This window comes from Pseudopipra pipra, chromosome W, assembly GCF_036250125.1.
Source record: "Pseudopipra pipra isolate bDixPip1 chromosome W, bDixPip1.hap1, whole genome shotgun sequence".
In the NCBI taxonomy this organism is placed as follows: Eukaryota; Metazoa; Chordata; class Aves; order Passeriformes; family Pipridae; genus Pseudopipra; species Pseudopipra pipra.
In genome coordinates, this window is record NC_087580.1 from 33,852,803 (window position 1) to 33,992,715 (window position 139,913).

General features: G+C 50.0%; 5 protein-coding genes and 1 pseudogene across 5 annotated transcripts; 3 read left to right on the plus strand and 3 right to left on the minus strand.

Annotated features, from left to right (window-relative positions):
- The first annotated feature begins 37,529 nt into the window (after nt 1–37,529).
- Nucleotides 37,530–42,546, plus strand: LOC135405539 (ribosomal oxygenase 2-like; annotated as a pseudogene).
- A 5,706-nt stretch (nt 42,547–48,252) lies between these two features.
- LOC135405281 (zinc finger protein 664-like) lies at nt 48,253–105,960 on the plus strand. Its single transcript, XM_064639948.1, has 2 exons — nt 48,253–49,414; nt 105,075–105,960. The coding sequence occupies exons 1-2, from the start codon at nt 48,534–48,536 to the stop codon at nt 105,580–105,582; spliced, it is 1,389 nt and encodes a 462-aa protein (XP_064496018.1). The 5' UTR covers nt 48,253–48,533; the 3' UTR covers nt 105,583–105,960.
- LOC135405391 (olfactory receptor 14J1-like) lies at nt 55,331–56,482 on the plus strand. Its single transcript, XM_064640082.1, has one exon. The coding sequence runs from the start codon at nt 55,443–55,445 to the stop codon at nt 56,421–56,423; it is 981 nt and encodes a 326-aa protein (XP_064496152.1). The 5' UTR covers nt 55,331–55,442; the 3' UTR covers nt 56,424–56,482.
- On the minus strand, nt 84,870–86,768 carry LOC135404606 (uncharacterized). The gene is made up of 7 exons (XM_064639337.1): nt 86,690–86,768; nt 86,303–86,479; nt 86,020–86,169; nt 85,760–85,861; nt 85,455–85,557; nt 85,126–85,182; nt 84,870–84,976 (listed from the first exon to the last, which is right to left on the minus strand). The coding sequence occupies exons 1-7, from the start codon at nt 86,690–86,692 to the stop codon at nt 84,870–84,872; spliced, it is 699 nt and encodes a 232-aa protein (XP_064495407.1). The 5' UTR covers nt 86,693–86,768.
- Nucleotides 88,734–90,264, minus strand: LOC135404607 (uncharacterized). The gene is made up of 5 exons (XM_064639338.1): nt 89,883–90,264; nt 89,388–89,538; nt 89,081–89,145; nt 88,823–88,968; nt 88,734–88,740 (listed from the first exon to the last, which is right to left on the minus strand). The coding sequence occupies exons 1-5, from the start codon at nt 90,222–90,224 to the stop codon at nt 88,734–88,736; spliced, it is 711 nt and encodes a 236-aa protein (XP_064495408.1). The 5' UTR covers nt 90,225–90,264.
- Nucleotides 105,961–124,897: 18,937 nt separating the features above from the next.
- On the minus strand, nt 124,898–125,464 carry LOC135404608 (olfactory receptor 14J1-like; the record flags this gene model as incomplete). Its single annotated transcript, XM_064639339.1, has 1 exon — nt 124,898–125,464. A coding segment is annotated over one exon (567 nt), but the record flags the coding sequence as incomplete, so codon positions are not given.
- Between the last annotated feature and the right edge of the window lie 14,449 nt (nt 125,465–139,913).

Sequence of the window (139,913 nt, forward strand, 5' to 3'; positions counted from 1 at the left end):
CCAGAAAATGTGTCAGTCAAAACTAAGAGATAACAGGACCCCCCCCTTTTCTTGGGAGCTCAGAGAAATTATTTTGCCAAATTTCACCTGGGAAATGCCCTTTACTTATTGCCCTTTGGTGTATTTTTGTTCCAGTATTTCAGACAAAGTTCACATTGGGATGTGACTGGCTCTATTGTGGTAAATAAATTTGGTCCTGCTACTCTAGTCCTTAAATGCTAATAGAGTGAGTCTAAGCCCCAATAGTTTTATCATGTTTTACTTTTACAAATTGCCACACTAATTTTTCTAACAGTATTGACTGACCAGTTTTTAGTTAACTTCATCTATTGTCTAACACCTATTTTCATGTATCCACTTTTAATCTGTTTCTTGATATTCTACCTGTTGATCTGTGTCTAGTTCTTCTAGCACTAAAGCTGCTACTGATAGTTCTTTACTTCTTGCAGCAGCTAATTCAGCTTCTGCATCAGCTTTTCTGTTTCTTATTTCCAGGACAGTGTTACCTTTCAGGTGTCCTTGGCAGTGCATAATTGCCACCTGAGAGGGGAGTTGTACAGCTTCTAATAATCATAGAGTTTCTTCAGTATATTCCACAACTTTTCCTTGAAGAGTTAAAAGTCCTCTTTTTTCCAAATTGCTCCATGAGTGTGAACTATGCCAAAGGCATATTTGGTACTGTCCATTGAACACATTCTCCTTGTTTTTCAGTAACAATCAATAGATCATTCACATATTATAAAAGTACACCCTTTCCCGGTGGTGACTGCCATTGTTCCAATTCTTTAGCTAATTAATTCCCAAAATTGTGGGAATATTTTCTAACCCTCAAGGTAACACTGTCCAAATGAGATGAGTTTTCCTTCCTGTGGTGGGATTTTCCCACTTGAAGGCAAATATCCTTTGACTTTCCTGTGTTAAGGGAAGGCAGAAAAAGGCATCTCTTAAGTCTAATACTGTGAACCAAATTACACTTTCTTTTAATATTGTTAATAGGGTATACAGGTTTGCAACAGCTGCATGTATGTTTTAGCTATTTTATTTACTGCTCTTAAATCCTGAGCCAACCTATGTGTTCCATTTGTCTTTTTGACTGGTAAAATTGGGGTGTTGCAATCTGATTCACACTCTACAAAACCTTAATTTCAAAAAGTTGTCTATTATTGGCTCAATTCCTCTTTTATCTTCCAGCTTCAGTGCATATTGCTTCCTAACTACTGGGTTTGCTCCTGTCTGTAATTCTATTTCAATGGGAGCTGCTCTTTTTGACTTTCCTGGTGTTTCAAAAGCCCAAACTCCTGGGTATACCTGATCTAAAATTTGATTGACATTTGAATTACCCTGGCTTGGCTCCACATAGCTCATTGCTAAACTCAGAGGTGCTATTAATTGTTCTTCCTTTACCTTAAGTTCAATTTTACCTTGTTTGAATTCTATTACAGCTCCCAGATTTTCTAGTAGGTCTCTGCCCAATACGAGTTTGGATAAATTTGGTAAATACAAAAAACTGATGCACTCCCATTTGTTTTCCAATTTTGAACTTTAGGGGTTTCAAAAGAAAGCTTTTCTGATTGGCCAGTGGCACCCACGACTTAAACATATTTATCACTTTTAGGTATTAATTCAAAACAGAAAATGTAGCCCTGGTATCAATTAGAAAATCTAATTCTTCTTTTTCTTCCCCTAGCTTAATTTTTACCAGCAGGTCCCCTAGCACTGGCCTGCCGGCCCCCCCTTCACTCAGTACTCTGTAAGCAACAACAGCCTCTCCTGTGCCTGTATTTCCACCTGTTAGTTCAGGGCATTCTTGCTTCCAGTGTCCCTCTTTTCTGCAATATGCACACTGGTTCTACCCAGCCTTGTCTGTCGGGGAGGCAAACCTTACATCTGTTACACAAGGCTCATACATATAACTAACAGTTGCAAAACTGACAAATCTTAATTCTAGGTCTTATCCAAAGTGATGTGCTTATAGTTAACTCTTCAGCACTACCTCTCATATGGCAACTCTTAGCATGATAATACCTTTAACTATGTGCTACTGGATGTTTCAAGGTAAGCAAGATATATCAGGTACACAATAACAATATTTGGCCAAATCCAAACAAAACCAGACCAGACCAGACCAGAGGGGATATTCCCCCGGGAGAGCGTCCTCTCCCATGTCCCCTGCGAGACGGCGTCCCGCCTCGACTCACGGGTATCCAGAACCAGAACAAACAAAACCAGAAACCAGATACAAATACCTTTTATCAATAGGCAGTGTTCTTGTCCAGCCCCCGCAAGAAGCCACCAAAGAAGGGAGCCCCTTCGGGTAGAAAGACTTACCCGAGGGCGCCCAGGGGGGTCCCGTCCTCCGGGGGATTCCGCAGCCGAGTGGAGAAGGTGTGCTGCTGCAGGTCGCCAAGTGAATCCGAAAAATCAGTCCGAGAAACTGCTCAGAGACTTTTTTTATCTTTAAGCAGCAAGGTATTTGTTTATTCGATGCTGGGAGCAAGCCAGCTCGCGCTGGACAAACTTGCTCAAAGGCTTCACACAAAATCAGCATTTTTATACAATCTTCAGATGTGATTAAATGCATATTCAAGTGATTACAACATCTATCAATGCATATTAATAATAGGCAGAGTATAGGTGGAGCTCAGGTGGGGCTTGCGGCGGTGCTTCTCTTGGCCCTCAATTTTGGTTGGTCTGAGGGCTTAAACTCATCTTCTTCAGCCTGACCATTCTTCTCTTCCATTGTTCTTGACCCGCTCACTGAAGCTTGGGAAAAGCCCTGGCTCCCGGCCTATTTCTCCTATTCAAATGTCTACCTGATCCTGTTATATTTCTAATTTATTGCTTCTAGGCCTATTACATGTTCTTGTACTATTCTCTGAAGCTTTGGTCCAGTAAGTAGAACAGAACGAGCACAGATCATCTTGGATGTTGGTAGCTTCTTAGAAGGCCCAAATTTCATAGTTAACTCTTTTGGGCCTAACCTCCTGTTTCAGTGGGACCGGCCATTGCAGCGCAGGGCTAAAAAAATGGAACAGCAGCTCTTTCCACCAGGAAAAAAAGTCAGGAAGCTTTGGCTTAAGGGGCAGTTGGTGCAGCCTGGGAACTTCTTGGGCAGCAAGAGTTTTTTCTGGTGGCACCTTTTGACTGGCAAGAATCTTCATTTGGATTCAATTTTTCAAAAGGTGGGACCGGCCATTGCAGCGCAGGCTTGCAAAAAAGTGAACAGCAGCTCTTTCCACCAGGAAAAAAGGTCTGGAAGCTTTGGCTTCAGGTGTAGTTCTTGGACAGCCTGGGCACTTCTTGGACATGAAAGAGTTTTCTGTGGTGGCACCTTTTCTCTGGTAAGAATCTTCAGTTGGACTCTACTTTTCAGGAGGTGGGACCAGCAATTGCAGCGCAGGGCTAAAAAAAGGGAACAGCAGCTCTTTCCACCACGAAAAAAAGTCTAGAAACTTTGGCTTCGGGTGTAGTTGGGACAGTCTGGGTACTTCTTGGGTAGGAAGAGTTTTTGTGGTGGTACCTTTTGTCTAGCAGGAATCTTCATTTGGATTGCATTTTCCAGGAGGTGGAACAAGCCATTGCAGCGCAGGCCTGCAAAAAGGGAACAGCAGCTCTTTCCACCAGGAAAAAAAGTCTGGATCCTTTGGCTTCAGGTGCAGTTTTTGGGGCAGCCTGGGCACTTCTTGGGCAGGAAACACCTTTCTGTGGTGGCACCTCTTATCTGGCAGGAATCTTCATTTGGATTCAATTTTCCAGGAGGTGGGACAGGCCATTGCAGCGCAGGGGAGAAAAAAAGGGAACAGCAGCTCTTTCCACCAGGAAAAAACATATGGAACCTTTGGCTTCAGGTGTAATTGGTGCAGCCTGAGCACTTCTTGGGCAGGAAGAGTTTTCTGTGGTGGCACCTTTTGTCGGGTAGGAATCTTCATTTGGATTCTATTTTTCAGGAGGTGGGACTGGCCATTGCAGCACAGGGCTGAAAAAAGAAAACAGCAGCTCCTTCCCTAAGGAAAAAAAAGTCTAGAAGCTTTGACTTTGAGGTGCAGTTTTTGGGGCATCCTGGGGACTACTTGGGAATCAAAGAGCTTCCTGTGGTGGTACCTTTTGTCTGTCAGGAATCTTCATTTGGATTCAATTTTCCAAGAGGTGGGACCGGCCATTGCAGCGCAGGGCAGAAAAAAGCTCTTTCCCTAAGGAAAAGAAAGACTAGAAGCTCTGGCTTCAGGTGTAGTTGTTGGGGCAGCCTGGGCACTTCTTGGGCAGGAAGAGGTTTCTGTGGTGGCACCTTTTGTCTGGCAGCAATCTTCAGTTGGATTCAATTTTCCAGGAGGTGGGACCGGTCATTGCAGCGCAGGCCTGAAAAAAGGGAACAGCAGCTCTTTCCACCAGGAAAAAAAATCTGGAAGCTTTGGCTTTGAGGTGCAGTTGTTAGGGCAGCCTGGGCACATCTGGGGCAGCAAGATTTTCCTGTGGAGGTACCTTTTCTTTAGGAAGAATCATCATTTGGATTCAATTTTCCAGGAGGTGGGACCGGCCATTGCAGCGCAGGGCAGAAAAAAGGGAACAGCAGCTCTTTCCACCAGGAAAAAAAGTCTGGATCCTTTCGCTTCAGGTGGAGTTGTTGGGGCAGCCTGGGCACTTCTTGGGCAGGAAAGACTTTCTTTGGTGGCACCTTTTGTCTGGCAGGAATCTTTATCTGGATTGAAGTTTTCAGGAGGTGGGACCGGCCATTGCAGCACAGGGCAGAAAAAAGGGAACAGCAGCTCTTTCCATCAGGAAAAATAGTCTGGAAGGTTTGACTTTGAGGTTCAGTTGGTGGGGCAGCCTGGGCACTTCTTGGACAGCAAGAACTTTCTGTGGTGGCAACTTTTGTCTGGCAGGAATCTTCATCTGGAGTCTATTTAAGGAGTTACTTTGGTCTATACAGGAAAGGTCTAAAAAAAAGGGAATTAGCAGCTCTTTCCACCAGGAAAAAAAGTCTTGAAGCTTTGGCTTCAGGTGCAGTTGTTGGGGCAGCCTGGGCACTTCTTGGGCAGCAAGCGTTTTCTGCGGTGGCACCTTTTGTCTGGCAGGAATCTTCATTTGGATTCAATTTTTCTGGAGGTGGGACTTGCCATTGCAGCGCAGGGCTGAAAAAAGGGAACAGCAGCTCATTCCACCAGGAAAAAATGTCTGGAAGCTTTGGCTTCAGGTGCAGTTGTTGGGGCAGCCTGGGCACTTCTTGGGCAGGAAGACCTTTCTGTGGTGGCACCTTTTGTTTGGCAGGAATCTTCATTTGGATTGAAGTTTTCAGGAAGTGGGACTGGTCATTGCAGCGCAGGGCAGAAAAAAAGGAACACCAGCTCTTTCCACCAGGAAAAAATGTCTGGAAGCTTTGTCTTCAGGTGCAGTTGTTGGGGCAGCCTGGGCACTTCTTGGGCAGCAAGACTTTCTGTGGTGGCACCTTTTGTCTGGCAGGAATCTTCATTTGGATTGAAGTTTTCAGGAGGTTGGACCGGCCATTGCAGCGCAGGGCAGAAAAAAAGGAACAGCAGCTCTTTCCACCAGGAAAAAATGTCTGGAAGCTTTGGCTTTGAGGTGCAGTTTTTGCGCAGCCTGGGCACTTCTTGGGCACGAAGACCTTTCTGTGGTGGCACATTTTCTCTGGCAAGGATCTTCATTTAGATTCAGTTTTTCAGGAGGTGGGACCGGCCATTGCAGCACAGGGCAAAAAAAAAGGGAACAGCAGCTCCATCAATCAGGAAAAAAACTCTGGAAGCTTTGGCTTTGAGGTTCAGTTGTTGGGGCAGCCTGGGCACTTCTTGGGCAGCAAGAGCTTCCTGTGGTGGCAACGTTTGTCTGGCAGGAATCTTCAGTTGGATTCAATTTTCCAGAAGGTGGGACAGGCCGTTGCAGTACAGGGCTGAAAAAAGGAAACAGCAGTTTTTTCCACCAGGGAAAAAAGTCTGGAAGCTTTGGCTTCAGGTGTAGTTGTTGGGGCAGCCTGGGCACTTCTTGGGCAGGAAGACCTTTCTGTGGTGGCACCTTTTGTCTGGTAGGAATCTTCAGTTGGATTCAATTTTTGAGGAGGTGGGACCGGCCATTGCAGCGCAGGGCAGAAAAAAGGGAACAGCAGCTCTTTTCCTAAGGAAAAAATGTCTGGAAGCTTTGGCTTCAGGTGTAGTTGGTGGGGCAGCCTGGGCAATTCTTGGGCAGGAAGACCTTTCTGTGGTGGCACCTTTTGTCTGGCAGGAATCTTTATTTGGATTCAATTTTCCAGAAAGTGGGACAGGCCATTGCAGCACAGGGCTGAAAAAAGGGAACAGCAGCTCTTTCCACCAGGAAAAAAAGGCTGGATCCTTTGGCTTTGAAGTGCAGTTGTTGGGGCAGCCTGGGCACTTCTTGGGCAGCAAAGAGCTTTCTGTGGTAAGACATTTGTCTGTCAGGAATCTTTATCTGGAGTCTATTTTGGATGTTACTTTGACCTATTCATGAGTGGGCTAAAAAAAAAAAAAATTAGCAGCCCTTTCCCTCAGGAAAAATAGTCTGGAAGGTTTGACTTTGAGGTTCAGTTGTTGGGGCAGCCTGGGCACTTCTTGGGAGGAAGAGCTTTCTGTGGTGGCACCTTTTGTTTGGAAGGAATCTTCATTTGGACTGAAGTTTTCAGGAGTTGGGACCGGCCATTACAGCGCAGGGCAGAAAAAAGGGAACAGCATCTCCTTCCACCAGGAAAAAATAGATGGAAGCTTTGGCTTAAGGTGTAGTTCGTGCAGGCTGGGAACTTCTTGGGCAGGAAGAGCTTCCTGTGGTGGCACCTTTTGTCTGGCAGGAATCTTCAGGTGGATTCAATTTCCCAGGAGGTGGGACTGTCCATTGCAGAGCAGGGCTGAAAAAAGTGAACAGCAGCTCTTTCCACCAGGAAAAAAAGTCTGGAAGCTTTGGCTTCAGGTGTAGATGTTGGGGCAGCCTGGGCACTTCTTGGGCAGGAAGTGTTTTCTTTGGTGGCACCTTTTGTCTGGCAGGAATCTTCATTTGGAGTAAATTTTTCCAGGAGGTGGGACCGGCCATTGCAGCGCAGGCCTGAAAAAAGGGAACAGCAGCTCTTTCCACCAGGAAAAAAAGTCTGAATCCTTTGGCTTTGAGGTGCAGTTGGTGGGGCAGCCTGAGCACTTCTTGGGCAGCAAGAACTTTCTGTGGTGGCACCTTTTGTCTGGCAGGAATCTTCAGTTGGATTCAATTTCTCAGGAGGTGGGACCGGCCATTGCAGCACAGGGCATCCAAAAGGAAGAGCAGCTCTTTCCACCAGGAAAAAAAGGCTGGAAGCTTTGGATTTGAGGTGCAGTTGTTGGGCACCCTGGGCACTTCTTGGGCAGCAAGAGCTTCCTGTGGAGGCACCTTTTGTCTAGCAGGAATCTTTATTTGGATTGAAGTTTTCAGGAGGTGGGACAGGTCATTGCAGCGCAGGGCAGAAAAAAAGGAACAGCAGCTCTTTCCACCAGGAAAAAAGTCTGGAAGCTTTGGCTTTGAGGTGCAGTTGTTGGGGCAGCCTGGGCACTTCTTGGGCAGCAAGAGCTTCCTGTGGTAAGACATTTGTCTGTCAGGAATCTTTATCTGGAGTCTATTTTGGGTGTTACTTTGACCGATTCAGGAGTGGGCCAAAAAAAAGGGAATTAGCAGCTCTTTCCACCAGGAAAAAAAGTCTGGAAGGTTTGACTTTGAGGTTCATTTGGTGGGGCAGCCTGGGCACTTCTTGGGCAGCAAGACTTTCTGTGGTGGCACCTTTTGTCTGGCAGGAATCTTCATTTGGATTGAAGTTTTCAGGAGGTGGGACCGGCCATTGCAGCGAAGGGGAGAAAAAAAGGAACAGCAGCTCTTTTCCTAAGGAAAAAAAGTCTGGAAGCTTTGGCTTTGATGTGCAGTTGTTGGGGCAGCCTGGGCACTTCTTGGGCAGGAAGAGTTTTCTGTGTTACCACTTTTTGTCCGGCAGGAATCTTCCGGTGGATTCAATTTTTCAGGAGGTGGGACAGGCCATTGCAACGCAGGGCTGAAAAAAGGGAACAGCAGCTCTTTCCACCAGGAAAAAAAGGCTGGATCCTTTGGCTTTGAGGTGCAGTTGTTGGGGCAGCCTGGGCACTTCTTGGGCAGCAAAGAGCTTTCTGTGGTAAGACATTTGTCTGTCAGGAATCTTTATCTGGAGTCTATTTTGGGTATTACTTTGACCTATTCAGGAGTGGGCTAAAAAAAAAGGAATTAGCAGCCCTTTCCCTCAGGTGAAATAGTCTGGAAGGTTTGACTTTGAGGTGCAGTTGTTGGGGCAGCCTGGGCACTTCTTGGGAGGAAGAGCTTTCTGTGGTGGCACCTTTTGTTAGTCAGGAATCTTCATTTGGACTGAAGTTTTCAGGAGATGGGACCGGCCATTACAGCGCAGGGCAGAAAAAAGGGAACAGCATCTCTTTCCACCAGGAAAAAAAGTCTGGAAGCTTTGAGGTGCAGTTGTTGGGGCAGCCTGGGCACTTCTCTGGCAGCAAGAACTTTCTGTGGTGGCACCTTTTGTTAGTCAGGAATCTTCATTTGGATTGAATTTTTCAGGAGGTGGGACCGGTCATTGCAGCGCAGGGCACAGAAAAGGGAACAGCATCTCCTTCCACCAGGAAAAAATGGATGGAAGCTTTGGCTTCAGGTGTAGTTCGTGCAGGCTGGGAACTTCTTGGGCAGGAAGAGCTTCCTGTGGTGGCACCTTTTGTCTGGCAGGAATCTTCAGGTGGATTCAATTTTTCAGGAGGTGGGACCGGCCATTGCAGCGCAGGCCTGCAAAAAGGGAACAGCAGCTCTTTCCACCAGGAAAAAAAGTCTGGATCCTTTGGCTTTGAGGTGCAGTTGTTGGGGCAGCCTGGGCACTTCTTGGGTAGTAAAGACCTTCCTGTGGTGGCAACTTTTGTCTGGCAGGAATCTTTATCTGGAGTCTGTTTTGGATGTTACTTTGACCTATTCAGGAGTGGGCTAAAAAAAAGGGAATTAGCAGCCCTTTCCCTCAGGAAAAAAAGTCTGGAAGGTTTGACTTTGAGGTTCAGTTGTTGGGGCAGCCTGGGCACCTCTTGGGCAGAAAGAGTTTTCTGTGGTGGCAACTTTTGTCTGGTAGGAATCTTTATTTGGATTCAATCTTCCAGAAGGTGGGACCGGCCATTGCAGCACAGGGCATCCAAAAGGGAACAGCAGCTCTTTCCACCAGGAAAAAAAGGCTGGAAGCTTTGGATTTGAGGTGCAGTTGTTGGGGCAGCCTGGGAACTTCTTGGGCAGCAAGAGCTTCCTGTGGTGGCAACTTTTGTCTGGCAGGAATCTTTATCTGGAGTCTATTTTGGGTGTTACTTTGACCGATTCAGGAGTGGGCCAAAAAAAAGGGAATTAGCAGCCCTTTCCACCAGGAAAAAAAGTCTGGAAGGTTTGACTTTGAGGTTCATTTGGTGGGGCAGCCTGGGCACTTCTTGGGCAGCAAGACTTTCTGTGGTGGCAACTTTTGTCTGGCAGGAATCTTCATTTGGATTGAAGTTTTCAGGAGGTGGGACTGGCCATTGCAGCGCAGGGCAGAAAAAAAGGAACAACAGCTCTTTCCACCAGGAAAAAATGTCTGGAAGCTTTGGCTTTGAGGTGCAGTTTTTGCGCAGCCTGGGCACTTCTTGGGCAGGATAACCTTTCTGTGGTGGTACATTTTCTCTGGCAAGGATCTTCATTTAGATTCAGTTTTTCAGGAGGTGGGACCGGCCATTGCAGCACAGGGCAGAAAAAAGGGAACAGCAGCTCCTTCAATCAGGAAAAAAACTCTGGAAGCTTTGGCTTTGAGGTGCAGTTGGTGGGGCAGCCTGAGCACTTCTTGGGCAGCAAGAACTTTCTGTGGTGGCACCTTTTGTCTGGCAGGAATCTTCAGTTGGATTGAATTTTTCAGGAGGTGGGACCGGCCATTGCAGCGCAGGGGAGAAAAAAAGGAACAGCAGCTCTTTTCCTAAGGAAAAAAAGTCTGGAAGCTTTGGCTTTGATGTGCAGTTGTTGGGGCAGCCTGGGCACTTCTTGGGCAGGAAGAGTTTTCTGTGTTAGCACCTTTTGTCCGGCAGGAATCTTCAGTTGGAGTAAATTTTTCAGGAGGTGCGACAGGCCATTGCAACGCAGGGCTGAAAAAAGGGAACAGCAGCTCTTTCCACCAGGAAAAATTGTCTGGATCCTTTGGCTTTGAGGTGCAGTTGTTGGGGCAGCCTGGGCACTTCTTGGGAGGAAGAGCTTTCTGTGGTGGCACCTTTTGTTAGTCAGGAATCTTCATTTGGACTGAAGTTTTCAGGAGATGGGACCGGCCATTACAGCGCAGGGCAGAAAAAAGGGAACAGCAGCTCTTTCCACCAGGAAAAAAAGTCCGGAAGCTTTGAGGTGCAGTTGTTGGGGCAGCCTGGGCACTTCTCTGGCAGCAAGAACTTTGTGGTGGCTCCTTTTGTTAGTCAGGAATCTTCATTTGGATTGAATTTTTCAGGAGGTGGGACCGGACATTGCAGCGCAGGGCACAGAAAAGGGAACAGCATCTCCTTCCACCAGGAAAAAATGGATGGAAGCTTTGGCTTCAGGTGTAGTTCGTGCAGGCTGGGAACTTCTTGGGCAGGAAGAGCTTCCTGTGGTGGCACCTTTTGTCTGGCAGGAATCTTCAGGTGGATTCAATTTTTCAGGAGGTGGGACCGGCCATTGCAGCGCAGGCCTGCAAAAAGGGAACAGCAGCTCTTTCCACCAGGAAAAAAAGTCTGGATCCTTTGGCTTTGAGGTGCAGTTGTTGGGGCAGCCTGGGCACTTCTTGGGCAGTAAAGAGCTTCCTGTGGTGGCAACTTTTGTCTGGCAGGAATCTTTATCTGGAGTCTGTTTTGGATGTTACTTTGACCTATTCAGGAGTGGGCTAAAAAAAAAGGGAATTAGCAGCCCTTTCCCTCAGGAAAAAAAGGCTGGAAGGTTTGACTTTGAGGTTCAGTTGTTGGGGCAGCCCGGGCACCTCTTGGGCAGAAAGAGTTTTCTGTGGTGGCAACTTTTGTCTGGTAGGAATCTTTATTTGGATTCAATCTTCCAGAAGGTGGGACCGGTCATTGCAGCACAGGGCATCCAAAAGGGAACAGCAGCTCTTTCCATCAGGAAAAAAAGGCTGGAAGCTTTGGATTTGAGGTGCAGTTGTTGGGCACCCTGGGCACTTCTTGGGCAGCAAGAGCTTCCTGTGGAGGCACCTTTTGTCTGGCAGGAATCTTCAGGTGGATTGAAGTTTTCAGGAGGTGGGACCGGCCATTGCAGCGCAGGGCATCCAAAAGGGAACAGCAGCGCTTTCCACCAGGAAAAAAAGGCTGGAAGCTTTGGCTTTGAGGTGCAGTTGGTGGGGCAGCCTGGGCACTTCTTGGGCAGCAAGAGCTTCCTGTGGAGGCAACTTTTGTCTGGCAGGAATCTTTATCTGGAGTCTATTTTGGGTGTTACTTTGACCGATTCAGGAGTGGGCCAAAAAAAAGGGAATTAGCAGCTCTTTCCACCAGGAAAAAAAGTCTGGAAGGTTTGACTTTGAGGTTCATTTGGTGGGGCAGCCTGGGAACTTCTTGGGCAGCAAGACTTTCTGTGGTGGCACCTTTTGTCTGGCAGGAATCTTCATTTGGATTGAAGTTTTCAGGAGGTGGGACTGGCCATTGCAGCGCAGGGCAGAAAAAAAGGAACAGCAGCTCTTTCCATCAGGAAAAAATGTCTGGAAGCTTTGGCTTTGAGGTGCAGTTTTTGCGCAGCCTGGGCACTTCTTGGGCAGGATAACCTTTCTGTGGTGGTACATTTTCTCTGGCAAGGATCTTCATTTAGATTCAGTTTTTCAGGAGGTGGGACCGGCCATTGCAGCACAGGGCAGAAAAAAAGGAACAGCAGCTCCTTCAATCAGGAAAAAAAGTCTGGAAGCTTTGGCTTTGAGGTGCAGTTGTTGGGGCAGCCTGAGCACTTCTTGGGCAGCAAGAACTTTCTGTGGTGGCACCTTTTGTCTGGCAGGAATCTTCAGTTGGATTGAATTTTTCAGGAGGTGGGACCAGCCATTGCAGCGCAGGGGAGAAAAAAAGGAACAGCAGCTCTTTTCCTAAGGAAAAAAAGTCTGGAAGCTTTGGCTTTGATGTGCAGTTGTTGGGGCAGCCTGGGCACTTCTTGGGCAGGAAGAGTTTTCTGTGTTAGCACCTTTTGTCCGGCAGGAATCTTCAGTTGGAGTAAATTTTTCAGGAGGTGCGACAGGCCATTGCAACGCAGGGCTGAAAAAAGGGAACAGCAGCTCTTTCCACCAGGAAAAATTGTCTGGATCCTTTGGCTTTGAGGTGCAGTTGTTGGGGCAGCCTGGGCACTTCTTGGGAGGAAGAGCTTTCTGTGGTGGCACCTTTTGTTAGTCAGGAATCTTCATTTGGACTGAAGTTTTCAGGAGATGGGACCGGCCATTACAGCGCAGGGCAGAAAAAAGGGAACAGCAGCTCTTTCCACCAGGAAAAAAAGTCCGGAAGCTTTGAGGTGCAGTTGTTGGGGCAGCCTGGGCACTTCTCTGGCAGCAAGAACTTTGTGGTGGCACCTTTTGTTAGTCAGGAATCTTCATTTGGACTGAATTTTTCAGGAGGTGGGACCGGACATTGCAGCGCAGGGCACAGAAAAGGGAACAGCATCTCCTTCCACCAGGAAAAAATGGATGGAAGCTTTGGCTTCAGGTGTAGTTCGTGCAGGCTGGGAACTTCTTGGGCAGGAAGAGCTTCCTGTGGTGGCACCTTTTGTCTGGCAGGAATCTTCAGGTGGATTCAATTTTTCAGGAGGTGGGACCGGCCATTGCAGAGCAGGGCTGCAAAAAGGGAACAGCAGCTCTTTCCACCAGGAAAAAAAGTCTGAATCCTTTGGCTTTGAGGTGCAGTTGTTGGGGCAGCCTGGGCACTTCTTGGGCAGTAAAGAGCTTCCTGTGGTGGCAACTTTTGTCTGGCAGGAATCTTTATCTGGAGTCTGTTTTGGATGTTACTTTGACCTATTCAGGAGTGGGCTAAAAAAAAAGGGAATTAGCAGCCCTTTCCCTCAGGAAAAAAAGGCTGGAAGGTTTGACTTTGAGGTTCAGTTGTTGGGGCAGCCCGGGCACCTCTTGGGCAGAAAGAGTTTTCTGTGGTGGCAACTTTTGTCTGGTAGGAATCTTTATTTGGATTCAATCTTCCAGAAGGTGGGACCGGTCATTGCAGCACAGGGCATCCAAAAGGGAACAGCAGCTCTTTCCATCAGGAAAAAAAGGCTGGAAGCTTTGGATTTGAGGTGCAGTTGTTGGGCACCCTGGGCACTTCTTGGGCAGCAAGAGCTTCCTGTGGAGGCACCTTTTGTCTGGCAGGAATCTTCAGGTGGATTGAAGTTTTCAGGAGGTGGGACCGGCCATTGCAGCGCAGGGCATCCAAAAGGGAACAGCAGCGCTTTCCACCAGGAAAAAAAGGCTGGAAGCTTTGGCTTTGAGGTGCAGTTGGTGGGGCAGCCTGGGCACTTCTTGGGCAGCAAGAGCTTCCTGTGGAGGCAACTTTTGTCTGGCAGGAATCTTTATCTGGAGTCTATTTTGGGTGTTACTTTGACCGATTCAGGAGTGGGCCAAAAAAAAGGGAATTAGCAGCTCTTTCCACCAGGAAAAAAAGTCTGGAAGGTTTGACTTTGAGGTTCATTTGGTGGGGCAGCCTGGGAACTTCTTGGGCAGCAAGACTTTCTGTGGTGGCACCTTTTGTCTGGCAGGAATCTTCATTTGGATTGAAGTTTTCAGGAGGTGGGACTGGCCATTGCAGCGCAGGGCAGAAAAAAAGGAACAGCAGCTCTTTCCATCAGGAAAAAATGTCTGGAAGCTTTGGCTTTGAGGTGCAGTTTTTGCGCAGCCTGGGCACTTCTTGGGCAGGATAACCTTTCTGTGGTGGTACATTTTCTCTGGCAAGGATCTTCATTTAGATTCAGTTTTTCAGGAGGTGGGACCGGCCATTGCAGCACAGGGCAGAAAAAAAGGAACAGCAGCTCCTTCAATCAGGAAAAAAAGTCTGGAAGCTTTGGCTTTGAGGTGCAGTTGTTGGGGCAGCCTGAGCACTTCTTGGGCAGCAAGAACTTTCTGTGGTGGCACCTTTTGTCTGGCAGGAATCTTCAGTTGGATTGAATTTTTCAGGAGGTGGGACCGGCCATTGCAGCGCAGGGGAGAAAAAAAGGAACAGCAGCTCTTTTCCTAAGGAAAAAAAGTCTGGAAGCTTTGGCTTTGATGTGCAGTTGTTGGGGCAGCCTGGGCACTTCTTGGGCAGGAAGAGTTTTCTGTGTTAGCACCTTTTGTCCGGCAGGAATCTTCAGTTGGAGTAAATTTTTCAGGAGGTGCGACAGGCCATTGCAACGCAGGGCTGAAAAAAGGGAACAGCAGCTCTTTCCACCAGGAAAAATTGTCTGGATCCTTTGGCTTTGAGGTGCAGTTGTTGGGGCAGCCTGGGCACTTCTTGGGAGGAAGAGCTTTCTGTGGTGGCACCTTTTGTTAGTCAGGAATCTTCATTTGGACTGAAGTTTTCAGGAGATGGGACCGGCCATTACAGCGCAGGGCAGAAAAAAGGGAACAGCAGCTCTTTCCACCAGGAAAAAAAGTCCGGAAGCTTTGAGGTGCAGTTGTTGGGGCAGCCTGGGCACTTCTCTGGCAGCAAGAACTTTGTGGTGGCACCTTTTGTTAGTCAGGAATCTTCATTTGGACTGAATTTTTCAGGAGGTGGGACCGGACATTGCAGCGCAGGGCACAGAAAAGGGAACAGCATCTCCTTCCACCAGGAAAAAATGGATGGAAGCTTTGGCTTCAGGTGTAGTTCGTGCAGGCTGGGAACTTCTTGGGCAGGAAGAGCTTCCTGTGGTGGCACCTTCTGTCTGGCAGGAATCTTCAGGTGGATTCAATTTTTCAGGAGGTGGGACCGGCCATTGCAGAGCAGGGCTGCAAAAAGGGAACAGCAGCTCTTTCCACCAGGAAAAAAAGTCTGAATCCTTTGGCTTTGAGGTGCAGTTGTTGGGGCAGCCTGGGCACTTCTTGGGCAGTAAAGAGCTTCCTGTGGTGGCAACTTTTGTCTGGCAGGAATCTTTATCTGGAGTCTGTTTTGGATGTTACTTTGACCTATTCAGGAGTGGGCTAAAAAAAAAGGGAATTAGCAGCCCTTTCCCTCAGGAAAAAAAGGCTGGAAGGTTTGACTTTGAGGTTCAGTTGTTGGGGCAGCCTGGGCACCTCTTGGGCAGAAAGAGTTTTCTGTGGTGGCAACTTTTGTCTGGTAGGAATCTTTATTTGGATTCAATCTTCCAGAAGGTGGGACCGGTCATTGCAGCACAGGGCATCCAAAAGGGAACAGCAGCTCTTTCCATCAGGAAAAAAAGGCTGGAAGCTTTGGATTTGAGGTGCAGTTGTTGGGCACCCTGGGCACTTCTTGGGCAGCAAGAGCTTCCTGTGGAGGCACCTTTTGTCTGGCAGGAATCTTCAGGTGGATTGAAGTTTTCAGGAGGTGGGACCGGCCATTGCAGCGCAGGGCAGAAAAAAAGGAACAGCAGCTCTTTCCATCAGGAAAAAAGTCTGGAAGCTTTGGCTTTGAGGTGCAGTTGTTGGGGCAGCCTGGGCACTTCTTGGGCAGCAAGAGCTTCCTGTGGAGGCAACTTTTGTCTGGCAGGAATCTTTATCTGGAGTCTATTTTGGGTGTTACTTTGACCGATTCAGGAGTGGGCCAAAAAAAAGGGAATTAGCAGCTCTTTCCACCAGGAAAAAAAGTCTGGAAGGTTTGACTTTGAGGTTCATTTGGTGGGGCAGCCTGGGCACTTCTTGGGCAGCAAGACTTTCTGTGGTGGCAACTTTTGTCTGGCAGGAATCTTCATTTGGATTGAAGTTATCAGGAGGTGGGACTGGCCATTGCAGCGCAGGGCAGAAAAAAAGGAACAGCAGCTCTTTCCATCAGGAAAAAATGTCTGGAAGCTTTGGCTTTGAGGTGCAGTTTTTGCGCAGCCTGGGCACTTCTTGGGCAGGATAACCTTTCTGTGGTGGTACATTTTCTCTGGCAAGGATCTTCATTTAGATTCAGTTTTTCAGGAGGTGGGACCGGCCATTGCAGCACAGGGCAGAAAAAAGGGAACAGCAGCTCCTTCAATCAGGAAAAAAAGTCTGGAAGCTTTGGCTTTGAGGTGCAGTTGTTGGGGCAGCCTGAGCACTTCTTGGGCAGCAAGAACTTTCTGTGGTGGCACCTTTTGTATGGCAGGAATCTTCAGTTGGATTGAATTTTTCAGGAGGTGGGACCGGCCATTGCAGCGCAGGGGAGAAAAAAAGGAACAGCAGCTCTTTTCCTAAGGAAAAAAAGTCTGGAAGCTTTGGCTTTGATGTGCAGTTGTTGGGGCAGCCTGGGCACTTCTTGGGCAGGAAGAGTTTTCTGTGTTAGCACCTTTTGTCCGGCAGGAATCTTCAGTTGGAGTAAATTTTTCAGGAGGTGCGACAGGCCATTGCAACGCAGGGCTGAAAAAAGGGAACAGCAGCTCTTTCCACCAGGAAAAATTGTCTGGATCCTTTGGCTTTGAGGTTCAGTTGTTGGGGCAGCCTGGGCACTTCTTGGGAGGAAGAGCTTTCTGTGGTGGCAACTTTTGTTAGTCAGGAATCTTCATTTGGACTGAAGTTTTCAGGAGATGGGACCGGCCATTACAGCGCAGGGCAGAAAAAAGGGAACAGCAGCTCTTTCCACCAGGAAAAAAAGTCTGGAAGCTTTGAGGTGCAGTTGTTGGGGCAGCCTGGGCACTTCTCTGGCAGCAAGAACTTTGTGGTGGCACCTTTTGTTAGTCAGGAATCTTCATTTGGACTGAATTTTTCAGGAGGTGGGACCGGACATTGCAGCGCAGGGCACAGAAAAGGGAACAGCATCTCCTTCCACCAGGAAAAAATGGATGGAAGCTTTGGCTTCAGGTGTAGTTCGTGCAGGCTGGGAACTTCTTGGGCAGGAAGAGCTTCCTGTGGTGGCACTATTTGTCTGGCAGGAATCTTCAGGTGGATTCAATTTTTCAGGAGATGGGATCGGCCATTGCAGCGCAGGGCAAAAAAAAAGGAACAGCAGCTCTTTCCACCAGGAAAAAAAGTCTGGATCCTTTGGCTTTGAGGTGCAGTTGTTGGGGCAGCCTGGGCACTTCTTGGGCAGTAAAGAGCTTCCTGTGGTGGCAACTTTTGTCTGGCAGGAATCTTTATCTGGAGTCTGTTTTGGATGTTACTTTGACCTATTCAGGAGTGGGCTAAAAAAAAGGGAATTAGCAGCTCTTTCCCTCAGGAAAAAAAGTCTGGAAGGTTTGACTTTGAGGTTCAGTTGTTGGGGCAGCCTGGGCACCTCTTGGGCAGTAAAGAGTTTTCTGTGGTGGCAACTTTTGTCTGGTAGGAATCTTTATTTGGATTCAATCTTCCAGGAGGTGGGACCGGCCATTGCAGCACAGGGCATCCAAAAGGGAACAGCAGCGCTTTCCACCAGGAAAAAAAGGCTGGAAGCTTTGGATTTGAGGTGCAGTTGTTGGGGCAGCCTGGGCACTTCTTGGGCAGCAAGAGCTTCCTGTGGAGGCACCTTTTGTCTGGCAGGAATCTTCAGGTGGATTGAAGTTTTCAGGAGGTGGGACAGGTCATTGCAGCGCAGGGCAGAAAAAAAGGAACAGCAGCTCTTTCCACCAGGAAAAAAGTCTGGAAGCTTTGGATTTGAGGTGCAGTTGTTGGGGCAGCCTGGGCACTTCTTGGGCAGCAAGAGCCTCCTGTGCTGGCACCTTTTGTCTGTCAGGAATCTTTATCTGGAGTCTGTTTTGGGTGTTACTTTGACCTATTCAGGAGTGGGCCAAAAAAAAGGGAATTAGCAGCTCTTTCCATCAGGAAAAAAAAGTCTGGAAGGTTTGACTTTGAGGTTCAGTTGTTGGGGCAGCCTGGGCACTTCTTGGGAGGAAGAGCTTTCTGTGGTGGCACCTTTTGTTTGGAAGGAATCTTCATTTGGACTGAAGTTTTCAGGAGTTGGGACCGGCCATTACAGCGCAGGGCAGAAAAAAGGGAACAGCAGCTCTTTCCACCAGGAAAAAATGTCTGGAAGCTTTGGCTTCAGGTGCAGATGTTGGGGTAGCCTGGGCACTTCTTGGGCAGCAAGAGCTTTCTGTGGTGGCACCTTTTGTCTCGCAGGAATCTTCAGTTGGATTCAATTTTTCAGGAGGTGGGACCAGTCATTGCAGCGCAGGGCACAGAAAAGGGAACAGCATCTCCTTCCACCAGGAAAAAATAGATGGAAGCTTTGGCTTAAGGTGTAGTTCGTGCAGGCGGGGAACTTCTTGGGCAGGAAGAGCTTCCTGTGGTGGCACCTTTTGTCTGGCAGGAATCTTCAGGTGGATTCAATTTTCCAGGAGGTGGGACCGGCCATTGCAGAGCAGGGCTGAAAAAAGTGAACAGCAGCTCTTTCCACCAGGAAAAAAAGTCTGGAAGCTTTGGCTTCAGGTGTAGATGTTGGGGCAGCCTGGGCACTTCTTGGGCAGGAAATGTTTTCTTTGGTGGCACCTTTTGTCTGGCAGGAATCTTCATTTGGAGTAAATTTTTCCAGGAGGTGGGACCGGCCATTGCAGCGCAGGGTAGAAAAAAAGGAACAGCAGCTCTTTCCACCAGGAAAAAATGTCTGGAAGCTTTGGCTTTGAGGTGCAGTTTTTGCGCAGCCTGGGCACTTCTTGGGCAGGATAACCTTTCTGTGGTGGTACATTTTCTCTGGCAAGGATCTTCATTTAGATTCAGTTTTTCAGGAGGTGGGACCGGCCATTGCAGCACAGGGCAGAAAAAAGGGAACAGCAGCTCCTTCAATCAGGAAAAAAAGTCTGGAAGCTTTGGCTTTGAGGTGCAGTTGTTGGGGCAGCCTGAGCACTTCTTGGGCAGCAAGAACTTTCTGTGGTGGCACCTTTTGTATGGCAGGAATCTTCAGTTGGATTGAATTTTTCAGGAGGTGGGACCGGCCATTGCAGCGCAGGGGAGAAAAAAAGGAACAGCAGCTCTTTTCCTAAGGAAAAAAAGTCTGGAAGCTTTGGCTTTGATGTGCAGTTGTTGGGGCAGCCTGGGCACTTCTTGGGCAGGAAGAGTTTTCTGTGTTAGCACCTTTTGTCCGGCAGGAATCTTCAGTTGGAGTAAATTTTTCAGGAGGTGCGACAGGCCATTGCAACGCAGGGCTGAAAAAAGGGAACAGCAGCTCTTTCCACCAGGAAAAATTGTCTGGATCCTTTGGCTTTGAGGTTCAGTTGTTGGGGCAGCCTGGGCACTTCTTGGGAGGAAGAGCTTTCTGTGGTGGCAACTTTTGTTAGTCAGGAATCTTCATTTGGACTGAAGTTTTCAGGAGATGGGACCGGCCATTACAGCGCAGGGCAGAAAAAAGGGAACAGCAGCTCTTTCCACCAGGAAAAAAAGTCTGGAAGCTTTGAGGTGCAGTTGTTGGGGCAGCCTGGGCACTTCTCTGGCAGCAAGAACTTTGTGGTGGCACCTTTTGTTAGTCAGGAATCTTCATTTGGACTGAATTTTTCAGGAGGTGGGACCGGACATTGCAGCGCAGGGCACAGAAAAGGGAACAGCATCTCCTTCCACCAGGAAAAAATGGATGGAAGCTTTGGCTTCAGGTGTAGTTCGTGCAGGCTGGGAACTTCTTGGGCAGGAAGAGCTTCCTGTGGTGGCACTATTTGTCTGGCAGGAATCTTCAGGTGGATTCAATTTTTCAGGAGATGGGATCGGCCATTGCAGCGCAGGGCAAAAAAAAAGGAACAGCAGCTCTTTCCACCAGGAAAAAAAGTCTGGATCCTTTGGCTTTGAGGTGCAGTTGTTGGGGCAGCCTGGGCACTTCTTGGGCAGTAAAGAGCTTCCTGTGGTGGCAACTTTTGTCTGGCAGGAATCTTTATCTGGAGTCTGTTTTGGATGTTACTTTGACCTATTCAGGAGTGGGCTAAAAAAAAGGGAATTAGCAGCTCTTTCCCTCAGGAAAAAAAGTCTGGAAGGTTTGACTTTGAGGTTCAGTTGTTGGGGCAGCCTGGGCACCTCTTGGGCAGTAAAGAGTTTTCTGTGGTGGCAACTTTTGTCTGGTAGGAATCTTTATTTGGATTCAATCTTCCAGGAGGTGGGACCGGCCATTGCAGCACAGGGCATCCAAAAGGGAACAGCAGCGCTTTCCACCAGGAAAAAAAGGCTGGAAGCTTTGGATTTGAGGTGCAGTTGTTGGGGCAGCCTGGGCACTTCTTGGGCAGCAAGAGCTTCCTGTGGAGGCACCTTTTGTCTGGCAGGAATCTTCAGGTGGATTGAAGTTTTCAGGAGGTGGGACAGGTCATTGCAGCGCAGGGCAGAAAAAAAGGAACAGCAGCTCTTTCCACCAGGAAAAAAGTCTGGAAGCTTTGGATTTGAGGTGCAGTTGTTGGGGCAGCCTGGGCACTTCTTGGGCAGCAAGAGCCTCCTGTGCTGGCACCTTTTGTCTGTCAGGAATCTTTATCTGGAGTCTGTTTTGGGTGTTACTTTGACCTATTCAGGAGTGGGCCAAAAAAAAGGGAATTAGCAGCTCTTTCCATCAGGAAAAAAAAGTCTGGAAGGTTTGACTTTGAGGTTCAGTTGTTGGGGCAGCCTGGGCACTTCTTGGGAGGAAGAGCTTTCTGTGGTGGCACCTTTTGTTTGGAAGGAATCTTCATTTGGACTGAAGTTTTCAGGAGATGGGACCGGCCATTACAGCGCAGGGCAGAAAAAAGGGAACAGCAGCTCTTTCCACCAGGAAAAAATGTCTGGAAGCTTTGGCTTCAGGTGCAGATGTTGGGGTAGCCTGGGCACTTCTTGGGCAGCAAGAGCTTTCTGTGGTGGCACCTTTTGTCTCGCAGGAATCTTCAGTTGGATTCAATTTTTCAGGAGGTGGGACCAGTCATTGCAGCGCAGGGCACAGAAAAGGGAACAGCATCTCCTTCCACCAGGAAAAAATAGATGGAAGCTTTGGCTTAAGGTGTAGTTCGTGCAGGCGGGGAACTTCTTGGGCAGGAAGAGCTTCCTGTGGTGGCACCTTTTGTCTGGCAGGAATCTTCAGGTGGATTCAATTTTCCAGGAGGTGGGACAGGCCATTGCAGAGCAGGGCTGAAAAAAGTGAACAGCAGCTCTTTCCACCAGGAAAAAAAGTCTGGAAGCTTTGGCTTCAGGTGTAGATGTTGGGGCAGCCTGGGCACTTCTTGGGCAGGAAATGTTTTCTTTGGTGGCACCTTTTGTCTGGCAGGAATCTTCATTTGGAGTAAATTTTTCCAGGAGGTGGGACCGGCCATTGCAGCGCAGGGTAGAAAAAAAGGAACAGCAGCTCTTTCCACCAGGAAAAAATGTCTGGAAGCTTTGGCTTTGAGGTGCAGTTTTTGCGCAGCCTGGGCACTTCTTGGGCAGGATAACCTTTCGGTGGTGGTACATTTTCTCTGGCAAGGATCTTCATTTAGATTCAGTTTTTCAGGAGGTGGGACCGGCCATTGGAGCACAGGGCAAAAAAAAAGGGAACAGCAGCTCCTTATATCAGGAAAAAAAGTCTGGAAGCTTTGGCTTTGAGGTGCAGTTGTTGGGGCAGCCTGAGCACTTCTTGGGCAGCAAGAACTTTCTGTGGTGGCACCTTTTGTCTGGCAGGAATCTTCAGTTGTATTGAATTTTTCAGGAGGTGGGACCGGCCATTGCAGCGCAGGGGAGAAAAAAAGGAACAGCAGCTCTTTTCCTAAGGAAAAAAAGTCTGGAAGCTTTGGCTTTGATGTGCAGTTGTTGGGGCAGCCTGGGCACTTCTTGGGCAGGAAGAGTTTTCTGTGTTAGCACCTTTTGTCCGGCAGGAATCTTCAGTTGGAGTAAATTTTTCAGGAGGTGCGACAGGCCATTGCAACGCAGGGCTGAAAAAAGGGAACAGCAGCTCTTTCCACCAGGAAAAATTGTCTGGATCCTTTGGCTTTGAGGTGCAGTTGTTGGGGCAGCCTGGGCACTTCTTGGGAGGAAGAGCTTTCTGTGGTGGCACCTTTTGTTAGTCAGGAATCTTCATTTGGACTGAAGTTTTCAGGAGATGGGACCGGCCATTACAGCGCAGGGCAGAAAAAAGGGAACAGCAGCTCTTTCCACCAGGAAAAAAAGTCTGGAAGCTTTGAGGTGCAGTTGTTGGGGCAGCCTGGGCACTTCTCTGGCAGCAAGAACTTTGTGGTGGCACCTTTTGTTAGTCAGGAATCTTCATTTGGATTGAATTTTTCAGGAGGTGGGACCGGACATTGCAGCGCAGGGCACAGAAAAGGGAACAGCATCTCCTTCCACCAGGAAAAAATGGATGGAAGCTTTGGCTTCAGGTGTAGTTCGTGCAGGCTGGGAACTTCTTGGGCAGGAAGAGCTTCCTGTGGTGGCACCTTTTGTCTGGCAGGAATCTTCAGGTGGATTCAATTTTTCAGGAGGTGGGACCGGCCATTGCAGAGCAGGGCTGCAAAAAGGGAACAGCAGCTCTTTCCACCAGGAAAAAAAGTCTGGATCCTTTGGCTTTGAGGTGCAGTTGTTGGGGCAGCCTGGGCACTTCTTGGGCAGTAAAGAGCTTCCTGTGGTGGCAACTTTTGTCTGGCAGGAATCTTTATCTGGAGTCTGTTTTGGATGTTACTTTGACCTATTCAGGAGTGGGCTAAAAAAAAAGGGAATTAGCAGCCCTTTCCCTCAGGAAAAAAAGGCTGGAAGGTTTGACTTTGAGGTTCAGTTGTTGGGGCAGCCTGGGCACCTCTTGGGCAGAAAGAGTTTTCTGTGGTGGCAACTTTTGTCTGGTAGGAATCTTTATTTGGATTCAATCTTCCAGAAGGTGGGACCGGCCATTGCAGCACAGGGCATCCAAAAGGGAACAGCAGCTCTTTCCACCAGGAAAAAAAGGCTGGAAGCTTTGGCTTTGAGGTGCAGTTGGTGGGGCAGCCTGAGCACTTCTTGGGCAGCAAGAACTTTCTGTGGTGGCACCTTTTGTCTGGCAGGAATCTTCAGTTGGATTCAATTTTTCAGGAGGTGGGACCGGCCATTGCAGAGCAGGGCTGAAAAAAGTGAACAGCAGCTCTTTCCACCAGGAAAAAAAGTCTGGAAGCTTTGGCTTCAGGTGTAGATGTTGGGGCAGCCTGGGCACTTCTTGGGCAGGAAATGTTTTCTTTGGTGGCACCTTTTGTCTGGCAGGAATCTTCATTTGGAGTAAATTTTTCCAGGAGGTGGGACCGGCCATTGCAGCGCAGGGTAGAAAAAAAGGAACAGCAGCTCTTTCCACCAGGAAAAAATGTCTGGAAGCTTTGGCTTTGAGGTGCAGTTTTTGCGCAGCCTGGGCACTTCTTGGGCAGGATAACCTTTCGGTGGTGGTACATTTTCTCTGGCAAGGATCTTCATTTAGATTCAGTTTTTCAGGAGGTGGGACCGGCCATTGGAGCACAGGGCAAAAAAAAAGGGAACAGCAGCTCCTTCAATCAGGAAAAAAAGTCTGGAAGCTTTGGCTTTGAGGTGCAGTTGTTGGGGCAGCCTGAGCACTTCTTGGGCAGCAAGAACTTTCTGTGGTGGCACCTTTTGTATGGCAGGAATCTTCAGTTGGATTGAATTTTTCAGGAGGTGGGACCGGCCATTGCAGCGCAGGGGAGAAAAAAAGGAACAGCAGCTCTTTTCCTAAGGAAAAAAAGTCTGGAAGCTTTGGCTTTGATGTGCAGTTGTTGGGGCAGCCTGGGCACTTCTTGGGCAGGAAGAGTTTTCTGTGTTAGCACCTTTTGTCCGGCAGGAATCTTCAGTTGGAGTAAATTTTTCAGGAGGTGCGACAGGCCATTGCAACGCAGGGCTGAAAAAAGGGAACAGCAGCTCTTTCCACCAGGAAAAATTGTCTGGATCCTTTGGCTTTGAGGTGCAGTTGTTGGGGCAGCCTGGGCACTTCTTGGGAGGAAGAGCTTTCTGTGGTGGCACCTTTTGTTAGTCAGGAATCTTCATTTGGACTGAAGTTTTCAGGAGATGGGACCGGCCATTACAGCGCAGGGCAGAAAAAAGGGAACAGCAGCTCTTTCCACCAGGAAAAAAAGTCTGGAAGCTTTGAGGTGCAGTTGTTGGGGCAGCCTGGGCACTTCTCTGGCAGCAAGAACTTTGTGGTGGCACCTTTTGTTAGTCAGGAATCTTCATTTGGATTGAATTTTTCAGGAGGTGGGACCGGACATTGCAGCGCAGGGCACAGAAAAGGGAACAGCATCTCCTTCCACCAGGAAAAAATGGATGGAAGCTTTGGCTTCAGGTGTAGTTCGTGCAGGCTGGGAACTTCTTGGGCAGGAAGAGCTTCCTGTGGTGGCACCTTTTGTCTGGCAGGAATCTTCAGGTGGATTCAATTTTTCAGGAGGTGGGACCGGCCATTGCAGAGCAGGGCTGCAAAAAGGGAACAGCAGCTCTTTCCACCAGGAAAAAAAGTCTGGATCCTTTGGCTTTGAGGTGCAGTTGTTGGGGCAGCCTGGGCACTTCTTGGGCAGTAAAGAGCTTCCTGTGGTGGCAACTTTTGTCTGGCAGGAATCTTTATCTGGAGTCTGTTTTGGATGTTACTTTGACCTATTCAGGAGTGGGCTAAAAAAAAAGGGAATTAGCAGCCCTTTCCCTCAGGAAAAAAAGGCTGGAAGGTTTGACTTTGAGGTTCAGTTGTTGGGGCAGCCTGGGCACCTCTTGGGCAGAAAGAGTTTTCTGTGGTGGCAACTTTTGTCTGGTAGGAATCTTTATTTGGATTCAATCTTCCAGAAGGTGGGACCGGCCATTGCAGCACAGGGCATCCAAAAGGGAACAGCAGCTCTTTCCACCAGGAAAAAAAGGCTGGAAGCTTTGGCTTTGAGGTGCAGTTGGTGGGGCAGCCTGAGCACTTCTTGGGCAGCAAGAACTTTCTGTGGTGGCACCTTTTGTCTGGCAGGAATCTTCAGTTGGATTGAATTTTTCAGGAGGTGGGACCGGCCATTGCAGCGCAGGGGAGAAAAAAAGGAACAGCAGCTCTTTTCCTAAGGAAAAAAAGTCTGGAAGCTTTGGCTTTGATGTGCAGTTGTTGGGGCAGCCTGGGCACTTCTTGGGCAGGAAGAGTTTTCTGTGTTAGCACCTTTTGTCCGGCAGGAATCTTCAGTTGGAGTAAATTTTTCAGGAGGTGCGACAGGCCATTGCAACGCAGGGCTGAAAAAAGGGAACAGCAGCTCTTCCCACCAGGAAAAAAAGTCTGGATCCTTTGGATTTCAGGTGCAGTTGCTGGGCACCCTGGGCACTTCTTGGGCAGCAAGAGCTTCCTGTGGAGGCACCTTTTGTCTAGCAGGAATCTTCAGGTGGATTGAAGTTTTCAGGAGGTGGGACCGGCCATTGCAGCGCAGGGCAGAAAAAAAGGAACAGCAGCTCTTTCCACCAGGAAAAAAGTCTGGAAGCTTTGGATTTGAGGTGCAGTTGTTGGGGCAGCCTGGGCACTTCTTGGGCAGCAAGAGCTTCCTGTGGTGGCAACTTTTGTCTGGCAGGAATCTTTATCTGGAGTCTATTTTGGGTGTTACTTTGACCGATTCAGGAGTGGGCGAAAAAAAGGGAATTAGCAGCTCTTTCCACCAGGAAAAAAAGTCTGGAAGGTTTGACTTTGAGGTTCATTTGGTGGGGCACCCTGGGCACTTCTTGGGCATCAAGATCTTTCTGTGGTGGCTCCTTTTGTCTGGCAGGAATCTTCAGGTGGATTCAATTTTTCAGGAGGTGGGACCGGCCATTGCAGCGCAGGCCTGCAAAAAGGGAACAGCAGCTCTTTCCACCAGGAAAAAAAGTCTGGATCCTTTGGCTTTGAGGTGCAGTTGTTGGGGCAGCCTGGGCACTTCTTGGGCAGTAAAGAGCTTCCTGTGGTGGCAACTTTTGTCTGGCAGGAATCTTTATCTGGAGTCTGCTTTGGATGTTACTTTGACCTATTCAGGAGTGGGCTAAAAAAAAGGGAATTAGCAGCTCTTTCCCTCAGGAAAAAAAGTCTGGAAGGTTTGACTTTGAGGTTCAGTTGTTGGGGCAGCCTGGGCACCTCTTGGGCAGTAAAGAGTTTTCTGTGGTGGCAACTTTTGTCTGGTAGGAATCTTTATTTGGATTCAATCTTCCAGAAGGTGGGACCGGCCATTGCAGCACAGGGCATCCAAAAGGGAACAGCAGCGCTTTCCACCAGGAAAAAAAGGCTGGAAGCTTTGGATTTGAGGTGCAGTTGTTGGGGCAGCCTGGGCACTTCTTGGGCAGCAAGAGCTTCCTGTGGAGGCACCTTTTGTCTGGCAGGAATCTTCAGGTGGATTGAAGTTTTCAGGAGGTGGGACCGGCCATTGCAGCGCAGGGCAGAAAAAAAGGAACAGCAGCTCTTTCCACCAGGAAAAAAGTCTGGAAGCTTTGGCTTTGAGGTGCAGTTGTTGGGGCAGCCTGGGCACTTCTTGGGCAGCAAGAGCCTCCTGTGCTGGCACCTTTTGTCTGTCAGGAATCTTTATCTGGAGTCTGTTTTGGGTGTTACTTTGACCTATTCAGGAGTGGGCCAAAAAAAAGGGAATTAGCAGCTCTTTCCATCAGGAAAAAAAAGTCTGGAAGGTTTGACTTTGAGGTTCAGTTGTTGGGGCAGCCTGGGCACTTCTTGGGAGGAAGAGCTTTCTGTGGTGGCACCTTTTGTTTGGAAGGAATCTTCATTTGGACTGAAGTTTTCAAGAGTTGGGACCGGCCATTACATCGCAGGGCAGAAAAAAGGGAACAGCAGCTCTTTCCACCAGGAAAAAATGTCTGGATCCTTTGGCTTCAGGTGAAGTTTTTGGCGCGGCCTGGGCACTTCTTGGGCAGGAAGTGTTTTCTGTGGTGGCACCTTTTGTCTGGCAGGAATCTTCAGCTGAGATAAATTTTTCAGGAGGTGGAACAAGTCATTGCAGCGCAGGGCTGAAAAAAGGGAACAGGAGCTCTTTCCACCAGGAAAAAATGTCTGGAAGCTTTGGCTTTGAGGTGCAGTTCTTGGGGCAGCCTGGGCATTTCTTGGGCAGCAAGAGCTTTCTGTGGTGGCAACGTTTGTCTGGCAGGAATCTTCAGTTGGATTAATTTTCCAGGAGGTGGGACTGGCCATTGCTGCGCAGGGCTGAAAAAAGGGAACAGCAGCTCTTTCCATCAGGAAAAAAAGTCTGGAAGCTTTGGCTTCAGGTATAGGTGGTGCAGCCTGGGCACTTCTTTCGTAGCAAAGATTTTTCTGTGGTTGCACCTTTTGTGTGGCAGGAATCTTCAGTTGGATTAATTTTTCAGGAGGTGGGACCGGCCATTTCAGCGCACGGCTGAAAAAAGGGAACAGCAGCTCTTTCCACCAGGAAAAGAAGTTTAGAAGCTTTGGCTTCAGGTGCAGTTATTGGGGCAGCCTGGGCACTTCTTGGGCAGCAAGACTTTCTGTGGTGGCACCTTTTGTCTGGCAGGAATCTTCCTTTGCATTCAATTTTTCAGCAGGTGGGACCAGCCATTGCAGAGCAGGGCAGAAAAAAGGGAACAGCAGCTCTTTCCACCAGGAAAAAAGTCTGGAACCTTTGCCTTTAGATATAGGTGGTGCAACCTGGGCACTTCTTTTTTAGCAAAGATATTTCTGTGGTGGCACCTTTTGTCTGGCAGGAATCTTCATTTGTATTGAATTTTTCAAAAGGTGGGACCGGCCATTGCAGCGCAGGGCAGAAAAAAGGGAACAGCAGCTCTTTCCTCCAGGAAAAAAAGTTTGGATCCTTTGGCTTCAGGTGTAGTTGATGGGGTAGCCTGGGCACTTTTTGGGCAGCAAGACCTTTCTGGAGGTGCGACCGGCCATTGCAGAACAGGGCAGAAAAAAGGGAACAGCAGCTCCTTCTACCAGGAAAAAAAGTCTGGAAGCTTTGTCTTGGAGGCGCTGTTGTTTGGGCAGCCTGGGCACTTCTTGGGTAGCAAGAGCTTTCTGTGGTGGCACCTTTTGTCTGGCAGGAATCTTTATCTGGAATCTATTTTGGGCGTTCCTTTGGCCTATTCAGGAGTGGGCTAAAAAAAAGGGAATTAGCAGCCCTTTCCCCCAGGAAAAATAGTCTGGAAGGTTTGGCTTTGAGGTTCAGTTGGTGGGGCAGCCTGGGCACTTCTTGGGCAGCAAGAGCTTTCTGTGGTGGCAACTTTTGTTTGGAAGGAATCTTCATTTGGATTGAATTTTCCAGGAGGTGGGACCGGCCATTGCAGCGCAGGGCTGAAAAAAGGGAACAGCAGCTCTTTTCCTAAGGAATGAATGTCTGGAAGCTTTGGCTTTGAGGTGCACTGTGTGGGAAAGACTGGTCACTCCTTGGGTAGTAAGAGGTTTCTGTGGTGGCACCTTTTGTCTGGCAGGAATCGTCATTTGTATTGAATTTTTCAAAAGGTGGGCCCGGCCATTGCAGAGCAGGGCTGAAAAGATGGAATCAGCAACCCTTTCCCCCAGTAAAGAAAGTCTGGATCCTTTGGCTTCACGTGCAGTCGTTGTGGCAGCCTGGGCACTTCTTGGGCAGCAAGAGCTTCCTGTGGTGGCACCTTTTGTCTCGGAGGTGTTTGTTCCCTGTTAGCAAGTCCCTTATGGCGTCAATCACAGAACACTGGGACTGCTCACAGGGCATGATGAAGGAATACAGCAGCAGTGCGGAAAGAGGAGGTAGAAAAATGCATTCCTGTATCTAATATACTTCCTCAGTTAGAGAAATTGATAATCTTGTCACATGATTTGTACTGGCACCTTCTAAGGATGTACTTTTGCCCAGACCCTTTGCTCCAGATGTGCCAGCTACACCAAAGGAAACCAGAGAGAATCTCAGCGAAGCCAAAAATCAGCTCTTATGGCACTTGGCACTCTATGGGGTTTAGCACTGGAGCTCAATCTCTCTGGGATGGCTGGTCCAGAACAGTTCATTTAATGAATGGTGCTGTTGCTGAACTTCCCTGGGCATGTTGCAATTGGCTACTGAGGCTGAAAGGTTTCCTGTAAGGATTTTTATCTTTTGAAACTACAGGCTGAATTTGAGGGATAAACTCCAGTATTCTGGAAGTGGAAAGTTGATAAAACAGAAAAGACTGTTTCTTCTACAACAGATTTGAAAGAGTCCACTTGTAAAAATCACAAAGCTTGAAGCCTACTCAGCAGAGCTGATTCCTCATCTGCACTGATCATCAGCAACTGGACTCTCTCCTATTTCAGGGTCTCATCTGTGTACACTGGATTAAGGCCTCCTAACTTCTTAAGAAAAGTAGTGTTATAAGCTCACAGTTCTGGCAAGATTTCCTTAGCAGATGGGTTGAAAAGCAAAACTTTGGTGCCGTGACCAATGAATGCAGAGCGGTGCTAGAGAGCCCAAGGTTGTTTGTGGTGCTAGCTTTGCTCCACTCTCTAATAACTTCTGTCCAGATCAGTGCTGGCAACAAGAATTCCAGGTTAACGCTTGTTTCATTTTTCAGGCTTTACATTTCAAGGATGGGGAGTTGTTATTGGAAACTCTGCCATGGCTGTCAGTAACAGCCTCGGAAAACAGTTTTTCTTATTTCTGAGGGAGAAGTTTCCAACCCAGCTTTGGAGTATGCAAATACTTGAATGACTTGTTGTACAATTGGAAATAAAAATCAATACATTTGCTCTGATTAATGTCTTAACTTATATTTGGCTAAAGAGTTCTTTTCTTGTTACCTTCTTTAAAAAATAGGACCCATAAGCAGAAAGGTGATCTCCTAAAGTGTTGCAACCTTTTAAGTCCACTTGTTGCCACACAACAATAGCATGCCAATATCACATCCAAAGATACAGAATCTTACAGAGATACACACAAATATATACCTATACATATCTATGTATGTATATCTATCAACCTATACATATCTATACAAATACACACAAGAAAGTTTGGGGTTCCTGATGAGAGTTCTACACGGGTAATGAACAGAGGACTGGTTTGATGTGTCATACAACTGTGGGGACCAAGAACGTATGTTCTGAGCTTTGATTTACTGGCCTGGTTTGTAACTGCCTGCCTTCCCTTTGGGGGGAACACAGGCCTCTATTTTGCACGGTCTGTTTTGTTTTACTTGGCAGTGTAGACTAGGGGCAGAAGAGTTTTTGGAGCCAAACAGCTCGATGCAGATTCAGTTCCTTTAGTGGTGCCTAAAACTCAGGAGCTGGACTCCACGGTGCCGGTGGGACCCTCCCAACTCAGCACGTTCCATGATTCCATCAAGTCCAACTGTCAGCCCAGCACTGCCCCAGCAACCCCCAAACCCCTAAAGCGTGTCAGCCATGGCCAGATGCAGGCGCCTCTGAAACACCTGCCGGGGTGCTGGCTCCGCCCGGGCAACCCATTGCAGTGCCCGAGCCCCCCCCGAAAAACACAGGGAGAAACCTTTCTCCAGGAGCTGACCTGAAGCTCCCCTGCCTCAGCCTCGGGCCACGTCCCCCGCTCCTCCCAGCGCAGGCTCCTTTCCAGCAGCCCCCTCGGCAGAAGGCGGCTCAGGGCTCCCCTCTGCCCCCCCGGCCGGCTCCGCTCCGGCCCCGCTCCCGCCACGGCCCCGCTCGGCTCTGCACGGGGAAGGAACGCGCCCAGCCCCGGACAGACACCCCCGGGGGCCGCGCACCGGGGGACTGTCCCCGGGGCTCACTCACCGGGGGTCCCTCCTCGGCGGTGACTTACCGGGGCTCCCTCCCCGGGGGTCACTTACCGGGGCTTGTTCACCGCGGGTCGCTCACCAGGTGTCACTTACTGGGGGTCGCTCACCGGGGGTCGCTCACCAGCGGCCACTCGCCGGGGGGCCGCTGCCCGGGGGCCGCTGCCCGGGGGGCCGCTCAGCAGCAGCGCTCCCGCTCCCGGCCCCGCCCGCTCCCACCCAAACCCCACCAACCGCCCCTCTCGGCCCCGCCCCCGCCCCGCCCAATCCCCGCCTCGCCCCGCCCACTCCGCCGCCTCCCATTGGCTGCGCACGTTCGGCCCTGGAGCGAGGAGCGCGCGGGGAGCGTTGCCTGGAAACCGCCGAGGGAATCCCGGGAATCCTCGGGGCGCCGGCGCTGCCCCCCCACTCCTGGAGCGAGCGGCCGTGCCCGCCCGGGAGCGGGCACTCAGCGCCTGGCTGCGGCCGCCACAACGGGCAGGGAAGCAGGCGCGCGGAAGGCGGGCTTCGGGCCCCGGGCAGCGAGGAGCCCTTAACTTATATTTGGCTAAAGAGTTCTTTTCTTGTTACCTTCTTTAAAAAATAGAACCCACAAGCAGAAAGTTGATCTCCTAAAGTGTTGTAACCTTTTAAGTCCACTTGTTGCCACACAACAATAGCATGCCAATATCACATCCAAAGATACAGAATCTTACAGAGATACACACAAATAGATATCTATACATAGGTATGTGTATATATACATATCTATACAAATACACACAAGAAAGTTTGGGATTCCTGATGAGAGTTCTACATGGGTAACAGCGGACTGGTTTGATGTGTCATACAACTGTGGGGACCATGAATGTAAGCTCTGAGCTTTGATTTATTGTCCTGGTTTGTAACTGCCTGCATTCCCTTTGGGGGGAACACAGGCCTCTATTTTGCACAGTCTGTTTTGTTTTACTTGGCAGTGTAGACTAGGGGCAGAAGAGTTTTTGGAGCCAAACAGCTCGATGCAGATTCAGTTCCTTTAGTGGTGCCTAAAACTCAGGAGCTGGACTCCACGGTGCCGGTGGGACCCTCCCGACTCCGCACGTTCCATGATTCCATCAAGTCCAACTGTCAGCCCAGCACTGCCCCAGCAACCCCCAAACCACTAAAGCGTGTCAGCCATGGCCAGATGCAGGCGCCTCTGAAACACCTGCCGGAGTGCTGGCTCCGCCTGGGCAACCCATTGCAGTGCCCGAGCCCCCCCCGAAAAACACAGGGAGAAACCTTTCTCCAGGAGCTGACCTGAAGCTCCCCTGCCTCAGCCTCGGGCCACGTCCCCCGCTCCTCCCAGCGCAGGCTCCTTTCCAGCAGCCCCCTCGGCAGAAGGCGGCTCAGGGCTCCCCTCTGCCCCCCCGGCCGGCTCCGCTCCGGCCCCGCTCCCGCCACGGCCCCGCTCGGCTCTGCACGGGGAAGGAACGCGCCCAGCCCCGGACAGACACCCCCGGGGGCCGCTCACTGGGGGTCCCTGCCCGGGGGTCACTTGCCAGGGGTTGTTCACCGCGGGTCATTCACCGGGGGTCCCTCCGCAGGGGTCACTTACCGGGGCTTCTTCACCGCGAGTCGCTCACCGGCTGTCACTTACTGGGAGCCGCTCAGCAGCGGCTACTCGCCGGGGGCCGCGCACGGGGGGTCTCTCCCTCGGAGCCGCGCTCCGGGGACCACTCGCCGGGGGTCTCTCCCCCGGGGGCCGCTGCCCGGGGGTCGCTCACCGGGGGCCGCGCACGGGGGGTCCCTCCCCCGGGGCCGCGCACCGGGGACCACTCGCCGGGGGTCTTGGGGCCGCTGCCCGGGGACCGCTGCCCGGGGGTCGCTGCCCGGGGGTCGCTGCCCGGGGGTCGCTGCCCGGGGGTCGCTGCCCGGGGGTCGCTCAGCGGCAGCGCTCCCGCTCCCGGCCCCGCCCGCTCCCACCCAAACCCCACCAACCGCCCCTCTCGGCCCCGCCCCCGCCCCGCCCAATCCCCGCCTCGCCCCGCCCACTCCGCCGCCTCCCATTGGCTGCGCACGTTCGGCCCTGGAGCGAGGAGCGCGCGGGGAGCGTTGCCTGGAAACCGCCGAGGGAATCCCGGGAATCCTCGGGGCGCCGGCGCTGCCCCCCCACTCCTGGAGCGAGCGGCCGTGCCCGCCCGGGAGCGGGCACTCAGCGCCTGGCTGCGGCCGCCACAACGGGCAGGGAAGCAGGCGCGCGGAAGGCGGGCTTCGGGCCCCGGGCAGCGAGGAGCCCTGAAAAGAACAAAAGTGTTGAAAGAGAGGGAACTCATCGCACCATCACGGAACGTGCTGAGGTGGAAGGGACCCACAAGGAGCGTCGAGTCCAAGCCTTTGCCCGGCACAGCACCGACCCCAAGAGTCACTCCGTGTGCCTGAACTCTGCCAGCCTTGGTGCTGTGACCACTGCCCTGGGGAGCCTGGTCCAGTGCCAACCACCCTCGGAGGGAAGAACCTTTCCCAAATATCCACCCTCACCCCACGTGAAAAAAACCTATTTGCAACCAAAAAAAAAAAAGTTTCTATTTTCTTCCTTCCCCTTGTCCTTATTTAGTGTTTACACAACAGTACTTCAGTGCCCTACTGGCTCCAAACTGAAATACTTGAAGTCCTTGCCGTATAGGCTGGATTTTGTCCCTTAGGCAGAGGCTAATCTGCCTGCAGTCCACCAGGACTGCCAGAGCTTGGGGAAGGGATGGAGGCTATCGCAGGAAGGAACAGAGATGCGGAGATATTCCCTGATATTCTACTCTAGAGGCGGCTCAAGAGACAGCCCTGGAGTTGGAAGCACTTGCCTTCGTCACTGGACGATCTTGTCCAGCACCACCGGTCAGATGTGTGGGGTTTATGTCCCACAGCAAATTAAAAACACCACAGCCATTATGTAAATGTGTATTTGTTTGAGTATTCGCCCTGATGGTGTTCAGGCAGTTATGCTGAGGTACTTTGTGGATTTTTGGAACAGAAATAACATCTTTTAATAGTGTCTGTGACCGGCTGAGGTGCAGGATGTGGCCTCTCTATTTTTAGCATCTGCTGGTACGCCCATCTGTAGTGAGAAAACATCCTGTGAGTGTTAATTTAGGTGATGCAACCTTTTAAGTCTGGAGAACTACTTCCTTCTTCAAAGCTTGCTAATTCTCATGAAAGAAAGAAAGAGAATTTCATGACAGTGACCTATTTTTCACTTTGAATATCCCAACTATTGGTGAGCATTTACATTAAAATATTTGAAGTTTAATACATTTTGCAAAATGTCCTGGATGTTGAGGGATGTAGTGATGAACTCAGAATTAAAAAGTGGAGATTGTCTTCTTTTTCTTTGAAGCTCACAGACCTATGAAAAAAAAAGCTTTCTAGAGAAACTTAATTTTTTTTATCTAATTTGTACACATTTCTACAATTAGGACAGCTGTAGGTTCACCCCTGGCAAAACCTCTCTGCTGGTAACCCAGCCACATGCTGATTAATCCTTATTTCATGTTCAAGTGACCATGATATTTTGGTCAGCTGGCGACAGAGCGGTCCAGGTGGTAAAGGAACAAGGACTGAACAGTATGAGCAGCGTTTGCCTTTTTCTCTCCTCCATCCCCCTTTTCTATATATTATACTTTGCCACTTTCTCTGCTCAGCACACAGGAATTTGCTGGATGCATCCATGAATGCAGATCCCACTGGAATCACAACATTTGTTCCAAAGGATCCAGCTAGTGCCAGGGAAGCAGAAGTTATGACTGTGTAACAACCACACTGTGAGGAGGAACAAGACTGAAAACCACTTTCCATAAAGGGAAGGATTTGAACTGGTGTTGGAGATGTGCAAGGCTCTGTTATTCTCCCTCCTTAAGTTGTTGACAGGACACAGTCCCCTCTCTTACCTGTCATTGAAAGCTCCTTCTAGTTACACTTATGGCAGTGTAACTTTGTACCAACATCAGCCGTGCACTGTAAGGCTGCTGAGGTTTCCAAAATCCACCTTTTTTATTTCTGCTAGTTCTGCTTCGTATCCTTCAAGCCAGTACACAAGAACAAAGCTTCAGCAAAGCCTACCTAACATCTTCTTTTGTTTCTGACATCATTAGCCAACGTAAACCAAACCATTAACGGGCATCTAAAAATATTTCTGGAAGTTTTCACGTGCTCGGTGAGGATTCCAAAGTTTTCTTTGAGGGAGACTCAGGGAGACTCTAGAAGAAGATTTTTGGTCCAGGAAAAAAAAAATAAATAACGCAGCTGAAGCCCAGGCACCGTTGGATGAAGCAGATTGATTAACCTGCGTTCCTACTGGAATACCCACTGGAATGACACTGGAATGCCGCCGGATTTCCTACTGGCCGCCCGGAAGCGGCTCCTCCCGTGACTCCCAGCGCGGCAGGACCGCCTCCCGCTTCCAGCCGGCACATCCTGCCTGGCCTCGCCTCCCCTGCCCGCCCCGATCCATCCCGGCCCGCCCCGATCCCACGCGATCCTCCCTCCTGCCCGGGTGAGTGCGGGGCCGCGGGACGGGAAGGGGCTGGATGGAGGCGGCGGGAGCCGGGAGGGGGGAGCGGGGACACCGCGTGTCCTCGGAGCCGCTGTGCCCGGCGGTATTCCCGCTGTGCCCGGCGGTGTTCCCGCTGTGCCCGGCGCTATTCCCGCTGTGCCCGGCGCTATTCCCGCTGTGCCCGGCGGTATTCCCGCTGTGCCCGGCGGTATTCCCGCTGTGCCCGGCGCTATTCCCACTGTGCCCGGCGCTATTCCCGCTGTGCCCGGCGGTATTCCCGCTGCGCCCGGCGGTATTCCCGCTGTGCCCGGCGGTATTCCCGCTGTGCCCGGCGCTATTCCCGCTGTGCCCGGCGCTATTCCCGCTGTGCCCGGCGGTGTTCCCGCTGTGCCCGGCGGTATTCCCGCTGTGCCCGGCGGTATTCCCGCTGTGCCCGGCGCTATTCCCGCTGTGCCCGGCGGTATTCCCGCTGTGCCCGGCGGTATTCCCGCTGCGCCCGGCGGTATTCCCGCTGTGCCCGGCGGTATTCCCGCTGTGCCCGGCGCTATTCCCGCTGTGCCCGGCGCTATTCCCGCTGTGCCCGGCGGTATTCCCGCTGTGCCCGGCGGTATTCCCGCTGTGCCCGGCGGTATTCCCGCCGCTTCCCAGGGAGCTGCCGTGGTGTGGGAGGGAACAGCCCTGGCGGGGAGCAGCTGCTCCCGTGTGGGGTTCTGCGCTGGGGTTTGTCCTCCAGCCCGGCACGGAAGGAATTGGGGGTGATTCTCCACCTGGAGCGCTGCATCCAGCTCTGGAACTCCCAGCATGAGAAGGACACAGACCTGTTGGATCAAGTCCAGGGAAGGCCAGGAAGATGATGAGAGGGATGGAGCAGCTGCGGAGACAGGCTGGGAGAGTTGGGATGGCTCAATCTGGAGAAGTCTCTGTGGAGACCTCCTTGCAGCCTGTCAGGACTTAAGTGGTGCAAGAAAGATGGAGAGGGACTTTTTATGAGGGCCTGTAGCTGCAGGACAAGGGGCAATGGGTTTAAGCTGAACGGTTTAGGTTTAGACTAAATGTAAGGGAGAATTTTTTTCTGCTGGAGGGTGGTGAGGCATTGGCTCAGGTTGCCCCGAGAAGCTGTGGATGCCCCATCCCTGGCAGTGCTCAAGGCCTGGTTGGATCCTGTTGGATGGGGTTTTGAGCAAGTAGATCTTGTGGAAGGTATCCCTGCCCATGGCAGGGGGCTTGGAACAGCTGTAATAACCAGCAGAACGCTACAGAACAGCACGTGTTGTAAATGAAGCTGCGTTCTATGAATAGTAAATATCTGAATGTAACTTCTTTAAATCAGTGTGAATGAGCTGAGAGGTTGGTACAATGGATTTAGGTCTGGAATTCAAAACTCTTAATCCAGGCTTGGTTGCATTTGTGTTGCTGTCATTTGGGGATGTCAGCTTTAGATCTTGGTGCCTTCAGCAGCATCTTCAGATCTTGCTGTCAGTCAGGGACTGATTTTCAGTCTTTAATTTTTTACGCATTCCCTTGCCTCATGCTGCAGTTGGGAATGTTCATTCTCTCAGGAAGGAGGTGATGTGAATTCCCTCCTGCAGGGCTGAGGTGACCCTCGGTTACTGTTGAGGGACAGGCTGTGCAGGAGCTGCTGATGAAACACTGCCCAGGAGTTAGTGGGCCAGCACGGGTGTCCTGCTGCACAGAAGAACTTAGTGCTGCATGTAAATACCACAACTGGAGTTTAAGTTTCAAAATACGGGATCTGTGTAAATAAAAGTATCTCAACAAATTGATAGCATTTCCTATCAAATGGGTGTAGGGAGTAGAGCTGTCATTTTTACTTAGAAATTATGGCATCAGCACGTTCAAACTTCTCAGGTGTTGGCTTTCCAGACTTGCACAGTTACCTACCATTGCTTGATTTTCCCCTTAACTTTCCTGAGAATTTGGCAGCCAAACCATTTGTAGATCAACTTCTTTATTTTGGCATAATGGTACACAATCATACTATCTGCCTGGGAAAAACAAAGTAAATGACTTCCAGCTTTAAAATGAAATGTCTGTGCTTGTATGAAAGAATTCTTTTTGTTCTACATAAACAAAGTTTGACAGCTCGACAGGACTGAAAGGAGAATCTTGGCCTTTTAGTTCTTAAACTGGTAAATTTTACAAGTTTTAAACTTGTAAATGTAGTAATTCCAGAGCATCAACAGGAAGGCCTAACAATGTTCCCTGTCTTCTGTAAACTGTTAATGCTTTGGAGCAAATAGTGAGGCTCTGAAACCAGAGCTGTTCCCGGGATACTCTGATATCCCACTGGGTAGGGTCAGAGTTGTTGCTCTGGGCCCGTGAGCTCTTGAGGTTGTGTTGCTGGTTGATTGTTTTGGTCCTCTCTCCTCTTGAACAGGAACCATGCCCAAGAAAGGAGGGAAGCATGCTGAAATGGGAAAAGAAACACAGGCACAGTGTAAACGAGCAAAGCTGGAAGCAGCTTGTTCTCCCTCAGTCCTGAGTTTTGAGAACCCAGAGAGCCTCTTCAGGAGCTTGATCTCCCCCATCAAAGAAGAGGTGTTTTTCAAGGAGTACTGGGAGCAAAAGCCACTGCTCGTCCAGAGCAATGATCCCCTGGTGGCTGCTTACTGCCTGTCCCTGTTCCAGCTGTCAGACTTGAAGGAGCTGTGCAGCCAGGGCCTGCACTATGGGCGAGATGTGAATATCTGCAGTGTGTGAATGGAAAGAAGAAGGTTTTAAATAAAGAAGGCAAAGTGAATTACATGCAGCTGAGGAAGGATTTTGACCAGAAAAAGGCAACAATACAGTTTCATCAGCCTCAGAGATTTAAGGTGGGATTGTTTCACTGGATATAATTGATGCTGGCTTAATAATGTGGTGTGTTTTGCTTGAGTTGCACTAGACATGGCTTCATCTCTGTCCCCGGGGGAAGTGGTTGACATTGATGACCTGCTGAAATCTTTACCTGAGCTGTATTAAAACACAGTTTATACTTTTGCACTGTCCATCATGTTTCACTGCTCTGCAGTAAGAACAAAATCTGATTCATGCTATAATATGTATAATAATATATTCTTTTTAAAATTTTGCTCTGTCACATAAAAGTTTGGAAACAAAACCAAATGCACAAAATTGATGATTAGGCATCTGTGCTTAAATTATCCCTTCTGCCCCACTGTTTCCTTGTGCAAACTTTGTGGCTTTTGAGCCACTTCCCTTTAATGGAGGGTAAGGTGTGAAACCATGTGAAATATTTCCAGTGTTCTTGCCAGTGAATTGCACCATGGAAAGGTACCAGCCCATTTTAGCTGAGTGTTCTCAGTCCTTGAGTTTGAGAACGAGGCAGTGGTGCTGCACAGTTGTGTAAAGGACTTGGATTCTTGGAGGTGCTTTGATTCAGGTAGTCTTGAAGGTGTCAACACAACTGAATTGTGAGGTGGACCCAAATAAGATCCCAAATACAAGCTGAGTCCCAGGTATAGTGTTCCTGGCTGATGTCAGCTTTAATGGCCAAGCTGCACTTGTGTGGATCTGGTACTTGGCACGTTCTGCTGTTTCCCTTCGGTGCCTTGTCTGTCACATGTGGGGTGTGGATGAGTCAAGTTTGGTTTTGAATATTCCCAAATGATTGGAGTAACTGGTGAAAGGTCTCTAACCTTTGTATGTTCTCTCTGGTGAGAGAATGCAGGTCCTGCATGTGCTTCTTGTCTTATGGTGTTTTGCTGTTTGTGGGATTATTTTCCTCTGTTCAGCCTTGTCTGTCTGGTTGTGCAGCCTAAAGATGGCACAGGGAAGAGAACAAACACAGGTTGGGGCACCAGACTTTTTGGCTTAGCAATGACTCTCATGGCAGATCCCCTTTGCATCTCCAGTGCTCTCCTTCAGGAGAAACACTGGTACAGAGCACCTTCCTTCCCAACCTCTGTGTCCCTGATGTGATCATTCTTCCCAAGCCATGGGGAGGAGGTGGGCTGGGCTTGGCTGAGCTCTTCAGCAAGTAACAGCATCTTTTTTTTTTTACAGCAGGAGCTGTGGAAGATTCAGGAGAAGCTGGAGTGCTCCTTTGGGTCTCTGGTGGGGTCCAATGTTTACATCACTCCCCAGGGATCCCAGGGCCTTCCTCCTCACTATGATGATGTTGAGGTAGGACAGCACAACCTTGCCTGGGAAACTGTGCATGGGCTTTTGCTGATGGCAGTGTTTGCTGTTGTGTGTGCGCTTCTAACCCTCCCCCCACTAAACATTATAGGAAAATGTTGGGGTTTTTTATTTGTGTTTCCTTGTAGTCGTTTTTCTTACATATTTTTGCTGAAAATTTACTAATAGTAATATCTAATCATAATATCATGCAAACTGGGTTTTCCAGACCTGGTATTTCCCTTAGATAAAAAGAGAAGTTTGTTTTCACAGCTGCAGAAGCTTTCTAGCGCCTGTTTTTTCATTTTCACTTCATTCAGGCCCCAAGAATTTACAAGTCCTTTTTCCTTTACTAAGTACTTGCTCTTTCTTCAGCTGGACTGTAATAGCAGACTGGTTGTGCTTGTTGGTCCTGCTGTTTTTAAGAAGTTTCTGATATGATGAATTCCTGTGGTCCAAATGCATTTTAAATCAGCTTCTAAAAGAAACATACAAATATACACTGCGTTATAAAGAAAAAATTGGACTATCCCACTTAAACCAAATCAAAAAGTCCAATCCTTATATGTATATTTTGCTTTTTAATATTTTCATTTCCATTCAATACACCTGGAGTTTCATTTTCCTTATGCTTGTTATTCAGCAGCCTCACATCCAGCATTTCTAACTCATGCCATCTACCCCCATTGGGCACCCTATAGAGGTTTCTGATGCTCTGTTGGGGATAAGCCTCTTTCACCTGAAATTTTGGCTATTTGTGTGGCAGATGTTCCTTTTGGGTTAGTTCTCTAGCACTTACTTAAGTGACTGGAGAGAAACAGGGATTTCCAAATGCCTGCCTTAGGACAAAACAGATCCCACTTCACAACTCCTCTGTCTGTTGTCTCTAAATAGAGACAAAAAAAAATAGTTCAAATTTAAATTTCTCTGAATTGTAGCTATCTAAAAATTAATGTGAAAGGAATTACTTCCTTATGGATTTGGATTTATGGTCTTTTGCAGGTGTTTATCCTTCAGCTGGAAGGCGAGAAACACTGGCGGCTCCATAAACCAAGGGTGCCTTTAGCTCGGGAATATGATGTGGAATCAGAAGATAGGATTGGGAATCCCACACATGAGTTCATATTAAAGGTATGAGAATTTCATTGCCTTAGGTGGTCTGGGCTGTGATTGCCAGAAAAGTTAAAAGTGGTCCATTTCTTGAAGGCAGTGATTGTGGCTGTGAAACTGAGGGGAGGGTTTGCACACTGCGAGCACGAGAAATTTGGGTGATAGTTGTCTGTATCCTTTTTTAAAGGTATCCTTTGCTTCTAGTATTTAAATAATGGGCCAAAACCCCCAGTTATTTCTGTAAATTGACTAGTACTCTCCAGGTTGGGCACCCTGACTCCTAGGTCATGTTTGTGGAGTTGTGTGCAGAAAAAACACTGGGTTTGTGTATGGTTCTAAAACATTTTTATGCTTTTACATGCTGCCTGTAATCCCTCAGGCTAATCCTTCTGTGCACTGAGACTTACTGCTGCACTGAACATTGTCACTGTTCTGGTGAGTGAGATTTAAATATTTATCCTTGGCTGATAAAGAGAAGCATGAACCAAGCCCCATATAAACTTGCTGTATTGATTGCTCTTCCTTTTTCCAAACGTGAAATTCAAGTATTTGGTTGGTGGTTGATTTTTGGAATAAAAGGAACATTTCATGAAGATTACTGAGTGTCAGCAGGGAATCTGGTGCTTGTCCTGTTCTGTTTGACCTGCTTTTGAAGTGTTACTTGTCCAGCTGGTGGTGCTGCTCCATGTTGGAATCCTCAGGAGTTTCTCTGCCTTTTGGCCTGTTAGGGAGCCTCTCTCTGCTCTTCTCAGTGTCCAGAGCTGCATTTGGGTGTAGGTGTTTTAGGAATAGTGTGACATGTTGGATGGTGTAGGTGTTTTAGGAATAGTGTGACCCATTGGATGGGATGCTGACATCATGAGCTGTGTTGTTTGACAGAGGGGAATATTCAATCGTCATCGTGTACTGGGTGATGCAAAGTCTAGTAAACTACAGTTCCCTTTTTCATTTCTGGAATATTTGGGACCAGACTTCAGTGCCTTTCATTTTTATGGAATAATGATGGGCTTAAAAGTTATCCAAGTTTTTAATTTATTTTCCTTCTGTTTGCTGTTGTTCACTTCCTGTGACCCATTTCTTCTGGGTGGCTGGTGTCAAAGTTTGGTTGTCTCTTTGTGGCTGCCTCTGAGAGGGATGCTGTTGTTTGACTCTATTTCCTCCCTAAACATCTTTCTAGAATATTTCCTTTCTCCATCTTTCAAATGAAGAGAATTCAGAATACTCTTGGTTGGTGTAGTCCCCACTCTGGTAAGGAAGGCAGTTTTCTTTGACTGTGCTGTCCAACTCTGTAGGTGTTTACAGGACAAGCCATAAGTAAACTTTTATTTCCTTCTTGGAGGCAATTTTATGTGCTTTACACCTTTCTTGCCTTGACTTTCCTTATCTAGTTTTTTTTCAGTGTGGAGTTTTAATTTACACAGGTGAGAAGAAAGATAGGGAGGAGGAGGAGGAAGGTCGTACCTGTTTTTTAAGTGCTTTAACTGAAAATCTCAGACAACAGTATTGTAACAGATTACCATTTTTATAGAATATTTGGCTTTTCTCGTGGAATACTAGCCTTTTCTTTTGATGTGATCTGACCAAATCCCCATTTCACTGCTCCTCTGCCAGCCCACTGTGTTGCCAGCAGGTCCATCTCAGCTGCTTCTTTGTCCTCTTCCTGCAGCTCAGTGGGAGTCTGTGTGTTCTGTAATGTTAAAAAGCTTGTTTCATGTTTTCAGCAAATATTGACAGCAGGTTGGAAAGTTTAAGGTTCTGAACTTCTGGCTTAGTGTTCTTTATGTTATTAAAGTGTACCTTGCAGGACTGCTCCATTTTGTGATTCTAAAGGATATATATTGTCAGACTGACTGCTCAGAGAGTATTTTCTCTGACTGCAATAAGGTTTGACCTGGTGCCCTAAATATATCAATTTTCTTGCAGCCAGGTGACTTACTGTACTTCCCAAGAGGGACCATCCACCAAGCTGACACTCCTCTTGGGACCTCCCATTCCACACACGTGACCATCAGTACCTACCAAAACAAGTAATTATTCTTTATCTTTTGTTTTGTGTGGCTTTCCTCTGCCAAGTGATGTGTGTGAGTAGTACAGACCTGAGATGTGGTGAAGTTTTGGGGCTTGGGGGAAGGAGGGGAGCAAGAAGACTGTTGTTGTTTGAAGCAGCCTGTTTGAGAGGTTTTCATGCAGCAAGCTTGATTGCTTTTTAATTGCTTATTTTATTATTTACCAGCTGTAGGCTTTAATGTGGAAAATGCTACAACTGCAAACTCACTTCTGTATTTAAAAAAATCTCCCATCAGTGGCTGAAGTTACTGTTCATTTCATAGCTCAGATAGAGTCATGAGTTACTCCTTTCATCACGTTTTCTCCTGTATTTGATAGTCACCTGCACTAATCTTCTGACAGATTTGCTGCCAATTCTTCCTTGCAAACATTTTCTGCTTATCTGTGTTTTTTTTTATCTCCTACCCCATGTATGCAAGTCAGATTTCCTATGACACACTCCCAGTCCTTGTGCCCACACTGTTATCACACAGGGAAATGTTCTTGCCAACCTAATCAGCCTCCCAGATGCTGGGTTTGGAGCCATTGGTCTGAGTTAGGAATAAGGAAGGGCAGAACAAGTTTGGGCATATTCTAGAAAACTGTGAGATGAATCTCTAACCACCAGCTGTGCCATTCTGGAAGCCAGGATGGGCTGGTAACTCTTCATCTGGCCACTCCTCCAACATGGAGAGAGGGTTAAGAGGAAGCTGCTCAAAGGTGTCAGTCTTCTTAAAAGTTGGGTTCAGATTATTTCAATTTACACATGTGTTCTTTTCTTCAGAAGGTAAAAAAAAACTAACCCCAAAAAACAGGAGAGGAAAAGGAAAAGCTGCTCTTCTTCCAAGGTTAAAAAGTGGAGTCATGCCCCGTTAAGGCTGTTGGTAATGAAGTGCTGACATCCTGCCTCTGCACCTCCTGTCAGCAAGTGCAGGGAAAACAAGCAGGAGTCCTGGTGCAGGCTGGTGTTCTGACTTGTAGATGGAAGTATGATCTGGAAGCATTTCCTTGGCAAATTGAAGAGAAATCCTTGAAAGCAGCTGTGGAGGAAGTGCTGGTGGAGGTGGCACTTCCAGGTATTTTCAGGTTTGTCTGGGGCAGATCCCAGCAGGAGAGAAGTGTGCACATGCGGGATAAGCAGGGCAGTTTGGAAAAGCAGTCCCTTCACAGCCCGGCTCCCCCCAGCCCCCTTTGGGGGTGACCCCCCGCCCCTCGCGCTCCCTTTGGGGTCCCCCCCGCTCTTTCCCCCCCGCCGCTTTCCCGCCGTGCCCGCCCCGCTCACCCGACAGGGCGGGGCCGGCAGGGACGGGGCGGGGACGGGCCGAGCGCTGATTGGCTGCGGCGGGGGCTCGAGAGGCGGGGCGTGCGCAGAGCGCCATGTTGTCTGCGGGGCAGCGGTAGCGGCGGAGGTGAGGCTGCGCTCGGAGAGCGCGATTCTGGGGATCCGCTCGGGGCTGCGGGGAGCGCGGCTGTGGGTGGAAAGGCTGGAGGGCTCGGGAGGGTTTAGCCGAGGGGTTCGGGGGTTCCCGAGGGTCAGAGCGCGGGGCCTGGAACCCGCGCGGAGGGCGTGGGGCGGTCCCAGCACCCTGGGTGCACTGCGCAGGCGCGCCGGCGTTACCCGCCGGCATTGCCCGCGACCCGCCATTACCCCTCCTGCCACAGCGCCCCCTGCCGGCCCGGCGGACCGACCCCAGGGAAAGGGGATCCCAATGCCCCCCCCGAACCCCAGAGACCCCCAACACGCAGCACACAGAGACCCCAAAGAGACTGGGGCCCAGGGGTCCCCTAAAGCCCAGCAGTGGGGTTCAGGGGATCTCCCAGCCCCCAGGGGAAGGAGTCCTGGGGGTGCCCCCCAAAGTCCGGGGGGGAGATGTACCGCATCTGGGTAAGGGGATCCCAGTACCCCTCAGTACGGCCCAGTAACCCCCTCAGTGACCAGCCAGTGTGTCCCAGTGACCTCCCACTGCCCCCCCAGTATGGCTTAGTGATTCTCCAGTGAGCACCCAGTAACCCCCAGTATGGCCCAGTAACCTGCCAGTGTCTCTCCCTGTGTCCTGGTAATCCCCCAGTAACTCCCCAGTCCCTCCCAGTGCCCTCCCAGGATCCCTCAGTAACCCCCCAGTCCCTCCCAGTGCCTCCTGGTTCCCCCTAGTGTGTCCCAGTATCCTCCAGTAATCACTCAGGGCCCCCCAAAGCCCCTCAGCTGTCCCCAACGTGTCCCCAGATGCCCTTGGCCTTTCTGTGAGCATGGGAGGGGGCGTTTTTGTGGTCAGAGGGTCCAGGGGGGGCTCCTGGGGTGAGATGGAGGGTTGGGGACATGAGGGATGGGGTTTGTGGACAGTGGAATTGGGGATGTCAAGGGGGGAATTGGAAACACCGAAAAAGGCCTTGGGGACATGAGGGGAGTCTCAGGACTGACTTGCTTGTAGGGAAGCCCCTCCTCTCCCCCTCTAGGCCCCATTAACCTCCTCAAACATCCCCCAACTCTCCTTTTTTTCCTTTAATCCCCTCCCCCCCCAGATACCTTTGACCCACCGATGCCCACAAGATGCTTTTAACTTCCCCAAATGCACCCAAAGGCCCCCAAAACCCACCAAATCCCCATCCAACCCCTCCAGATCCCCCCAAATCTCCCCCAGCTCCTCCTCCAAATCCCTCCCAACCCCCATTCCACAAAGAGGGATCACCCGGCACCCTGGGACAGGAACACAGTTGGCTGTACTGGGGGCACTGGGCTGTACTGGGAGGGCACTGGGGGGGCCTCAGGTGTCTCACGACAACGTGGCCCAGCTCCAGGAGAGATCTGGGGAGCAGTGAGGAGGTACTGCTCTGTACTGCTCTGTACTGCTCTGTACTGCTCTGTACTGCTCTGTACTGCTCTGTACTGGTCTGTACCCCCAATCCCCAAAGCCCCTCCCCAGCTCCCCCAGGACCCTCCCGCACCTCAGAGCTCCCCAGGCCCCCCCCAGGCCCCTGACTTGGTCCTGCTGCCCCTTGAGCATCTGCAGCTGCTGCAGCACCAGGCATTTCATCAGCAAATGTGCAGGTGACCCCAAGCTGGGGGTGTGTTGATGTGCTGGAAGGCAGGAGGGCTCTGCAGAGGGACCTGGCCAAGCTGGATCCATGGGCTGATTGCAAGGGGATGAGGTTCCAGCAGGCCAAGGGCCGGGTCCTGCCCTTTGGCCACAAGAAGCCCCGTCAGCCCCCCGGGCTGGGGCCAGAGTGTCTGGAGAGCAGGCAGGCAGAAAGGGAGCTGGGAGTGGGGATGGACAGGAAGCTGAAGAGGAGGCAGAGTGTGGCCAGGTGGCCAAGAGGGCCAATGGCTGGTGTCCTGTGTGAGGAAGAGTGTGTCAGCAGGAGCAGGGAAGTGATTGTTGGGCTGGACTGAGCGCTGGTGAGGCCACCCCTGGAGTGCTGTGTCCAGCTCTGGGCCCCTGAGTTGAGGAAGGCCCTGGAGGGGCTGGAGCAGGTGCAGAGAAGAGCAGCGAGGCTGGGGAAGGGAGTGGAGCCCAAGTGGTGTGAGGAGAGGCTGAGGGAGCTGGGGGTGTTGAGGCTGGAGAAGAGGAGGCTCAGGGGAGACCTCCTGACTGTCTGCAAGTCCCTGCCAGGAGGTTGGAGCCAGGTGGGGGTGGGGCTGTTCTGGCAGGAAGCAGCAGTAGGACAAGAGGGCTGGGTCTTGAGCTGTGCCAGGGGAGGTTTAGGTTGGATATTAGGAAGCAATTTGTTGCAGAGAGAGTAATCAGGCCTTGGAATGGTCTGGGCAGGGAGGGGGTGGAGTCAGCGTCCCTGGAGGTGTTGAAGGTGAGAGTGGATGTGGCCTCAGTGCCATGGTCTGGGAAGCACAGCAGGGTTGGATCAAGGGTTGGACTTGATGATCTCGGAGGTGTTTTCCAACCCAGCTGATTCTGTGATTCTGTGATTGCCATTCCTATGGCAGCACATGCTTGAGGCTCTATCCCCAGGGTGATAGAGATGTCTGTCCATATCTATCTCCAAGGTTAGTCTGTAAATGTGTGGTGATAGAAAAGCAGGCTAAGTTGTGGGCTGGTTGTAGAAGGAGAAAGAAGCCCAGAGGCCAGTGCAAGCAGGCAGCCCTCAGCTTGCACCTGATGTCCCCTCCCTGCAGGTTCCTGTCCTTGAGCCCAGGCCCTGAGGTGAGGCTGAGAAGTGGCTTGGAGGTGAGCCCAGAGCTGTCCCTGAGGTGAGGCTGAGAATAAGTGCAAGGCAGAGGTGCTGCTGGGGAAGGAGAGCCCCATGGTGGGGAAGGGACAAAGCTGTGAGTGCCCATCCCCAAGAAGGTGCTGTGTCCATCCCCTGTGTGCCAGGTGAGCTGGGGCTTTGCTGCAGAGCTGCGGGCGCTGATTTGAGCGTCTCCAAGTGCTGAGATGGTGGGCACCCAGGAACACAAACTGTGCCTGGCCACGGAGCCTGCAAGGAGGAGCAGAGACAGCCCTGGCAGTGTGGGGGACCAGGTTGTCCCTGTGCCTTCCCCTGCAGGCCCTGTCTGTCCCTGCTGGGCCCCTGTCCATCCCCATCAGGTCCCTGCCCGTCCCCCCCGGGCTGAGCTCCCCCCAGGAAGTGCCGTGGAGCTGAAGCTGCTGCCATCCCCCCCCTGCAGCCGCTGCCCCAGGCAAGGGAGCAGCAAAGGCAGGGCCAGGAGCAGAGGCAGCAGCAGGGGAGCCCTGGGGGGGCCGGGAAGCTCTTGTGTGGGGCAGGAAAGAGGCGCTGGGCACGAGGCCGGGGCTGTGCTGAGCAGGCCCAGCCCTCACATCCCCCCAGCCAACGCCGGCTGCCCGGGGGGCTTGGGAGGGACCCCCAGCCCGTGTGCCCCACACTGAGCTGGCAGAGAGAGAGCCAAGGGACAGGGCCACGGGCAGGGCCACAGGTGAGGGACAGGCAGGGCCATTGCAGGGCCACGGTGAGGGCACAGCCTGTGGCAGCAGAGCTGCCCAGGGCCGGGGGCAGCCGGGGGGGTTGGTACCAGCCAGTGCTGGGGCCGAGCAGAGTACGAGGCCTCTTGCAGACCCCTGGAGCAGCCTCCCACTTGCCAGCCCTGCCCTGGTGGTGTGACACTGTCCCCTCCCTACAGGACATTCCCCCAGAAATCTTCAGGGGGGCCTTTTGTGTTTATTCCTGGTTGCTGATTCCTGCAGGGGACCTGAGGGCCCCTCTGCAATCCCATCCATGGGGCACAGTCTCCTCTCCAGAGCTTGGCTCACTGCAGACTTTGCAGGTGAATCTGTGCTGGCAGCTGCATCCTGAGCCTAAGGGCAGTTTGTATCCCTGAGTTCTGATCCATCCTGGGGACCCAAGGGATCCTCTGCCATTCCATCCATGCAGCAGGAGTCACCCTCCTGCCCTTGACTCCCTGCAGAGGAACAAGTGCCATGTCTCTGTTTGGGAGAAACCAAATGCTGCCCCTGGGCCATCAGAAGTGGTGCTGAACTTCTTTCAGCCCAGCCCTGGGTGCAGTTTTCTCATCCCCTCACCGAGTGCCCGCTCCCCCAGCCGGCACTGACCAACCAGGGCGTTTGGCACACCTGGTTTGGTGGTTTGGAGAAACAGCCCCGGGCTGGCAGGGGGCCAGATAACCTCCTGGAACAGCACTGGCGAGTTTGAAGTGACACTACATTAATACAGCTTTTGATTACTATGTAGCAACTGAATCAAGTGCTCATGAAATGACCTCAATCCCCTCATCCTCCTAATTAAGCACTATTTTTTTGGGATGAATCTTCATATTTTGCAGTATTTTTGGCTGAATTTTAACTTTTTGCACTTTGTGGGGGGGGTTCATCTTTCTGTTTCTGAAGGGTTTTTTGCCTGAATCTGGGTGGTTTGGGTTTTTCTGGGCTGAATCTTGGTGGTTTGGGGGTTTTTATGGACACAGGATGCCCAGTGAGTTCTAGAGATGGACTTGGGCAGGAGGAACCCCCAAGCCAACGCGCTCAGCCCTTGTTTTCCCCCCCATCAGGATTTGTCCTTCCCAAAGCTTGGGCGGATGGAGGAGGAGGCTGCGAGGAAGAGGAAGATGCCTTGGGCCCCCCAGGCAGGTGAGGAGGCAGTCAGTGTCCCTTTGGGCGGGTGTTGTGCTGGCTCTGTCAGCCGAGCATGGCCCCGGCTGCAGGACAACCCCGCTGGCGCCGCCGTCCTGCCGGGGCCGGAGTTGGGGGGATGTCCTTGGCCTTCCCTGTGGGCCGGAGGCAAATCCCCTCCCTGTCCTTCTTGCTTCCTGCCCCAGGCCCCGAGCTGAGGATGGAGAGCCCGGAGGACAAATCCCCCCGTGAGACCCTGGTGGGAGAGGCCGTTTTGAAGGGCTCCCCGGCGCAGGAAGGCAGCGGGGAGGAAAAGGGCCGGAGATCCCCCCGCAGGAGGGGCTCCAAAGCCATCCCAGGGTGCTCTGAGAAAGAAGGACCCAGCCTGTGCCGGGAAGGCAGCTGGAGCTTGAGGGGGAGTTCTGAGCTGGTGGTCCCTGATCAGCCTCCCAGCAGGGAGAAGCCCTTCAGGTGCTTGGAATGTGAGAAGAGCTTCAGCTGGAGCTCCCACCTGATCCGACACCAGCACATCCACACTGGGGAACGGCCCTACACGTGTGGGGAATGTGGGAAGAGCTTCAGGTGTAGTTCCCACCTCCTCACCCACCAGCACATCCACACTGGGGAACGGCCCTACACGTGTTGGGAATGTGGGAAGAACTTCAGCCAGAGCTCTACCCTTCGCACCCACAAGCGCATCCACACTGGGGAATGGCCCTACAAGTGCTTGGAATGTGGGAAGAGGTTTCAGACCAGCTCACATCTCCTCATGCACCAGCGGACACACACGGATGAGAGGCCCTTCCGCTGCACTGACTGTGGGAAGGGCTTCAACCGGAACTCCAACCTCGTCACCCACCGGCGCATCCACACTGGGGAGAGGCCCTACAAGTGTGGGGAGTGTGGGAAGAGCTTCACCCACAGCTCTAACTTTACCAGACACCAACGGACCCACCAGTAAGAGAAGCCCTACCAGTGCTCCGGCTGTGGGAAGAGCTTCAACCACTGCTTCACTGCTTCCACCCCGAATGAACCCCCTGATGTTGAGGCAACCCCTGGAGTCCAGTGACTGTCAGTCCATCTCTTTCAACCACAAAGGGCCAGTCCCCTTTTCCAGGGGCAGGTTCTTTCAACAGAATCCTTCCTGGAGGATGTTTGGAGATTCCTGCCTTGGCTGGGGACCCCCCAAGGTCACTGCTGGAGGCTGAGAGCAGAGATCTCCCCACGAGTGTTGGTCTGGGGGAGTTCCATCCATCCCTAATTAAGAATTACTGCTTTTGTGCCAGGTTGAGTAGAATTGCTTCAACAATTGCTTTAGTGTAGAGCCCTGTCCTATCTTATCCTGTACTCCTGGTAGTTTTAGTGTTTGTATTGTGCAGTAAATAATTCTGATGAAGATCTTTTGTCTGTTCATTTGGAACCCTAAATAAATTGATTTCTGTCAATAGATCTGATTTGCCATCATTAAAACCTGCGGGACAAAAGTTCAGTCACACCTCTCCCATTCCTCTAAACTTAAAATGTTTGCAAGATTCAAGGCTGATAGTGGATCCAGGAGCCCCCAGCACCCCACAGTAAATTGGGAACTCAGATGAACCACTTTGTTTTTCAAAACCTGGTGCCAAAAAACCTCCATGGGATTGTCAGACCCACCACATTCCCCCCCCTTTTCCACCCTTCTCCCTCTTCCTTCTACTTTTCCATGGTCCCCTCAATCCCCAGACCAATCAGGATCACTTTTGGGGTCCCAATCCCTTCTTTTTTCCCCCCTCTTTTACCCCTTCCATATCATCCCCCACTCCCCAGCCCCCTCATGCTCAGTTTGGGGGTCCCACCCTCTCCTCTCCCCACTCTCATGAACTCTCTTACCCTTTTCCCATCATCCCCCAAACCTCGAGCCCCTCCTCCCTCCACCTTTGGGAGGTCCCACTCCCCTCCCACTCAGTTTCAGGTCCCACCACCCCTTTATCCCCTCTGACCCCCCTTTTCCCACTGACCGCCCCCTTCCCACCACCCACTCACCCGAGAGCTCCTCGCCCGCAGCCAGGAGGGCTCCCAGCACCACCAGTGCCCAGAGAAGTCCCCCCAGGGAAGGGGTTGGGTGGGGTCCTGGGTGGGCTTTGAGTATGTTTGGGGGTCCTTGAGGGGCTTTGGGGAAGTGTAGGGTTCCCAGCACCTTTTGGGGTGAGCTGGGTGCCCATTGAGGGGCAGGTGCCCTCCTAAACCCCTCCAGAGTGGGGTGATATGGAGAAACACAGGGGGGTCTCCATTCCCGATCCATCCCAAGGCCAGTTCTGCCCCCCCAAACTCGGCTCCACCCCTTGGGATTCCCCCAAGCCCCTCCCCCACTGCCCCCCAATAACCAGGACTGGGGAGAACTGGGAAGCTTTACTGGGATCACTGGGAGCAGCTGGGTGGTGTCAGGATAAAAGCAGGTGAGGGGGGGACACACGACCTTCCCAAAATCCTCACAGGGATGAGGGAGGTCCAGGCTGGGCCTGAGGCCCCGGGGAGGGCCTTTGTTTCCATCAGGCCCTGCCACGTCCCAGACTCCCTTTGGTTCCATGAGGTGCTGCAGGGTCACAATGTCCCCTTTATTCCATGAGGTTCCTCCATGTCCCAGGGTTCCTTTGGTTCCACGGGATTCCACAGGGCCAAAACTCCCTCGTTGTTATCCTTCCAAAATTTGTGGGCCCATTCTATCCCTGCCTGGGATGGAGCCCCATTGTGTTTGTGCAGGAATGGATCCATGGCCATCCTGCCACTGCCCCAATTTAATGCTGCACAAACGTCACTGCAGGCCCGACCCTGGATGCAGGAACAGTCTGGGAACTACAGGCCTGCTCCCATTCAGCAGAGCCAGTCGGGGTCCCAAAGAGCACAAGTGATTGACTGCAACCCCTGCAGTTCTCTGGCATTGCTGGGGACAAATGCATGAACTGCCAGGAGCTCTGCAGAGCCCTGACAGTGCCACTGCAATCCCAAGCTGCATTGCCCGGGGCAACCCTCAGCACAACCAAGGCCACAACCCCTCCTGAAAGGTGTCCCTTCTGGGCAGGGCAGGGGGACAAACCCCTCCATCTGTCCCTGCACATGTTGTGTCCAATTCTCATCCCCCACTTAGGGACAAAGTCAGGCTACATTGGGTGTTTAGCTTGGCATTTCCTTCACTCTTTTGTGCTTCCAACACACACACCCCCCAGTCTGGGCAGAGTCTGGCCCCCCAGAGAACACAAGACCTGACTATTTGTGGCTCCTGCTGCAGGGATTGGAACTTGGGCCACAATCTGTGCCAGGAGCAGAGAGGTCCCTCCCCATAGAAACTTCTTAGCAATGGAGTTCTTAAGAAAACAGCATGGGCTGTGGGGATCAGTGTCAGGGCATGGCCTGGGAAGTGTCTTGAGCATCCTCCTGTTTACCATGACCAGCTTTTTCATCCCTTTTCTCTCTGTTTTCTCACACCTGTTCCTTCACAAACCACCATGATCCCACCATTTCCCTTCCTTTGGTTCTTCCCTAGAGATCCCATGACAAGTCTTGCACAATCCCCAAATGTGCTTTCTTGTTGCCCATAATAAAACTCACACCCCAAACAGAATCCCCCATCCTCAGCTTCAAGGTCATCCTGGGAGGCTCTGCCATTGACCCATTTGGTGAAACTCTCACACAGAGATGTTGGAACTTTATTTGAATTGATTTTTTACCTTTTAGGTTTACAATGACTTCTCCAAAAACATGGTAATCCATGTCTTAGCAATAAAAATTCTTTTGAGAAGGAGTTTGGGACTCAAAGAATCACGAATGGTTTGGGTTGGAAGGGACATAAAAGCTCATGTGGTCCAAGTCCCTGGACATGGAGAGTGACATCTTCACTAATTGAGGCTGCTCAAAGTTCCTGACCTTGGACAAATCCAGGGAGGGGACATCCTCTTCTGTTGCAGTTCTTGCCAGCCCCATTGGTAAGTATTTCTTCATTTTATCTGATAGAAAGCTCCTCTATTTCAGTTTAAAATCATTGTCCCATGTTCTGCCACTACAGGTCTTGGTAAAACATATCCCTGTGGGTATCTTAGACCATGTTTTCATCTGTAAACACCTTGGAGAGAGCTCAGAGATGTCCAAGGAAGGGGTTTGGAGGTCTCAAATATATGACCACCCTACAGGGGCAAAGGAGTGGTAGGTTCAGTGGTGTGCAGACAGAGGACAGCAGAGAAGAACCCTGGGAGAGCTTGAAGAATCACTTCAGAGAGGGTGGATGCTTTTGTCGTAGCACAAAACAGCACAAGAAAGAAAGAATTAATGCCAAATGCAGCTGGCGAGGTACAGGCTGGCAGAAGGAAAAAAGAATTTCACTCCGAGGTCAGTGTTGTGGTGCAATATGTCACCCAGAAGGAGTCTGGGTGAGCCCAAGGCTTTGTGTGTGCAGGAAGAGCCAGGGAGGACACAGAGATGTCAGTGCAGGAAGGTGCCAGCCAGGTGGGGCAGCCGGGGGGATGACGACAGCCTGCAGGGAAAGGGGCAGGGCATGGACACCGTAGGACAGCCTGGGCTGGAGAGGAGACAGGGAGGGGGAGAAGCTGAAAGGCCCTGACAGAGCCACCTTCTGCAGGCCTTTGGCCAGGGCTGCTGTCTGTGCCCCTGATGCCAGGAGGAGGGGAGTGCCCCTTGCAGCCCTGGGGCCTCATGGCCTCCTTGTCCCTGCTCAGCAGCCTGGCAGGTGCCACCCCATGGTCCTGCCCTTGGCATTGCACATCCCACATCCCAGTGCCCCGGGAAGAGCCCTGAGGAATGAGGCAGGGACAGGATCTGCCTTCCCAGGGGCTGGGGGTCAGGCCTTGGCCCTTTGGATTAATAAAATACATCCCGGTTTCCTCAGCATCAGAGCCACCTTTCCCTTGCTTGTCCATTCTTGTCATCGCTGCAATTTTCTGTTCCAACTGGAATCTGGGGACACTTTCACAGTCGTTTCCCTCATTGAGACCCAGTAACAGTACAAGAAACGTCAGTATTTCAAACTCATTTTGACTTCTTGAGAAGTTGTTTGAACTTACTCTCAGGGACTGAGTTTCACATAAACAACGCAAACCCCCTCTGGGAGTCATTAAATGCCTGGAGCTGTTGCTGTGCTGCTGAGCTGGGCCAGGCTCCTGGCACACAGGGAGCTCCTGACAACCAAGAAGAGCTTCAAAGAGACAGCTCTGCTGGTGAGCAGCTCCTCTGCACAACCCAGCAGGGCTGAGGGCACTGCCTGCAGCACCCAGAGCACAGGAGAGAAGGCAGAGAGATGAGAGGCAGCCTGGGCTGGGAGGTGACTGAGCTCTCACTACGGGAGAAACCTTCCCAGGATTTGAAGGAAGAATTCTCTGGCTGTAGGAAAGTTCAACTTGCCTTCCTGGAGGCATCTCCTAAAGCTACCACATCCCACAGCTTCCAGGATTTTTCAGCAGGACTCTCCCAGTTGCTGCAGTGCAGGGGAAGTGGCCATATGGCAGAGCAGGGCAGGAGCTGCAGGCAGCAAGGGCAGAGAGGAGAAGGGAGCAGGAGGTTCAAGGGATCCTGGGGTGGGAGGACAGGGCAGAGCTGCTCAGGGCAGGAACCTTGCCAGCCCTTTGCCACAGTCAGGCTGTGGCTGCAGAGCAGTGCAGGTGAGTTCCTGCAAGTGCCTCTCCCAGCTGCCAAATGGCAGCAGTGGCAGGAGCTGTCAGGATGGCTCTGCTGGATTTGCTGGGGTGCAGCAGGAGAAGTTGCTGCAGAGCAGGATTGGTGCTGCCCCATCAGAGGCCCAGGGCCAGAAGGTTCCCTGTGCCAGGGCTGGCTGTGGGGTGGGAAGGTGGGGGTGCAGCCAGGGGTGCCCAGGGCTGTGGTGCAGAGCAGGGTCCTGCTCCCAGGGCTCTGTGTGCTGGGGCAGGGACTCTGCTGCCTGCCAGGGTCAGCTCTCAGCCCGGCCAAGGAACTGCCACGGGGCTGGGGGAGAAGGGATGTGGGGAAGGAACAACTCCTGGGAGGGCAGAGCAGGGCAGAGTCCTTCTGATCTCCAAAGTGGGCTGCAGGGATGAGGGCTGGTCACAGCTCCAGATCTAAGTAGCAAGTTTCCCAGAAGGTATTTGCAGGAGGCACAGACAGACAGGGGGTACCTTCAAGAGAAGGAACCAGTTCTTTCAGTGTTATACTCTGGGTTGTCTGGGTGCTGACTGTGACAGGGAAATGAATCTCTGAGCACAGGAGGAGACACTGAAACTTGAACTCTGTTAGATTAGAGGGGATTGAACCTGACAGTATTAGACATCAAAACTGTCTTATAGACCCATCAGTGTCACTTTTCCAGCCTCCTCAGGGTTGCTCTGACATTGCCATCAGAGCCTGCCCAGGCAGAGATGCCCCTGGGCAGCGCCCTGTGCTGCTGGGAGGGCTCTGCAGGGCAGAGTTGAGCCCCCAGGGCTGGGATGGGCTCTGGCAGCACTGCCAGGGCCCAGCCCTGGGCCCAGAGAAGCAGCTGCTGGCAGGGACAGCTCCAGGCAGCAGAGCCCTGGGCAGTGAGTGGGGGGCAAGAGCCCCCAAGGCCTGGGGGAGGGGGTGTTCAGGCAACTCTGCTGGGCACTGTGTGCTGGGCCATAGAAATGAGGATTCCTGCAGTGGAAAAGAACCTTCCCCAGATGTGATGATAAAAATAGAAAACACAGGTACAATATTCTAAGGACAGACTAAGCTTCTGCTCTGTAGCTCCAGCTCTTCTGAATCATGGGTGTAGAGAGGGAACTTTTGTATTCAAGATGCGTTACAACTGACATTCCTTGTGTGTGTGAGAGCTCTACAAAAAAATTCCATGTCCCACTGCAGCAGAGCAAAACTGACTCATGGCAGTGCATTTGGTGACATTTGACACATCTATTTCTTTTAAAAATGGAGTTGCTCTTTCACAGAGGTCTGTCTTAACCGTTCCCTGCCCTTTCCTTTTTTGAACAGACCCTGTGCTAAGAAGCAGCAAATGCCCAACAGCAGCTCCATGCCCCAGTTCCTCCTCCTGGCATTCGCAGACAGGCGGGAGCTGCAGCTCCTGCACTTCTGGCTCTTCCTGGCCATCTCCCTGGCTGCCCTCCTGGCCAACGGCCTCATCCTCAGCGCCGTAGCCTGTGACCACCACCTGCACACCCCCATGGGCTTCTTCCTGCTCAACCTCTCCCTCACAGACCTGGGCTGCATCTGCACCACTGTCCCCAAAGCCATGCACAATTCCCTCTGGAACACCGGAACCATCACCTACACAGGATGTGCTGCACAGCTCTTTTTCTTTGCCTTCTTCATCTCAGCAGAGTTTTCCCTCCTCACCATCATGTGCTACGACCGCTACGTTGCCATCTGCAAACCCCTGCACTACAGGACCCTCCTGGGCAGCAGAGCTTGTGCCCACATGGCAGCAGCTGCCTGGGCCACTGGGTTTCTCTATTCTCTGCTGCACACAGCCAATACATTTTCCCTGCCCCTGTGCCAGGGCAATGCCCTGGGCCAGTTCTTCTGTGAAATCCCACACATCCTCAAGCTCTCCTGCTCACACTCAGGCTACCGCAGGGAAATTGGGTTCATTGGCGTTAGTGTCTGTTTAGTGTTTGGTTGTTTTGTTTTCATTGTTTTCTCCTATGTGCAGATCTTCAGGGCTGTGCTGAGGATCCCTTCTGAGCAGGGACGGCACAAAGCCTTTTCCACCTGCCTCCCTCACCTGGCCGTGGTCTCAATCTTTGTTAGCACTTCGTTTTTTTCTCACCTGAAGCCCCCCTCCGTTTCCTCCCCATCCCTGGACCTTGTGGTGTCAGTTTTGTACTCAGTGGTACCTCCAGCACTGAGCCCTCTCATCTACAGCCTCAGGAACCAGGAGCTAAAGGATGGCCTGAGGACAATAATGAGTGGATGTTTTTCAGCAACAATAAGCTCTGTGCTTTCTTCTGTCCAGCATTTAAAATGCAACTCATGAGAGTCCCAGCCTGCCTTCTCAGCTTTTTAGTGGTGGTCACTGGGTTCCTCTTCTCATAATTTTGTGCTCAAAGAAAATTTATTATTCATCCCCCGCCTCATTCACTGCTTACCTCTTGAATTTGATCTAGAAACTCTGCAAATGATGAACTGTATATTCATCTATTTCTGTGTTTTAAACAAAATAAACTACCATTCAGTGCCTTGTTTATCTAGGATCCTAACTCTGAGAACAGCATGAAGTTATAGGGAAGGAAAAATGTCCCAGCACAGCAGCACTGCCAGGGAGCAGAGGGGCCATGGAAAGAGGCTGCCCTGGCCCTGGAGCAGCAGGAGCTGCCTGAGGAGCCCGGGGCCGATTCTCTGCTGCTGTGCTGGGGAGCGGGGCTGGCCCTGGGGCTGCAGGAGCTGCCTGAGCTGATGATGTGCTGAGCATTGCAGACCCAGAGGGCCTGTCCCTGAGCTCCATGGCCTCCATGTCCTGCTGCAGGGCCAGACCTGAGTGTGCTGCTCTGCTGGGCTGGGGCAGGGGCAGGGAGATGGGGGGACCAGGGAGGGGCTGGACTGGGCAGTGCCAGGGAGGGGAAAACCCCAATGTTGAGCTGAAGTGTGTGAGTGTGCAGGGTGGGGACTCTGCAGTGTCCTCACAGAACCAGCCCTCCTGGGAGGGATGTGAAGGAGCAGCAGAGCAGGGTCTGGTCTGTTCCATGTGCTGGACACCCTGGGAAAGCTCTCCCAGGACAGTGGTCCTGTTGCCCGTAATCCGTAATCCAAAAGAAACACAAACCAACAAAGTGCCGGTTTATGCGGTGCTTTATTCGGGGCCCCGGGAACCTGCGGGCTAACGCCCCAAGTCAGGATTCCGAAGACCCTCCTTCTTCATTCAGCTTTTATACTCAAACAAGTTTACATGCAGTTTCCACGGCAAAACGGTTACAGTTTCCACAGCAAACCAGGTGCAGTTACAAACAATCACAGCAAACCAGGTGCAGTTACAAACAATCACATACTTCATACTGATAACAATTAATACTCATCTACTCTAATCATAAATCTGCTTAAGTTGTCTTATCCCTAGAAACTGTTTAACAGACCTTTACCACATCCTTGGTAACAAATCATTATATACATGCTTGACTAGATCCTTTGATTATGGTTTCCACTCACACAAACAAGGTTGCTACTTTAAAGTATTGCTTTCTAGGCCTACTCTTCTACTAAGCCTTAGCCATTCTGCTACTAATTTAAATTGCTTTGCAACAGTCCCCCCTTTTGAGCATTCTTCAGGCTTTGCTTGCAAGGATGCTCAAATACAGCAATCTTCAGGCTGCAGTTTCTTGATGGGTAGGAGGTGATCTATTTTGCGGTGTGATTACTTCTTTTCTTGTTATAGCTTTCATGATGCGTCTCGTATGTTGACCTTCTTTCACAATCATTCCTAAAAGACACTTGTAAACAGTTATGGCTATGACAATAATTATCACAATCAATATTCCGTACTGGATAACAGAAGATATCCATCCTGACACATGAAGACCCAGGGAGCTGAATAATTGTCCTATCCAATTGTGTTCTGCTTCTTTTTGCAATTCGTGAACATTCTCGTCAATTTGTTCTAATTGACTAATATCTTTTTCTACTTCCTGAGTGACATTTGGGATGTGTACACAACAATGCTCGTCCTTTGCATGCAGGTAGCCGCAAACTCCATGTTCCTTAAGTAATATCAGGTCTAATGCCATGCGGTTTTGTATGGTCATTCTAGAGGTGGCTTGTAATTGTAAATTTAGATCTTTAAATCCCTTCTTAGTGACTGCTGCTAACCTTTCAGTTTGTCCCATTAATTTAAACAACATTTCTCTGTTCCGGTATGTTGAGATTGGTGTAAACAGAGACTCTAGTGCCCATCCAAATTTAACTCCTGCTGAAGGTTCATGCCAATCTCCCAACCCCAGGTCATCAATATCTTTACTAATTTCTCTTTTCCTTCGTGGTTGTATTTCTACTGATGTTAACTTATCCTGCTTCCAAAATGGACAGAGAGTAGGTATCCCTAGTGTGACAGGTACAACCGGGCCATCTATGGGCATGTGGGTAGTCCACTGGCCATGTCCCATTACCCACACCAAATTTCCTGGACTCCTAACTGTGGTGGTACGGCAATCAATGTTTTTCACAGATCCCTTAATAGTATGATTATATCCCCGACATTCACATCCTAATTGTAAGAGTATTTTGACTGGCATTAAGCCTATTTCATCGTCTGGGGTATCACATGTGTATACTCGAGTACAATTCCAATTCTCTTTTGCACGTGTTTCTGTCCTCCAATTATGATTTCCTCTATTTCCTGTAGAATAAGTTTGATTCTTTTTCCCCTTCCAGTGAACACACCACTGTACTTTTCCAATATAACTATAAGTCTCTAGTAGGCTGGGTCCCCAAATTGTTTGCCACTCTTCCATGGTTGTAGAGCTAGTAATATTTTGACATACTTCTTCTTGTTTTTCTCGTTTCTTTTGAACTTGTACTTTAGAACATGGGTGTGTTACTGGACCTGAGATCAAACAATTTCCTTCTAACTTTCCAATTTTCCCACTTTCCACCCAACCAAAATATCCAGGTATCTGTTCACATTGTTTTTTAGTCACTTTGTCTATCAATAAACATGCATCTGTCATTTCTTTCCATGTTCTGGTTACAAATCTGCAATTCCATGTAGTATTCTTAAACATTCTAGGGATTTCTGGTACTGGAATTATTCCCCATGGGATTGGATCTCCTGCAGCATGAGGCATAGGGAGACATGCAGTGATTTTTGTGACATTCTGTACTTTCCCAAAATCACGAATTAGGCCTACAACTAGGTTTTCTTGTTCTACCTCTCTGTCTGGAATCTCTAGGTTACTTACTTGTCGGGTTATCCTTTCAGTCCTTACGTGGACGGCAGTCATTCCAGTATCCCACCAGTCATCTCTACTTATCCAGCAAGTATACTGGCCTTCATCTTCTTCTCTTTGTATTTCTTTGATTTTCAAAACTATTGTATCTGTTTTCTTCTCCATCTGATGTCTTTTTCCAATTTTCAAGTTTCGTCCCTTAAACCACCACCCATATTCAAAATACTGTTCTTCTAGAATTTTGCAGCTTAGAATCAGATCTCTTCCTTCCTGGGCTGAATAAACACTATGTTCTGGCTTAACTCTTACTCCTTGATGTGGTACAGCTACTACTGTCCTTATCCCATAATCTTTTTCTTCTCCACATGAGATCACACAAAGAAATGTACCTTCTGTCTTTCCTATTCTGGGATTAGAAATATTCAGCCACCCTTTGCCTCCTTTACTACTTGACCACCAGCTAACTCCTTGACTTTGTGATTCCCAAGATTGATTTGCCATATTCAATTTCCACCACTTTACTTTAACTGGTTTTCGGCAATCATCAGATTGGAAGGTACAATTGATTTTTAAGGGAGGACCATCCCATATGTCTGATTGTTTTCTAGGGGGTAAAACTCGCACTTTGGTCACCGTTTTCTGAGTCGTGTTTATTGTCTGTATTTCTATATGTTCATAATCAAAACTTTCCCAAATCCAAACCACACACATATATGTCCCTTCTATAGCTTTGGACACTTTGGGTACCTGCAGAACGGTGTAACCTTTTTGTTGTGTAGCATCCCAAACTGTTGTCACTCCTTCTGTCATGATTTGATCTTGACCTCTCCGTCTCCACTTGACGTGGACATCTCTTAATTCAGCTCCCTGGTCATCAGAAAACAAACAAGTTAAATTTACATCAGCGTGTTCTGGTACAAATAAATAAGGATCTGGGGTCTCAATTCTCACGGTGGTCTCTGCTAAACTTATCAACCCCAGGAACACTACGATCCTCAACGGTTGGCTCGAAATACCATCCTTGTGGCTGAGAGAGGTTCTACTGACCACGAGACTGGAACTTTCTTGACCCGAGTATAATGGATCCAGCTGTCGATTCCTTTGACTTTTACTGCCGTGTAGGTCGTCATTATCACCTGGCGAGGACCGTCCCATGTTTCTTTCAGCGGCTCCACCGACCAGTTTCTCACATAGACATGGTCTCCCGGAGAAATGTCATGCACTGGATTCTCCAGGGGCAAAGGTCGGTTCCACTGCAACGCTCCTCTGAGGGCTGTGAGAGTCTTATTTAAAGATAACACATAATTAAACACTGCTTGATCACCCACTATATGAGGATCCCCTTGGTAGGTAGCTGCATGATAGGGTTTGCCATACAATATCTCGTATGGACTTACTCCTATTTTCTCCCTCGGTTTGATCCTAATTCTCAACAGGGCAATGGACACTGCTTGGGGCCACGGAATCTTTGCTTCCTGACAGATTTTCTTCAACTGACCTTTCAATGTCTGATTCATCCTTTCAACCTGTCCACTAGACTGTGGTCTCCATGGCGTATGGAGATTCCATGTTATTCCTAATACAGCCAACACATCTTGGACTATCCCTGCAATAAAGTGCGGTCCTCGATCAGAGGACATCCCTAGAGGAACTCCAAATCTTGGGATGATTTCCCTCAGGAGAGTCTTTACCACTTCCTTTGCCTGATTAGTCCTACAAGGAAAAGCCTCAGGCCATCCTGAAAAGGTGCAGACATATACCAACAAATATAGGATTGGGCCTTAGGCAACTCAGCAAAATCTACTTGCCAGTAATCTCCTGGTGACTGACCTATCAGTAATTTTCCCATCTCCACCTGCCTCCTGACTACTGGATTGTTCTTTATACATGTAGGACACATTGCATTTACCCTTTTTGCCATTGTTAACATCTGGTTTGAGAGAACTTCCTTTTTCAAAAATTTTACCAATGCTTCTGCACCCCAGTGGCACTTATTGTGTTCTGTTTCAAGCACTGTTTTCATTATTCTGACAGGTAGAATCACTTGTCCTATGGGGGAAATATACCACCCTTTAATATTCTTCCTTGCATTTGTCATTTGAGCTAATTTCTCATCTTCCTGTGAATAATGTGGTTTTTCTTCCATATATGGTATTGCTGGATTATTTCGAACAGGCAAAAGAACCATCTGAGTCCATACCTCTCTTGCGGCTTCCTTCGCCGCTTGGTCAGCCAGTCGATTACCTCGAAATTTTAGTCCGGGATCTCTCTGATGTCCTCTAACATGCATTATTGCCACTGCTGAGGGCTTGTGTACTGCCTCTAGCAATTGTAAAATTTCTTCCCGATGTTTAATCGTTGTCCCTTGAGAGGTAAGAAGTCCTCTCTCTTTCCAGAGTGCTCCGTGAACATGAACTACCCCAAAAGCATATTTGGAGTCAGTCCATATGTTAACTCTCTTTCCTTGGCTTAATATTAAAGCTCTCATCAATGCCCATATTTCGGCCTTTTGTGCAGACGTACCTGGGGGTAGTGCATTTGCTTCTATCACTTCTTGTTCAGTAACCACTGCATACCCAGCATACCTGAGGCCATTCTCCACAAAGCTAGATCCGTCGGTGAACAAATCCCAGTCAGGATGTGTCAATGGCTCGTCTTTCAAGTCTCTTCTGCTCGCGTAGACTTGTTCAATGGTCTCTACACAGTCATGCTCCAGGATACCTTCTTCTTCTTCCTGTGCAGACCTAAGGAATTCTGCTGGGTTGAGATGGTTAGTGATTTTCAGTTCAACATCATCTTGTTCTCTTAACAAGGCTTGATACTGCAACATTCGGCTAGATGAGAGCCAGTGCCCTCCTTTTTGTTCTAAAACTGCTATGACCATGTGGGGCACGTACACTACCATGTGTTTTCCCAGAGTCAATTTTCGTGCTTCTTGTATTAAAATGACTGTCGCTGCCACAGCTCTGAGACACCCTGGCCATCCCCAACTTACTGCGTCTAGTCGTTTGGAGAAATACCCAACCGGTCTTTTCCAGGATCCTAGACGCTGTGTGAGGACTCCTAGAGCCACTCGTTGTCTCTCGCAGACATAGAGTTGAAACTCCTTGGTTGGGTCTGGCAGTCCCAGGGCAGGTGCTTCCTGGAGGGCTCTTTTCAATTCCTGGAACGCGTTTTCTTGCTTCGTCCCCCAGGTCAGCTTGGGCTCCTTTACTGCTTCGTACAAGGGTCTGGCAGTTAGTCCAAAGTTGGGAATCCACAGTCTGCACCATCCGACCATTCCTAAAAAAGATCTCAGTTCCTGATTATTTCGGGGCACAGGGATAGCACATATTGCTTGAACCCTATTTGTTCCTAAGCGTCGGGTTCCTTGGGAGATTTCACATCCCAGATAAATAACTTTCTGTTTTACTAGTTGTGCTTTTTCTTTTGAGACTCGATAGCCTGCTTGTCCCAGCATGTTTAACAGTTCAATGGTTAACAGACGACAAAATCCCTCGTTTTCAGCTCCCAAAAAGATGTCATCAACATACTGAAGTATTATATATGAAAAAGGAGATTCTTTTACCTGAGAAGTCTTCCATTCCTCAAGTTCTTTTGCTAGCTGATTACCAAATATCGTGGGTGAGCATTTGAATCCTTGTGGTAACCGAGTCCAAGTAAGCTGTCGCTTCTGTCCAGTCTCTGGGTTCTCCCATTCAAAGGCGAAGATTTTCCAGCTTTCCCGTGCCAGTGGTATGCAGAAGAAGGCATCCTTTAGATCAATCACTGTAAACCACTGAAATTTCTCAGAAACAGATGTTAACAAGGTGTAAGGGTTAGCTACAACCAGGTGGATATCTTTTGTGATACGGTTTACTGCTCTCAAATCTTGCACTAACCTATACTTACCATTTGGTTTTTTTTTATCGGAAATATGGGGGTATTAAATTCTGACTCACATTCTTTTAATATCCCTAAATTTAAAAACTGTGTAATCATTGGAGCTATCCCTTTCCTAGCTTCTAGACTAATTGGGTATTGTTTCACTCTAACGGGTTGTGCTCCTTCTTTTAATTCTATTCTAACTGGGGTAGCAGCTTTGGATTTTCCAGGGACCCCTGTTTCCCATACCCAAGGCACTACAGCTTGTTCTATTTCCTGAGGTATTTCTTCTTTTTCTACTTCATTCACAACAAAAATTTTTGCTAAGTTCTCCTCCGGAATTTCCAGTTTGACTCTCCCTTTTTCAAATATAATTTTAGCTTGCAAGGCTGAAAGCAAATCCCTTCCTAGTAAACATTCAGGACTGTTAGGCATATACAAAAACTGATGGTCTAGTTCTTTTCCTCTAAATTTGATATCTAAGGGTCGCAGAAATGCCTTTTCCTCTACCTGTCCGGAAACTCCCACTACCCGTACAGTTGCATCACTTAGTGGCCCCATCAATTTATTCATTGCCGAAAAACTAGCTCCAGTATCTATCCTAAATTCCGTCGGCTCCCCCTCCACTTCCAAAACAACCTTTAAGTCTGAATCTAGCCGACTTTGTCTCCCGCAATTCTTCAACATAAATGCTTGGGCGACACCTTGTGGCGTGCCCATACCAACAGGGTTTTGTGGATTTGCAAAACTCTGAGGATTCCACGGATTCATTCCATTTCCAGCATTCAAAGGGCATTCATTTTTCCAATGTCCTTGTCCTTTACAAAGAGCACACTGATTTGGTCCTATTCTACCACGTCCTCCCCCATATTGATTTCCAAATCCCGACTGATTGTTAAATCCTCTACCCATTCCTCCCCTTCCCCTATTACCACGACCTCTTCCTCTATGGTTACTGGCCCCATTGCTCTCTCTCTGAGCTTGCAGGAGTGCTAACAAGCTTGCCTGCTGCTTCTTAGTAGTATCCCTTTCTCTATTATTATACACCTTCCATGCCACTTCTAATAATTTTTCTAAATCCCTCGTCTCCGCACCCTCCAACTTCTGAAATTTCTTCCTAATGTCTTCTTGTGCTTGTCCCATAAAAATCAATGCTAATTGCAATTTCCCTGATTCAGCTTCAACATCCAAGTCTGTATATTTCCGAGCTGTGTCTTTTAACCTTTCCAAAAAGGCTGAAGGGGATTCCCCCTTATCTTGCTTTACTGAGTATAATTTTGACCAGTTCAGCGTTTTTGGTATCCCCTTTTGTATTCCCTCTACCAGCAATTCTTGATAAATTCTTAACCTTTTATAATCTTTGTCTACCTCCGGATCCCACTCGGGATCCTCCCGCGGCACAAAATCATTCACGTTTCCCCGCACCCCCTTGGGCAAAGTTTTTATTCTTTCTTTCGCTTTTTCCACCATCACCTTTAATACCATTTCCTTTTCTGTTGAATCTAGAATTGTATCTAACAACACTTGTAAATCGTTCCAGTCTGGATTTTGAGTTTTTATAACCATTTTTATAATACGAGCCACCCGCTCCGGGTTTTCTCTATATGTTCCAGCAGACTGTTTCCAAATTAATAAATCACTAGGTGAAAAAGGAACTTTTACCATGACTTTCTTTCCGTCCGCTCCAATTGCCTCTCGCAAAGGGGCCATCATTCTAGGGGGTGAGAGCGACCCGTCTGCCTCCCTTCCCCCTCCCCGTCTCCTTTCTCTAGTCCTTCCCCTTTCTTTTCGCCCCTTCCGAGTCCGTTCTGCTAGCGGAGTTCTATCAAAATAACATCCTCGTCCTTTCATTTCTTCCTCATCCGAGGACGATTCTAACGGGGGCATGGAGGGTGACCGTGCCCTCTCACGTGAAGGGAGACTACCTCTCGGGGGCACTAACAAAGACACATCCTCCTCTGGTTCTGAAAACCGTATTTTCCGCTCATGTTTATCATCCAATCCCTTCAATATCATTATACTCCGCTCTTGACATTTTTTACATTTATCATCCTCCAGTTCCAGTTCTTTCAACACTAAGATACCACATTCCTTTTGCCACTCAGTGTTATGTTCTAAATAATAAAACAAATCCAGATACGGTATTTCATCCCACTTCTCATTCTCTCGTAAAAATCGCATCAAGGGGGTTATAATTTCCAAAGTCAATGAACCATTTCTAGGCCACTGCATTCCTTCTGTCTCATATTGAGGCCATACATTATTACAATAATCAATCAATTGTTTCCTGCTTAACTCTTGTCCAAAATTTCCTTCCTTCCAATGTTTTAACAAGCAACCAAGCGGAGAATCGCTAGGGATATCTTTTTCTGTACAAGACAGTGCTCTAAAAGTTTTAAACGGCATCATACTGACTCACACACACCACAATCTGAATTGAACATCAAATTCACAATAACACAACGATACAAAACAATACTTTTAACGAGCAGCACAATAACACAACAGTAAAAACAATAAAAAAGACCAATAACATATTCCAAAGCCAAAACCAAAACCAGAACCAAAACCAACTCGCCAATTCTCCCTCTGAGTGGCGAGTGCTGGTACAGCGTGGCTTTCGCTACGTCTTACGACCAGCGCCTAGGCTTCCCAACCAAGGTACCTTTAGCCCAACCCAGCGGGACACTCACTATCCCGTCTTATAGGCAGGCTCCCAACCAACAAACCTAAAAGAATAAAGCACCTCCGGGCTTACCTAGAGGGTCGTCCGGCGGGCGCGGGTCGGGCACGGGTCGATGTCTCCCCAGAAATCACCTGGTTGCTGGCATGGAGTGGATCAGCTCGTGAGCCGCCCAGCTACCCCCGGAGTCCCATCTGGGTCGCCAGAAAACTGTTGCCCGTAATCCGTAATCCAAAAGAAACACAAACCAACAAAGTGCCGGTTTATGCGGTGCTTTATTCGGGGCCCCGGGAACCTGCGGGCTAACGCCCCAAGTCAGGATTCCGAAGACCCTCCCTCTTCATCCAGCTTTTATACACAAACAAGTTTCTGTGCAGTTTCCACGGCAAAGCGGTTACAGTTTCCACAGCAAACTAGGTGCAGCACAGCAAACCGGGTGCAGCACAGCAAACCAGGTGCAGTTACAAACAAGCTCATACTTCATACTGATAACAATTAATAATCTCTAGAAACTGTTTAACAGACCTTAGCCACATCCTAGGTAACAAATCGTTATTTACAGGCTTGACTAGATCCTTTGATTATGGTTTCTATTTCACACACAAACAGGGTTGCTACTTTGGAGTGTTGCTTTCTAGGCCTACTCTTCTACTAAGCCTTAGCCATTCTACTACTAATTTAAACTGCTTTGCAACAATGCCCTGTGAGCAGTCCCAGTGTTCTGTGATTGACGCCATAAGGGACTTACTAACTAGGAACAAACACCTCTGAGACAAAAGGTGCCACCACAGAAAGTTCTTGCTGCACAAGAAGTGCCCAGGCTGCCCCAATGACTACACCTGAAGCCAAAGGATCCAGACTTTCTTTTCTGGTAGAAAGAGCTACTGTTCCCTTTTTCAGTCCTGTGCTGCAATGGCAGGTCCCATGTTTTGAGAAATTGAATCCAAATGAAGGTTCCTGCCAGACAAAAGGTGCCACCCCAGAAAGTCTTGCTGCTGAAGAAGTGACCAGTCTTTCCCACACACTGCATCTCAAACCCAAACCTTCCAGAGTTTTTTTCCTGGTGGAAAGAGCTGCTGCTCCATTTTTTCAGCCCTGCGCTGCAATGGCCGGTCCCTTCACCTGGAAAATTTACTATAATCAATATTAATGCCAGACAGAAGGTGCCACCACAGAAAGCTCTTTGTTGCCCCAGAAGTGCACAGGCTGCCCCAACAACTGCACCTCAAAGCCAAAGCTTCCAGACTTTTTTTCCTGGTGGAAGGAGCTGCTGTTCCCTTTTTTTCTGCCCTGCGCTGCCATGGCCGGTCCCACCTCCTGGAAAATTGAATCCAAATGAGGATTCCTGCCACACAAAAGGTGCCACCACAGAAAAAACTCTTGCTGCCCAAAAAGTGCCCAGGCTGCCCCAACAACTGCACCTCAAAACCAAAGCCTCCAGCATTTTTTTCCTGATGGAAAGAGCTGCTGTTTCCTTTTTTCTGCCCTGCGCTGCAATGGCCGGTCCCACCTCCTGGAAAATTGAATCCAACTGAAGATTCATGCCAGACAAAAGGTGCCACCACAGAAAACTCTTTGATACCCCAGAAGTGCCCAGGCTGCCCCAACAACTGCACCTGAAGCCAAAGCCTCCAGCCTTTTTTTCCTGGTGGAAAGAGCTGCTGTTCCCTTTTTTCAGCCCTGCTCTGCAATGGCGTGTCCCACCTCTGGAAAATTTACTCTAAATGAAGATTGCTGCCAGACAAAGGGTGCCACCACAGAAAGTTCTTGCTGCCCAAGAAGTGTCCAGGCTGCACCAACTGCACCTGAAGCCAAAGGTTCCAGACTTTTTTTTCATTAGGGAAAGAGCTGCTGTTCCCTTTTTTCAGCCCTGCGCTTCAATGGCCTGTCCCACCTCCTGGGAAATAGAATGTAAATAAAGATTCCTGCCAGACAAAAGTTGCCACCACAGAAAGTTCTTCCTGCCCAAGAAGTGCCCAGACTACCCGAACAACTGCACCTCAAAGCCAAAGCTTTCAGACTTTTTTTCCTGGTGGAAAGAGCTGCTGTTCCCTTTTTTCAGGCCTGCGCTGCAATGGCCGGTCCCACCTCCTGGAAAATTGAATCCAACTGAAGATTCCTGCCAGACAAAAGGTGCCACCACAGAAATTTCTTGCTGCCCAAGAAGTGCCCAGGCTGCTTCACCAACTACACGTGAAGCCAAAGGTTCCAGACTTTTTTTCCTGGTGGAAAGAGCTGCTGTTCCCTTTTTTCAGCCCTGCGCTGCAATGGCCGGTCCCACCTCCTGGAAAATAGAATGTAAATAAAGATTCCTGCAGACAAAGGTGCCACCACAGAAAAAACTCTTGCTGCCCAAGAAGTGCCCAGGCTGCACCACAAACTGCACCTGAAACCAAAGGATCCAGACGTTTTTTCCTTAGGGAAAGAGCTGCTGTTCCCTTTTTTCAAGCCTGCGCTGCAATGGCCTGTCCCACCTCCTGGAAAATTTTCTCTACATGAAGATTCCTGCCAGACAAAAAGTGGCACCACAGAAAACTCTTTGCTGCCCCAGAAGTGCCCAGGCTGCCCCAACAACTGCACCTCCAAGCCAAAGCTTCCAGACTTTTTTTCCTGGTGGAAGGAGCTGCTGTTCCCTTTTTTTCTGCCCTGCGCTGCCATGGCCGGTCCCACCTCCTGGAAAATTGAATCCAACTGAAGATTCATGCCAGACAAAAGGTGCCACCACAGAAAAAACTCCTGCTGCCCCAGAAGTGCCCAGGCTGCCCCAACAACTGCACCTCAAAGCCAAAGCTTTCAGACTTTTTTTCCTGGTGGAAAGAGCTGCTGTTCCCTTTTTTCTGCCCTGCACTGCAATGGCCGGTCCCATCACCTGGAAAATAGAATGTAAATAAAGATTCCTGCAGACAAAAGGTGCCACCACAGAAAGTTCTTGCTGCCCAAAAAGTGCCCAGACTACCCGAACAACTGCACCTCAAAGCCAAAGCCTCCAGACTTTTTTTCCTGGTGGAAAGAGCTGCTGTTCCCTTTTTTCTGCCCTGTGCTGCAATGGCCGGTCCCACCTCCTGGAAAATAGAATGTAAATAAAGATTCCTCCTAGACAAAGGGTGCCACCACAGAAAACTCTTGCTGCCCAAGAAGTGCCCAGGCTGCCCCAACAACTACACCTGAAGCCAAAGCATCCAGACTTTTTTTCCTGGTGGAAGGAGCTGCTGTTCCCTTTTTTCAGGCCTGCGCTGCAATGACCGGTACCACCTCCTGGAAAATTGAATCCAACTGAAGATTCCTGCCAGACAAAAGGTGCCACCACAGAAAACTCTTTGATGTCCAAGAAGTGCCCAGGCTGCCCCAACAACTGCACCTGAAGCCAAAGCATCCAGACTTTTTTTCCTAGTGGAAAGAGCTGCAGTTCCCTTTTTTCAGCCCTGCGCTGCAATGGCCTGTCCCACCTCCTGGAAAATTTACTCTAAATGAAGATTGCTGCCAGACAAAGGGTGCCACCACAGAAAGTTCTTGCTGCCCAAGAAGTGCCCAGGCTGCACCAACTGCACCTGAAGCCAAAGGTTCCAGACTTTTTTTTCATTAGGGAAAGAGCTGCTGTTCCCTTTTTTCTGCTCTGCGCTGCAATGGCCGGTCCCACCTCCTGGAAAATAGAATGTAAATAAAGATTCCTGCAGACAAAGGTGCCACCACAGAAAAAACTCTTGCTGCCCAAGAAGTGCCCAGGCTGCACCACAAACTGCACCTGAAACCAAAGGATCCAGACGTTTTTTCCTTAGGGAAAGAGCTGCTGTTCCCTTTTTTCAGCCCTGCTCTGCAATGGCCTGTCTCACCTCCTGGAAAATAGAATGTAAATAAAGATTCCTGCCAGACAAAAGGTGCCACCAAAGAAAGTTCTTCCTGACCAAGAAGTGCCCAGACTACCCGAACAACTGCACCTCAAAGCCAAAGCCTCCAGACTTTTTTTCCTGGTGGAAAGAGCTGCTGTTCCCTTTTTTCAGGCCTGCGCTGCAATGACCTGTCCCACCTCCTGGAAAATTTACTCTAAATGAAGATTGCTGCCAGACAAAAGGTGCCACCACAGAAATTTCTTGCTGCCCAAGAAGTGCCCAGGCTGCCTCACCAACTACACGTGAAGCCAAAGCTTCAAGACTTTTTTTTCCTGGTGGAAAGAGCTGCTGTTCCCTTTTTTTTATACCTTTCCTGTACAGGCCAAAGTAACTCCTTAAATAGACTGCAGATGAAGATTCCTGCCAGACAAAAGTTGCCACCACAGGAAGCTCTTGCTGCCCAAGAAGTGCCCAGGCTGCCCCAAGAAGTACACCTGAAGCCAAAGCTTCCAGTGTTTTTTTCCTGGTGGAAAGAGCTGCTGTTCCCTTTTTTCTGCCCTGCGCTGCAATGGCCGGTCCCACCACCTGAAAAATTGAATCCAAATGAAGAGTCCTGCCAGAGAAAAGTGCCACCACAGAAAACTCTTGCTGCCCAAGAAGTGCCCAGGCTGCCCCAACATCTACACCTGAAGCCAAAGCTTCCAGACATTTTTTCCTGCTGGAAAGAGCTGCTGTTCCCTTATTTCAGCTCTGCTCTGCAATGGCCGGTCCCACCGCCTGAAAAATTCAATCCAACTGAAGATTCCTGACAGACAAAAGGTGCCACCACAGAAAGTTCTTGCTGCCAGAGAAGTGCACAGGCTGCCCCAACATCTACACCTGATCCAAAGCTTCCATCCATTTTTTACTGGTGGAAGGAGATGCTGTTCCCTTTTCTGTGCCCTGCGCTGCAATGGCCGGTCCCACCTCCTGGAAAATTCAATCCAAATGAAGATTCCTGCCTAACAAAAGGTACCATCACAGAAAGTTCTTGCTGCCAGAGAAGTGCCCAGGCTGCCCCAACAACTGCACCTCAAAGCTTCCAGCCTTTTTTTCTTGGTGTAAAGAGCTGCTGTTCCCTTTTTTCTGCCCTACTCTGCACTGGCCGGTCCCTCCTTTTTAAAGAATTGAATCCAACTTAAGATTCCTGCCAGACAAAAGGTGCCACCACAGAAAGTTCTGCCAGCCCAAGAAGTGCCCAGGCTGCCCCAACAACTACACCTGAAGCCAAAGCTTCCAGACTTTTTTTCCTTAGGGAAAGCTGCTGTTCCCTTTTTTTCAGCCCTGCTCTGCAATGGCCGGTCCCACCTCTTGGAAAATTGAATCCAACTGAAGATTCCTGCCAGACAAAAGGTGCCACCACAGAAAGATCTTGCTGCACAAGAAGTACCCAGGCTGCCTCACCAACTACACCTGATGCCAAAGCTTCCAGCCTTTTTTTCCTGGTGGAAAGAGCTGCTGTTCCCGTTTTTTCTGCCCTGCGCTGCAATGGCCTGTCCCACTTTCTGGAAAATTGAATCCAACTGAAGATTCCTGCCAGACAAAAGGTGCCACCACAGAAAATTCTTGCTGCCCAAGAAGTGCCTAGGCTGCACCAACAACTGCACCTCAAAGCTTCTAGGCTTTTTTTCCTGCTGGAAAGAACTGCTGTTCCCTTTTTTCAGCTCTGCTCTGCAATGGCCGGTCCCACCTCCTGAAAAATTCAATCCAACTGAAGATTCATGCCAGACAAAAGGTGCCACCACAGAAAGTTCTTGCTGCCAGAGAAGTGCACAGGCTGCCCCATCAACTACACCTGAAGCCAAAGCTTCCAGACATTTTTTCCTGATGGAAAGAGCTGCTGTTCACTTTTTTCAGCCCTGCGCTGCAATGGCCTGTCCCACTTTCTGGAAAATTGAATCCAAATAAAGATTCCTGCCAGACAAAAGGTGCCACCAAAGAAAACACTTCCTGCCCAAGAAGTGCCCAGGCTGCCCCAACATCTACACCTGAAGCCAAAGCTTCCAGACTTTTTTTCCTTAGGGAAAGCTGCTGTTCCCTGTTTTTCAGCCCTGCTCTGCAATGGCCGGTCCCACCTTCTGGAAAATTGAATCCAACTGAAGATTCCTGCCAGACAAACGTTGCCACCACAGGAAGCTCTTGCTGCCCAAGAAGTGCCCAGGCTGCCCCAACAACTGCACCTCAAAGCCAAAGCTTCCAGAGTTTTTTTCCTGATTGAAGGAGCCGCTGTTCCCTTTTTTTTTGCCCTGTGCTCCAATGGCCGGTCCCACCTCCTGAAAAACTGAATCTAAATGAAGATCCTTGCCAGAGAAAATGTGCCACCACAGAAAGGTCTTCCTGCCCAAGAAGTGCCCAAGCTGCGCAAAAACTGCACCTCGAAGCCAAAGCTTCCAGAGTTTTTTTCCTGATTGAAGGAGCCGCTGTTCCCTTTTTTTCTGCCCTGCGCTGCAATGGCCGGTCCCACCTCCTGAAAACTTCAATCCAAATGAAGATTCCTGCTAGACAAAAGGTGCCACCACAGAAAGTTCTTGCTGCCCAAGAAGTGCCCAGGCTACCCCAACAACTGCACCTCAGATCCAAAGCTTCCAGCCTTTTTTTCCTGGTGGAAAGAGCTGCTGTTCCCTTTTGGATGCCCTGCGCTGCAATGGCCTGTCCCACCTTCTGGAAGATTGAATCCAACTGAAGATTGCTGCCAGACAAAAGGTGCCATCAAAGAAAACACTTCCTGCCCAAGAAGTGCCCAGGCTACCCCAACATCTGCACCTGAAGCGAAAGCTTCCAGACTTTTTTTCCTGGTGGAAAGAGCTGCTGTTCCCTTTTTTCAGCCCTGCTCTGCAATGGCCGGTCCCAACTCCTGAAAACTTCAGTCCAAATGAAGATTTCTGCCTAACAAAAGATGCCACCACAGAAAGTTCTTGCTGCCCAAGAAGTGCCCAGGCTGCCCCAACAACTGAACCTCAAAGTCAAACCTTCCAGACTATTTTTCCTGAGGGAAAGGGCTGCTAATTTCTTTTTTTTTAGCCCATTCATGAATAGGTCAAAGTAACATCAAAAATAGACTCCAGATAAAGATTCCTGACAGACAAATGTCTTACCACAGAAAGCTCTTTGCTGCCCAAGAAATACCCAGGCTGCCCCAACAACTGCACCTCAAAGCCAAAGGATCCAGACTTTTTTTCCTGGTGGAAAGAGCTGCTGTTCCCTTTTTTCAGCCCTGTGCTGCAATGGCCTGTCCCACTTTCTGGAAAATTGAATCCAAATAAAGATTCCTGCCAGACAAAAGGTGCCGCCACAGGAAGCTCTTCCTGCCCAAGAAGTGCCTAGGCTGCCCCACGAACTACACCTGAAGCCAAAGCTTCCAGACTTTTTTTCCTCATGGAAAAAACTGCTGTTCCCTTTTTTCAGCCCTGTACTGCAACGGCCTGTCCCACCTTCTGGAAAATTAAATCCAACTGAAGATTCCTGCCCGACAAACGTTGCCACCACAGGAAGCTCTTGCTGCCCAAGAAGTGCCCAGGCTACCCCAACATCTGCACCTGAAGCCAAAGCTTACAGACTTTTTTTCCTGGTGGAAAGAGCTGCTGTTCCCTTTTTTTTGCCCTGCGCTGTAATGGCCGGTCCCAACTCCTGAAAACTTCAGTCCAAATGAAGATTCCTTCCAAACAAAAGGTGCCACCACAGAAAGCTCTTCCTCCCAAGAAGTGCCCAGGCTGCCCCAACAACTGAACCTCAGAGTCAAACCTTCCAGACTATTTTTCCTGAGGGAAAGGGCTGCTAATTTTTTTTTTTTTAGCCCACTCCTGAATAGGTCAAAGTAACATCCAAAATAGACTCCAGATAAAGATTCCTGACAGACAAATGTCTTACCACAGAAAGCTCTTTGCTGCCCAAGAAGTGCCCAGGCTGCCCCAACAACTGCACCTCAAAGCCAAAGCTTCCAGCCTTTTTTTCCTGGTGGAAAGAGCTGCTGTTCCCTTTTTTCTGCCCTGCTCTGCAATGGCCGGTCCCACCTCCTGGAAAATTGAATCCAAATGAAGATTCCTGCTAGACAAAAGGTGCCACCACAGAAAACTCTTCCTGCCCAAGAAGTTCCCAGGCTGCACCAACTACACCTGAAGCTGAAAGCTTCCAGACTTTTTTTCCTGGTGGAAAGAGCTGCTGTTCCCTTTTTTCAGGCCTGCGCTGTAATGGCCGGTCCCACCTCCTGAAAAATTAATCCAACTGAAGATTCCTGCCAGACAAAAGGTGCCACCACAGAAATATCTTTGCTACGAAAGAAGTGCCCAGGCTGCACCACCTATACCTGAAGGCAAAGGTTCCAGACTTTTTTTCCTGGTGGAAAGAGCTGCTGTTCCCTTTTTTCAGCCCTGCGCTGCAATGACTTGTTCCACCTCCTGAAAACTTCAATCCAAATGAAGATTCCTGCCAGACAAAAGGTGCCACCACAGAAAACTCTTGCTGCCCAAGAAGTGCCCAGGCTGCCCCAACAACTGAACCTCAAAGTCAAACCTTCCAGACTTTTTTTCCTCAGGGAAAGAGCTGCTGATTCCCTTATTTTTAGCCCACTCCTGAATAGGTCAAAGTAACATCCAAAATCGACTCCAGATAAAGATTCCTGCCAGACAAAAGGTGCCACCACAGAAAACTCTGGCTGCCCAAGAAGTTCCCAGGCTGCCCCAACAACTGCACCTGAAGCCAAAGCTTCCAGACTTTTTTTCCTGCTGGAAAGAGCTGCTGTTCCCTTTTTTACTGCCCTGCACTGCAATGGCCTGTCCCACCTCCTGGAAAAATTGAATCCAAATGAAGATTCCTGCCAGACAAAAGGTGCCACCACAGAAAGTCTTGCTGCCCCAGAAGTGCCCAGGCTGCCCCACCAAATGAACCTCAAAGTCAAAACTTCCAGACTTCTTTTCCTGGTGGAAAGAGCTGCTGTTCCCTTTTTTTGGCCTGCTCCTGAACAGGTCAAAGTAACACCCAAAATAGACTCCAGATAAAGATTCCTGCCAGACAAAAGTTGCCACCACAGGAAGCTCTTGCTGCCCAAGAAGTGCCCAGGCTGCCCCAACAACTGCACCTCAAAGCCAAAGCTTCCAGCCTTTTTTTCCTGGTGGAAAGCGCTGCTGTTCCCTTTTGGATGCCCTGTGCTGCAATGGCCGGTCTCACCTGCTGAAAACTTCAATCCAACTGAAGATTCCTGCCAGACAAAAGGTGCCACCACAGGAAGCTCTTCCTGCCCAAGAAGTTCCCAGCCTGCACGAACTACACCTGAAGCCAAAGCTTCCATCCATTTTTTCCTGGTGGAAGGAGCTGCTGTTCCCTTCTCTGTGCCCTGCGCTGCAATGTCCGGTCCCACCTCCTGAAAAATTCAATCCAAATGAAGATTCCTGACTAACAAAAGGTACCACCACAAAGTTCTTGCTGCCAGAGAAGTGCCCAGGCTGCCCCAACAACTGCACCTCAAAGCTTCCAGACTTTTTTTCCTGGTGGAAAGAGCTGCTGTTACCTATTTTCTGCCCTGCGCTGCAATGGCCGGTCCCATCTCCTGAAAACTTCAGTCCAAATGAAGATTCCTGACTAACAAAAGGTGCCACCACAGAAAGCTCTTCCTCCCAAGAAGTGCCCAGGCTGCCCCAACAACTGAACCTCAAAGCCAAAGGATCCAGACAATTTTTCCTGGTGGAAAGAGCTGCTGTTCCCTTTTTTCAGCCCTGCGTTGCAATGGCCTGTCGCACCTCCTGAAAAATTTACTGAAACTGAAGATTCCTGCCGGACAAAAGGTGCTAACACAGAAAACTCTTCCTGCCCAAGAAGTGCCCAGGCTGCCCCAACAACTGCACATCAAAGCCAAAGCTTCCAGACTTTTTTTCCTTAGGAAAAGAGCTGCTGTTCCTTTTTTTCTCCCCTGCGCTGCAATGGCCGGTCCCACCTCCTGAAAAATTCAATGCAACTGAAGATTCCTGCCAGACAAAAGGTGCCACCACAGAAAGTTCTTGCTGCCCAAGAAGTGCTCAGGCTGCCCCACCAACTGCACCTCAAAGCCAAAGCTTCCAGCCTTTTTTTCCTGGTGGAAAGAGCTGCTGTTCCTTTTTTTCTGCCCTGCGCTGCAATGGCCGGTCCCACCTCCTGAAAACTTCAATCCAACTGAAGATTCCTGCCAGACAAAAGGTGCCCCCACAGAAAGTCTTGCTGCCCAAGAAGTGCCCAGGCTGCCCCACCAAATGAACCTCAAAGTCAAACCTTCCAGACTTTTTTTCCTGGTGGAAAGAGCTGCTAATTCCCTTTTTTTTGGCCCACTCCTGAATCGGTCAAAGTAACACCCAAAATAGACTCCAGATAAAGATTCCTGCCAGACAAAAGGTGCCACCACAGGAAGCTCTTGCTGCCCAAGAAGTGCCCAGGCTGCCCCAAGAACTGCACCTCAAAGCCAATGCTTCCAGACTTTTTTCCTGGTGGAAAGAGCTGCTGTTCCTTTTTTTCTGCCCTGCGCTGCAATGACCTGTCCCACCTCCTGAAAACTTCAATCCACCTGAAGATTCCTGCCAGACAAAAGGTGCCTCCACAGGAAGCTCTTGCTGCCCAAGAAGTGCCCAGGGTGCCCAACAATTGCACCTCAAATCCAAAGCTTCCAGCCTTTTTTTCCTGGTGGAAAGAGCTGCTGTTACCTTTTGGATGCCCTGCGCTGCAATGGCCTGTCCCACCTTCTGGAAGATTGAATCCAAATAAAGATTCCTACCAGACAAAAGTTGCCACCACAGAAAACTCTTCCTGCCCAAGAGGTGCCCAGGCTGCCCCAACAACTGAACCTCAAAGTCAAACCTTCCAGACTTTTTTTCCTGAGGGAAAGGGCTGCTAATTCCCTTTTTTTTAGCCCACTCCTGAATAGGTCAAAGTAACATCCAAAACAGACTCCAGATAAAGATTCCTGTCAGACAAAAGTTGCCACCACAGGAAGCTCTTTACTACCCAAGAAGTGCCCAGGCTGCCCCAACAACTGCACCTCAAAGCCAAAGGATCCAGACTTTTTTTCCTGGTGGAAAGAGCTGCTGTTCCCTTTTTGCAGGCCTGCGCTGCAATGGCCGGTCCCACCTCCTGAAAAATTGAATCCACCTGAAGATTCCTGCCAGACAAAAGGTGCCACCACAGGAAGCTCTTCCTGCCCAAGAAGTTCCCCGCCTGCACGAACTACACCTGAAGCCAAAGCTTCCATCCATTTTTTCCTGGTGGAAGGAGATGCTGTTCCCTTTTCTGTGCCCTGCGCTGCAATGACCGGTCCCACCTCCTGAAAAATTCAATCCAAATGAAGATTCCTGACTAACAAAAGGTGCCACCACAAAGTTCTTGCTGCCAGAGAAGTGCCCAGGCTGCCCCAACAACTGCACCTCAAAGCTTCCAGACTTTTTTTCCTGGTGGAAAGAGCTACTGTTCCCTTTTTTCTGCCCTGCGCTGTAATGGCCGGTCCCATCTCCTGAAAACTTCAGTCCAAATGAAGATTCCTGACTAACAAAAGGTGCCACCACAGAAAGCTCTTCCTCCCAAGAAGTGCCCAGGCTGCCCCCACAACTGAACCTCAAAGTCAAACCTTCCAGACTATTTCACCTGAGGGAAAGAGCTGCTAATTCCTTTTTTTTTAGCCCACTCATGAATAGGTCAAAGTAACACCCAAAATAGACTCCAGATAAAGATTCCTGACAGACAAATGTCTTACCACAGAAAGCTCTTTGCTGCCCAAGAAGTGCCCAGGCTGCCCCAACAACTGCACCTCAAAGCCAAAGCTTCCAGACTTTTTTTCCTGGTGGAAAGAGCTGCTGTTCCTTTTTTTCAGCCCTGCGCTGCAATGGCCGGTCCCACCTCCTGAAAACTTCAATCCAGCTGAAGATTCCTGCCAGACAAAAGGTGCCACCAAAGAAAACGCTTCCTGCCCAAGAAGTGCCCAGGCTGCCCCAACATCTACACCTGAAGCCAAAGCTTCCAGCCTTTTTTTCCTTAGGAAAAGAGCTTCTGTTCCCTTTTTGATGCCGTGCACTGCAATGGCCGCTCCCACCTCCTGAAAAATTGAATCCACCTGAAGATTCCTTCCAGACAAAAGGTGCCACCACAGAAAACTCTTGCTGCCCAAGAAGTTCCCAGCCTGCACGAACTACACCTGAAGCCGAAGCTTCCAGACATTTTTTCCTGGTGGAAAGAGCTGCTGTTCCCTTTTTTCTGCCCTGTGATGCAATGGCCAGTCCTAACTCCTAAAAAACTGAATCCAGCTGAGGATTCCTGCCGGACAAAAGGTGCCACCACAGAAAACTCTTGCTGCCCAAGAAGTGGCCAGGCTGCCCCAAGAACTGCACCTGAAGCCAAAGGATCCAGACTTTTTTTCCTGGTGGAAAGAGCTGCTGTTCCCTTTTTTCAGGCTTGCGCTGCAATGGCCTGTTCCACCTCCTGAAAACTTCAATCCAAATGAAGATTCCTGCCAGACAAAAGTTGCCACCACAGAAAACTCCTGCTGCCCAAGAAGTTCCCAGGCTGCCCCAACTGCACTTGAAGCCAAAGCTTCCAGCCTTTTTTTCCTGGTGGAAAGAGCTGCTGTTCCCTTTTTTCTCCCCTGCGTTGCAATGGCCGGTCCCACCTCCTGAAAAATTTAATGTAAATGAAGATTCCTGCCAGACAAAAGTTGCCACCACAGAAAGTTCTTGCTGCCCAAGAAGTGCCCAGGCTGCCCCAACAACTCCACCTGAAGCCAAAGCTTCCAGCTTTTTTTTCCTGGTGGAAAGAGCTGCTGTTCCCTTTTTTCAGCCCTGCGCTGCAATGACCGATCTCACTGAAACAGGAGGCCAGGCCCAAAAGAGTTAACTAAGAAATTTGGGCCTGCTAACAAGCTACCAATATCCAAAACGATCTGTGTTTGTTCTGTTCTACTTACTGGACCAAAGCTTCAGAGAATAGTACAAGAACATGTAATAGGACTAGAAGCAATAAATTAGAAATATAACAGGATCAGGTAGACATTTGAATAGGAGAAATAGGCCGGGAGCCAGGGCTTTTCCCAAGCTTCAGTGAGCGGGTCAAGAACAGTGGAAAAGAAGAAGGGTCAGGCTGAAGAAGATGAGTTTAAGCCCCCAGACCCCCCAAAATTGAGGGCCAAGAGAAGCACTGCCCCAAGCCCCGCCTGAGCTTCATCTATACTCCGCCTATTATTAATATGCAGAGATAGATGTTGTAATCACTTGAATATGCATTTAATCACATCTGACGATTGTTTAAAAATGCTGATTTTTTGTGAAGCCTTTGAGCAAGTTTTTCCAGCGCGAGCTGGCTTGCTCCCAACATTGAATAAACAAATACCTTGCTGCTTAAAGATAAAAAAAAAATCTCTGAGCAGTTTCTCGGACCGATTTTTCGGATTCACTTGGCGACCTGCAGCAGCACACCTTCTCCACCCGGCTGCGGAATCCCCCGGAGGACGGGACCCCCTTGGGCGCCCTCGGGTAAGTCTTTCTACCCGAAGGGGCTCCCTTCTTCGGTGGCTTCTTGCGGGGGCTGGACAAGAACACTGCCTATTGATAAAAGGTATTTGTATCTGGTTTCTGGTTTTGTTTGTTCTGGTTCTGGATACCCGTGAGTCGAGGCGGGACGCCGTCTTGCAGGGGACACGGGAGAGGACGCTCTCCCTTGGGAATATCCCCTCTGGTCTGGTCTGGTCTGGTTTTGTTTGTATTTGGCCAAGTATTGTTATTGTGTACCTGATATATCTTGCTTACCTTGAAACATCCAGGAGCACATAGTTAAAGGTATTATCATGCTAAGAGTTGCTATATGAGAGGTAGTGCTGAAGAGTTAACTATAAGCACATCACTTTGGATAAGACCTAGAATTAAGATTTGTCAGTTTTGCAATTGTTAGTTATATGTATGAGCCTTGTGTAACAGATGTAAGGTTTGCCTCCCCGACAGACAAGGCTGGGTCAGAACCAGTGTGCATATTGCAGAAAAGAGGGACACTGGAAGCAACAATGCCCTGAATTCACAGGTGGAAATACAGGCACAGGAGAGGCTGTTGTTGCTTACAGAGTACTGAGTGAAGGGGGGGCCGGCAGGCCAGTGCTAGGGGACCTGCTGGTAAAAATTAAACTAGGGGAAGAAAAAGAAGAATTAGATTTTCTAATACTGGAGCTACATTTTCTGTTTTGAATTAATACCTAAAAGTGATAAATATGTTTAAGTCATGGGTGCCACTGGCCAATCAGAAAAGCTTTCTTTTGAAATCCCTAAAGTTCAAAATTGGAAAACAAATGGGAGTGCATCAGTTTTGGTATTTACCAAATTTATCCAAACTGGTATTGGGCAGAGACCTACTAGAAAATCTGGGAGCTGTAATAGAATTCAAACAAGGTAAAATTGAACTTAAGGTAAAGGAAGAACAATTAATAGCAGCTCTGAATTTAGCAATGAGCTCTGTGGAGCCAAGCCAGGGTAATTCAAATGTCAATCAAATTTTAGATCAGGTATACCCAGGAGTTTGGGCTTTTGAAACACCAGGAAAGTCAAAAAGAGCAGCTCCCATTGAAATAGAATTACAGACAGGAGCAAACCCAGTAGTTAGGAAGCAATATGCACTGAAGCTGGAAGACAGAAGAGGAATTGAGCCAATAATAGACAACTTTTTGAAATTAAGGTTTTGTAGAGTGTGAATCAGATTGCAACACCCCAATTTTACCAGTCAAAAAGACAAATGGAACACATAGGTTGGCTCAGGATTTAAGAGCAGTAAATAAAATAGCTAAAACATACATGCAGCTGTTGCAAACCTATATACCTTATTAACAATATTAAAAGAAAGTGTAATTTGGTTCACAGTATTAGACTTAAGAGATGCCTTTTTCTGCCTTCCCTTAACACAGGAAAGTCAAAGGATATTTGCCTTCAAGTGGGAAAATCCCACCACAGGAAGGAAAACTCATCTCATTTGGACAGTGTTACCTTAAGGGTTAGAAAATATTCCCACAATTTTGGGAATTAATTAGCTAAAGAATTGGAACAATGGCAGTCACCACCGGGAAAGGGTGTACTTTTATAATATGTGAATGATCTATTGATTGTTACTGAAAAACAAGGAGAATGTGTTCAATGGACAGTACCAAATATGCCTTTGGCATAGTTCACACTCATGGAGCAATTTGGAAAAAGAGGACTTTTAACTCTTCAAGGAAAAGTTGTGGAATATACTGAAGAAACTCTATGATTATTAGAAGCTGTACAACTCCCCTCTCAGGTGGCAATTCTGCACTGCCAAGGACACCTGAAAGGTAACACTGTCCTGGAAATAAGAAACAGAAAAGCTGATGCAGAAACTAAATTAGCTGCTGCAAGAAGAACTATCAGTAGCAGCTTTAGTGCTAGAAGAACTAGACACAGATCAACAGGTAGAATATCAAGAAACAGATTATAAGTGGATACATGAAAATAGGTGTTAGACAATAGATGAGGTTAACTAAAAACAGGTCAGTTAATACTATTAGAAAAATTAGTGTGGCAATTTGTAAAAGTAAAACATGATAAAACTATTGGGGCTTAGACTCACTCTATTAGCATTTAAGGACTAGAGTAGCAGGACCAAATTTATTTCCACAATAGAGCCAGTCACATCCCAATGTGAACTTTGTCTGAAATACTGGAACAAAAATACACCAAAGGGCAATAAGTAATGGGCATTTCCCAGGTCAAATTTGGCAAATTAATTTCTCTGAGCTCCCAAGAAAAGGGGGGAGAGTCCTGTTATCTCTTAGTTTTGACTGACACATTTTCTGGATGGCCTGAAGCTTTCCCATGTAGAAAAAAATGAATCAAAAGGAGTGGTTAAAGTCTTGTTGAATGAGATTATACCACGGTTTGGAATGCCTAAGAGCATCTCTTTAGATAGAGGTTCACACTTTTGTGCATGAATTGTACAAGCAATAAGTAAAGCACTAAAAATCAATTGGCAACTGCATATGCCCTACAGACTCCAAGCAAATGGGCAAGTAGAAAAGATGAATCTAAAATATGTCAAGAAACAAATTTTCATTGGTATCAAGCTTTACCTATTGCTTTAATCAGGCTAAGGGTCAAGCCAAGATCAAAAGAGAAACTGAGTCCATTTGAAATTCTATTGGGCAGACCCTACATGATGCAAACTGTGAATAGTGAAGCTGTAGATCAAATCAATAATCAATATGTGTACGATCATGTTATGGCTGTAGGAAAACAATTGCAGAAAAATGCTACAGTGGTGTTAGAACACCAACCCAAGCAGCCTGATTGTAAGTTACATCCATTCAACCCTGGTGATCAGGTATATGTTAAGAATCTTTCAGGAGATCCACCACGAGAGAAGTGGGATGGACCCCAGCAGGTGCTGATGACCACCTTCACAGTGATCTGGGTGAAAGAGAAACCCACGTGGATCCACTACTCTCGAGTCAAGAGAGTTCCAGAGGAAGCATGGACCTCAGGAGAGGAGTCATCTACTATCAAGCCTCCTATGCTGATCTTTGGACTGATAAGTACATTGGTGTTAAATCAAACTCTTGCCCAAAAATTATTATGGTCTCAGGCCTATAATGGGAATTCTAGTCTATGATTTGCTATAAATACAGATATTCTGAATTCATCTGAACTGAACCAATACAATGCATCTGTTATAGTCCTCCAAGGAACAAGGGTACTGAATAATTGGTAAAATCCTGGTACCCCATACAATGCAAGTGTTTTAATAGGCACAGATTAGATGGTCACCCAGAACTGACGTTACTGTGAAATGTAATTAGTGGCTGATCAGTGTTGGCACACCTTCACTCTAGATAAATCAGTTTCTGTGATGTGTCAGTGGACATTCAGGGAAGGAAATATAACCAGGAGATTTCCAACCAGCAAATCTCTTACCACCCCATTGACTAAGACCACCACCAGTTCTACAACTCCTTCTTTAGCCTGTGAGAGTGTCCACAATTTAACTTATGCTGGACCTTACATGATTAGACACTCAAATGAGCAGAAGCTGTTGTTAGATCCCCCATATTCACTGAAGAGGGTTCGAATAAACCTTCAAGTAAACATATCAAACATACAAAAAGATTGTCAGCCCTGTATTCAACAAAGCCTTAAAGGCTGGCATGCATAGATGATGGCCAGATCCCCTCGTACCAGAATTCAAAGAGATGTAACCGGATGGTTTGGCGCAGGATTAAGTGTATTAAACACCATAGATCAAGAAGTATTAGTGAATAAACTAAGTGCTGTCACATCTGATCTAGGAAAATTCAAAGTCCCTTTAAGATCATCTTTGCTCATTTTGGCAGAAACACAATCATTGGCAGTTAAATTGTTAACATTAGTAGCTAACCACACTGCAAAAGATTTCACCAAGATTATTGCTTATGCTGGTGTCATCCATAAAAGGTTTGCACTTGCAATACAATGTCTCCAAACTCAACAGTGGGTACAATCTGTAGCTGCAGGAATATTAAGAGAAGGAACTTCAGGAATGTTGCCACAGGAGGTAAGAGAAATAATAGCTAGAAACAGTTCTACTACACAATTTGAGAAAAATTACCAAGCGTGGTGGCAGTTAGGGAACTTCACTTACAACCCTTAACATGAACAAATTGAAGTTTATGTGCTCACTATCAGTGCAGCTAAAGAAAAGACCATCTTTCCTATCCTGACATTAGGAGCCATACACCAAAATGTGATTGTCAGACCCATAGACCATAATGTTTGAGCAAGTTATAATCACACCAAGAAAAAGTGACAATCAGTCAGTCCTGAGGCATGTATTCCTAAAGGACAATTAGGATATATCTGTGAAAATGCTGTCGTAGAAAATGAAGATTTATGCTTAGATACTGAAGATAGTGTGTGTACCTTTGAAATTCTTCCCCATACTAAAACCCAATCACAAGTCTATTATGTAGGAAATGGTTGTGCATGTGTTAGAATCTTTTGTGTTAATTTTACCATAGATACTTGTCATGAAGTAGTGAGTGGTACTAATTTTTTTGTTTTACTAAAATAATAGGCTGTGACTTTGATTATATCATTCTAGTGACTACTAGACAATTGATTGAAGCTGATTATACAACGTATCACGATGTGCTAAAATTGCAGACAGGAATGAACATTAATCTTCTAAAGCAATGCTTAAACATCCTGATATAGAAAAACTGGTCCAGGAAGTAAACAGAACGACTAAACGAATGCTCTGCAAGTGGAACACAACACTGAGAATATAAAAACTGTCTTAACCAAAGTGGAAAAAGTGGGAGAACATCACTGGTTGGATATCTCTACTGGATACTCCCCCACGGCATCACAAGTGTTCCACTATTTGATACATTCAATATTGGTTTTAGGAGCTAGCATGATTATACTGCTGATCCTAATTATTTGGCTATGGTACAAATCAAGCATCATGGTTAGAAAGATGCAGATAATGTGGGCTGTGATGCACACCTACCAAAATCCATTAGAGCTTGACGAAGGAATTTGTAAATTCTAAACAGAAAGGGGGGAATGATATAGGAGGCTAGGCCCCAAAGAGTTAACTAAGAGATTTGGGTCTGCAAACAAGTTGATTTGGGCCTGCAAACAAGTTACCAATATTAAAACGATCTGTACCCGTTCTGTTCTACTTACTGGACCAAAGCTTAAGAGAATAGTACAAGAACATGTAATAGGCTTAGAAGCAATAAATTAGAAGTATAACAGGATCAGGTAGACATTTGAATAGGAGAAATAGGCCTGGAGCCAGGGCCTTTTCCAAGCTTCAGTGAGCGGGTCAAGAACAATGGAAAGGAAGAAGGATCAAGCTGAGGAAGAGGAGTTAGAGACCCCTGCCCTATGGATAAAGATCGGAACTACCCCTCGAAATGGGGTGCCAAGAGAAGCACCGCCCCAAGCCCCGCCTGAGCTCCACCTATACTCCGCCTATTATTAATATGCATTGATAGATGTTGTAATCACTTGAATATGCATTTAATCATATCTGAAAATTGTATAAAAGTGTTGATTTTCTGAGGAGCCGGCGAGCAAGTGTTGAATTGCCAGGCCTGCCATGGCGAGTCTGATGTCTTCTGTCTCGCCTCTACGGGCTGGAAGAGGCAGCAACGGAGACTACCAGAATGAGAAGAATGAAGTCCTCCGTACAGCTCTGATGATGTGGAGCGTTTCAATGGCCAGGTTTGAGACGGCAGGGCTGTCATCAGTCATGTCTTGAAGGGCTGGAAGAGAAAGGAAGAGAGCCAAGGTGAGAGGCCAGGGGTGTGGGGACGCGAGGAGCCCCTCCTGCCAGGGCCATCCCAGCCAGCTCTTGCCATGGCCAGGAGGGAGCAGGGCCCAAGGGGATCAGCTGGAAGGTGCCCTCACTCACCTTGGCAGATGAGCTGCAGCTCTGGCTGCTCCTGCTTCATGGACCTGGCGGCGATCCCTGGGAACACAGAGCCTGTCAGGCCCCAGAGGCACAGGTCCCCCGCAGCGGCGCTGCCAGTCCGGCTACACGGCCTCCTGCCCTGGCAGGGCTGAGCCCGGGGCCTTCCCGCATGGGGACGCCCCAGGGCTGGGCTGGCACAGGGCGGCAGCAGGCGCTCGGGGCCACTCGGGGCTCCACATGCCCTGGGCCGCATCCTGCTGCCGCTGCAGCAGCCGGGGCTGGGGCCGAGCTGCAGCGGGGTGGGGAGGGACCCCGGCCTTGTGGCTCACCCAGAAACTTGATGGCCAGCTTTCGCAGGGGCTCCTCTGGGCTCTCCAGGAACAGCAGGGCCTGGCGCACGTACTGGCCCACTCGGCTCCTGTCCTTTTCCAGCTGCAAAGAGCACCAGGGCATGGAGGGAAGGCTGGGCTCAGGCTCTGCCCTTTGGCCGGGCACTCCCTGCCCCCAGCACGGGGCTCCCCTGCCCACAGAGCCCTGAGGCCTGGCCAGCAGCTGCTGGGGCCGGGCTTTGGGGGGAGCAGAGGGCTAGGTGCTCCCGGGGAGCCAGGGGCTGGGGCTTTGGGGCCGTCCTTACCAGGCACTCGGGAAACCTCCACGGCTGCTCCATGGTCACCAAGTGCTCAAGATCCCTCCACTTCAGGAACCTGGCTGCACCAAACAGTGCTCTCCGAGAGGCCTGCACAGCAACAGAGAGCGGGCCATGGCACCGCAGCCCAGGGCACAGCACCCGCATCCCTGCACCAAGGCCAGGAGGTGGCTGCAGGCGACCATGGGCCAGGGCAGGAGGCACAGCAGCCTCCTGCCATGGGGACACCAGAGCCCACAAGTCCTCACCTCTGCCACACGTTGGTTCTCATTGTGCCAGTTGAAGTAGAATGGCACCAGACTCAGGTACACGTGTGGCTTTAGGCTCTTGCTCCTCTCTGTCGCTTCCATCAGCTCCCGGAAGAGGAGCATGGAGAGCTGCTGCAGCTGGCTGTGCTCCTGGTGCAAAGGAAGAGGAAAAGACCTCAGCACTGGCTTCTCCAGTCCCACCGGGGCACAGGCCTGAAAAGACACTGGGCCCAAAGTTTCCTGGCAGCACTCAGTGCCCACAATGAGGGGCACAGAGCCTTACGTTGTCAAAGAGTGGCCGCAGCGCCTCAAGCAACTTCAGGGCAGTAGGGGTGGATATTTGGATGATTTTCAAGCCCAGCACATTGATGAACACGGAGAGGGTCATCTGAATTGTATCTGTGTCTGCATCCTGCAGTAGCTCCAGGAGGCTTTCATTCAGGCTCCGCATGCTCTTAGCCTGTGTGGAACACAATGCTGTGGTGCAGCCCCACGCTGCTGCCGCGGGGCCCAGAGGCCAAAGGTGCCTCCCAAAGGAGTCGGGCAGCTGAATGGGGAGGAGGAGAGCTGGGAGCAGCTGCCACAGCTGCCAAAGGCCAGCCAAGGCCAAGCTACTGCCTTGCACAGCCGCACGCTGCCGGCCCGGCTTCAGCCCCTGCCCCCTGCTCACCATTGTGGGATCCCTGCTGAGCACCACCAGGCCTCGGAGCGCCAGGCGACGCCTCTCCGGGCACTGACTGCGCAGGTGCCTGGAAAAAATCTGCAGGATGCTGGGCCCATATTGTCTGGGGTTCAGGCAGTGCAGGACCTGAAAGGCAGGGAGCAGTGACGGGGTGCCCGGCCGGCAGGAGCCCGGACCCGCCCGGGGCTGGGCCCAGGCAGCAGCACAGGGTGCAGGCACCGTCCCGGGCGGCTGCAGCTGTGAGAGGGCAGAGAGGGGGAGGCAGCTGGGCCAGGCAGCGCTCGCCATCAGGCTCACCTCCACCAGGAATGCCAGGGCAGGCAGTTCCCACAGGGGCTCTCCCCTGCTGAGCCGCGGGAGCAGGCTGACGGCGATGCGGCGACCGAAGGAGCGGGAGACACGGCACAGCTCCCTGCAAGGGGGAATAAAGGTGCCAGAGACCCTGAGCCAGGTGGGCAAAGCTCTCCTTGGACTGACTCACACAGGCCTGGTCTTTGACCACCAGCCCAGGAGAGGACGTGGGCACTTTGGGAGGTGGCTCCTCCTGTGCAGCCGCCCCTCTCCGCCTTTTCCACTCTGCTCAGCCATCCCTGGCTGCCAAGGCCCTCTGGCCCAGCAGCACGGGCACTGTGAGGGGTGGCCTGTGCACAGGGCAGAAATGACCTGTGGGGGTGTGGGGCAGTGGGGAGAAAGGACTCTCACCTGGCCAGCAGACCCACTGCATAGTGGTGGCTGTCAGCCTTGAGGAGCATGTCCCAGCCACACTTGCGACCGATCGCCATCAACACGTTCTCATCCAGCAGCTGGCGCAGCAGGGCTTTAACAGTCTGCACTGCAAACCTGTGTGCAGAGTACAGCCCAGGTCAGGCACAGAGCCCTGGCCCCAGCCCCGAGGGCGTGGCAGGGAGAGGGGACTGGGATGGAGCACCTGTTGGGGTTGGGGGGAAGGCTGCGCTGCTCCCGGCATCGCCTCCAGAAGGTCTCGACCTCCTCTGACATCTCCTCTGTGCTGATGAAAACTTGGAAGAGCAGAGTCAGAAGGAGGCGCGGGAAATTGTCCTTCACTGCACTTGGGCACCAGGAGTGGGACAGCTGGAGGATCTCCCAGAGTGCCACAGTTCCCTGCCAAAGACAAAGCACCCAGAGACGGCTCTCAGGGCCCAGATGTCCATGTGGCAGGGCCCAAGCGTGGCAGGGACAGGCCAGAGGAGACACAGGGGGATCCCCCAGCCTGGTGTCCCTGAACATGCCCCTAAGCCAGGCTTGCAGCCCAGTGCCTGGGGCAGGGAGAAGCAGTGGTGAGGGAGGATGGAAAGGCATCCCAGAGGCAACCTGGGGGCGAGCAGAGGCCAGCTCAAGAAACTCACAGCCAGGGCAAAGACATCTCTCTCATCCCCATCAGAGGTGCGTCTCCTGTGCGCTGGCCAGTATTCCAGCACACAGAAGAGGATCTGCAGCACCGGCTCCTTAGTCCATCTGGAGGAGATGAGCGTCTTCCACATGGTGCGAGCAGCTCTGTGGAGTCACAACTCTGGTTCAGGGGGGTCTGGGACACAGCTCTGTGGCCTGGGCAGCTGCAGGGCCCAGGTGACAGAGCCACGGTGCCTTGTGGGGCAGGGAGGCAGGCTGGCCTCAGGATTGGAGGCTGACATGCCAAAGCTGGCAAAGACAGGAGCTGGAATGTCCTGGAAGTCTCCATCTCTCTGGCACCCCATTTGGGAACGACTGTCCAGGGGGATGGAGTCTAAAGGCAGGTGAGCCCTCAAGGCAGGTGGGCCCCATACCTGTCACAGGCTGGGGCAGAGCGCAGCAGGGTCACTGCAACATCCGTGGGGTGTGCCTCGGTCAGCAGGACCAGAGTCTTGTCCAGCCTGTGCTCATCAGACACATTGGACGTGAGCCACTGGTGGATGCACCTGACTATGGCCGGCACCTGGAGGGGACACGGGGGACAGTTGGAGAGCTGCCAGAGCCAGTAACTTGCCCAGCTTCCCCCAAGAAGTGGTCCCCTTGCCACCAATCTCTGCTGGTCTCAAAGGCTGAGGGGGCCCAGAGCAGCCGACGTGAGGGGCCACAGCATCCCTGGGGGACTGGAGCCCTGGCCACAGGCTTCTTACTTGCTTTGCTTTGTAGACACTGTTCTCCACAAGCAAATCCAGCAGGGCAGCGCTGGTCTGGGCATTGAAGAGGTCCGAGTTTGCCGTGTCCCAAGTGGCCATGAAAGTGGCCTCTTCATGCCAAATGCACCTGATGAATCTGCAAACCAGCTACAGGAGAAAGGCAAGGAAGAGAGAGGGATGTCCCCTGGAGGGCTGCGACAGCGGTGCTGGGCTGAGCAGTGAGAGCAGGCCCAGCCCAGGCGGGGATGGCTGCAGGTACCTGTGCTGCCCTGTGGAAGCGGCCACGGGCACGGAGCTGCTCTTCTGTCCGCTCCTGGCCTGCATCTGGCAAAGAGCGAGCGTGCTCAGAGCTGAGGGTGTGCGGGAGAGGCCGGAGAACACAGCCCAGGCCTGGGCTCCAGAAGCAGGTAGGGCCAGCCCCGGGATGCCCAGTGGATGGAGCACGACTGCCGGGAGATCAGCCCCTCTGCCCCCCTCCCTTTCCCTGGGCATGTCCAGAGGGGATGGGCAGGATGAGGCCAAGGGGGCTGCAGCCACCAGCCCTGTGGCCCAGCTCCAGCACTCACCCTCCTGCGGGGGCTGCACCTGCTGCACCTCTTCAGGCTGCTGTGCTGGAGCAGCCCTAGGGCTTTCCTCCTTCTCCTCCTTCTTCACCCAGGCCAGCTTGGGCACCGTAGGGGGTCTCTGCTGCATGTCTCCGTCTGGTGTTATGGCTACCTGCAGCAGAGATGCCATTAAAAAAGCTTTGGCTTTCCAAGTCCTGCAGTCGTGCCTTGAAGGCAGCTGCAAGAGAGAAGCCTGGGAAATGCCTCGCCTTATCCAGTCCCACTGTCTGGCCTCAAGGGCACCTGCCCCAGGGACTGGAGATGCCTTGAGCAGCCCCAGGTCCCCAGGTCCCACAGTCTGGCCTGGAGGACGCACAGGGGACAAGTGGAGAGCTGCCAGAGTGAGCAACTTGCCCAGCTTCCACGGAGAAATGCTTCCCTTCCCAGCACACTGTGCCAGCCTCAAAGGCTGAGGGGGCCCGGCGCACCCAGCCTGGGGGGCCACAGGCTGCTTACTTCAGCAGAGACAGCTCTCTCCTCAAGAAACTCCAGGCTGGGGGTATCGGCCAGGCGCTGAACAGGCGCGGCGTCAGTGCTCGCCACGCCCTCCGTTGTTGTGGCGTCGGCCTCCTCCGTGAGACCAGGCAGCACAGAGTCACAGTGTGACACGTCATCGGTGGACGTGGTGTCCCAGTGGGTTGTGTGATCAGTGGTTGTGGTGTCACACTTTGCTGGGACAGCAGTCGACGCGGTGCTGACATCAGGATTTGTCACCTGGGTCGGGATGGTGTCAGGCTGGGCCTGGACATCAGCTGGTGTGATCCTGGCCTTTCTACGCCGACTGCCCATGAATTTCATAAATGTCTGCAGGAGAAAGAAGGGCAGGGAAGAGAGGGATGTCCCCTGGAGGGCCGCAACAGCGGTGCTGGGCTGAGCAGTGAGAGCAGGCCCAGCCCAGGCAGGGATGGCTGCAGGTACCTGTGCTGCCCTGCGGAAGCGGCCACGGGCACGGAGCTGCTCTTCTGTCCGCTCCTGGCCTGCATCTGGCAAAGAGCGAGCGTGCTCAGAGCTGAGGGTGTGCGGGAGAGGCCGGAGAACACAGCCCAGGCCTGGGCTCCAGGAGCAGGCAGGGCCAGCCCCGGGATGCCCAGTGGATGGAGCACGGCTGCCAGGAGATCAGCCCCGGCCCCTCTGCCCCCCTCCCTTTCCCTGGGCATGTCCAGAGGGGATGGGACAGGATGAGGTCAAGGGGGCTGCAGCCACCAGCCCTGTGGCCCAGCTCCAGCACTCACCCTCCTGCGGGGGCTGCACCTGCTGCACCTCTTCAGGCTGCTGTGCTGGAGCAGCCCCAGGGCTTTCCTCCTCCTTCTTCCTCCGGAACAGCCTGAGCAGGCTGAAGCGTCTCCCTGCCATGCCACAGTCTGGTGTCCAGGGCACCTGCAAGAGAGAAAGAGAACCTCGGAGAAACTCCGGGCCCTAAGTCCTGCAGAATGGCCTTGAGGCCACCTGCCGCAGGGATTGGAGACACCTCGGAGAAGCTCCGGGTCTCCAAGTCCTGCAAAAGGGTCTCGAGGGCACCTGACACAGGGCTTAGAGACACCTCGGAGAAACTCCGGGTCTCCAAGTCCTGTAGAAATGCCTCGAGGTCACCTGAAAGCGAGAAAATCCTCCAAAACGCTCCGGGTCAGTAAGGCACGAGTTGGCTGCGCGGGGGCTCCGCACAGCACCGCTCTGTCCCGTCCTGTCCCGTCGCCTGCTCCGAGGAGCACTGTTGACACTGTGGCCGTGTCACCAGCAGCACCTCTGTCACCGCGGGTCATAAAGGGCCCTTGGACACCCTGCCCCCTTCCATCCCACCGGCCGTGCCCAGCGTGTCACAAAGGGCCCTGGGACACAGTGCCACGTGGCCTGGGGCCTCCCCCAGCCCCGCCAACCTGCCCCACCTTGGAGGGAATCCGCTCTCTGAAGTATCTAGTCTGGCTGGACCTGAACTGTAGGAACGGCTCAAGAAATGAGCAAACACTCCCCTCCTGTGCCTGCTCACGGCAGCACAAGGAGCCCCCTCGGCCGCCGACTCAGTCGCAGCAGGAAGGGCACGGGGCCTTCCACACAAGCTGGCACGGCCTCCTTGGGAGAAGTGCTGGCTGGTGGCCGTCCTAAACAGGGGGGCTGACACCAAGAAGGAAGGTGTGGGCAAGGGCACCAATGCTGCTGGGAGCCATTTGGCCAGGGCTGCACCCAAATCAGCAGCTGTGGCAAGTCCTGGCCCAAGGAGACCTGCCACTACCCCGAGTCCTGGCAAGGGTGCTGCCCGTCTCCTGCCCCAAAGAGCTGTGCCCCCATGTATTAGTTCATTTGAATACATGCCCGGAATAAAGACAAGTGCAACAGACATTCAAACACTACAAGAAATCTTTTATTGCAGTAAGAATAAAAACTAGCAAAGAGAATCAAAAGCTAAAAAAGAATACAAAAAAACTGCTTTATCAGTTGGCATTCATACAATACTATGAACAACTTTTATTATAGTATTAACTAGTAATAAGGGAATTAAAGGAACATTTAAAGGATATTAAAACAATACTACGAGTGGCTTTTAATACAGTATTAACTAGTAAAAAGGGAATTACAAGGATATTAAAAAAGGATATAAAACATTTGCTTTCTCAGTTGCTTCCTGTCAATAAACTGTGCTTACCCACACAGACAGACCAGGGCTGCCAGGATCTGCAGCAGCTGGTCGGTGCCTGTGCTTAGCGGGCGTCCCGGTGGAACAACACAGTCTCCATGGCAGGATGAGGATCGCTCACCCCAGCAGTCCTGACACCCCATTTTATCAGCTCTACATTGCACCACGTAGGGCCAGTACCCAGTATAAGGTGATGCCTGAGTGGCAGCCAAACCCCACCTGTTCATCACCTGATAGCAACAGTCTGTGCATGCCCTGCTGTAGGGCAAGGGGCCAGCGACCCCTGCCCACAGAATCTTCCTCCCATCATCATCTTTCTCACCCCTATGTATGACCTCTACCACTGTGTTTCAGGGGTAGATGTATCTATCTTGCAATATGTAGCAAAACCAAGGAAGAACTCAGCTCTGATAATAGGGGATATCAAGCTGACTTGCTAAAAAGCACAATGGACCTTACAATTCGCTTGTGCCATGAAGTTACATTGTACCATACTCTGGCTGGTTTCACATCCTAATATGATTTCTTTCTCACGCCTCTATGCTCCATTGATCATCTAATTCAAAAGTACCCCCCATAGAGACAAGAAACAGTTTAAAGTCCTGTAGATGTAGAGATGAAAAAGTCATATCTAAAATGTAGTGCTAGCTTGTTCCTAAGCATTTCCAAAATTCCTTCCCAGCAGGTGCCAGGATGGGTGGGCAGGAGGTGACTTGCTTTATTCAGACCATTCTTGTACGTGTGACTGCTGCTCTTTCACCCCTTTCCCCCTAATTCTGGGTTGGTTTCTAGAGCTGTTTTTGAAAGAAACACTTCTTTCAATCTCACACGTGAATATTTTCAAAGAAATACAAGACACAAAAATCTAGTAAAACCAATATTTAACAAAATGGTGAAATCACACTCCTTTATGTACTCTGAGCACTCTGCTACTGGCAGTTTGTGTAGTTCTCCATATACTGGAAATGTAACTAAGGATCAAGAAATTTTCTCTGTATTCTTTATTTCCTTTTAAATTTTTTTTCTGTCATCAAATTGGCTGCAGGATTTGGTCCTGTCTTTGTGGAGGATGAATGCCACTGTCTTTTTATGTTTGATATTTTATTACTTAGGGGGACTGTCAGTGGGAGAAGTGGTGGGAAGGATCCTCCACTCAGGGGGTGGAGCTTCAGCTTCTAAAGAAGGCTGTACTTAATCAAAGAGCTGCAACTCAGGATTTCTCCCAGCCTTCCAGAACTTTTCATTTAGCCAGCTGAGAGTGCCCAGGGCACAGCCAGGTTAGTGTTTAACTCTTCCAACACTGGGCTCATCCCGAGGATATCCTGTCATCCTGAGAAGAAGGAAGGGAGATGCTGTGCCTATTCCCTAGGGCTGGGCAGGAAGCAAAACCTTCAAAGCCGTGGCCCTTCTGAAGGAGTTGATCTTGTGTTATTCCTCAGTAGTCAGCACTGAAAATTCTGTATCTGAGACACTGAATGAAAAGGAGAGTTGCTGAGAGGCTTGTTTGGGGGAGAGTGTTTTTTTGGTTTGTTTTTGTGGGGGTCTTTTAGTGCCAGATGAAGGTTGGATCATGAAAATCAGTCTTGTTACAGACCAAAACTGTAAAGGCATTTAAACGCTTTCAGATGCTGTAACCATTTTCCTTTCTTTCACTTTCTCACCCCTTGCAAATCAGAGACAGTTCCTAGAGGACAGGAGAATAAAATAAACAAAACAAGAAATTATTTTTCTACTCTTGAGGCCTGTGTCAGGTCTGTTTTGAATGCATTTGAATCCTACTGCTTCCATGCTCTTTTTCAAGTAGCACCAGATAAATACCTGTGAACTGCTGAGAGTGATCATTCTTACTTCACAAAAGGTTTCTCTTTTTTTTTTCCTATCCTGTGTCCCTTTTGTGTTCAGTGCTATGGAGTGACTATATTTTTGTTCTAAGCTAATTCACTGCTGCTGTTTTGGGTACAACTAATATCAAGCAGCAAACCTGTAACATGCCAGAAACAGGCTACAGTGTGTTGAAGACACAGCTTATGTTTGATGGTGTGTAAATACAGAGAGTTAGTTGGGTTTATCTGATAGCCTGGCAGAAGGAGAGAGGAGCAGGACAAACTGTTTTCAGTAACTGTGCTGTTCAGACACCTGATAAGATGGAGAGTGCTTTGGAACTACTGATGTGCTTTGAATAAGAAAAGAATAATCAGGTCCATTGGCACTGGCTTATCAGGAAGGAAGTAAAATGCCAGCACTTTTACATGAGCAAAAGGAAATGTTTTAGGCACTTTGGGCCATTTTTCCATTGAAATTAAATAGCAGGGTGCTTTTGAGTGTGCTGTAAGGAGTGGAAGGATTTATTACCCCGACAGAATGACAGGTGAATGTGTTCAGAGAGGAGTCCTCAGCAACAAGAACAGCTCTTTGGTGAAGTTGCCACATCTATTCATGCTTTTTTTGGTAGAGATTCAGGAATTCTCTCCTTTCTTTCTCCCTGAAGTGCAGTGGCTCACTTACAATGTGCAGTTTTTCAGAGTGTAACACACTTGTGCATTTTGTAATATCCTGGCAGCATGTTTGATATTGGGCGTGTAACAGGCTGTTCATAAAATAATGCTGGATCATTGACTGGTGTGTCCTCTGCCTTCAGTCCCTGGGTATTTTCATGTTCCAAAAAGAATATATCTCAGCCTGTGCTGGGAAGGTGTGATTCACCATTAACTTACCCCAGCAGGCATGAAACATGCTCAGATGCACTATTATCTTCTCAAAGTTTACAGATTTTTATTTCTGTACCTTTTCAAAGTTTATTTCTAGGTTCTTTCACATGCTTACAATTAATTTGGAGATATTCAAATTCAAAGAATGATAGTGCACGAACATATTTGATTGATTTTGGATTCTAATTGATTCCTGTCAATGAGATCCCTGTGACACTGAAATCAATGATATGTGATTCAACCAAGGCACCACTGTTCTGTACATTAGGTAGCAGTTGGGAATTTAGGAACTAAATGTTCACAAGCTATAAATGGAGAAAATGTTTAGATTTCAATAGCCCTTTGTTTGGCATTTATTCACCAAAATATGTTTCTTGGGAAAGTTAGTTTTCCAAAGTGCAGGCTTTCAGTAAAAGAAAGGTCATTGATTTAAGGTCTATTAAATTTTAGCTAAAAACAACAGGCTCCATTTGGGTGTAAAATAATTTAAGTATTTACTGCAGGCAACCTTCATGCTTTAGAGCAGTTGCTCAAAGGTTTCCTTCTTCTATGAAGATGTCAACTGTAAATATAAAAATGCCTCACTGAAAATGTAATGGTTCAAAGATTCTAACTGAAATAAAAATTCCTGCCTGGGGAAAGCACTATAATCAAAATAAAGTGCTCTTAACTTTTTTTTCCTGTGGAGGCTACACTTGAAAGAGTGCTTCAAGGCAGCAGGGTTGGTAGGGAATGCCAATTTTTATCTATTTATTTATCTACTCTCCCCCACAGATGATGATAGTCCAGCTTTGGAATCAGCAACACACTTCAGCCACTAATACAAGGCAATATGTGAGCTGCTGCTGCTTCCAAAATGCAGTATCCTGGCATTTCAGCCAACTTTATAATCTGGCAAAAAACCACTTGGCAATATTAAAATCTAGCTTCTGAAGCACTTTTATTTCTGAAAGCTTTTGATGTCTTTTATATCTTCTTAGCATATATTAAATTTCTTGGGAGCAGTGGCCAGGATGTACACTTGATGGATGACTGGGGTGGGGAGTTTCCCCTCACCCCCAGCTTTTTTTTTCCTCCCCTTTAATTTTAAAAAGAGGTGTGATAATTGTGCATTAGGTAATGCTGGAACATGAATCCTGCAGATGCAGCTGTTTGACAACATTAAGGTGGGGGGTTTGTACCATTGTTAGGTAAGTTAGCAGAGATTTTCCAAGCTGAGAAGGACAGCCTGCTGCCAAGCTCTGGCAACTCTCTTAAGAAATCTTTTTCTTCGGGGATGCCCTGAGGAAAATGATGACTGGATGCTTTTCTAAAGGCACAAACTGCCTGTTTTCTCTTCCATAGCATTCAGAATGGAACACCTTGTTCCAGCCTGCCTGCTCAGGGTTTTGTGGTGCTGGGTTAGGGTTTTCATGTGTTTTTTTTCCTGGGATAAAGTAGTGTACAGTGAATATTGATTATTCATCCCATGTCTAGTTCACTGTCTACATCTTGAATTTGACCCAGAATCTGTGTAAATGAGGAATGCATTGAAACAAAGTCAGGGATCCTTCAGTGACTTGTTTTTGTGAGTTCAATCTTCTGAGACCTCTGATGAGTCTGGCAGGGCAGTGCCTGTGTGCAGAGGGGCAGGGAAAGAGAGTCCCAGCAGAGCAGCAGTGCCAGGGAGCAGCAGCATTTGGCCTGTTGAGAGCTGCTCTTTTTCTCCTGCCCCCCTCCCCTTCTGGGCCTCGGCTGAGGCCTCAGTGCTCTGGCCCTTGGTCCCTGGGCTGGGCTGGGTCAGTCCTGTGGCCATGGCACTGCTGGCATGAGCTGGGCTCCACTGCACTCTTTCCACCACACAAGGGGCTCCATTTGCTCCGGGCACAGCCTGAAGCCTCAGCTCTTCTTCTCCAGGGCTCTCAAGAAGAAGGCCAAGGAGCAGACTCTCCAGAGGGTCCTTGCCTTGCTGGTTTCTCCCTGGAGTCCGTGTGCTGCCCTCAGGGTCCCACTGTGGGGGTTGAGGGGCTGAGGCTGCTGCAGCTGGTGCTGGTGGTGGCCAGTGCCCCTGGAGATGGCAAATGGGGCCTGAGGAGCCCGGGGCCGATTCTCTGCTGCTGTGCTGGGGAGCGGGGCTGGCCCTGGGGCTGCAGGAGCTGCCTGAGCTGAGGATGTGCTGAGCATTGCAGACCCAGAGGGCCTGTCCCTGAGCTCCATGGCCTCCATGTCCTGCTGCAGGGCCAGAGCTGAGTGTGCTGCTCTGCTGGGCTGGGGCAGGGGCAGGGAGATGGGGGGACCAGGGAGGGGCTGGACTGGGCAGTGCCAGGGAGGGGAAAACCCCAATGTGGAGCTGAAGTGTGTGAGTGGGCAGGGTGGGGGCTCTGCCCCACCTAGGGCACCTCTGGAGTCAACGTTTCCTTTGGCAGCACAACTTATCTCAGACAAGATAGTTTTCCAATGTTGGCTTTCCCCCCTCTTTCCCAAGGTTTTCTTTTTTGTTTTTTGTTCCCCTGAGGGGCAAAGGGGGAATAGAAGCACATGCTGATCCCTGGTTTTATCTGTATACAAAAGGGTGTTGGGGCGGGGGAGACAAAGCGATTTCTCTCTCTATTCTCTCTCTTTTATCCCATTCCCGCCTCCCTCGCCACACCCCGGGCGACTGTTTCACCGCCGCCCCTCCTCGCCCGTCCCGCGGGGCAGCTCTTTTAGCTCCGGGGCGGCGGAGACTCCCCCGGCGCGGCCCTTTGGTTTTCCTTGGTTTATTCTCCGGAGCTGATTCCGTTCCGAGCTCGCCCCCCCTCTCTGGCGACCCCCGCCAGGGCCCGTCCCGGGGCGGCTCCCCCAGGGCCCCGCCCGCCGCCGCCGCTCCCCGGGGCCCTCCCCGCTTCCTGCCGGGATCGGACACCGCCGGCGGCCCCGGCCCTGCCGGGCTCCATCAGCCTGAGCAATTGCTGCCAAGGAGGGGCCGGGGGCTTCCTCTTGGCCTTCGTCTCCCTGGCGCTGGGGCTCGGCTTCTACCTGCGCCAGAAGGTGAGGGGGGTCCCAGGGGGTCGTGTGTCCCCCCAGAGCGTCTGTGCCCCCCCGGGGACCCCCCACCCCGGTGTCACCCCCTTTTCTCTCCCCACAGAGCTCCTGAGCCGGCGGCGGCCGCAGCCCCTCCCCGGGGCCTCGGGCCCAGCCTGGACCCCTCCTGTCCCTGTGAGGATTTTGGGGGGGTCGTGTGTCCCCCCCTCCCCTGCTGCCACTCCTGATCCCAGGAAAGCTTCCCAGTTCTCCCCAGTCCCGGTTATTGGGGGGCAGTGGGGAAGGGGCTTGGGGGAATCCCAAGGGGTGGAGCCGAGTTTGGGGGGGGCAGAACAGGCCCCGTGATGGATCGGGAATGGGGACCCCCCTGTGTTCCCCCCTGTCAGCCCGCTCTGGGGGGCTCTGGGAGGGAACTAACCCCTCAATAAAGCACCCAGCACACTTAGAAAGGTGCTGGGAGCCCCCTAAACCTCCACACAGGCTCTGCAGGACTGCCTAAACATACTCAGAGCCCACCCAGGATCCCACCCAACCCCTTCTCTGGGGGGACTTCTCTGGGCACTGGTGGTGCTGGGAGCCCCCCCGGCTGCGGGCGAGGAGCTCTCGGGTGAGTGGGGGGTGGGAAGGGGGCGGTCAGTGGGAAAAGGGGGGTCAGAGGGGACAGAAGGGGTGGTGGGACCCCAAACTGAGTGGGAGGGGAGTGGGACCCCCCAAAAGTGGAGGGAGGAGGGGCACTGAGGATGCCCTCTGGAGCCCTGTCAGAGCTCTGACACTTCTGGGGTGACTCCAGGAACAGCCTTCACTGGCCCAGGGACATTCATCTCCCCAGCCTCGCACACATCCCCTGCAAATGGCCCTGTCTCCTCCATCACCCTCCTCTGCCTTTCTGGCCTGGCCCTTTCATTCCACACCAGCAAAGCAGCCTGGGCACCATCTCACCTGGGCACTCAGAGGGCTTCTGTGAGCAGCAGTGGCAGATTTCTCTGGAAGGTGCATTTGTCCCCTGTCCCATGGCACAGTTCAGAGGATGAATATACTCCCAGGCACACAGATCCTGGAGAGCTTTTTCAAGACAAAAATAGGGAGAGGAAGAAGAAAAGAGGCCAAATTAGAGATATGAAAGGTGCCCCAAAAATCAGCAGCTTCCTCTGAGCCAGGTTTCCATAATTGAATCACTGATGGGATATTTACTTTGATAAGTAGCTGCACAAAACTATTCATGTAGACAATGAAAGAATCAGCTTAATAGAATATATAGAAGGTGTTGTCAATGAAACAAATCAAAGAAAAATTGTTTAAAGTAAAAAAAAAAAAAAGGTCTAGCGATGCTGGCCAGGAAGCCTTCAGCAATTATCAAGACTTCTGTTCTCCAGACTTGCCAGAGCAGTCCCAGAGCTGGCCACTGCCTAGAGATGCCCTGAGGCAGGTCAAGTGCCCAAGTGGGACAAGTGGCCCAGGGTGTGTGGGAGCCCTTTGGAGCAGGAGCTGGTGGGCAGGAAGGGCCCATCTGGGGAGGGTCAGGGAATCCCCCCCTGCAGCCCTGCTGCCCAGGCTGAGGAGGGTCCTCTCCAGCCCACAGCACATCGTGTGCCCTTGGGGGCTGTGCTGCCAGGGCTGTTCCCAAGAACTGACTGGCCAAGGAGGGCAGGCAGATGCTCAGGGGTCCTGACGGTCATCACAGAGCTGAGTCCATCCAGATGAAAGACTTGGGGAGATCAGGAGGAACTGGGACAAAAGGGATAAGACAATTGGGGAAGGAAAGAGGGGCTTGGACAACAAAGATTTCATGAGGTAAAAACAAGTGCAGTTAAGGCTGCTGGTGCTGCAGCACTGCCTGTGCAAACATTCTTGATGGGCCTTTTCCCTCTTTGTACCCTCAAGCCCCAACACCACCTAAAAGTGCTGCTCCTCCCATTGAAGGGAATCCACTGCTCTACTCCCAGCCTCAACCTGACCTTGAAGGCAAAGCCCAAAACCCAGAACTTCAGACTCTTCTTTGTACTCCAGTGCCCAGCCCACTCCCAAACCTGCAGTGTTAGTGTGAAAAGCCAAGCTTTAATCCTGACCCAGCCCAAAAATTCTTCCCCTAATCCTCAAGCAGACACTGCCAGCAGAACACCAAACCCCCCTCAGCTTCTGCCTAATCCCCACCCTGAGCTCTAAAGCCCAAGCCCTGACCATTAAGCACCCCCACAGCCCTCGGGAGCAGGGCAAGGCCCTGCAGGGCCCCGAGCAGGCGCGGGGGGTTGGCAGAGGAACGGGAGGTGCCCTGTCCCTGCTCAGCCCGTGGCACACAAGGAGCAGAGGGGCGGCGATGCCGGCAGGAGTCAGCGGGGCCTCAGGAGGCCGAGGGGGCCCGGGGCGGGCGGGGGGCGTGGCCGCGCGCTGATTGGCTGCGGCGGGGTCTCGTGAGCGGGGAGCGCGCGGAGCGAGCGCCATGTTGGGCGCGTGGGAAGGAACGGGAGGAGGAGGCGGTGAGCGCTGGGAGAGCGGGGAGAGCGGGGTCTGGGGATCCCCTCGGGGGCTGCGGGGAGCGCGGGTGAGGGTGGAAAGGCTGGAGGGCTCGGGAGGGTTTAGCGGGGGGGGTTCGGGGGTTCCCGAGGAAGTTTTGAGGGGTCCCTGCGGGGGTTCGGTGTCCTGAGGGGACTCGGGGGGGGGAGGTTGAAGGTCCCTGAAAAGGGTTTGGAGGCCCCCGAGGGGGTTTTGGTTTCTGAGGAGATTTGGTGGTCTCAGGTGGGCTGGAATGGTCTCTGAGAGGGGTTGGAAGGCTTTGCGGGGATTTTGAGGCAGTTTTGGTAGTGTTTAGGGGGTCCCAGACGGCTTTGAGGCTCCCTTAGAGGGACTGGGGGGTCCCTGAATGGGCTGGGGGGGTCCCAGGTGTGTTTTGTGGATCACTGAGAGGGTTTAGGGGGTCCAGGGTGGGGGGGATGAGGTCTCTTAGGGGATTTGAGGGGACCTTGAGGAGGTTTCAATGGGTAGAGGGGTGGATTTCTGAGGGGATTTCAGGGGTTTTGAGGGGATTTTGTGGAGTCCCCTAAAGCCCAGCAGTGGGTTTGGGGGGTCCCCAAGACCCCAGGGGAGAAGTCCTAGGGATGCTCCCCAAGAATCGGAGGGGGGAGATATACTACATGTGGGTAAGGGGATCCCAGTGCCCCCAGAATATCCAAATAACCTCCCAGTGACCCTCAGTATAGCCCAGTAACCCCCCAGTGACCACCCAGTGTGTCCCAGGGAGCACCCAGTAACCCCCAGTATGGCCCGGTAACCTCCCAGTGTCCCCCCGTGTGTCCTGGTATCCCCCAGTAACTCCCCAGTTCTCTGCCAGTGACCCCCAGTGTGCCCCAGTTCCCCCCAGTCCCTCCCAGTGCCCTCCCAGAATCCCTCAGTAACCCCCAGTCCCTCCCAGTGCCCCCTGGTTCCCCCCAGTGTGTCCCAGTATCCCCCAGTAAACACCCAGTGCCCCCCAAAGCCCCCCAACTGTCCCCAGCGTGTCCCCAGATGCCCTTGGCTTTTCTGTGAGGGGGGGGGGGGGCATTTTGTGCTCAGAGGGTCCAGGGGGGGCTCCTGGAGTGAGATGGAGGGTTGGGGACATCAGGGATGGGGTTTGGGGACAATGGGGACAGTGGGGAGGGGTTTGGGGAGAGTGGAATTGGGGGTGTCAAGGGGGGAATAATGGCCATGGAGAGGCCCTGGAGATGCTGCAGACACCAGGGGGGTCTTCGGGTGTCAAGGGGGAAATTAGGGACACCAAGAGAGCCTTGGGTTCACCAAGGTGGATCTCAGGATTCACCTGCTCATATTGCAGCCCCTCCTCTCCCCCACCAGGTGCTATTAACCCTTCCCAAATGTCCTCTAACCCCCTTTTTCCCTTTAATCCCCTTCCCCCACAGATCCCTTTGACCCCCCAATGCCCCCAAGACCTCCTTTAATACACCCAAAATCCCCAAATCCCCACTCAAACACCCCCCCAGAGCCCTTCAAATCTCCCCCAGCCCCCCCCCCCAAATCCCTCCTAACACCCCCAAAGAGGGATCACCCAGCACCCTGGAACAGGAACACAGTGGGCTGTACTGGGGGCACTGGGCTGTACTGGGAGGGCACTGGGGGGGCCTCAGGTGTCTCACGACAACGTGGCCCAGCTCCAGGAGAGATCTGGGGAGCAGTGAGGAGGTACTGCTCTGTCCTGGTCTGTACTGGTCTGTCCTGGTCTGTACCCCCAATCCCCAAAGCCCCTCCCCAGCTCCCCCAGGACCCTCCCGGACCCCAAAGCCCCCCAGGCCCCTGACTTGGTCCTGCTGCCCCTTGAGCATCTGCAGCTGCTGCAGAACCAGGCATTTCATCAGCAAATGTGCAGGTGACACCAAGCTGGGGGTGTGTTGATGTGCTGGAAGGCAGAAGGGCTCTGCAGAGGGACCTGGCTGAGGAAAAGTGTGTCAGCAGGAGCAGGGAAGTGATTGTTGGGCTGGACTGAGCACTGGTGAGGCCACCCCTGGAGTGCTGTGTCCAGCTCTGGGCCCCTGAGTTGAGGAAGGCCCTGGAGGGGCTGGAGCAGGTGCAGAGAAGAGCAGCGAGGCTGGGGAAGGGAGTGGAGCACAAGTGGTGTGAGGAGAGGCTGAGGGAGCTGGGGGTGTTGAGGCTGGAGAAGAGGAGGCTCAGGGGAGATCTCCTAACTGTCTGCAAGTCCCTGCCAGGAGGTTGGAGCCAGGTGGGGGTGGGGCTGTTCTGCCAGGAAGCAGCAGTAGGACAAGAGGGCTGGGTCTTGAGCTGTGCCAGGGGAGGTTTAGGTTGGATATTAGGAAGGAATTTTTTGCTGAGAGAGTCATCAGGCCTTGGAATGGGCTGGGCAGGGAGGGGGTGGAGTCAGCGTCCCTGGAGGTGTTGAAGGTGAGAGTGGATGTGGCCTCAGTGCCAGGGTCTGGGAAGCACTGCAGGGTTGGATCCAGGGTTGGACTTGATGATCTCGGAGGTCTTTTCCAACCCAGCTGATTCTGTGATTCTGTGATTGCCATTCCTATGGCAGCACATGCTTGAGGCTCTATCCCCAGGGTGATAGAGATGTCTGTCCATATCTATCTCCAAGGTTAGTCTGTAAATGTGTGGTGTTAGCAAAGCAGGCTGAGTTCTGGGCTGGTTGTAGAAGGAGAAAGAAGCCCAGAGGCCAGTGCAAGCAGGCAGCCCTCAGCTTGCACCTGATGTCCCCTCCCTGCAGGTTCCTGTCCTTGAGCCCAGGCCCTGAGGTGAGGCTGAGAAGTGGCGCGGAGGTGAGGCCAGAGCTGTCCCTGAGCTGAGGCTGAGAATAAGTGCAAGGCAGAGCTGCTGCTGAGGAAGGAGAGCCCCGTGGTGGGGAACAGGCGAAGGTGCCCATCCCCGAGCAGGTGCTGTGTCCATTCCCTGTGTGCCAGGTGAGCTGGGGCTTTGCTGCAGAGCTGCGGGTGCTGATTTGAGCGTCTCCAAGTGCTGAGATGGTGGGCACCCAGGAACACAAACTGTGCCTGGCCACGGAGCCTGCAAGGAGGAGCAGAGAGAGCCGTGGCAGTGTGGGGGTCCAGGTTGTCCCTGTGCCTTCCCCTGCAGGCCCTGTCTGTCCCTGCTGGGCCCCTGTCCATCCCCATCAGGTCCCTGCCCGTCCCCCCCGGGCTGAGCTCCCCCCAGGAAGTGCCGTGGAGCTGAAGCTGCTGCCATCCCCCCCCTGCAGCCGCTGCCCCAGCCAAGGGAGCAGCAAAGGCAGGGCCAGGAGCAGAGGCAGCAGCAGGGGAGCCCTGGGGGGCCGGGAAGCTCTTCTGTGGGGCAGGAAAGAGGCGCTGGGCACGAGGTCGGGGCTGTGCTGAGCAGGCCCAGCCCTCACATCCCCCCAGCCAACGCCGGCTGCCCAGGGGCTTGGGAGGGACCCCCAGCCCGTGTGCCCCACACTGAGCTGGCAGAGAGAGAGCCAAGGGACAGGGCCACGGGCAGGGCCACGGGTGAGGGACAGGCAGGGCCATTGCAGGGCCACGGTGAGGGCACAGCCTGTGGCAGCAGAGCTGCCCAGGGCCAGGGGCAGCCGGGGGTGTTGGTACCAGGCAGTGGTGGGGCCGAGCACAGCATGAGGCCTCTTCAACACACCTGGAGCAGCCTCCCACTTGCCAGCTGTATTCTCAGGGCACAGACATTTCTTTGGGCCAAAGAGCCCTAAAACAGTTTGCACTGACCACACTTTACCACCATCTGTTCTCCAAGTGCTCTGCTGGTTCAGAGCAGCACTGTAAGACAGTGGGGACCCCTGGTATCCTTTGGACAGCAAAGTCCAGAACCAGGGCGGGGCGGGCAGAGAAGGGGAAACCTGGACAGTGGGGACCCCTGGGATCCCCGGGACAACAAACTGGAGAAACTGGAGAGGGGGAATGTCTGGGAACGCGGCACTCCGAAGGCAAGAGTCAGAGGAAAAGGGAGCCTTGGGACCCCCAACACTCCCAGCATCCCAAAGTGGGACCCCCAGCATCCCAGACAGGGGAGACCCTCTGAATCCCAGAGGGGGCAGACCACAATGGGGGAAGTCGTGGGAGCGCTTTTTAAGGCAGAATTTTCATATTTTGGAGTATTTTTTCCTGAATCTCAACTTTTTGCAGTTCGCGGGGGAGGGGCTTTATCTTGGTATTTCTGAGAGATTTTTTGCCTGAATCCGAGTGGTTTGTGTTTTTCTGGGCTGAATCTTGGTGTTTTGGAGGTTTTTATGATGCCTGGTGAGTTCTAGAGATGGACTTGGGCAGGAGGAACCCCCAAGCCAACGCGCTCAGCCCTTGTTTTCCCCCCATCAGGATTTGTCCTTCCCAAAGCTTGGGTGGATGGAGGAGGAGGCTGCGAGGAAGAGGAAGATGCCTTGGGCCCCCCAGGCAGGTGAGGAGGCAGTCAGTGTCCCTTTGGGCGGGTGTTGTGCTGGCTCTGTCAGCCGAGCATGGCCCCGGCTGCAGGACAACCCCGCTGGCGCCGCCGTCCTGCCGGGGCCGGAGTTGGGGGGATGTCCTTGGCCTTCCCTGTGGGCCGGAGGCAAATCCCCTCCCTGTCCTTCTTGCTTCCTGCCCCAGGCCCTGAGCTGAGGACGGAGAGCCCGGAGGACAAATCCCCCCGTGAGACCCTGGTGGGAGAGGCCGTTTTGAAGGGCTCCCCGGCGCAGGAAGGCAGCGGGGAGGAAAAGGGCCGGAGATCCCCCCGCAGGAGGGGCTCCAAAGCCATCCCAGGGTGCTCTGAGGAGGAAAGAGCCAGCCTGTGCCGGGAAGGCGTCCAGAGCTTGAGGGGGAGCTCTGAGCCAGTGGTCCCTGAGCAGCCTCCCAGCAGGGAGAAGCCCTTCAAGTGCTTGGAATGTGGGAAGAGCTTCAGAGACAGCTTCAACCTGCTCACCCACCAGCACATCCACACTGGGGAACGCCCCTACATGTGTAGGGAATGTGGGAAGAGCTTCAGTGCCAGGTCCACTCTCCTCATCCACCAGCGCATCCACACTGGGGAACGTCGTTACACGTGTGGGGAATGTGGGAAGAGCTTCAGGGACAGGTTCACCCTCCTCACCCACCAGCACATCCACACTGGAGAACGGCCCTACAAGTGTATGGAATGTGGGAAGAGGTTTCAGACCAGCTCCAGTCTCCTCCTGCACCAGCGGACGCACACGGATGAGAGGCCCTTCCGCTGCACCGACTGTGGGAAGGGCTTCAAGCAGAACTCCCACCTCGTCACCCACCGGCGCATCCACACTGGAGAGAGGCCCTACAAGTGTGGGGAGTGTGGGAAGAGCTTCACCCAGAGCTCTGCCTTGACCTCACACCAACGGACCCACCGGTAAGGGAAGCCCTGTGAGTTCCCCGACTGCAGAAGAGCTTCGGCCACTGCTTCCACCTTAAATGAAGCCCCTGATGGTGAGGCAACCCCTGGAGTCCAGTGACTGTTAGTCCATCCCTTCTGACCAGAAAGGGCCAGTCCCCTTTCACAGAGGCACGTTCTTCCAACAGAACCCTTCTTGGGGATGTGTGGAGATTCCTGCCTTGGCTGGGGACCCCCCAGGGTCACTCCTGGAGTCTGAGAGCAGAGATCTCCCCATGAGCGTTGGTCTGGGGGAGTTCCATCCATTTCTAATTGAGAATTATTGCTTTTGTGCCAGCTTGAGTAGAATTGCTTCAACAATTGCTTTAGTGTAGAGCACTGTCCTATCTTATCCTGTACTCGTGGTAGTTTTAATGTTTCTATTATGCAGTAAATAATTGTGATGAAGATCTTTTGTCTGATCATTTGGAACCCTAAATAAATTCCTTTTTATCAATAGATCTAATTTGCCATCATTAAAACTTTGGGGACAAAAGTGGTTTAGTCACACCTCTGTAATTCCTCTAAACTGAAACTGTTTGCATAATCCAAGGCTGAGATTGGATCCAGCAGCCCCCAGCACCCCACAGGAAGTTGGGATCTCAGGGGGGCCACCCCTCTTTCACAATCCCCCGGTGTCCAAAGACCCCCATGGGACCATCGGACCTGCCTGACCACCCACCCTTTTCCACCCTTTTCCCTGTTCCTCCCACTTTCCCATTGTCCCCTCAATCTCCAATTTTCCCCCAAAACAGTTTAGGGGTCCCAACCAATACTTTTTGCCCCCTCTCCTGTGGTCACTGAAGGAGAAAATGAGGCTGCACACACAGAGTTCCATTTTGGGACTTGTCCTCCCATCTTTCCGGCGTCCCCCTTTCATTGGGGTTCCTTTGGAAACAGCACCTGGGCTTTGTCTTTTAGTCCATCAGAATTCCCAGCATGGCCCCAAAGCAGTGCCCTGATCCCACACATTCCCTTCCCCTCATGTGCTGGCTGTGTTCAGCCACCGGAGAAAAACACAGGCTGCCATGCAGAGGTTTCCACTTTGGCAAACAGCACTCTCTGGATGGAAAACACCAGTCAAGGCCAAAACACTCCTTTTGGATCCTGATTAACTGAATGCAGCTGCTGCTGCCTTAACTTTTTCCCACAAAAAATCTCAGGGTTCCTTTGCTTCCAGGAGGCCCCACATGTCCCAATGGCCCCTGGATTCCATGAGCTTCCCCAGTCTTTAAAGGTTCCTTTAGTTCCATGAGGCCCTGCAGTCCCAAAATGCCCTTTGGATTCTCGGAGATTTCTCACTGTCCCAGGGTCCCTTGTGCTTCAGAAGGAGCTGCAGTGGGACAGTGGCCCCTTGGTTCCATGAGCTCTGCAGTGTTCCAGGAATCCTTGGGTTCCAGGAGAGCCTGCAGTTTCACAAGGAGCACTTGAATGCAGGAGGTTCTGCAGGGTCCCAATGGCCCCTGGATTCTGGGAGGTTCAGAAATATCTCAGGGCTGAGAAAACTGGCATTGTTCAGGCTGGAGAAGAGAAGGCTTTGTGCTGACCTGATTGTGGCCTTCCAGTGCCTGAAGGGAGCCAACCAGAAAGATGGAAAGAGACTTTGGACAAGGGCCTGGAGTGACAGGACAAGGGGCAGTGGCTTCACACGGATAGAGGGAAGGGTTGGAAGAGATAGTAGGAAGGAATTCTTGACTCTGAGGGTGCTGAGATGCTCTTTAAGGCCCCTGCCAACCCAAAGCATCCCATTATTCAGGGACTGGTGGGTGAGGTGGTGGTCGGAGCTGTCTGGGGCACATGGACCCAAAATGAGGGAGTTTTCCATTGTGGGGAAGGAAGGAGGGGGCAGCAGAACTGACCCCTTGGACACCTGGCAGGCAGGCTTTGGCTGGAAGCTGCTGATGGGGAGCTGAGTGAAGCCCCCACAATGCAGGAGGAAATGCTCAGTGACCTGCTCTGCCAGTGAGATCCCCCCAAGTGCCTGGGCCCACATGGGATGCAGCCAAGAGTCCTGAGGGAGCTGGAGAAAGAACTGGCCAAGCCACTCTCACTCATTCCCCAGCAGTGCTGCACAACTGCACAAGTCCCAGTTGACTGGCAACAAGCAAATGGGATGCCCATGCACAGGAGGGGCCAAAAGGAGCATCTGGGCAACTCCTGGCCTGTCCCATTGACCTCAGGACCAGGGAAGTCCATGCAGCAGATCCTCCTCAGTGCCATCCCATGGCAGGGGCAGGACAACCAGGGGATCAGGCCCAGCCAGCGTGGGGTTGGGAAAGGCAGGTCCTGCCTGACCAACCTCATCTCCTTCTCTGACAAAGGACCCGCTCAGCAGCTGAGGGAAAGGCTGGGATGTGTCTCTGTGGAATTCCAGAAGGCCTTTGGCACCATCTCCCCCAGCATCTCCTGCACAAACTGGCTGCTCATGGCTTGCCCAGGGAACTGTTTGCTGGGTGACAAAGTGTCTGATGGCCCAGGGAGTGGTGGGGAATGGAAGGAAATCCAGGTGGGGCTGGTCACTAGTGGGGTTCCCAAGGGCTCAGGGTTGGGGCTGCTCCTGTTTAACATCGTTGGGGATGATCTGGGCCAGGGGATCGAGAGCCCCCTCAGGAAAGTCGTGGACAACACCATGTTGGGTGTGAGTGTGGATGTGCTGGAGGGCAGGAAGGCTCTGCAGAGGGATCTGGACAGGCTGGATCAATAAGGCCAAGTGTCAGGGCCTGCCCTTGGGTCCCAACAACCCCCTGGAACGCTCCAGGCTGGGGGCAGAGGGGCTGGAGAGCTGCTCAGCAGGAAGGGACTTGGGGGTGCTGCTTGACAGCGGCTGGATATGAGGCAGAGTGTGCCCAGGGGGGCAAGAAGGCCAAGGGCATCATGGCCTTTGTGGAGAAGAGTGTGGCCAGCAGGAGCAGAGAACTGATTGCCCCTCTGTGCTGGGCACTGGGGAGGCCCCAGCTGGAGTGCTGTGTCCAGTTCTGGCCCCTCAGTGCCAAAAGGCCCTTGAGGGGCTGGAGCGTGTCCAGAGAAGGGAACGGAGCTGGGGAAGGCTCTGGAAAACATGTCTGCTGAGGGACGGCTGAGGGAACTGGGCTTGTTGAGTCTGGAGAAGGGGAGGCTCAGGAGGGACCTCATTGCTCTCTGTAATGACCTGAAAGGAGGTTTTAGTGGGGTGGGGATTGGTCTCTTCTGCCAAGGCTACAGTGAAAGGTTGTGAGGGAATGGCCTTTAATTGTGTTGAGCAAGGTTCATACTAAATATTAAAGAACCCTTTTTCCACTGAGAGAGTGTTCAGGCATTGGAACAAGTAGCCCAGGGAGGTGGTGCAGTCTCTGGAAGTGTTCAGGTGTGTGGTGGGTTGACCTTGGCTGGACACCAGGTGCCCTCCCAGCCGCTCTATCACTCCCCTTCCCAACAGGACAGGGGAGAGAGTAAGGTGGGAAAAAAAACAACTGGTGGGTTGAGATAAGGCAGTTTATTTAAAGCGAAAGCAGGGTTAGCTCTCTACTTCCCATGAGCAGCCATGGTCGGCCACTCCCGAGGAGCAGGGCTTGGGTCCGCGGGACGGTTCCTCAGCAGGCAGCCATCAGACAATGAATGCCCCCCTCCTGCTCCCTGCCTCAGCTTTTAGAGCTGAGCTGACCTCCCATGGTCTGCAATGTCCCTTGGGTCAGTTGGGCTCAACTGGCCTACTTGGGTCCCCTGCCAGGCTCTTGCCTTCAGCTAAGGAAGGAATGTCCCAGTGTTGGTGCTGTGCTCAGCAGTGGCCAAAACACTGGGGTGTTCTCAACCCCCTTCCAGCTGCCAATGCCAAGCCCAGCCCTGGGAGGGCTGCTGTGGGGAACTGAACTGCAGCTCAGCCAGACCCAACCCAAATATCTATGGCACATATTCTATAGAATCCATCCTCAGGTGTTGTATGATAGATCTATAAGATATTACAAACAATAAGCAATAATAAGGCAAGTGTCCTCCTTAGGGACACCTCCCCCCCCCCCAAAACTACGCGCTGGGTTTGTTCCCTGGGGGTCTCTGCAGCAGCAAGCACAGCCCCACACTGACTGCTCTGGGCTGTGCAGGAATTTGTGGTTCTGCCTGTCTCACACACCCCCCCAACCTTGGGATGGGTCTGGATGTGACTGGATGTGATGTTACAGGGGAGCTGTGATATCATGGGGAGGTGTGATGTCACAGGGACGGTGTGATGTCATATGATGGATGTGAAGTCATAGAGATGTGATGTCACAGAAAGGATGTGATGTCATATGATGGATGTGATGTCACAGGGAGGATTTGATGTCACAGGAAGGATGTGATGTCACAGGGAGGATACGATATCAAAGGAGAGGTGCGATGTCATATGATGATTGTGACATCATAGGGGAGATGTGATGTCACAATGGAGGTGTGATGTCAGAGGGGAGCTGTGATGTCACGGGGAAGATGTGATGTCATGGGGAGATGTGATGTCACATGAGAGCTGTGATGTCACAGGGGAGGATGTGATATCACAGGAGAGATGTGATGTCATGTGATGACTGTGACGTCATGAGGGAGATGTGATGACACAGGAAAGATGTGATGTCACAGGGGAGCTGTGATGTCGCAGGAGAGCTGTGATGTCATGGGGAGGATGTGATTTCACAGGGATGATATGATGTGATGTCATATGATGGATGTGATGTCATAGAGAATCCTTGACGTCACAAGAAAGATGTGATGTCACAGGGGAGCTGTGATGTCACATGGGAAGTGTGATGTCACAGAAATGGTATGATGTCATATGATGGATGTGTCACCATAGGGGAGATGTGAAGTCACAGGGCAGCTGTGATGTCACAGTCGAGCACGGGATGTTACAGGGATGATATGAGATCACAGGAGAGATGTGATGTCATATGATGATTGTGACGTCATGAGGGAGATATGATGACACAGGAAAGATGTGATGTCACAGGGGAGCTGTGATGTCGCAGGAGAGCTGCTTAAACCAACCATCATGCTATGAAGTTAGCAGTCTATTAAAAGATTGCAGGCATGATGCGAGCTGGGGCCTATGGGGGGACTGGACACTTTCTTTGCATTTCAGCACAGGGCCCTTCTTCCATGAGGCCCAGCACCCCATGCACTGTTATTTATAATCTTGTGTGGACTCGTAAACTGAGAGGTTTCCTTCATATGTTGCAGTAGTTAGAGAGGAGAGAGAGAGATTCAAAACAATCCTTGCCACTTGCTATAAAACCACTGTGACAAAACATATATAAACAACACCCATCTTCATGAAAGACAATAAAACATAATATCAATAACTATGGTATTGTCTGGCAATCTGACAGCACTATTCAAACTATACAAGCAATCCACCCTTTCAAAGCCTTTCCAGTCTGGATATGATACAGAATTTTGAGTTTGTTTTTCAAATTTTAGCTAATTCATAATACAAATTCAATTATATTATAACCCTCTATACTGGAGAAAAATGCAAGTTTTGACTCTAACTCTGATCCTCGCCCACCAGCAATACAACACCACATACAAAAAGAATAAGTCAAAACACATTGTTGGTGACAGAGACTTTCTTAACTCTGGAATAGTAGATTCAGGGATCTATTAGGGCAAGAGGTCTGCTATATAAGAAAGAAAAAACCAATGCATTTTGTTCTTCAAGATGCATGGCCTGCATTGAATGGCTAATGCATGGCTGTAGTTATTGTTCTGATTAATACAAAGATGACAAAAGCAATTAGAAGAGTTTCTCTCATTTACTGTGTTCTGCATCATCTTCTCAGTCTCGGGCTTGGCTCACCAGAGCCACAGATTGGCTCCTCTTATTCATGAGAATTACTAATGATAGATTGAGAGTGAATACTTTTTGATTTGTGATATAACTAAACGAATAAGGATCACTTGAAGGCATATTAAAGGTATTGCTAGTCATATTAATTACAACATCAGGTGCATCTCAGGTCTTTTCAATACAGACTATACATTTTTTGCACTTGGGATCAAATTAAAGATTTAGTTTTGTTTTCTCTCTTTTTCCAAAATTCTAATCAAGGATGGAGAAGGCCAGATTCCAGCTTGCAGCTGGTTCTTTAGATGTGGTCCATATTATCTGTTTGTATTCTTAGGGTTTTTTTGTCTATGAAATTCTGGTAAGAGAACAAAATTCACAGCATAAGCAGCACAAAGGAGAGCAAATAACTAGTTGTAAGATCATGTAAAAATCAGCTGAGTAAACTTTTTAAACACAATTCTAAAGATGTGATCAGCATAATGCCAACCCAGGGGAAGGCCTCTGGCTTTAACCACTTGTATTCACAGCACCAGCTGTGGGGGTGCTTCAAGAAGACAGTTCCCCCACTCCTGCAGACTGAGGGTCTAGAGAAACCCTGAGCAAAGTACACACAGAACCTGACAGGGTCACTCCACTGTCACGGTCACTTCTCAGTTTATAACAGGGAGATAGAAAGATGTTTTATCTAAGAGTTAAGGAAATCCTCAGCCTGCTGGCTTTCCATTGATCTTATTTGCAAAGTTGTAGTTTTTAGAAAGCAGGGGGGTTCTACACCCCACCCCCAGCCCCGAGACACTGGTAATTTAAACTTTTGAGTTCGGCCAGAGGAGGTTTAAGCCTCCCACTCGGTTCCTAGGCAACAAACTATCTCTATTGTGTGAGCTACTAACACCTGATCTCTTTCTCTGCTAAGGCAAAGGCCAAGTTTTGCAATAGGGCTTTTTATCCTTTTTGTCAAAACCCTGTTTGTTTGGTTTTTTTTTTCTGAATACAAAGTTTTGGCAGAAGGTTTTTATAGGGGTACAATACATCAAGAAGGCGTTTCACTAAAACTTTTGTACAAAGCCTCATTTCCCGGAAAAACTCCCTAAAACTGTCTGCATACTAGCTTGCAGTTAAACGCAATTCTTTGGTTTTAAGTTATCTCCAAGTGATTAGAAGGACTAAAGAGAGAGATTTTGCTTTCTTTTCTCAACCACTTACATGCTTGGTTTCTGCGGGGCAAATCCCCGGTCTCTCCCTAATTTCGAAACGGCAGGAGTTAAAGATGGAAACAAGAACTATGGAAAGGTGTGTACTTGTTTGTTTTAAATACTTATTCCCCAAGAGTAACAGAAAAGGGAAAGAAGACTCTTTTGTTTCTCTTTCTGACTGCAGCCTCTCCTGCCCTTCTTACTCACTCTCCCCCCTGTCCCCCTTCCCCGCGGGGCGGGGAGGAAGAGAGAAAAGGCTGGAGCTACTTTTCGTTTCTTTTCTTGCTGCCGCAGTCCCCGCCGAGCTCGCCGTCGCTCTGCTGTTCCCCGGGCCGCCCCGCACGCCGTGGAACTCCTGGGGACCCGGGCACAAGTCTGGCCGGCTCTGCAGAAGCAGCTCCCGGCGCTGCCGCCCGCTCCGCCGCCGCCTCTGTCGCTGGGGTCCCTCTGCCGCTCCGCCGCCTCCTGCCCTGGCTGCCGGCGCTGCCTTCCCCCGGCACGCCGGGCTCAGGCAGCAGTTGGAATAACCCTAAAGTGAATTTCTATGCTCTTGTGTTCACCTGAGACGCTCTAACGGGAGGAGAGTCTCCCGGACTCTCATCTCTGGGGTTCAACAGTGACTAACAAACTTATGGTCGCTTCTCCACACACACACAGCCCCCAACACACACACACGCCAGCACGGTACCGTCAGCAACACTGTGAGCTCACGGCGACATTGGACACACAACGCAATTAACAGAAGAGTTAACAGAGATATGGGAAGGCAGTTCTCTAGCCTGCCTCTCCTGTCAACGAGAAGTGGCACTTTTCCGGGGTTGCTCTGTTCTTGTTTCCCTCTGGGGCTGCTCCGTTCCTGGTTTTTTCTTGCATTGCTGCTGCCGGGCTGTCCTCTCGCCGGCTCCCGGGCACTCCGGCCCTACCCGTGCGGCGCTGCCAGCTCTGCTCCGCCGCGCCCTTAGGATTCTCCAGCAGCCGGAGTGGCTCTCTGGTGTTCGTCTGCACCACAGCTCCGCGCGGGGTGGCAGCGGCCACGATTGGAACTCGCACTGTTCGATCGGTGCAGTGCACGCTGGGCAGCGATGTGCTACCCCTTCCAGCAGGGCGACTGCATGGCCGAAAAGTCTCCTATCAGCGGCGAGGAGGGGTGGCCTTTCTCTTTTTACTGTCTCTGAGGGTGATTTGCTGGGTTTTTCTTTATTTTCTGACTTGAAGTGTGGTGATTTTTTAGAAGCATGATCTTTTAAAGTTTTAAAGACGGTTCGCCACAGTTTCAGGATGCTGGCAGCCTGCTTAAGAGACTCAGTGGCTGCATTAAAAAGCACTCCCCCTGCAGAGTCCCAAATGTCTGTACCAAATGCTGGCTGAGCATCCTACCCCATTTCTTTTACACCAACTATATAAGGTGCAGAGCACACATTTCTGATATCTCACACCGTGCTTCTCTAGTATCTCTGTTAGCACTATGCCAGCAGATTCCTCCTCCACGGATATCTGTGCTTCCATTATTTATTCCCCAATGGCTCACCTTCTTTCCAGGTGTCTGTAAGTCTTGACTTACTTTTCAGCTCTAAGGTCCGCTGACAAATGCTCCATTGGGGTTCCATCGTCACTGCTCTGAGGTCCACAGTCACTGCTCTCAGATCCACGGCAATAAATCCCCTCCCTACCGCTCTATGGTCTGTGGCAAATCTTCTGCAATAAATCTTCTCTATCACCACTCTAAGGTCTGCAGTCTTATCCAAGGAATTCTCCTTGCAGTAAATCTTCTGCACAATAAATCGCATCAGGGTTCACCAATGGACGACAGCCAAGAATGCACTCAGATAGCAGGGAAAGGCACACGGCTACTTTATTGCTCTCAAATGTTTCTTTTATACTCTTTGTATACTATTGTGCTACAACATAATTGGTTAAAAGTCTCAAACATAAAACACTGTAGATACTTTCATTGGTAACACAGAAGACACTGTGCATACTTTCATTGGTGACACTACACACATTTGGATTGGTGACCTTTGGTCTCAGCTGCATTACGTTTGTTCTGTCTGGCATTGCAGTAAATATTTCCTTAGAGTTGTTTACATTCCTCTGCAACTTCAGAGCTGCAACTGCTCAAATTCAAGGCCTGCCATCCAGTCGTTTCCCACAGGGAGGTGTGATGTCATAGGGGAGATGTGATGCCACAGGGACAATGTGATGTCACAGGAGGACAGGACGACACAGGGATTATATGATATCACGGGAGAGGTGTGATATCATATGATGGATGTGACACCATAGGGCAGATGTGATGTCACAGTGGAGGGGTGATGTCAGAGGGAACTGTGATGTCACGGGGAGGACTTGACGTCACAGGGATGATAAGAGATCACAGGAGAGGTGTGATGTTATATGATGGATGTGATGTCATATGGGAGATGTGATGCCACAGGGGAGCTGTGATGTCACAGGAAGGATGTGATGTCATAGGGGAGATGTGATGTCACAGGAAGGATGTGATGTCACTGAGATGATGTGATGTCACAGGGGAGCTGTGATGTCACAGGGAGGATGTGATATCACAGGGCAGGGTTGATATGATATTACAGGAGAGATATGATGTCACAGGAAGGATGTGATGTCACAGGGGAGGAGGTGACATCATAGGGGAGATATGATGTCACGGGGAGGATGGGATGTCACAGGAATGATATGATATCACAGGAGAGATGTGATGTCATATGATGGATCAGATGTCAGCTCTGGTGTCACAGGGGAGGTGTGATGTCATAGGGGAGATGTGATGTCATGTGATGGTTGTGATGTCATATGGGAGGTGTGATGTCACATGGGAACTGTGATGTCACGGGGATCACGTGATGTCAAGGCTCCCAACCTTGCTCCAGCTAAAGCCATGGAATTTCTCTTTGTTTCCCTTGGATTCAAGGTCAGGCTCTTTTATTTCCATGGATGTCTAGAGATGAGTTAAGGGTAGCTCAGACCTTTTGGTGAGGAAGGAGTTGTTTACTCTGAAGCATTTGAACTCAGCCTTTGTTCCTGGTTTCTTCCCACTCTTTCAGAGCAGTTCATTTCCCAGGGGGAAAGCTCTGATTCCCCAGCACAGTCAGGTTCTCCTGAGCTCAGGATCTTTCACTGGTCTCATTTTTCTCTGGTATTAATTCTGTGCCAAATTCTTGCTTCCTAGGTCAGTGAAATGTTAGAAGAGAGAGAATCTCACCTTGATCTTGGACAGAACACTTATAGACTTCTTTATTCTATTGAATTCTTCCCTTCTAGTTCTGGATGACAGGACACCCATGTGGAAAGTCCCTTGTCTGGTTTTCAGGACTTAAAGGAGATTCTTTTCTGAGGTCGGTATTTGTTGTGGTGTTATTTATTCAACTGGGAGGGTTGAATTGAGTGTTCCTTGCACCTTTAAAAAGTACAACCCCTTTAATCTATTGTTTTAAAAACCATGCATTAGATGTCAGAGGGCATAAAGACAGCATGTAGAGATAACCCTGATGTAAGTGATGGTTCCAGTCATCCCGTGTATGGATCAAAGATTTCCAAGGCTTTGTTCCAAGGCTGGGCGCACATGGACTGGGGAGAACTTTGCCTGCCGGAGCCGCTCTCCCTGCACCGCCAGGAAGAGCAGGGACCGCATCGCCCCGGCCGCAGCGGCGCAGAGGCTGCTCGGGAGGTGACAGTGTGCTAGAGGGAGCTGCCCACTCGCTGTCCTTACTGCCTGCACAGCGCAGGGCTGGGGGGAATTGAGCCAGGCAGGAAAAGGGAATGGTGGCCATCGCACGGTGCTGAAATGAGACGGGAAGTAGCAAACAGCCTGGCTGGGGGAGCACAGTTTGGGAAGGGGACACAGGGAAAACCCACTGTGATGTTCTGGGGTAAATAACAGAAAATAAACAGGGGAGGGTCCCCTTTCAGATATGGTTTATAGATCAGTGCACTGTGTATAGTGCAAGATAGCTTCAGAAATGTAAGAATGCAGTTTCTACAGCTTTTACTACAGTGACACGTTCTTTATAAAATATATAAAGAGATGATAAGTTGGGTGTTAGGTTGGGCTTTTTTCGGTGGTGTTTTGGGTTTTTTTGTGGATGCTTTGTCCCCTCCCCAGCTCCTTGAAAGGAGCTTTATTGAATGTACCTTCTTACAGCTAATTTGAATGATTAGTTTAGATAAGCCTCTTAGAGTAGATGCATTTCAATGAAATCGGGGCACATGTCTTTTTGGCTCTGGTGCAAGATTCAAACTAATTTTTTACTTCCTCTTTGGCTCAATTAAAAGCCATCTTAAAACACTCCCAGTATATTGTGTGAGTGCAGGGCTTGAGATTGAATGTATGGGATTGAATGGACACAGATAGAACTAACATTCAGAAACATATCTGCTTCAATTAACAAACCCCAGAGTTTGACACATTAATAATATCCATAGTAATTGTGATTTGACTATATATTGTGACAGGCATATGCACATGTGAGCATAAGGACATACGAAATAGGTGTTGTAGTTTCCGCAGTTCTTGTGTTATGGGTGAGGGTAGAGAGGATTCGAGCTAAAAATTGTCTGAACATTTTGAGAGTGCAGAGACATCTGTCTGACCATCACTAGGTGTGCTTTGATTTTAAGGCAGAGCATGTTAAAGAATGCAATAATTAAAGCCAGCTGCAGTCTTGAATTTTTACTCTTTCATCAATAACAATAGCACTAATAATTACTAATAGTTAATGAGCTAACAGATGCAATAACTGTATCTGGCCATTTTGACATATATGTTGGTTTAATAATTTTAAAATGATCATTATGTTCATAACAGGAAATCTCCCTTAACCTCTGATTAAAATGTAACGTTGACTAAAGGATTATAGAGGGGACTTAATTTTACTGATTGTTTTAACAGTTGTCACAGCTGTTGGAAAAGGAAAGGCAATTGAAACACTCCAAAAAAGGGGGGGGGGGGGCAGAACGAGAGTAGTTTAATAAATGTAAACATGGTCTCTGAATGCCAAACATAAAACATTGAGCAGATCTGTAACTCCAGGAAGCTGCTGTACACTATGTACTTTTGCCTTTTGTGGCTCACTGTGTTTCATTCATTTGAACACTGAGCAGTTTCCCTGCTTTCTCCATTTAAAAATGTGCAACAGCGTTTAAATGTGGAACAAATTCAGCTGTTCATGTGCCTGGAGTTTCATCTTAGAATGCACCTGATAGAATACTCAGCTGACAGGAAATAAAGGTTGTGTGGAATGGCTGTAACATTTCAAAAGTGGACACAGGTGTCACATCCTGTGAATGCTGCAGTGCAGTGATGGTTGGTGTACATATTTTATAGTTTTCTAACCGTTCTCATGTTGTGATGTGGGAATGGTGTGTGGAGTTCCCCTGCGAGTCTGTCTGGGTTATGTCTGTGTAGGGATGAACAGGAGTGTGTGTGTAGATTCCCAAGCCTGTGTGTTTGTGTGTGTGCAGGGGGATTCTGTGCTCAACTCGTTGAGCTACGAGGTGCACAAAGGACCACCTTGCTTTCTAAATTCCTTCTCAGAGAGGAGCCTGGGGATGGCTGGATCCAATCTCAGGCTCAGATTTTGGTTTCAATTGAAGGAATTATAGAGGTGTGATTCAATCACTTTGTCCTGCAGGTTTTAGTGATGGCAAATCAGAAATATTTCTATAAAAACAATGATTTATTATGACAAATGAACAAAAAATTGATCAGACAAGTGAACAGATGAAAGACCTTAAAGAGAATTATTTACTTCAAATTATAAAAGGCAAAAACCTCTAGTAGTATAGTGTAAGATAGGACAGTGGAGTCTATCAAAGTAACTCTATTAAAGCAATTGGATCAAAGCCAGCAAAAAGAAACAATCCTGAAGCAGAGATTGAGGTAACTCAACCCACAAGGACAGGGGGTAGTTCTCTCTCTTTCACTTAACCCCTGGGCAGTGACCATGAAGAGCTGACCCTGCTTCATGGCAGAAGCTCCACACACGTCAAGGAAGTCTGGGGAAGAATCTGCCCCATGACAGTTGGACGGGGCTTTTATAGTTATCAAGGGTTTGACTGCCAGACATATTTGCAGGCCAGGGAGCAGCTTATCTGTCAAATCCTGCTTCAGAAAGCAGGATGTGTGTTTGAAGTTTCAGGAACCATTTTGGGTTTAGCATAATTCAACATTAAAAACAGCACCTCGACACCAGCAGTAACTCACTACAGAGACCTTACATTGTTTGCATTCTCTGACCATTTTTTAGGTATTATCCAAGCAGAGCATCCTGCCAGAAACAGACCCTTGATTCCATGAGGTTGCAAAAACTCTGAGGGTTCCTTTGGTTCCTCGAGGCCCTGCAGTGTCACAATGGCTCCTTGATTCCATGATGTTCCAAAATATCCCAGGGTTCCGTTGGCTCCAAGAGGCTCCCCAGTGTCCCACCGGCCCCTGGATTCCAGCAGGCCCTGCAGTGTCCCAATGGCTCGTTGATTCCATGATGTTCCAAAATATCCCAGGGTTCCCTTGGCTCCAAGAGGCTCCCCAGTGTCCCACCGGCCCCTGGATTCCAGGAGGCCCTGCAGTGTCCCAATGGCCACTCGGTTCCAGGAGCCACAGCGGCTGCCGCCGGCGTCTGTGCCCGGAGCCGCCGCTCCCACGGGGCTGCCGCACTCACCGCCGGGGTTGCCGCTCGCGCAGCCGCCGCTCTGCCCCGGCTGCACCGGGACCCGGCACCGCCTCGGGCCTGCGCTGCCGCCTCAGCGGCCACAGGGACACAGGGATGGGGGACCTTTGCTCTGCCACTGAGGGGGCCTGGCTTTGTTCTGCTGGGGTCTGGGCTTTAGGAAAATTGCTGTTCATTTTCATGCTCCACTGGAACACCTCCTGAATTCCAAAGGTTTCCTAATCCAGGGGAGGGGTTTCTATGGCATCGGAGGTGCCGCCCCTCGGGACACATTGTCAATAAACCATCCAGCTGACTGGGATGGGTGTAAGAGATGGGGAACACAGGATAAGGAGTCATCCCCTGAAAACCTTGGAATATTCCCTGCCTGAATCATAACCAAAATGGAACTGTTCGGATGGAATTTCCAAATACTGTGGAAACCCCAGTCATTCCTGACACCAGGATGGAAATTCAGCAGATAACTAAAGCCAGTCCCCTTGTGAGCCCACAACCAGCGGGGCTGAGGGAGGCCCTGGCAGCTCCCCAGCACCTCCCTCTCACTGGGACACCTCTGGAAGCCTCTCCCAGCTCGGGAACCCTCCAGTTTCCAACACTCCAAAGACCCTCGCTAATGCCCAGGACAATTCTGACGCCCCTCAACAAACACTCCTCCAGCTGTGACCCTGGTCTGGTGGAAAACACAAAGGGATTTGGGGGAGTGTTTCCCTGACAACAAGGAGAATTTGAGAGAGGGACCTTTCCACCCCCAGCTACTGATGTGTCCACACATCTCTGCCTGGGTGCGGGTGTGAATTGACTGTGGTGGGAATGTTGTTCTTGTGAATCTATAATTCAGTCACTGTTAAAATTGCAGCACATGCTATTGAATCACCTGATAACTGTTCAATTGGTCAATGATTAAATGCTACTAATGTCTTTTGCCCCCTTGTCTTTGGATCCAAATCCTTCCTGCCCTGACCCTCTTGCATCCCAAGTCTCTGTGTAAATAATTCTCTTTCATCAAAAAAAATGTATTTTTCATGATGTCCACTTTAAAATCTTCTTCATTAGCTAAACTACAAAACAACTCCAATTAGCTCTAGAAGTCTTGAAGACTTGAAGACAATTAAAGAAATGAAAATAATTTGTTTTTCAGTGTTTTAATGGGTCCACAGTGTGTTTGGAGTTGCATCAGCTGTCAGTCCAAGATGGGCCATGTCAGAACTGGTGAGGCTGGGGGGTGAGGAGCAAGGTTGATCATCCAGGGTCAGTGTGGTCTCCTGAGGAGACACTCAGCATCAAGATCACCTGGAGAACACCTCTATCACCTCTTCTCTGAACTAAAATATATCTATAATTGAATTAAAACAAAAAAAGTACAAACTTGGAAGACTTGTTTTGAAATTGCCTTGAAGACAATTAAAGGAAGACAAAGAGATCCTGAGGGATTTCTGGAATTTAATGAGCCCCACGGTGTGTTTGCAGCCCAGCCCATGATCCTGAGGTACTGAGAGAAGATTGAAGCAGCTGCTCAAGAAGTCAGAAGCCAAAGTCCAAGTGCCTTGAAGCATTGCTGGGCCCCACTGAGGGCAGGCCCTGACAAAGCCTCCCCAGGGACTCCTTGGAGCAGCTCCTTGGAGGCCAGGAGTGCAGGCAGACAAAGGCTCTGGGCAGGCCCCTGCAATGCTGAGCAAAGCTTGCCTTGGTTTTGTGGAGCACAAAGGCCAAGGCCTGAGCCCCAGGCCCTGGCCCAGCAGATCCTGTCCCTCCCGGCTGGCTCAGGGCTGTTTGGGGGGCACTGGGATGGGAGGGGGAGGAACAACAAAGGCCCAAAACTGGGCAACCCCTGCCAGGCTCCTGAGGGAGGGGCGAGGCAGAAACCAAGGGCAGAACCTGCCAGGCAAGTTGCTTGTGGTGGCCTGAGTGGCAGAGGCAGCTGCCAGAGGCAAGGGGACAAAGGCCTGGGTGCCTTTGGGCCTTGCAGCCCTGCCAGAGCCCTTGGCCATCTCTCCTGCAGGCTGTCCTGCCCTGGCCCTGCTACTGCTCTGGCCTTGCAGGCTGCACGCACCCCTCCTGCTTTCCCACCCCCTCCCAGCAGCATTTCTAGACCCTCCCTGATGTCTCTGCAACCAGTTCTGGCTGTTCCCTGGAACACAAAGCCATGGGCTGATCCTGACTCCCTCTGGGTCACCTCTTTCAGCACAAGGGTCCCCGTTGAGTGACATTTCTTTTTCCTCACCTTCAGTCTGAACTTTCAATGCTACTTTTTGTGGAGATTTCATTCTATTTCCAATACAGAGAAAGGCTCCATCCTGTCAGATCTCCTCTAGACCCTCTCCTGTTCTTCCTCATTCCTCCAGAATGGGGAACCTCACAGACAGACAGACCAGTCCAGATGTGGTGACCCCAGGGCTGAGTCCAGGGGGGTGACAACTCCCTTGTCTGGGTGCCCACACTCCACCTAAGGCAGCCCCATGTGCAGTTGGCCTTAAATCAAGGGGCCATTCTGATTCTTTGTAATGTCCCGGAATCAAGTGGCACCGTGACACTGCAGGGCCTCATGGAACCAAAGGAATGCAGGGACACTGTGGAATCTCATGGAACCAAGAGACCACTGTGACATGCGGGGTCTCTTTGAACAAAAGGAACCCAGAGACATCTCAGAACCTCCTGAAACCAAGGGCCCACTGTGCCTCCCCAGAACTCCATGGAATCAAGCAGAGCCGCTGCCTCCGCCCCGCCGCCGCACGGACCGGAGTCGCCGGCTCTGCCCCGCTTGGACACCTCTGGAGTCAACGTGTTCTTGGGCAGCACAGCTTATCTTAGACCATAGAATTTTCCAGATTTTGCTTTGCCCCCTCTTTTCCCATAGTTTTTTTTTTTTTTTGTTCTTTGTTCATTCTGGGGGAAAAGGGAGAAGGGAAACATGTTGATCCCTGTTTTTATCCATTTACAAAAGGGATTTGGGACAGGGGGAGAGAGAGTAGGCAATTTCTCTCTCTGCTGTTGCTTTGAACTGTTCTGTTGGTATTGCTGGTTTTGCTGCTGTATTTCTTGTCAGTAAGCTCTTATTTTCTCAATTATACCTCCTTGTATTTTGTCTCCTTGTGCTGGTGGGGAATAAAATGGAAGTGAATTCATTTTATTGGAATTCCTGCCCCAAAATGTGTCTTTAAACCAGGGCAGGTTGCTCAAGGGCTCCCTGAAATTTGGCATCAACCACAATGAACTTGAAAATGCATTTTGTCCCATTGTACAGAGAGATAATAAAGATGTTCTCTAGTGGTGTTCAAGGGCTGACCACTGAGGGATTTCATCAGGAAGTTGCTGCCAAGAGGACTTTGTACCATGGATTTTATTTGACACTCTTCATTCAGCCAACTTCCCACCCACCACATCTTCCACGTCTTCAGTCCAGCTCTCACCAGTCTGGCCATAAGGAGACCACAGGAGACCATGTCAAGGGCCTTGATGAAATCTGGGCACACAACATCCCCTTCTTTTGCCTCCCACAGGGGTTCTGCAATCCCTGCCTTGTCCTTCCCATGCCTGGGAATGGCTGCAGGAGGACTTGCCCTATCCCCTTCCCTGCTGAGCCTGAGCAGTCTGGAACTCTCCCAACCCTCCTTGCTGCCCTGTTTGCAGACTGCTTCCATGCCTGCCTTTCCCAAGGCCCCAGGAAGCTCTGGGATGGCTCTGGCCTTTGCAAGTGTTTGGGAGAGGTCTCCCAGTGACACTGTCCAGCCTTCTCAATATCCCTGACACCAAACCGTTTCTATTATCCCACAGTTCCAGTTTAGTGCTCAGGACACAACACATATTCTCGTGGTTCTTCAGGAGAAAATTAGAAGTGATTTCATTATAGAGGTCAACTGGTGGAGCAGCCCAGTCTGGTCTGGCCCCACAGCAGTGCCCAGCCCAGGGTGCTGCAGAGCTCTGAGCACTCCCCCCACAGCCCCAGCCCCTCTGAAGGGCACAGCAGCTCCTGGGGCACAGAGAGGAGTCTCAGCATCCCCATCAGCTCAGGGGCTGGACACTCAGCGTGGCAGGAGGAAATGGAGGTCAGGGAAACTGCAGGAGCCCTGGTGTCACCTCCAGGAGATGCTCAGCACAGCCTGACTGTGCCCCTCAGTGCCAGCCCCTCTGCCCAGCCCAGCCCAGAGTCCTGGCCCAGGGACAGAGCAGCCTGTCCCCAGGGGGGCTACAGAAAGAGGTTTCTCTGTGTCAGGGATTCCTCTCTGCAGGCCCAGAAATGCTCCCTTGCTCTTCTCCAGAGACATCCCTTTGCCCAGGTCAGTGTGTCCAGGCTGCCTTGGCCAGTTGCAGATCCCAGCCTGGGATCCCTGCAGGGCCCTGAGCTGGAGGTGCTGCTCTGCACAGGGAGGGGCTGTGGCACCCTGGGCTGACCCTGCACTGGCCATGCTGGTCAGGGTGGGGAGCAGACCCAGCAGGATGGGGATCACTCCTCTCCACCCTCTGCCATAGTCCTGGAAGGCTCAGTAGCCAAGAACAAGGCTGGGCAGGTGAGACGAGTCACTGGCCAGAGTCCTTTCTCTGTTCCTGCTGCGTCCCCTGGGGTTGCAGAACTCTCCTTTACCAGTGCACAGGCAGATTTAGCACTTGATCTCTGGTGACTCCACCCTGGGCAGGATTCTGCTCCAGGGCTCCATTCCCTGCTGACTGGATGGGACAGGCTGTCCCTGCAGATCCTCTGTGCTCTCCTGCACTTCCTGAGTTCCTACAGACAAGTCCTCACCTGCCATCAGAGCCCTCACAAGCTGTAGAGCCCCAGGCAGGTGACTTGGAGATCATTTGTCACCTCCATTGGCCATCAGCCACCAACACACAACATCTGAACCAGCCCTCAGTCCCTGCAGTCCCAGTGGGTCCCTGACCTCACTGCACTGTCTCCATGGAGAAACAAGCAAAGCAACAAGACTTTGGAGAGTTTATTCCTTGGACTTCTTCTCGATACCAATGTTGGGAAAAGACCTCAGCCTTCAGGAAGGGGCTGGAGGGGAACCCCTTTGCTGCTGGAACTGCTGTTGTGGAGCCCAGCCCTGTCCCAGCAGTGCCCAGGGCCTGTCCCTGCCTGTGCTCACAGGCCTGACCCACAGCAGGACAGTGACTGAGCTGCCAGAGCACTCAGGCCTTGGGCACGGACAGGAAAGGAGAGGGTGGGAGTGCAACGAGAGCAGCTCTGAACAGACCCAGTTCTGGGGCTCCCTGGCAGTGCTGGGACTCTTTTCCCCTCCACATCTGCAAACATGGAAATGCCCTCCAGCTTCAGGGGAGGTGTTGGAGGAAGAATCTGGAAAAAAGAATTTGTGTCCTTTCTTACACTCAGAGATTGTGATTCCTCATGTACAAACTAACACAGGGAGGATGTTTGACAAATATTTTGCTGCACAAGCTTTTATTTTGTTTAAATGCACACAAAGCATGATTTCTGATTTCTATATTTTGTGGGTGAAAAAAAAGGGGTAGAGAGTGAATTATATGGGATGAAGAATAAAATTTCAGTGTTGTTAATATTAACAGATGAACAAAAAAGGAAAACCCACCACCACTACGAAAAGCTTTAGAAGGCAGGCCAGGCCCAAAATAAGTTACACAATGAGTGTTCTGCAGAAGAAAAGACGAAGTTTATTGCTTCTCAAAAAACACAGTCATCATTTTCCTTACGGCATCCTTGAGCTCCTGGTTCCTCAGGCTGTAGATGAGGGGGTTCAGTGCTGGAGGAACCACTGAGTACAGAACTGACAGGGCCAGATCCAGAGATGGGGAGGAGATGGAGGGAGGCTTCAGGTCGGAAAATGCGCCAGTGCTGACAAACAGGGAGACCACGGCCAGGTGAGGGAGGCACGTGGAAAAGGCTTTGTGCCGTCCCTGCTGAGAGGGGATCCTCAGCACAGCCCTGAAGATCTGCACATAGGAGAAAACAATGAAAACAAAACAACCAAACATTAAACAGACACTAAACACAATAAGCCCAAGTTCCCTGAGGTAGCCTGAGTGAGAGCAGGAGAGCTTGAGGATGTGTGGGATTTCACAGAAGAACTGGCCCAGGGCATTGCCCTGGCACAGGGGCAGGGAAAATGTATTGGCTGTGTGCAGCAGAGCATTGAGAAAGGCAGTGGCCCAGGCAGCTGCTGCCATGTGGGCACAAGCTCTGCTGCCCAGGAGGGTCCCGTAGTGCAGGGGTTTGCAGATGGCAACGTAGCGGTCGTAGCACATGATGGTGAGGAGGGAAAACTCTGCTGAGAGGAAGAAATAAAAGAAAAAGGCCTGTACAGCACATCCCATGTAGGAGATGGTCCTGGTGTCCCAGAGGGAATTGTGCATGGCTTTGGGGACAGTGGTGCAGATGCAGCCCAGGTCTGTGAGGGAGAGGTTGAGCAGGAAGAAGCCCATGGGGGTGTGCAGGTGGTGGTCGCAGGCTACGGCGCTGAGGATGAGGCCGTTGGCCAGGAGGGCAGCCAGGGAGATGGCCAGGAAGAGCCAGAAGTGCAGGAGCAGCAGCTCCCGCCTGTCTGCGAATGCCAGGAGGACGAACTCGGCCATGGAGCTGCTGTTGGACATTTGCTGCCTCTGGGTGTTTGTTTCCAACACAGGAGAAGAAGACAGTAAGAGGCCAGTTAGCGTGGACTTAGCTAAACAAAGTCAAAGCTGTATTCTACAGATACTCCCCAGGGCACACACAGACAGTCTTTTGATTTCCTAGGAGATCTTCCTTCAGCTCCAGTGCTGGGTCCCTACTCAACAGCATTTTCACTGTTTTAGCAGCACTGTGCTTCTGTACAGGGGTTTCACATAACAAGGAGATGTTAAGGGACAGGTTTCCAACCTGGAGGGAAATTCACAACTTGGAAGGAAACCTCAGGGAGACAGCCAAGTGTCCTTATGATGGCATTTGATTTAAGCAGACTCAGCTCCTTCCCCAGCACCACAGGCTGCACTGGTAGGGGTCATATTCCGTTTGCAAGTGCAAAAAGGACATCTCAGACCAGTCCCGATGGGTCTAGCAGAGGTGATGCTGGTGCTGCCCACAGGCAGAGCAGTGGCTGAAAGCACATTAGGAAGCTCAGACAGACCTACTGAGCACTCACAGTTCATATGTCTCAGGGACCTCTCAAAATTAATACTTTCTTAATGATTTATTCCTCCCATTCCTCAAGAGTAGGAAACTGGAAGCACAATCTCAGGAAATTTCTTTAACCTTATAAAAATCTTTATCTTGGAAATATTCTGAGTGGGAGCTGAAGCTCTGAGCATGTCCTCCTCCTCTGCACTCCAGATACTCTCGAGTTGCACTTAGAGAATCAGTAGTTGATGGGCAGTGCCAGCTTTCCCAGATGCCTCCAAAAGCTGCAGTCCCATTGCCCTGCATGAACAGACTTCCTGTGCCAAGATCTGTTAAAAATTCTCCCCCAGTGAGGTCTCAGCATCATTCTACGTCTGACAGCCTTTAACTTCTCTCTGTCTCACTCCCCTGCCCTTGGTGCTGCAGGCAGTGCCCTCAGCCCTGCTGGGCTGTGCAGAGGAGCTGCTCACCAGCAGAGCTGTCTCTTTGAAGCTCTTCTTGCTTGCCAGGAGCTCCCTGTGTGCCAGGAGCCCAGCCCAGCTCAGCAGCACAGCAACAGCCTCAGGCATTTCATGACCCTCAGGGGGGTTTGGCGTTGTTTACATGAGACTCAGTCCCTGAGAGGACGTTCAAACAACTTCTCAAGAAGTCAAAGTGAGATTGAAACACTAAAGGTTCTTGTAGTGCTAAAGAGTCTCACTGAGGGACACAACTGAGAACATGTCCCCAGGTTCCAGTTAGAGCAGAAAACTGCAGACAGTGATGACAAGGATGGACAAGCGAGGGAAAGGTGGCTCTGATGCTGAATAAACCTTTACTTGTTTCCTTAATCCAAAGGACCAAGGCCTGACCCCCAGTCCCTGTCCCTGCCTTATTCCTCAGGGCTCTTCCTGGGGCACTGGGATGTGGGATGTGCAATGCCAAGGGCAGGACCATGGGGTGGCACCTGCCAGGCTGCTGAGCAGGGACAAGGAGGCCATGAGGCCCCAGGGCTGCAAGGGGCACTCGTCTCCTCCTGGCATCAGGGGCACAGACAGCAGCCCTGGCCAAAGGCCTGCAGAAGGTGGCTCTGTCAGGGCCTTTCAGTTTCTCCCCCTCCCTGTCTCCTCTCCAGCCCAGGCTGTCCTACGGTGTCCATGCCCTGCCCCTTTCCCTGCAGGCTGTCGTCATCCCCCCGGCTGCCCCACCTGGCTGGCACCTTCCTGCACTGACATCTCTGCGTCCTCCCTGGCTCTTCCTGCACACACAAAGCCTTGGGCTCATCCAGACTCCTTCTTTGTGACATATTGCACCACAACAGTGACCTTGGAGGGAAATTTCTGACTTCTTGTCACCAGTCTAAGCCACCCCAGCTGCCCTTGGTGGCACTAGTTCTTTCTTAGGCTGTTTTCTGACAGGAAGAAAAGCTCCACCAGCTCTGACACCCCCCTTCAAGACCTCTCAGGCTACTCCTCTACTGTCCTCAATCTTCACACCACTGACCCCTGAGTCCTCAGCCTCTATATACGGGTCATGTGCTTGAGGCCCCAAATTCCTTCCTGGGAGATCTCTGGGACCTCTCCAAGGTTTTGGGAGATGACAATAGAGTGCTCTTATCCCAGGAAACACAGAGGGACACTTTTTTCCAAGGGCTGTGTTGGCAGAATGAGGCACAATCTCTTTACACTTTCTGGCACAAGGGAGCTCTGAGCTCTGGGTATGGAGGGAGGTCCAAGTACCAACCACTGGAGTGGGAGCTACAAATCATCAAGGCTTGTGTTCTTTGGAGGGCCAGACACTGCTGAGAGTGGTGTGTGTGTGTGCACATGGAAGGACTTGAAGGGCACAATGAACTGTCTCAAAACACTGTCAAAGCAGGAAAATCCCATAAGGCGCCACAACCCATAAGCACTGGTGGCAAACAGGAAGGCCTTTAATTCCAAGGCCTAAAGGGAGGTGAAGCTTTGGAAGTAGCCCCCAGGACAGAATTGCACTGTGCAGAGTGGGGGAAAGAGCAGACAGCCCCAACAGGAAGCCAGGGCTGGTAAGGCAGGTCTGGGGAACCCATCCAGACAAAGATTCCCACCTGCAGACTGGAAGCACACTGGGCAAAACTCCCACCGTGGCAAGGTGTGGGAAAGGAAGCAAGTCCTTGTAGACGTGCCAGCCCAAGCTGTGGGAACAGCATCTACCCCCCTGAATACCCGGGGCTTGGGCTGTATAAAAGTGATAGCCCAGAAGCACAACTTGGGGACCCTCCACCGAGCAGAGCAGGGTGAAGAAGGACCGGTGGGAGCCTCAGGGATCTCCATGGTGTGATACATTTAATTCATCTCTGTCTCTCTCTCACTGGCTTCCCACCACCTCCTTCTTCTCTCTCTCTCTCTATTTCTTTCTTTCTCTCTCCGTCCTCTTTACTGTTAAATCAAAGCTGGACTGCTGACTTTGGCACATGGTCTCCTTTGCAGCTGAATTTGGTGCTTTTGTGATGTCATGGGGAGGATGTGATGTCACAGAGGAGAATGTGACATCATAGGGATGATATGATATCACCAGACAGGTGTGATGTCATATGATGGTTGTGACATCACAGGGGAGATCTGATGTCATAGGGGACATATGATGTCATGGGGAGGTGTGCTGTCATAGAGGAAATGTGATGTCACAGGAGGGATGTGATGTCATATGATGGATGTGATGTCATAGGGGAGATATGATGTCATAGGAAGGATGTGATGTCATAGGAGAGGTGTGATGTCACAGGGGAGGAGGTAATGTCATATGGGAGCTGTGATGTCATGGGGAGCTGTGATGTCACGGGAAGAATATGTTTTCATATCATGGATGTGATGTCATGGGGGAGATGTGATGTCACAGGAGATGTGTGATGTCACAGGGGAGGGTGTGATGTCACAGGGGAGCTGTGACGTCACAGGGATGATATGATATCACAGGAGAGACATGATGTCATGTGATGGATGTGACGTCATGGGGGAGCTATGATGTTACAGGAAGTATCTGATGTCATGGGGCAGGTTTGATGTCAGAGGAATGCTATGATATCACAGGAGAGGTGTGATGTCAAATGATGGATGTGACCTCATAGGGGAGATGTGATGTCACAGGGGAGATGTGATGTCTTGAGAAGGATGTGATGTCAAACGATGGGTGTGACGTCAGCTGTGATGTCACAGGAGGCTGCGATGTCATGGGGAGTTGTGATATCACTATGAGATGTTATGTCATATGATGAATGTGACATCATAGGTGAGATGTGATGTCACAGGAAGAATGTGATGTTACGGGGGATGTGATATCATAAGGCAGCTGTGATGTCCCAGGGAGGATGTGATGTCACAGGGATGATATGATTTCACAGGAGAGATGTGATGTCATATGATGGATGTGACGTCAGCTTTGATGTCACAAGGGGGTGTGATGTCATAGGGAAGGTGTGATGTCACAGGGGAGGACGTAACGTCAGAAGAATGATATATCACAGGAGAGTTGAAATGTCATATGATGGATCTGATGTCATAGAAAAGATGTGATGTCACAGGAAGGATGTGATGTCATATGATGGACAGATGTCAGCTGTGGTGTCACAGGGGGCTGTGATGTGATGTGAAGGTGTGTTGTCATAGAGGAGCTGTGATGTCACAGGGAGAATCTGATGTCATAGGGGAGATGTGATGTCAGGGGAGATGTGATGTCACAACAAGGATGTGATGTCACAGGGGATATTGTGATGTCACAGGGAGGATGTGATATCAGATTGGAGGATGTGATGTCATAGGGGAGGTGTGATGTCATGGAGAGGATGTGATGTCAGAGGAGAGGACGTGATGTCACAGGGATGATATGATATCACAGAAGAGATGTGATGTCATATGATGGATGTGACATCCTAGGACAGATGTGATGTCACAGGAAGGATGTGAAGTCACAAGAGACGTGTGATGTTACAGGGATGGATGTGATGTCACAGGTTAGGTGTGATGTCACAGGGGAGCTGTGATGTCACAAGGGAGGTGTAATGTCATAAGGGTGATGTGACTGCATAGCAAGGATGTGATGTCATAGGGGAGTTTTGATGTTGCAGGGACAATGTGATGTCACAGGGGAGGATGTGACGTCACAGGGATTATATGATATCACATGAGAGGTGTGATGCCATATGATGGATGTGATGTCGGCTCTGATGTCACAGGGAGGATGTGATGTCACAGAGGAGCTGTGATGTCATGGGGAGGATGTGATGTCACAGAGATGATATGATGTCACAGAGATTATATGATATCACAGGAGAGATGTGATATGATGGATGTGACATCATAGGGGAGTGGTGATGTCACATGAAGGATGTGATGTCACATGGAGGATGTGATGTCACAGGGCATGTGTGATATCACAGGGATGATATGGTATTACAGGAGAGATGTGATGTTATATGATGGATGTTACATCAGCTATGATGTCACAGGGGAGCTGTGATGTCACAGGAAGGGTGTGATGTCATATGGTGTATGTGACGTCATAGGAGAGATGTGATGTCACAGACAGGTGTGATGTCACAGGAAGGATGTGATGTCACAGGAGAGCTGGGATGTCACAGGGAGGATGCGACGTCACAGGGATGATATCACAGGAGAGATGTGATATCATATGATGGATGTGATGTCATAGGGGAGGTGTGATGTCACAGGAAGGATGTGGTGTCACAGGGAGCATGTGATGTCATAGAGAAGTGACACATCCCCCCCCATCTTGCTCCAGCTCATCATCATCATGGCGAGGCTTTGCGAACGATGATTTAGGAAGGCCTGTAACGTTTGTTACAGGCACGCTGGTGACTTATGAGGCCAATATGAGATAGACATGTCCGATTGCAAAAGGCGCAGCAGAAAGACTCCTTAGGTGGCATATTCTGCAAGGCACGATTCTTTCTGCGTTGTCTTTTCTCCTCGAGGGTGATCCTGCTGCGTTCTCAAAAGCATCAGCAGCGTTATAGATGGTGTGTTTCCAGGCCTCCCGACTGGAGGTCAGAGTAGACCAGTGATGGTGATCAATATGGCCAAGGCTGAGATGTTGTTTCAGGGAGTCCTTGTATCTCCTCTTTGGGGCTCCTCTCTTGCGGCAGCTGGTGGCAAGTTCACCATAAAGCAAGATCTTAGGGAGGCAGTGGTTGGTCCTTCATCCTGGAGACGTGCCCTGCCCATTGCAGCTGTGTTCTCAGCAACATGGCCTCAATACTTGTGACTGCTGCTTGTTCTAGAACAGATGTGTTGGTCCTACAAACTGATTTACATGTGCACATGAGCAAAACATGAAAATGCATATATATTGTTTGTACTGAGTATCTCTCCAAGTGTCTATTTATAGATTTAGCTCTTTTTCAATATTTTTTCTTCCAAAATGCTTTCAAATCTTTGCATGGGTATGTGTTCTCTCATATAAAAATCACCCATAAGGAATCCCTATGCATGTGTCATTTGATGGGGTCACTTTTCTGTGTTAAGTTCCCTGGAATACACCCTCCTTAAAATATGACAGCTGATCCATTTGGAAACTCACCAAAGGACAGGTGAGCTTCATTTCTACTTTCCTTCATTATCTCCTAAGATTTGATATTCAGGGGCTGAAACATGATGGTCTCTCCTTCTGTCCTGATCTGTCTCCTCTAAGCCCTCCTTTTCCTGTTCACATGCCTTCCACTGCCTTGTTAGCTTGTCATCTCCCCCCCCCCTTTACACCCCCAAATAACACGTTTTTCCTCTCCCCCTGTGAGCCATCACTACTTTTCTCTCAACCATCTTCCATCCAAGCCAGCAGCCCTCTTCCCTGCCAGTGCTGCTGCTTGGAGAACCACAAATCCTGTGCTGTCCTTTGCATGTTGACAAACAAAGCAGTGGCTTCTTCCCCTGGGGGCTGAAAGTGTCACCTCCCCCAGACTGGGGCCTGGAATTCCAACCACATTCCTGACCTTGGGTTTCACAGTTGCCCATCAGTTTGGGGGAGGGGAAAAGAAAAAAAGGTGAAGAGATTATAGCAGCAAGTAACCTGGGGCTAAGTGTACCCTCATTTTCTCAAGCTGTTCTGTAGAAATAAATAAAAATAGCACTATGGGGAAAAAAAGTTCAAACCAGGTATCAGTTTCCTGATTTTTATCAAGGAATACAGAATAGGAACATGCCTGCAAACACACATTTGCTCTAACTTCTCAAACTGTACAGTGCAAAATCTGACCACAAGGAGTCTGTACAAAACAGTGGGAATGGAATCAGAGAGGGGAAGGAAAAAATCATCAGCAGTGCCTGTCCCAGTCAAGGGGCATTACTGAGCAGCACCTACATTTCCATGGCTCTCTGGGCAGGTCATTTTTCATGTGTGCCAAACAGCACATCTTGAAGCTTCTTCCCTTTGAAATACTAGAGACATTTCAGGGCATCTGAACAGCCAGATTCTTAAAGCACAACGACCTCAAGGCAAGGGAAGAAGTGAGATTCAGTGGCGCTTGGCAGAAGCTGCCCAGTGCATTGTGTCAAATGGGTATTTACCCAAAGGAGCAACAAGCTCAAGCCATCAGGGAAAGAGCCAGATGATGAAAGGGTGTTAGCTGCTGAGAATTTCTTTGGGAAGAAGTAGAGTGTTAACTTGAGATAGAAATTTACAATATACCATGGAACCTTATTCAAAGTCCAGCTGCAAAATACCTTAGTGTTAAGAGTGTGAAATAAATCCTAAAGTGTCATCAACAATGTGATTTTCTCTTTATTCCCAATCACTAATTAAAGAAACATAACTTGATGTGATCTCACTCTGTGCTCCAGTGACATTAACATTAGAACAATATTGTCACTGTCTACTGGTCTCTTGTGCTCCTCACTGGAAGGCACTTGGTGCACCCCTGGGTATCCTGCTAATGAGTGAAAAAATTAACCCTTCTAAAGTTCCAGATTTTCCTCACCTGTTTGTACACAGTGGGACAAACTGGACCAAGTTATGACTTGAAAGCTGGATTTATCATTAATTACTCCTTGTTTTGATCTAAGGGAAAAAGGCTCACACAACACAATCTCTGTGGACCCAACAGAGAAAACATCCCCAGGGTCTTGTTAGAGCACAAACCTGCAAACAGGGATGACAGGTCAGAGAATCACAGAATCATCAAGGTTGGAAGAGACCTTCCAGATCTTCTAGTCCAACTGTCAACCCAGCACCACCAGAATCACCCCTAAACCCCATCCCAAAGCTCTACATCCAGATGCCACCTGAATGCTTCCAGAGACTCCACCACCTCCCTGGGCTACTTGTTCCAGTGCCTGAGCACTCTCTCAGGGGAAAAAGGGTTTTTGAATATCTGATATGAACCTTGCCTGATTCAAGGCCGTTTCCTCTCTTCCTGTCACTAAAGGCTTTGCAGAAGAGACCAACTCCCACACCCACTAAAACCTCCTTTCAGGTCATTGCAGAGAGCAATGAGGTCCCCCCTGAGCCTCCCCTTCTCCACACTCAACAAGCCCAGTTCCCTCAGCCGTCCCTCAGCAGACATGTTTTCCAGAGCCTTCCCCAGCTCCGTTCCCTTCTCTGGACACGCTCCAGCCCCTCAAGGGCCTTTTGGCACTGAGGGCCCAGAACTGGACACAGCACTCCAGGTGGGGCCTCCCCAGTGCCCAGCACAGAGGGGCAATCAGTTCTCTGCTCCTGCTGGCCACACTCTTCTCCACAAAGGCCACGATGCCCTTGGCCTTCTTGCCCCCCTGGGCACACTCTGCCTCATATCCAGCCCCTGTCAAGCAGCACCCCCAAGTCCCTTCCTGCTGAGCAGCTCTCCAGCTCCTCTGCCCCCAGCCTGGAGCGTTCCAGGGGGTTGTTGGGAGCCAAGGGCAGGCCCTGACACTTGGCCTTATTGATCCAGCCTGTCCAGATCCCTCTGCAGAGCCTTCCTGCCCTCCAGCACATCCACACTCACACCCAGATCAGTCAGTCTCCCAAAAAGACCATAGTCTGACCACCAGCAGTCCAAGGTGTCAGTTCTGCTGCCCCCTCCTTCCTCCACCCAGAATGGAAAACTCCATCATTTTGGGGTCTCTGTGCCCAAGATGGTTTCGACCACCACATCCCCCACCAGTCACAGAATCATGGAATGGTTTGGGTGGGAAGGGACCTTAAAGACCAACTTGTTCCAACCCCCTGACACTATACCAGGTTGTTCTGAGACCCATCCAGCCTGGCCTTGAACACTTCCAGGGATGGGGCAGCCACAGCTCCTCTGAGCAACCTGTGCCAGAATCTCACCACCCTCACAGTCAAGAATTTCTTTCTAATATCTCATCTAACCCTTCCCTCTGTCAGTGTGAAGCCATTCCCCCTTCTCCTGTCACTCCAGGACTTTGTAAATAGTGTCTCTCCATCTTTCTTTTTGGCTCCTTCAGATATTGAAGGGCACAATTAGGTTACCCTGGAGCCTTCTCCAGGCTGAACAATCCCAATTCTCTCAGCCTTTCCTCACACCAGAGCTGCTCCATCCCTCTGATCCTCTTGCTGCTCCCCTCTGCACTCACTCCAGCAGGTCCATGTCCTTCCTGTGCTGGAGCCCAGAGCTGGAGGCAGCTCTGCAGGGGTGACAACATTGCAGCCCTGTGTGTTCCAGCAAGGACACTGTGGAACCTCCTGGAGTAAAGGGGCCATTGTGACACTGTAGGGCCTTCTGGAGCCAAAGGAATCCTGGGACACTGTGGAATCTCATGGAACCAAGGGTTCATTGTGCCATGAAGGGCCTCATGGAACCAAGGGAGCCCTGAGACATTTTGGGACCTCATAGAATCAGGGGCCATTGTGACACTGAGGAACCTCGGGGACTCAAAAGCCACGGTGACACTGCAGGGCCTCATGGAACCAAAGGAAGCCTGGGACTTTTGAATCCGAAAAATCGGTCCGAGAAACTGCTCAGAGACTTTTTTATCTTTAAGCAGCAAGGTATTTGTTTATTCAACGTTGGGAGCAAGCCAGCTCACGCTGGACAAACTTGCTCAAAGGCTTCACACAAAATCAGCATTTTATACAATCTTCAGAGGTGATTAAATGCATATTCAATGAATTACAACATCTATCAATGCATATTAATATGGGGCGGTGCTTCTCTTGGCCCTCAATTTTGGGGGGTCTGGGGTCTTAAACTCATCTTCCTCAGCCTGACCCTTCTTCTCTTCCATTGTTCTTGACCCGCTCACTGAAGCTTGGAAAAAGCCCTGGCTCCAGGCCTATTTCTCCTATTCAAATGTCTACCTGATCCTGTTATATTTCTAATTTATTGCTTCTAGGCCTATTACATGTTCTTGTACTATTCTCTTAAGCTTTGGTCCAGTAAATAGAACAGAATGAGCACGGATCGGTTTGGATGTTGGTAACTTGTTAGCAGGCCCAAAATTCTTAGTTAACTCTTTTGGGCCTGGCCTCCTGTTTCATTCCCCCCTTTTACTCATAACTTACGAATTCCTTCGTCAAGTTCCAATGGGTTTTGATAGATATGCATCACTGCCCACATTATCTGCATCCTTTTGATCATGGTATTTAATTTGTACCATAGCTAGACATTTAAGACCAATTGTAGAATCATGCCAACTCCTAAAACCAATATTGGATGCATTAAATAGTGAAACACTTGTGATGCTGTAGGGGAGTATCCTGTAAAGATGTCCCACCAGTGGTGCTCTCCCACTTTTTCTACTTTGGTTAAAATGGTTTTTATGTTTTCAGTGTCATGTTCTACTTGCCAGAGCATTCGTTTAGTCGTTCTGTTTACTTCCTGGACCAGTTTTTCTATATCAGGATGTTTAAGCATTGCTTTAAAAGATTAATGTTCATTCCTGTCTGCAATTTCAGCACATCATGATACATTGTATAATCAGCTTCAATCAGTTGTCTAGTAGTCACTAGAATGATATAATCAAAGTCACAGCCTATTATTTTAGTAAAACAAAAAATTAGTACCACTGACTACTTCATGACAAGTATCTATGGTAAAATTAACACAAAAGGTTCTAACACATGCACATCCATTTCCTACATAATAGACTTGTGACTGGGTTTTAGCATGGGGAAGCATTTCAAAGGTACACACACTATCTTCAGTATCTAAGCATAAATCTTCATTTTCTACTACAGCATTTTCACAGACATATCCTAATTGTCCTTTAGGAATACATGCCTCAGGACTGACTGATTGTCACTTTTTCTTGGTGTGATCATAACTTGCCCAAACATTATGGTCTATGGGTCTGACAATCACATTTTGGGGTATGGCTCCTAATGTCAGGATAGGAAAGATGGTCTTTTCTTTAGCTGCAGTGATAGTGAGTACATAAGCTTCAATTTGTTCATGTTGAGGGTTGTAAGTGAAGTTCCCTAACTGCCACCATGCTTGGTAATTTTTCTCAAATTGTGTAGTAGAACTGTTTCTAGCTATTATTTCTCTTACTTCTTGTGGTAATATTCCTGAGGTTCCTTCTCTTAATATTCCTGCAGCTACAGATTGTACCCACTGTTGAGTTTGGAGACATTGTATTGCAAGTGCAAACCTTTTATGGATGACACCAGCATAGTCAATAATTTTGGTGAAATCTTTTGCAGTGTGGTTAGCTACTAATGTTAACAATTTAACTGCCAATGATTGTGTTTCTGCCAAAGTGAGCAAAGATGATCTTAAAGGGACTTTGAATTTTCCTAGATCAGATGTGACAGCACTTAGTTTATTCACTAATACTTCTTGATCTATGGTGTTTAATACACTTAATCCTGTGCCAAACCATCCGGTTACATCTCTTTGAATTCTGGTACGAGGGGATCTGGCCATCATCTATGCATGCCAGCCTTTAAGGCTTTGTTGAATACAGGGCTGACAATCTTTTTGTATGTTTGATATGTTTACTTGAAGGTTTATTCGAACCCTCTTCAGTGAATATGGGGGATCTAACAACAGCTTCTGCTCATTTGAGTGTCTAATCATGTAAGGTCCAGCATAAGTTAAATTGTGGACACTCTCACAGGCTAAAGAAGGAGTTGTAGAACTGGTGGTGGTCTTAGTCAATGGGGTGGTAGGAGATTTGCTGGTTGGAAATCTCCTGGTTATATTTCCTTCCCTGAATGTCCACTGACACATCACAGAAACTGATTTATCTAGAGTGAAGGTGTGCCAACACTGATCAGCCACTAATTACATTTCACAGTAACGTCAGTTCTGGGTGACCATCTGATCTGTGCCTATTAAAACACTTGCATCGTATGGGGTACCAGGATTTTACCAATTATTCAGTACCCTTGTTCCTTGGAGGACTATAACAGATGCATTGTATTGGTTCAGTTCAGATGAATTCAGAATATCTGTATTTATAGCAAATCATAGACTAGAATTCCCATTATAGGCCTGAGACCATAATAATTTTTGGGCAAGAGTTTGATTTAACACCAATGTACTTATCAGTCCAAAGATCAGCATTGAGGAGGCTTGATAGTAGATGATTCCTCTCCCGAGGTCCATGCTTCCTCTGGAACCCTCTTGACTCGAGAGCAGTGGATCCACGTGGGTTTCTCTTTCACCCAGATCACTGTGAAGGTGGTCATCAGCACCTGCTGGGGTCCATCCCACTTCTCTCGTGGTGGATCTCCTGAAAGATTCTTAACATATACCTGATCACCAGGGTTGAAGGGATGTAACTTACAATCAGGCTGCTTGGGTTGGTGTTCTAACACCACTGTAGCATTTTTCTGCAATTGTTTTCCTACAGCCATAACATGATCGTACACATATTGATTATTGATTTGATCTACAGCTTCACTATTCACAGCTTGCATCATGTAGGGTCTGCCCAATAGAATTTCAAATGGACTCAGTTTCCCTTTTGATCTTGGCTTGACCCTTAGCCTGATTAAAGCAATAAGTAAAGCTTGATACCAATGAAAATTTGTTTCTTGACATATTTTAGATTCATCTTTTCTACTTGCCCATTTGCTTGGAGTCTGTAGGGCATATGCAGTTGCCAATTGATTTTTAGTGCTTTACTTATTGCTTGTACAATTCATGCACAAAAGTGTGAACCTCTATCTGAAGAGATGCTCTTAGGCATTCCAAACCGTGGTATAATCTCATTCAACAAGACTTTAACCACTCCTTTTGATTCATTTTTTTCTACATGGGAAAGCTTCAGGCCATCCAGAAAATGTGTCAGTCAAAACTAAGAGATAACAGGACCCCCCCCCCCCCTTTTCTTGGGAGCTCAGAGAAATTAATTTGCCAAATTTCACCTGGGAAATGCCCTTTACTTATTGCCCTTTGGTGTATTTTTTGTTCCAGTATTAAAGACAAAGTTCACATTGGGATGTGACTGGCTCTATTGTGATAAATAAATTTGGTCCTGCTACTCTAGTCCTTAAATGCTAATAGAGTGAGTCTAAGCCCCAATAGTTTTATCATGTTTTACTTTTACAAATTGCCACACTAATTTTTCTAACAGTATTAACTGACCTGTTTTTAGTTAACCTCATCTATTGTCTAACACCTATTTTCATGTATCCACTTATAATCTGTTTCTTGATATTCTACCTGTTGATCTGTGTCTAGTTCTTCTAGCACTAAAGCTGCTACTGATAGTTCTTTACTTCTTGCAGCAGCTAATTCAGCTTCTGCATCAGCTTTTCTGTTTCTTATTTCCAGGACAGTGTTACCTTTCAGGTGTCCTTGGCAGTGCATAATTGCCACCTGAGAGGGGAGTTGTACAGCTTCTAATAATGATAGAGTTTCTTCAGCATATTCCACAACTTTTCCTTGAAGAGTTAAAAGTCCTCTTTTTTCCAAATTGCTCCATGAGTGTGAACTATGCCAAAGGCATATTTGGTACTGTCCATTGAACACATTCTCCTTGTTTTTCAGTAACAATCAATAGATCATTCACATATTATAAAAGTACACCCTTTCCCGGTGGTGACTGCCATTGTTCCAATTCTTTAGCTAATTAATTCCCAAAATTGTGGGAATATTTTCTAACCCTTAAGGTAACACTGTCCAAATGAGATGAGTTTTCCTTCCTGTGGTGGGATTTTCCCACTTAAAGGTAAATATCCTTTGACTTTCCTGTGTTAAGGGAAGGCAGAAAAAGGCATCTCTTAAGTCTAATACTGTGAACCAAATTACACTTTCTTTTAATATTGTTAATAAGGTATATAGGTTTGCAACAGCTGCATGTATGTTTTAGCTATTTTATTTACTGCTCTTAAATCCTGAGCCAACCTATGTGTTCCATTTGTCTTTTTGACTGGTAAAATTGGGGTGTTGCAATCTGATTCACACTCTACAAAACCTTAATTTCAAAAAGTTGTCTATTATTGGCTCAATTCCTCTTCTATCTTCCAGCTTCAGTGCATATTGCTTCCTAACTACTGGGTTTGCTCCTGTCTGTAATTCTATTTCAATGGGAGCTGCTCTTTCTGACTTTTCATGGTGTTTCAATAGCCCAAACTCCTGGGTATACCTGATCTAAAATTTGATTGACATTTGAATTACCCTGGCTTGGCTCCACATAGCTCATTGCTAAACTCAGAGCT

What these genes read in the sequence shown, in the direction of transcription:
- LOC135405281 (XM_064639948.1), top strand. Translation starts at nt 48,534, where the DNA reads ATGGCCCCGGCTGCAGGACAACCCCGCTGGCGCCGCCGTCCTGCCGGG. An exon ending in AGACACCAACGGACCCACCA is followed by an intron (nt 49,415 to 105,074) that starts GTAAGAGAAGCC and finishes GCAGCCTCCCAG; the next exon opens with CAGGGAGAAGCCCTTCAAGT.
- LOC135405391 (XM_064640082.1), top strand. Translation starts at nt 55,443, where the DNA reads ATGCCCAACAGCAGCTCCATGCCCCAGTTCCTCCTCCTGGCATTCGCA.
- LOC135404606 (XM_064639337.1), bottom strand. An exon ending in AGAACCAACGTGTGGCAGAG is followed by an intron (nt 85,862 to 86,019) that starts GTGAGGACTTGT and finishes GTTGCTGTGCAG; the next exon opens with GCCTCTCGGAGAGCACTGTT. An exon ending in GCTGGCCATCAAGTTTCTGG is followed by an intron (nt 85,183 to 85,454) that starts GTGAGCCACAAG and finishes CTGTGTTCCCAG; the next exon opens with GGATCGCCGCCAGGTCCATG.
- LOC135404607 (XM_064639338.1), bottom strand. Translation starts at nt 90,224, where the DNA reads ATGAAATTCATGGGCAGTCGGCGTAGAAAGGCCAGGATCACACCAGCT. An exon ending in AGAGAGCTGTCTCTGCTGAA is followed by an intron (nt 89,539 to 89,882) that starts GTAAGCAGCCTG and finishes TCTCTGCTGCAG; the next exon opens with GTAGCCATAACACCAGACGG. An exon ending in GCTTCCACAGGGCAGCACAG is followed by an intron (nt 88,969 to 89,080) that starts GTACCTGCAGCC and finishes TTTCTCCTGTAG; the next exon opens with CTGGTTTGCAGATTCATCAG.